Source organism: Myxine glutinosa, chromosome 6 (genome assembly GCF_964187855.1).
Source record: "Myxine glutinosa chromosome 6, kmMyxGlut1.1, whole genome shotgun sequence".
In the NCBI taxonomy this organism is placed as follows: domain Eukaryota; kingdom Metazoa; phylum Chordata; class Myxini; order Myxiniformes; family Myxinidae; genus Myxine; species Myxine glutinosa.
This window is the reverse complement of record NC_136266.1, coordinates 121,062,147-121,206,325: the sequence shown is the minus strand read 5'-3', so window position 1 is coordinate 121,206,325 and position 144,179 is coordinate 121,062,147. Positions and strand designations below refer to the sequence as shown.

The 144,179-nt window shown below is 45.6% G+C and overlaps 1 long non-coding RNA gene across 1 annotated transcript; it reads left to right on the top strand.

Annotated features, from left to right (window-relative positions):
- Window positions 1–24,557: 24,557 nt before the first annotated feature.
- On the top strand, window positions 24,558–132,297 carry LOC144892526 (uncharacterized). The gene is made up of 5 exons (XR_013623728.1): window positions 24,558–24,865; window positions 55,174–55,346; window positions 97,592–97,656; window positions 101,812–101,883; window positions 131,103–132,297. It is a non-coding gene; the product is annotated as an uncharacterized LOC144892526 (long non-coding RNA).
- The last annotated feature ends 11,882 nt before the right edge of the window (window positions 132,298–144,179 follow it).

The window sequence follows — 144,179 nt, the reverse complement described above, 5'->3', positions numbered from 1 at the left end:
GCCACGTACTGCCACGTCGTGCCACGTGGGAGCCACGTGTCCCGTAAGAGACACGTAAAAGTGTCGCGTTAAAAATCCTATAAAAAGAGGGTCCCCAGCCCCTCCCAGTCATTCAGCATCTTGACCTTCAAGAAAACAACATCACCATGAGAGTACCAAGAAGACAGAGACTGCAGATTGCTGTCCTCAGATATCAGCATGCCCTGTACAATGCTGCTGCTGGACTGATCCTGCAGGAGATACATGCAAGAGATATCCAGAGGAAAGCCAAGACGAAGAGACTCTGGGTGAGGAGGTGGATCTCCAAGAGACAGGAGATGGGTGTCTATGACACCTTGATGAAGGAGCTAGAAGATGAGAGTGCCAAGGAGTTCCAGTCCTTTGCAAGGGTGTCACCTGACCTGTACCATGAGATAGTCAGAAGAGTTGGGCCAAGGATCCAGAAACAAGACACATTCTTCAGGAAAGCCCTGTCACCTGGTCTCAAGGTGGCCATCACCCTGAGGTTCCTTGGCATTGGTGTATCCTACCACAGCCTGGCCCACGAGTTCAGATGTCCTCACAACACCATCAGCCTGATCGTATCTGAGACTTGTGAGGCCATCATTGCTGAGTACATGGAAGAGGTGATCAAATGTCCCAAGACACCAGAGGAGTGGAACGAAGAGGCACAAGGCTTTTCAGAGAGATGGAACTTTCACAACGTTTGTGGGGCACTAGATGGCAAGCATGTGGCAGGGAAGTGTCCACCAGGATCTGGCTCTGTCTACTTCAACTACAAGAAGTTCTACTAGATAGTCCTGATGGCTCTTGTGGACTCTCAGTACAGGTTCCTTTTCGTGGATGTGGGAGCACAAGGAAGCACTTCAGATGGAGAAGTTTTCAGAGGCACAGAACTTTATGAAGCCCTAGAAGGTGGATGTCCAGGACCGCCAGAACCAGAACCACTGCCAGGAGATGACAAGCCCATGCCCTTCAGCCTGATTGGAGACGATGCCTTTGCCTTTCGGACCTGGATGCAGAAGCCCTACTTCTTTAGAGGCATGAACAAGAAACAACACATTTTCAACTATAGGCTTTCCAGGGCTCGAAGAGTGGTGGAGAATGCTTTGGGCATCCTATCAAACAGATTCAGATGTCTCCTCACCTCGATGTGCCTCGACAAGAAGAATGTGGAATCTTGTCCTGACTGCCTGTGTACTACACAACCTGATCAGCTACAGAAAACCAGGCAGGATCAATGTGGAGGCTGACAACGAAGATGCCAACCACGAGGTAGTACCAGGAACCTGGAGAAATGAAGAAGCAGTGACAGCCTGGAGGGGCTTGGAGGCTCGACCTGGCAACACATCTTCCAAGGCGGGTAAGCTGCAGAGAGACTACCTGGCAGAGTACTACAACAGCCCAGCAGGTGCTGTATCTTGGCAAGACAGGAGGATGTATGATTTTGGTGATGATGGTGATTAGACCCACAAAGAAGTTCCATCTCTCTGAAGACCAAGACCAACAAATGGCAAGCCAAGTGTCCAAAAACAAAGGCCCTTGGAAGGGTCACCCACACACTCCCAAAATAATGCAATGCTGGTGCTATTATCAATAAAAATTGTATTTTTTTTTCATAAGGCTATCCTTCAAGGCCAGTTGCCCTCTCGTTTTTTGGTTAACATGCTGATCCTTCAAAGCCAGTTGCCCTCTCGTTTTTTGGTTAACATGCTGATCCTTCAAAGCCAGTTGCCCTCCTGCTTTTGGTTCAAATTTAGAATACTTTTACCTATTAAATTATGGACTATGGTATGCAAGAGGTGGATTGTTTTTTTCCAAGTTTCTATAAAATTTGAATTTTTTTATCTTCAAGTTTTCTTGATGAAATATATTTCTTTTTCTTTAAGTTCCTTGCACAATGTTTTTTTTTAATTTTTCTTTATTTGCCTTTGAGACAAAAGGGTCATTCTTCACTAAGTATCTCCTTTTGTGTCCTGATACTTTGACGTCGCATTATGAAAATATTATTGAACATTAAACTTTTGTTTTCCTCGATTTATTAGTTCTTTAATATTTACAAATATTTACAGTCATAAAACCTTCTAATTATGGGCCTGTATGACATGATTCCCCAAAAGCAAACAAAAATAACTATTTACAAAAATTTACAAGTTTCATGAACAAAAATGACGATGTACAACCAGTATAACAATTACACACTCATCCTAAAAAAAGAAAACATCACAATAATAAATCAATAGAATGGCACATTATTAACATGAAACAAAACACAGATTATACTACATTTGTTGCAGTTAGCACCTTTCATATTGGCGATGTACTGTACTGTACTGTACTGTACAATATCTACTTGGCACAAGTAGCTTGGCACTGAGAAAAGTAATAATTATATGAAGTTTTCATGCAAAACGTTCAGTCAAAATTGAAAGCAAAGCACTCTTCAATGAATATCGGCAATATGTTGTACTGTGTTGTACAATCAGTCAGGATAAATAAAGTCTTACCTTGCCTTACATTACCTTACTTTTATCAGCTAAAGTATTGTACTGTACTGTAGAATATGAACAAAATTAGCAAGCAGCAGCAGCAGCACCCATAGTGAAAATATTACAATAGAAAACTACAAAAGTACAAGCAATGTGCAAGTTACAATTACACAAAAATATCAAAGCAAGCAAAAGTTCTAAGTAAAATCCTGAGCACTGGTGTTCTTCTGTTCCTCCTGATCGAACAACCGCATAGCACTACCAAGAGAAATGTGCAAGCTATCATCACCAACACCTGCACCCCTGAAACCAGCAGAACTTGCCTGTGATGGTGACACAGTGGTCAGCAGAGGGGTGTTCATCTGTGGGTAGTCTGAGGTGGGGGTGCTGGAGCCCTGAGGATGTCCTTGTGGAGGTGGTGATCCCAGAGCTGATGCTACAGGACTGTCCAGTTGTGGAGTTGGTGGCTGCATGGTCTTCAGAATGGGCAAAGTAACAGTATGACTAGGAGGGGGCATATTACTACTACTGCTACCTATTGCTGCTACCTGCTGTACTGGGTGCTGCTGCTGGCCAAAGTGCGGCTGCTGACGAAACTGCTGCTGGCCAAACTGCTGCTGCTGACCAAACTGCTGCTGCTGACCAAACTGCTGCTGCTGCTAGCCAAACTGCTGCTGCTGCTAACCAAACTGCTGCTGCTGCTAGCCAAACTGCTGCTTCTGCTGACCAAACTGCTGCTTCTGCTGACCAAACTGCTGCTGCTGCTAGCCAAACTGCTGCTTCTGCTGACCAAACTGCTGCTGCTGCTAGCCAAACTGCTGCTGCTGCTGACCAAACTGCTGCTGCTGCTAGCCAAACTGCTGCTTCTGCTGACCAAACTGCTGCTTCTGCTGACCAAACTGCTGCTGCTGCTAGCCAAACTGCTGCTGCTGCTGACCAAACTGCTGCTTCTGCTGGCCAAACTGCTGCTGCTGACCAAACTGCTGCTGCTGCTAGCCAAACTGCTGCTGCTGACCAAACTGCTGCTTCTGCTGGCCAAACTGCTGCTGCTGACCAAACTGCTGCTGCTGCTAGCCAAACTGCTGCTGCTGACCAAACTGCTGCTTCTGCTGACCAAACTGCTGCTGCTGCTAGCCAAACTGCTGCTGCTGCTAGCCAAACTGCTGCTGCTGACCAAACTGCTGCTGCTGCTAGCCAAACTGCTGCTGCTGCTGACCAAACTGCTGCTTCTGCTGGCCAAACTGCTGCTGCTGACCAAACTGCTGCTGCTGCTAGCCAAACTGCTGCTGCTGCTGACCAAACTGCTGCTTCTGCTGGCCAAACTGCTGCTGCTGACCAAACTACTGCTTCTGCTAGCCAAACTGCTGCTGCTGACCAAACTGCTGCTTCTGCTGACCAAACTGCTGCTGCTAGCCAAACTGCTGCTGCTGCTAGCCAAACTGCTGCTGCTGACCAAACTGCTGCTGCTGCTAGCCAAACTGCTGCTGCTGCTGACCAAACGGCTGCTTCTGCTGACCAAACTGCTGCTGCTGCTGGCCAAACTGTTGCTGCTGTTGCCTCCTCTGTGCAGCCCTCTCCTGGAACTCACTCACCATAGCCAGGTTCTTCATGATGAACTGGTTGAAATCTGCAGGGTCGATCTCCAGCAGCATTCCCTCCAGCAGACTGACAATCAGCCACCGTCCTCTCGAAACCTGTCTTGGGAGCCATCTGCTGCTGCATGGATGCCTCTGCCTGACTGGCCTTCCCCAACAGCTGAAAAAACAAATACAGTGTTAAAATACAGTACTCTGTTTACAAAGACAAAAGGTCATCAAAAGACAAAAGACCATTCTTCCCAATGAACCGGTTGAAGTCTGCACGGTCTATCTCCAGCAGACAAAAGGTCATCAAAAGACAAAATGTTGTGTACATGTGTATGACAGAGGTATAACAGATTAATAATATTCAAATGTACAAATGAAAATAAATACTTTCTCTGAAATGAAAAAAAAAAACTTGCTCTAGCACAAGTTCTTCAAGTTTCAGAGTCCAGAACTTCCATGTAAACACAGCATTTTAAGTAAACATTTATGTCATTGCACAAACATTTACCTGGTCTCGTGTGCTCTTCAGACTCTGCATCTCACTGGACCCTGCCACCACTGAAGATGAGGACTTGCCCTTACCTACACCTTTGCCCTTGCCACTGACACCAATACCACTGGAACTGCTGGCACCACTAGCACTGGGGCCTGCAGTTGGCGCCACATCCACATCCACAGAGAGAGGCTCATCATAAGGTGGTGCCGCTATGGTGTCTGGTCTCTGAAACTGAGCATGTCCAGAAATTGTGAAAGTGAAAAGTAACAAGGGCACACAAAAATATTGATTTTTCTAAATTCAAATTCAAACATCGAAATAACTTGTGAATAGTGATATTGTATTCTTTAACTTGTTATTGTTTAAAGAAATATATTACAATTGTGAAAGTGAAAAGTATCAAGGGCACACAAAAATATAATTTTAGGGAATATTTTTTAATTTTAATATTTCTAAATTCAAATTGAAATTGCTAAAGTGTATTGCAACTTACTTTGGTGGACGTCCTGCTGGGCTGCCTATAGATGTGTTCCCTCGGGAAGGCAATCTGGGTCCTCAGCTTGACATCTCTCTCTCTCTCTCTGACGGCTGCTTGGGGGCTCCCTGGCCACTTCTGGTCTCCTCGCTTCTACCCACCCTGGATCGGGTTGTGTTCATCCACACCTTGAGTTCAGCATCTGCAAACAAATAAAAAACAAATCATGAATTACTTGCCTGTGGGCATCCATATCGTACAGGCCTTCAAAAAGCAGGCAATAGCCAAACCAAGACAAGCAATTCAGTAAGTAGACCTACATCTTGCAGAATAGAGTGCAGAAAACAAGATTGGGTACTTACGAGTTTTGTTCATGAGCTTTGCCTTCGCTGCAATGGCTGCATCCTTCTTCTTGGTGTCCTTGTAGTCCAGCATGGACTTATTGTAGAGGTACTCTTCCTTCTCCCACCAGGAGGCGAGCTCCTCCTCCTCCTCTGGAGTTAAGTGCACTCTGATGCTAATCTTCCTCTTCTCCTTCCCTCCTGACTATAGGGGCTGGGAGCCTGACTGGGACTGTATGGAGCTGTCCCTCTCATTCTCTGTGCTCTATTGCACATCACCATCACTGTCACTGTCACTACTGGACCCCTCATCCTTCTGCCTCTTGTCCTTATGCCTCACCTTCTTTGCTGGGTTTTCCTCCCTCTGCTGTGGTTCAGGTTGCAGGGTTGGGGGTGGCGTGGGGGAACGTGCCCTGGCTTCCTCTGTCTCCCCTCCTAGGGGAGGGGGTGGGGTAACACTCCTGCCTCTCTGAGATCCCCTGCCCCTCTGAGATCCCCTACCTCTGTTGCCACCTTCTCTGCTGCTGCTGCTTCCTCTAGCACCTCTCACCATGATGACAATGTTGAGAAAGAGCTTCAAAAATTGATGAGAATTGCTTCAAAAAGCTCCACAACTTGTGAACACTGTGAAAGTGTCGCGAAAACTGAACGCGTGGGATGAGACCCGTATTTATATGTAGCTGGTTCAAAACACGTGGCGCTACGGGGTTCTACGTGGCTCTACAGGGTGGTCAAGTGGCTCCACGAGGCACTACGGGGTTCTATGTGGTTGTACAGGGTGGTCAAGTGGCTCCACGAGGCACTACAGGGTTCTACATGCCTGTACAGGGTGGTCAAGTGGCTCCACGAGGCACTACGGGGTTCTATGTGGCTGTACAGGGTGGTCAAGTGGCTCCACGAGGCACTACAGGGTTCTACGTGGCTGTACAGGGTGGTCAAGTGGCTCTACGAGGCACTACGGGGTTCTACGTGGCTGTACAGGGTGGTCAAGTGGATCTACGAGGCACGACGGGGCTCTATGAGGCGACTTCGTGGCCAAGACGTGGTGAGCACGTGGCGATCACGTGGTTCTGTCACCGGATCGTTCCTTATATGGCAATCACGTGCCGCTACGGGGTTCTACGTGGCCAATACGTGGCAACATGTGGCGATTACGTGGCTCTACGTGGCAATAGGGGTCCCCCATAATTGCCATGTAGTGCTACGTATCACGTGGCCCTCATGGGGGTAGCCCCGTGGCCGTTAAGAAGGCACCACGGCAGTGGACAAGGCTGACTTTACATGGTAAAATTTAGAACTTTTTGAAATTCCCGCTCTACCTTGCAGTAGGCGCCACGTAGACCCCGTGACTGCCATGTGGATGCCGTAACTGCCACGGGCTAGCCACGTCCCACCCCGTAGCAAAAAAATGGTCAATATCACTATTGGTCAATATAAGAATACAATATCACTATTCACAAGTTATTTCGATGTTTGAATTTGAATTTAGAAAAATCAATATTTTTGTGTGCCCTTGTTACTTTTCACTTTCACAATTTCTGTACATGCTCAGTTTCAGAGACCAGACACCATAGCGGCACCACCTTATGATGAGCCTCTCTCTGTGGAGGTGGATGTGGCGCCAACTGCAGGCCCCAGTGTTAGTGGTGCCAGCAGTTCCAGTGGTATTGGTGTCAGTGGCAAGGGCAAAGGTGTAGGTAAGGGCAAGTCCTCATCTTCAGTGGTGGCAGGGTCCAGTGAGATGCAGAGTCTGAAGAGCACACGGGACCAGGTAAATGTTTGTGCAATGACATAAATGTTTACTTAAAATGCTGTGTTTACATGGAAGTTCTGGACTCTGAAACTTGAAGAACTTGTGCCAGAGCAAGTTTTTTTTTTTCATTGTAGAGAAAGTATTAATTTTCATTTGTACATTTGAACATTATTAATCTGTTATACCTCTGTCATACACATGTACACAACATTTTGTCCTTTGATGACCTTTTGTCTGCTGGAGATAGACTGTGCAGACTTCAACCAGTTCATTGGGAAGAATGGTCTTTTGTCTTTTGATGACCTTTTGTCTTTGTAAACAGAGTATTTTAACACTGTATTTGTTTTTTCAGCTGTTGGGGAAGGCCAGTCAGGCAGAGGCATCCATGCAGCAGCAGATGGCTCCCAAGACAGGTTTCGAGAGGACGGTGGCTGATTATGTCAGTCTGCTGGAGGGAATGCTGCTGGAGATCGACCCTGCAGATTTCAACCAGTTCATCATGAAGAACCTGGCTATGGTGAGTGAGTTCCAGGAGAGGGCTGCACAGAGGAGGCAACAGCAGCAACAGTTTGGCAAGCAGCAGCAGCAGTTTGGTCAGCAGCAGCAGTTTGGTCAGCAGCAGCAGTTTGGCCAGCAGCAGTTTCGTCAGCAGCCGCAGTTTGGCCAGCAGCAGCACCCAGTACAGCAGGTAGCAGCAACAGGTAGCAGTAGTAGTAATATGCCCCCTCCTAGTCATACTGTTACTTTGACCATTCTGAAGACCATGCAGCCACCAACTCCACAACTGGACAGTCCTGTAGCATCAGCTCTGGGATCACCACCTCCACAAGGACATCCTCAGGGCTCCAGCACCCCCACCTCAGACTACCCACAGATGAACACCCCTCTGCTGACCACTGTGTCACCATCACAGGCAAGTTCTGCTGGTTTCAGGGGTGCAGGTGTTGGTGATGATAGCTTGCACATTTCTCTTGGTAGTGCTATGCGGTTGTTCGATCAGGAGGAACAGAAGAACACCAGTGCTTAGGATTTTACTTAGAACTTTTGCTTGCTTTGATATTTTTGTGTAATTGTAACTTGCACATTGCTTGTACTTTTGTAGTTTTCTATTGTAATATTTTCACTATGGGTGCTGCTGCTGCTGCTTGCTAATTTTGTTCATATTGTACAGTACAGTACAATACTTTAGCTGATAAAAGTAAGGTAATGTAAGGTAAGGTAAGACTTTATTTATCCTGACTGATTGTACAACACAGTACAACATATTGCCGATATTCATTGAAGAGTGCTTTGCTTTCAATTTTGACTGAACGTTTTGCATGAAAACTTCATATAATTATTACTTTTCTCAGTGCCAAGCTACTTGTGCCAAGTAGATATTGTACAGTACAGTACAGTACAGTACAGTACATCGCCAATATGAAAGGTGCTAACTGCAACAAATGTAGTATAATCTGTGTTTTCTTTAATGTTAATAATGTGCCATTCTATTGATTTATTATTGTGATGTTTTCTTTTTTTAGGATGAGTGTGTAATTGTTATACTGGTTGTACATCGTCATTTTTGTTCATGAAACTTGTAAATTTTTGTAAATAGTTATTTTTGTTTGCTTTTGGGGAACCATGTCATACAGGCCCATAATTAGAAGGTTTTATGACTGTAAATATTTGTAAATATTAAAGAACTAATAAATCGAGGAAAACAAAAGTTTAATGTTCAATAATATTTTCATAATGCGACGTCAAAGTATCGGGACACAAAAGGAGATACTTAGTGAAGAATGACCCTTTTGTCTCAAAGGCAAATAAAGAAAAATTTAAAAAAACATTGTGCAAGGAACTTAAAGAAAAAGAAATATATTTCATCAAGAAAACTTGAAGATAAAAAAATTCAAATTTATAGAAACTTGGAAAAAAACAATCCACCTCTTGCATACCATAGTCCATAATTTAATAGGTAAAAGTATTCTAAATTTGAACCAAAAAACGAGAGGGCAACTGGCCTTGAAGGATCACCATGTTAACAAAAAAACGAGAGGGCAACTGGCCTTGAAGGATAGCCTTATGAAAAAAAAATACAATTTTTATTGATAATAGCACCAGCATTGCATTATTTTGGGAGTGTGTCGGTGGCCCTGACAAGGGCCTTTGTTTTTGGACACTTGTCTTGTCGTTTGTTGGTCTTGGTCTTGGTCTTCAGAGAGATGGAACTTCTTGGTGGGTCTAATCATCATCATCACCAAAATCATACACCCTCCTGTCTTGCCAAGACACAGCACCTGCTGGGCTGTTGTAGTACTCTGCCAAGTAGTCTCTCTGCAGCTTACCTGCCTTGGAAGATGTGTTGCCAGGTAGAGCCTCCAAGCCCCTCCAGGCTGTCACTGCTTCTTCATTTCTCCAGGTTCCTGGTACTACCTCGTGGTTGGCATCTTCGTTGTCAGCCTCCACATTGATCCTGCCTGGTTTACTGTAGCTGATCAGGTTGTGTAGTACACAGGCAGTCAGGACAACAGATGCCACATTCTTCTTGTCGAGGCACATCGAGGTGAGGAGACATCTGAATCTGTTTGATAGGATGCCCAAAGCATTCTCCACCACTCTTCGAGCCCTGGAAAGCCTATAGTTGAAAATGCGTTGTTTCTTGTTCATGCCTCTGAAGGAGTAGGGTTTCTGCATCCAGGTCCGAAGGGCATAGGCATCGTCTCCAATCAGGCTGAAGGGCATGGTCTTGTCATCTCCTGGCAGTGGTTCTGGTTCTGGCAGTCCTGCATATCCACCTTCTAGGGCTTCATAAAGTTCTGTGCCTCTGAAAACTCCTCCATCTGAAGTGCTTCCTTGTGCTCCCACATCCACGAAAAGGAACCTGTACTGAGAGTCCACAAGAGCCATCAGGACTATAGAGTAGAACTTCTTGTAGTTGAAGTAGACAGAGCCAGATCCTAGTGGACACTTCACTGCCACATGCTTGCCATCTACTGCCCCACAAACGTTGTGGAAGTTCCGTCTCTCTGAAAAGCCTTGTGCTACTTCGTTCCTCTCCTCTGGTGTATTGGGACATTTGATCACTTCTTCGATGCACTCAGCAATGATGGCCTCACAAGTCTCAGAGACGATCAGGCTGATGGTGTTGTGAGGACATCTGAACTCGTGGGCCAGGCTGTGGTAGGATATACCAGTGCCAAGGAACTTCGGTGATGGCCACCTTGAGACCAGGTGACAGGGCTTTCCTGAAGAATGTGTCTTGTTTCTGGATCCTTGGCCCAACTCTTCTGACTATCTCATGGTACAGGTCAGGTGACACCCTTGCAAAGGACTGGAACTCCTTAGCACTCTCATCTTCTAGCTCCTTCATCAAGGTGTCATAGACACCCATCTCCTGACTCTTGGAGATCCACCAACTCACCCAGAGTCTCTTCTGCTTGGCTTTCCTCTGGATCTCTCTTGCCTGTATCTCCTGCAGGACTAGTCCAGCAGCAGCATTGTACAGGGCATGCTGATATCTGAGGACAGCAATCTGCAGTCTCTGTCTTCTTGGTACTCTCATGGTGATGTTGCTTTCTTGAAGGTCAAGATGCTGAATGACTGGAAGGGGCTGTGGACCCCCTTTTTATAGGATTTTTAACGCGACACTTTTACGTGTCTCTTACGGGACACGTGGCTCCCACGTGGCACGACGTGGCAGTAAGTGGCTCATACGTGGCACGTGGCTCTTACGTGGCACTACCTGGCAGTACGTGGCCCCTACGAGGCCCGTGGTTTACGGCGTGTTTACGGCGCTGTAATATATATATATATATTTTTTTAATTGGCCCTACGTGGCCCTTATGGCTAGGCTTTACGTGATAGTGTGACCCCGGCATTACTATAATTCACCAAATGTCTGTCTGTCTGTTCCCATGTACCGCAAAAACGGCTGAACCAATCGCAATAAAAATTTGGGTGGGTAATCCTGGGACCCCCTGGAGTAAAATAGGCTGTATTGTTTTTCCAATTTTCCAGTTTTTCCAAACACAATGGAATAATATTTACCGATATGAACAGTGATGTGGTTTTTCTTGAAATTCTACAAATACTGTTTAGATTTTGATGATTTGTGTGTGATATGATTTAACGGATGTTTATATAAATCGTTTAAAATTTAAAAAAATCCTTCAATTTCTGATATTTTGCCTTTTAAATTGGGCCTCCCAATTGAAGCCCCGCCCGTAGGACGGGTACCGTTGCTAGTATATAATAATAATATAATGTCACGTACAATGATTACAATGATTACAATGACAACGGGTACCGTTGCTAGTGTATAATAATATAATATGTCACGTACAATGATTACAATGATTACAGGACACAGGTACAAGTACAAGTACAAAATACACATAAAACATTTAGGTTGCGACGTCAGATAACCCTACTATTGGCCAATGTTCTTAGATGCTCTATTTCTGAGATCTGATCAGGGGGATTACAAAGAACAAGAGCCAATCAGGATAAGTCCTGGAGCATCTTTGACAATGACACAACTGTTGTGTGGGACGCCACGTCAACACCTGTTGGATCGGTTGGGTACAATACGATTCAGATCGAATATTATGTCCAGCTAGACGCAGTCACTGTGTTCGAAACATTTGGCTTTGAGGTTGACATGCTGGTTAAGCTCCTCATTGGTGATCTGCATCAGCCAATATATCTTGAAGTATTGTTATACTCTAAGAAGGTATAGCATCAATTTCCTGCTGAAAGATCTCGCACAACGTGCAAGTGTCCGCATTGTATAACAATACTGCTTCTACAGTGGCATGAAATGTCTTCCTTCTAATCTTGTCAGACAGAGCCAGTTCAGTGGGCAGAGCAGCAGAGTCCGATACTGGATCTAGAAGCCGCACCGCCACCCAAGCCAGCACGGGTGACGTCACCGGAAGTCGTCATTCGGATTAGGAATGAAGCCACCCAAGTAAGCAAACTGCAAGCAGCTTGGCAGTGCTCACAGTTCCAGCTTCGTTGCTAAAGTATATGATATATGTATTCTCAAAAAGAGTAACTTGTGTGGCACACCCAGTTTTAATTACTCTTAAAAATTTAACAACTTTCGATTTGCTCCAATTACAGGAATTACGACGCATTTGTCTTTCGATACTCCATTCACAACTTTTGTCCAACCATTTGTTCATGTTGTTTCATCTCCTTGCTATGCAAAGATCATTTTTCTGCTATGCATTACACCATTGTGGCTTTCATTAACAGCTTCAAATTGGTCATGAACCACCAAGGATCTGGCAAACCAGTGCCCGCAATGGATCAACTGGTCAGGAGCTTGACATTTGTCTTGGGTGCCAACGATGATTTGCCTACGGTACTCTTCTTCCACATACACCGTGGGACCTTCAATATAAACCGGAAATCAAAACACAAGCAGACAGGCTTCCTGCTTTAAAGTCCATCCGAGGGATGGTGCAGTCAATGATGCAACGTCATGCTTGTGAAGCACCAATCCCAGTTTACACTTGGAAGCTTGGAATGGAACCCAGACTATACAGCTGAAAGGTACGACATTACATAGTGTGTGCTACCTCTGTACTATCCCATCTCATGGGGCTGGCAGGTTAACCTATGCTCTAGAGATACGCACACACACCTCTGAGCTCTCCAGATTGTGTTTGAATCCAGACCCTTGAAGGAACTGCGCTCCAACGCGAGTCGAAAGAATTGACGCGACCAAAGACGGAATTCGTCCGAGTTGCTTTATTGAAACAAAACAGCTCAGGTATTCTGACAAGCCCGTTTTTCGGGCAACAATATATATATACACATTTATGTCGGGAAGTTTGCCCGGCAAAAGCTATACCGGGCATGCCCGGGTATCAAGGGCGAGCCTTGGAAAGGCGAGTCTGGACCTGCCCGGGCGTGTTTGGCTGCGGCCTGGCAAGTCGAGGCTGGGCGTGCCCGGGCGCTCTGGGCGAGCACTGGAAAGGCGATAGCGGGCATGCCCGGACGCTCTGGGCGAGCCCTGGAAAGGCGATAGCGGGCATGCCCGGACGCTCTGGGCGAGCCCTGGAAAGGCGATAGCGGGCATGCCCGGACGCTCTGGGCGAGCCCTGGAAAGGCGAGAGCGGGCATGCCCGGGAAAGACGAGACCGGGCGTGCCCGGGAGGTTCGGGCGTGCCCGGGAACAGTGAGTCCGGGCATGCCCGGGAGAGGCGCGTCTGGCCGTGTTCTGGCCGGTGCAAGGCGATTATGTACATCCAGCGGTAACCGCTACACACGCCCCTCCAGAATCGACCTGCACCGGCAGGGTCAATTTAAGGGGGGTCCGGATGACCCGGCCGAAGCGACCCCTGGAGGGTCGTGGGGAGGGGTCTGACGTGGTGGTGGGTGGTCGAGCGGGGGGAACTGTGGACGGGGGGCGGCCTCGCCGCGGAGGAAGGGCCAACCGTGGTGGTCGGTCGACGTCCATGTGCGCCGGTTTGAGGCGGTCCACAGAAATCCGGTCCGGCCGGCCGCCGAAGTCGACGATGAAAGACTTGTCGCCCCATCGCAGGACCCGGAAGGGCCCGTCGTACGGCGGCCGGAGTGGCCCCCGGTGCGCGTCATGACGCACAAAGACGTACTCCGCTGTGCGAAGCGCCGGGGGGACGTAGGACTGGGGGCCACCGTGGCGGGATGTCGGCACGGGGGCAAATCGTCGGGCGGCCTCCTGGAGGTCCGAGCGCTGGCGAGCGGCGGACCAGGGACTGGTAGCATCAGGCACGAATTCGCCCGGGACGCGGAGTGGCTGGCCGTAGACAAGCTCGGCGGCGGACGCCTGGAGGTCTTCCTTGGGGGCCGTGCGAAGGCCCAAAAGGACCCACGGCAGCCGGTCGGCCCAACCGTCGTCCTGAAGGCCGGCCATGAGTGCGGCCTTCATGGAGCGGTGAAACCGCTCGCACAACCCATTGGCTTGGGGGTGGTAGGCCGTGGTGCGGTGCAGCGTGACCCCCAACGAACGGGCGACCGCGCCCCAAAGCTCAGACGTGAACTGTGGGCCGCGGTCGGACGAGATGTCCGCTGGTGCGCCGAAGCACGCGACCCAGGTGGCGATGAACGCCTGCGCCACGTCGGCGGTGGTGGTGGAGGTGAGGGGCACGGCCTCCGGCCACCTGGTGGTCCTGTCCACCATGGTGAGCAGGTGGGTGAACCCCCGCGAGGGGGGCAGGGGACCCACCAGGTCCACGTGGACGTGGTCGAAACGCCGTTCAGGCACGGCGAAAGATGCCAGCGGGGCCTGGGTGTGGCGGTGGACCTTGGCTCGCTGGCAGGCCATGCAGGCGTTGGCCCAGTCGCGGATGTTTCGTCGAAGGCCGTGCCAGACGAAACGCGCCGACACCAGCTTCTGAGAAGCTTTCCGGCCCGGGTGAGAAAGGCCGTGGATGGAGGCGAAGATGCGGCGCTGCCAGGAAACGGGCACGATGGGGCGAGGCTGGCCCTGGGAGACGTCGCAGAGCAGGACGGTGCCCGCGAAGGGGATGTCGGCCAGGCGGAGGCCCGTGTCCGCCACGCGGAGTGCCTGCACCGAGGCGTCGGTGGTCTGGTCGGCCGCCATGAGCGTGAAGTCCACGCCGAGGTGGACCGCGTTCGCGCTGGCCCGCGAAAGGCAGTCGGCCACGGCGTTGTCTTTGCCGGCGACGTGCTGGATGTCCGTGGTGAACTCCGACACGGCGGAGAGGTGGCGCTGCTGGCGGGCCGACCACGGCTCCGTGACCTTAGCCATTGCGTAGACCAACGGCTTGTGGTCGACGAAAGCCGTGAATGGGCGGCCCTCCAGGAGGTGTCGGAAATGGCGAACGGCCAGGAATAGCCCGAGCAGCTCGCGGTCGAACGTGCTGTAGTTTAACTCGTTCGGCCGGAGTTGCCGGCTGAAAAAAGCGAGTGGCTGCCAAACCCCGTCCACCCATTGCTCATGGACGGCGCCCACCACGTAGTTGGAGGCGTCCGTAGTGAGGGCGATGGGCGCGTTGAGCACCGGGTGAGCCAGCAGCGTTGCGTTGGCGAGGGCCCGTTTGGCACTGGCGAAGGCCGCGTCCATGGCCGCAGACCAAACAATGTCATGCTTGGCCGGCTTGCCCCGGAGGGCCTCGTAAAGGGGCCGCATGAGCTGAGCAGCGCGGGGCACGAATCGGTGATAAAAATTCACCATGCCGAGGAACTCTTGGAGGGCCTTGATGGAACGGGGACGCGGGAACGTGGTGATGGCCTCGACCTTGGTCGGCAGCGGCACGGCCCCGGTCTTGGTGATGCGGTGGCCCAAAAAGTCAACAGTCGTCGCGCCGAAGTGGCATTTGACCGGGTTGACAATTAAGCCGTGCTCGCTGAGGCGACCGAACAGTGTTCGGAGGTGGAGGAGGTGCTCGGCGCGGGACGTGCTGGCGACGAGGATGTCGTCCAGATAGACGAAAAGAAACGGCAGGTCGCGCAGCACGCCGTCCATCAAGCGCTGGAACGCCTGGGCCGCGTTCTTGAGGCCAAACGGCATCCGCAAAAATTCGAACAGGCCGAACGGCGTGATGACGGCCGTCTTCGGGACGTCGGCCGCCCGGACAGGTACCTGGTGGTAGCCCCGTATCAGGTCAATTTTCGAAAAGATGACCCGTCCCGCCAAACGGGCGGAAAAGTCCTGAATATGCGGGATCGGGTACCTGTCGGGGGTGGTAGCGTCATTGAGACGGCGGTAGTCGCCACACGGGCGCCATCCACCCCCCGGCTTTGGCACGATGTGCAGTGGCGAGGCCCACGCGCTATCGGAGCGCCGCACGATGCCGAGGTGCTCCAACGCGTCGAATTCGGCCTTTGCCACGGCGAGCTTGGCTGGGTCGAGGCGGCGGGCCCTGGCGTAGACCGGCGGGCCCGTAGTGGGTATGTGGTGCTCGTTCCCGTGCCGCACCGCGACGGCCGAAAACGTCGGCCGCGTGAGGGCCGGGAATTCCACGAGCAGGCGAGCGAACTCGTTCGTTGCCGGGAGGGCGCACGCCAGTTCGGTCGGCGCGGAGCTGCTCATTGTGCACGCCAGGGAGCTGAAGGTCTCGGCGTGGACAAGGCGACATCGTTTGACGTCGACCAGCAGCCCGTGCGCGCAGAGGAAGTCGGCGCCCAGCAAAGCCACGGGGACGCTGGCAGTAACAAAAGTCCATTGAAAGCGCTGGCTGCCGAAGCAGAGGGTGACGACGCATGGGCCGAAAGTGCGTATGGCCAAGCCATTAGCAGCGACCAAAGAGGGGCCGCAAACTGCGTCCAGCCTGTCCTGCTCGGAGGCAGGTATGACGCTCAGTTGGGCACCGGTGTCGCACAGGAAACGCCATCCAGACGCTTTGTCCCGAATAAACAGCAAGTTGCCCGAGTGGCCGGCGCTCATGGCTGGGAATGAACGCCGGCCCGGCCGTTTCCCGACCTGCCGAAAGTGCACGGGGGCCGGCACGTCCGAGCCTTGTGTCCGAACCTGGCGTGGTAATAACACCACGCCCGGTCAGGTGGAGGCCCCGGCCGTCGTGTCGGAAGCGGGCGGTGCGGCGTGGCGGCTGCCAGTTGCACCGGCAGTTCGGCCTCCAACCGCGCAGGGCGCTCGGGCGTCGTGGGCGTCGCCTCGGACGGCGGCGGGCTCCAGGTAACCGCGCCGATGTGCTGGCCCGCCGAGGAGATCTTATCGGCTTCCCTGGCGAGGGCGCGGGAATCCGTGATCAACGTGCCAGCCAGGGCGAGGCGTACCGGGTTAGGCAGCTGACGGAGGAACAGCTCCCAGAACAGGAATGCCGGAGAGTGCTCGCCGAGCAACGAGAGCATATAGTCCATGCGCTCGGACGGGCGCGTGTCGCCGAGCTCGGGCAGGTCAAGCAGGCGCCGTGCGCGTGCTGCCGGTGAGAGGGCGAAAGCGCCGAGGAGGAGCGTCTTCAGCGCGTCGTATTTGTCAGCAGCCGGCGGGTGCTGGAGGAGGCTCAAGGCGTGGGCCGCGGTGGCGGAACCGAGCGCCGCCACAACATGGTGGAAGCGGGTGTCGTCCGCGGTGATGCCTCGCAGGGCGAACTGCGAGTCCGCCTGGGCGAACCAAACAGCCGCGTGAGCCTCCCAGAAGGTAGGCAGTTTAAGCGGCACTGCCGTATCCATGTCGGTAGGTCACCAATGAAGGAACTGCGCTCCAACGCGAGTCGAAAGAATTGACGCGACCAAAGACGGAATTCGTCCGAGTTGCTTTATTGAAACAAAACAGCTCAGGTATTCTGACAAGCCCGTTTTTCGGGCAACAATATATATACACATTTATGTCGGGAAGTTTGCCTGGCAAAAGCTATACCGGGCATGCCCGGGTATCAAGGGCGAGCCTTGGAAAGGCGAGTCTGGACCTGCCCGGGCGTGTTTGGCTGCGGCCTGGCAAGTCGAGGCTGGGCGTGCCCGGGCGCTCTGGGCGAGCACTGGAAAGGCGATAGCGGGCATGCCCGGACGCTCTGGGCGAGCCCTGGAAAGGCGATAGCGGGCATGCCCGGACGCTCTGGGCGAGCCCTGGAAAGGCGATAGCGGGCATGCCCGGACGCTCTGGGCGAGCCCTGGAAAGGCGATAGCGGGCATGCCCGGACGTTCTGGGCGAGCCCTGGAAAGGCGAGAGCGGGCATGCCCGGGAAAGACGAGACCGGGCGTGCCCGGGAACAGTGAGTCCGGGCATGCCCGGGAGAGGCGCGTCTGGCCGTGTTCTGGCCGGTGCAAGGCGATTATGTACATCCAGCGGTAACCGCTACACCCTGCTATAAACGGTCATTCTGGTGTTTCAGAGGCAACAAACTGTTTTAATGAACGGAAGGTTTATGGATAAAGCCAAGTACACATCACTGTGGGACTCTTGCAGCTATGTCCTTATTTTTAGCTCACTTGGAACGAGGTTCAGGGGAGCTTATGCGATGGCGCGTCATCCGTCCGTCCGTCAGTCCGTCTATCCGTAAACACTTGAAACTTCTTCTCCAAAACCGCTGATGGTATTGCGACCAAATTTTGCACAATTGATATTTGTTGTGTTGTGACTAAAGTTTGTACACGGCATTAAAAAAAAGTCAGGGTTTAAGGGGGTTTACTTGGGTCAAAGTGGGTTCAAATATGACCCCCCAAAATAGATATTTGTTCTCTTCTCTGAAACCACACACTATTTCGATGTAACTTCACCACAACCTTCACCACCCGTGATGCACCAATGTTTGTTCACGACATTAAAAATATCTGCCCCTTTGGGTATTTACGGGGTGGGTTACCACCCAAAATAGGTATTGGCTTTGTTCTCAGAAACTACATATGCAATTCTGATGAAATTTCACTACAACCATCACCACCCGTGATGTACCAATGTTTGTTCCTGGCATTAAAAAAAAATTAGGGTCTAAGGTGGTCTATAGGGTGGGTTGCCCCCCAAAATAGGTATTTTTTTATTTAAAGTCTTGATTATGTTAGTATGATTCGACATGCTGCACTGTCTTCAAGCAAGCATTGAAATAGGTTTAAAATACCCTTCGTCAGTGCAGTATACTGTTTATTCTAGCAGGTGAGCACCAGGGGTATTGTCCCTATGTTTATGATTGTCACCAAACAATCACAACCAGGGGCGTCAAGAGGGGGGGTCAGGGAGGGTCGCTGCCTCGGGGCCCGGGGTCCGTTGAGGGGCCCGAGCTTCTCCTGTAATTTTTTAAAACAGTACAGTGAAACCCCTCATCGGCTGATCCTCATTTCCTCATAGTTACATTTAAACCCAGAAGCTGATTTTGCTTTCTTGCCGGAAACAAAACACCATTTACCGCTGTTAATGGTACAGTTTCAAACTTTACAGAAAATGGTTATTAACCAGAAATGTGCGTTACAAAGAAATGGGTTTGTATCCTCTTTGTCCAAAAATATATATATTAACCATCTTCTCATGTATTTTTTTGCCAATCTTAGGGAGAAATAATGTTCAACAGTCAAGTATGCGAATTGACTCGATCAGTCCAAACGTCCCGTTATCTCCTTTATTTTCGATCATACGGCTAAGTAAAAGTAACCATTTGTTTTTCTCGGTAAAATATTCAGGTAAATGACACGGATAAATAAAAATAATTTTGTCCTTGTGTGCATTTTATTATACTAGCAATGGTACCCGCCCTATGGGCGGGGCTTTAATTGGGAGGCCCAAATGAAAAGGCAAAATATCAGAAATTGAAGGCTTTTTTATTTTAAACGATTTACATAAACATCCGTTAAATCATATCACACGCAAATCATCAAAATCTAAACAGTATTTGTAAAATTTCAACAAAAGCCACGTCACTGTTCATATCGGTAAATATTATTCCATCGTATTGGAAATTGGAAAAATTGGGAAAAAAATTGGAAAAACAATATAGTGAAGTGTGGTGCTGCGCACACAACCTGCTTGCCAAAGAGGTAGGCCACAACGCGTTTGATAAAACCAAGAGAATTTATTATGAAAGCTCGAACTGCAGCACTGGGCGGGCCCGAGCTGAGAGCCCGCATATATGTGCCGAGGCCACGCCTCGTCCCCGGGCGTGACCGATCGGTCGATAGGCAGGGCATGCATTCCAGTTCCCCGCCTGGACGTTCGCGCCACCTGCTGGTGCGCTGAATTCGTGTACCTTGCTTGTGTCCTCCACACGCGCCCCCCCAGAATTCCCGCGCACCTGAAGGGTGAGTTTGTGGGGAAGCCGGATGACCCGGCCGAAACGCCCCCTGGCGATGGGTGCCGGTCTGGGGGGTGGCGGGACGGCAGGGCTGGGGGTGCAGGGGGTCCGACCGCCAGGGGGCGGCCTCGACGTGGAGGCAGAGCTGCTGGCGGGGGGTGCCGGGGGTCCGACTGCCGGGGGACGGCCTCGACGCGGAGGCAGAGCCGCTGGCGGGGGGTGGTCCGGATCGAGGTGGGCCGGCTTGAGGCGGTCCACGGAAATGCGATCCGGGGCACCGCCAATGTCGACCGTGAAAAACTTGTCCCCGGCCTCCAACACGTGGAAGGGCCCGTCGTATGGGGGCCGTAGCGGTGCCCGGTGGGCGTCGTGCCGGATGAACACGTACTTTGCCGTGCGAAGCTCCGGGGCGACGTGGGAAGGCGGGCAACCGTGGTGTGCCGTTGGCACCGGGGCGAACCTCCGGGCGGTCTCCTGAAGGGCGGAGCGCTGTTGTGCCGCGGACCAAGGAGCCGTGGAGTCGGGGATAAATTCACCCGGTACCCGCAGTGGTTGCCCGAAGACCAGCTCCGCCGAGGACGTGCGCAGGTCGTCCTTGGGCGCCGTCCTGAGGCCCAGCAGGACCCAAGGGAGTCTGTCAACCCAGCCGCCATCGCAGAGGCTGGCCCGGAGCGCGGCCTTCATGGAGCGATGAAAGCGCTCGCACAGGCCATTGGCCTGGGGATGGTAGGCCGTGGTGTGGTGTAGCTTCACCCCGAGTCCTTGCGCCACTGCGGCCCAGAGCTCCGAGGTGAACTGGGGGCCGCGGTCGGACGAGATGTCCGAGGGGGCACCGAACCGGGCAACCCAAGTGGCGATAAAGGCTTGCGCCACCTCAGCCGCAGACGTCGCCGCCAATGGGACGGCCTCCGGCCACCGTGTGGTGCGGTCGACCATGGTGAGGAGGTGGGTGAACCCTCGCGAGGGGGGCAGAGGTCCCACCAAGTCGACGTGCATGTGGTCGAACCGCCGCTCGGGCACTGCAAACGGGGCCAACGGTGCCTGGGTGTGGCGGTGGATCTTGGCGCGCTGGCACGCGAGGCACATCCTGGCCCAGTCGCGGACGTCCTTCCGGAGGCCATGCCAGACAAACTTTGCCCCGACGAGTTTCTGGGATGCCCTCGCGCCAGGGTGGGACAGGCCGTGGATGGCGTCGAACACCGGGCGCTGCAAGCCAGCGGGCACGATGGGGTGAGGCCGGCCGAGGGAGACGTCGCATAGGAGGGCCGTGCCCGCGGCGTCGAATGGCACCTCTGTGATGCGGAGGCCCGTGACAGCGGTCCGCAAGGCCTGGACGCCGGGGTCGACGGTCTGGGCCTCCGCCATCTGGGCATAGTCGACCCCGAGGTGGACCGCGTGCACGACAGACCGGGAAAGGCAATCCACCACCGGGTTGTCCTTACCCGCCACGTGACGGATGTCCGTCGTGTACTCAGACACGGCAGAGAGGTGGCGCTGCTGCCGTGCCGACCATGGCTCGGCGACCTTGGCCATCGCGAACACAAGGGGCTTGTGGTCAACGAAGGCCGTGAACGGGCGGCCCTCCAGCAGATGGCGGAAGTGTCGGACCGCCAGGTGGAGTCCGAGCAACTCGCGGTCGAATGTGCTGTACAGGCGTTCGTGCGGGCGAAGCTGCCAGCTGAAAAACGCCAGCGGTTGCCAAGCACCACGCACCCATTGCTCGTGCACCGCGCCCACCGCGTAATCCGGCGCGTCAGTGGTGAGGGTGATCGGTGCATCGGGCGCCGGGTGTGCCAGCATGGTGGCGTCGGCCAGAGCCAGCTTTGCGCCCGCAAACGCCGCGGTCATCGGCTCCGACCAGGCGATGTCACCTTTGCCCGGCTTGCCCCGGTGGGCCTCGTGCAAGGGACGGAGGAGCTGGGTGACGTGGGGCATGAAGCGGTGGTAAAAGTTCACCATGCCCAGGAACTCCTGGAGCTCCTTGATCGTGCGGGGCCGCGGGAAATCCCTGACCGCCTCCACCTTGGCCGGTAAAGGGACGGCCCCGTGCTCGGTGATGCGGTGCCCCAAGAAGTCGATGGTGGTGACACCGAAACGGCACTTGGCAGGGTTGATGATTACGCCATGCTGGCCCAGGCGTTCGAACAGCGTGCGGAGGTGGAGCAGGTGGTCCTCCCGGGACACGCTCGCGACTAGGATGTCGTCCAGGTAGACGAACAGGAAAGGTACGTCGCGCAAGACGCTATCCATAAGCCGCTGGAACGCCTGAGCCGCATTCTTCAATCCGAAGGGCATCCTTAGAAATTCGAAGAGGCCGAAAGGGGTGATGACGGCCGTCTTTGGGATGTCGTCCGGTTGGTCGGGGACCTGATGGTAGCCCCGGATGAGGTCCACCTTCGAAAACACGGTCGTGTTGGCCAACCGGGCGGAAAAGTCCTGAATGTGTGGGACCGGGTAGCGGTCGGGGGTGGTGGCATCGTTGAGCCGGCGGTAGTCCCCGCACGGCCGCCATCCCCCGCCGGGCTTCGGCACGATGTGCAGTGGGGAAGCCCACGCGCTGTTGGAGCGCCGCACAATCCCCAGCCGCTCCAGCGTGGCGAACTCCGCTTTCGCCACCGCGAGCTTCGTGGGCTGCAGCCGGCGTGCCTGGGCATAGACCGGCGGCCCGACCGTGGGGATGTGGTGCTCCACCCCGTGTTTAACGGCCACCGCTGAAAAGGTGGGCCGAGTGAGGGCGGGAAACTGGCGAGGAGGCAGGTAAAGTCATCCGCTGCTGGAAGCGTGCAAACCAAACTCGCCGGGATGGAACCGTCCAGCAAGCCGCTCGGTGAGCCGCTCAGTGAGCCGCTCAACGAGCTGCTCAACGAACAAGTGAGCGAGCTAAAGGTTTCGGCCTGGACGAGCCGTCTGCGCTTTACGTCGACCAACAACCCATGCGCACATAGGAAGTCCGCACCGAGCAATGCCATGGGCATGTTAGCGGTCACGAACGACCATTGAAAGCGCTGCCCTCCGAACCGCAGGGAGAGGCAGCGCTTCCCGAACGTGCGGATGGGTGTACCATTGGCGGCAAGCAAAGCGGGGCCCCGGCCCGCGCTTCGCTTGTCGGACGTGTAGGCTGGGATGACGCTTACCTGCGCTCCTGTATCGCAGAGGAAACGGCGCCCGGACAAGGTGTCCGTGATGAATAGGAGGCTGGCGGAATGGCCGACGCTCAGTGCCGCGACCGAGCGCCGGCCTGGTCGTTACCTGACCTGCCAAACGAGCACGGTGGGCAACACTTCTTAGCCTTGTGGCCGAACCTGGCGTGGAAATAGCACCAGGCTTGCGGCGGCGAGGGCGGTGGCGGCCGTGGTTTTCTCTGCGGCGGTGGTGGTGGGCGGGGCGCGGCAGCAGCCACGAGGGACGCAGTAGCATCAGCCTCGCGATCCACGACGGCCGCACCGTAACTCGCCCGCATGTCGCAAGCCGCGAAGAACTTGTCGGCCTCTACGGCCAGGGCGCGGGGTTCCCTTATGTTGGAACCGGCCAGCGCGAGGCATACCTGTAGAGGTAGCTGGCGTAGGAAAAGCGCCCGGAATAAGAAATCCGGGGCTTGGTCACCCAGCAGCGACAGCATATAATCCATCCACACGGATGGTCGTGTGTCGCCGAGTTCGGGAAGGTCCAGGAGGCGGTCGGCCCGTTCGATCTCAGTGAGGCCGAACGTGGCGATGAGGAGACGTTTGAGCGCCCTGTACTTGTGGTCGGCCGGCGGGTGCCGCAGGATGGACACGACTCGGGCGGCAGTGCCGGGCCCGAGGGAGGCGACCACGTGGTAGTAACGGGTCTCGTCCGCCGTTATGCCTCGAAGCTGGAATTGCGCTTCGGCCTGCACGAACCACACATCGGCCTGTGCTTCCCAAAACTCTGGGAGTTTTACCGCGACAGCGTTGTTGGCCATGGCGCGTTCGGTGGTCAGCAACGGCTGAACCAATCGGGGTCACCAGTGAAGTGTGGTGCTGCGCACACAACTTGCTTGCCAAAGAGGTAGGCCACAACGCGTTTGATAAAACCAAGAGTCTTTATTATGAAAGCTCGAACTGCAGCACTGGGCGGGCCCGAGCTTAGAGCCCGCATATATGTGCCGAGGCCACGCCGAGGCCCCGGGCGTGACCGATCGGTCGATAGGCGGGGCATGCATTCCAGTTCCCCGCCTGGACGTTCGCGCCACCTGCTGGTGCGCTGAATTCGTGTACCTTGCTTGTGTCTGCCACAATAGCCTATTTTACTCCAGGCGGTCCCAGGATTACCCACCCAAAATTTCGTTGCGATCGGTTCAGCCGTTTTTACGGTACCTGGGAACAGACGGACAGACAGACAGACAGATGGACAGACATTTGATGAATTGTAGTAAGATACTGTTTGAGGCCGTTTGTGTGCAGCATTCAATGACGCTTTGGACAATTGGACCGCACTGTATGTTCCGTACTCTGCAACATGTACGAGGTGCACCAACTTCAACTTGTATAATAGATTTGTTAATACTTTATTTATTTACTTTTCAACACTTGCACTGTGAGCTAAAAAGGCTGCTGTGATTTTGCGTTATTTATGAGCTCGTTGCGGCTCTAATTTAGGATCTTCCTTCAAGAAAGGTCCTTAACAAGTTATAAAAGAGAGAAAGGGTGGGGTGGGGGCCCCCTTAGTTGGTTGCCTCGGGGCCCGTGCTGCTTCTCGACACTCCTGATCGCAACTATCTTCACCTGTGTCAGGTATGATGTTAGCAATTGAAGATTATCCCTTTGATGCCCACCGATGTTAGCTATTACTGCATCTCCTTGGTAACAGACTCAACAATCTCATGTTTCCATTTCCTTTTGCCAAGTATGGTAGTTAAGCCAAATTGGCTTTTCAGTGGTGGCTTCTTCCTTTGATGAATTGCTTACGTTGGTTCGATGTTTCGCTGAGTTGGTCCTGCATTCTCAGGGATACCTGGTACTGCTTGAGGTATACCCATAAACCACCCATCTGATTTCATCCCACTGTCATAGGAGGATGCACTATTGATTGTAAGTACATTGTACATTATTTGAGTTGTCAGTATTTTGAAGAAGAAGATTTTGTCTGATGTTTAAATATGTGCATTGTTATAGTTTTTGACATTTACAGTTTTTCAAATTCAAGTAGTTGATTAGTTTATCAGCTCATGTGTTTAGTATGTTTTATTGTGACCGTGATAATTTTTATCTTTGAGTGTTCAGTTAGGGAAGTCCACCTATGGTTCACACATCGAAATGTGTGACATCTCAATTTTTTGCCAACGGTCGGAAAACTTTAAAGTTAAATAATGTAATGTTTATCAGAAAATAAATTTTAAATGAAATAGTCAATTAATCCATTGTATGTTTGGCATTCTTCTATATGTTATCATAAACCTCCTTTTACATAAATGCTCCACTAGAGGTCAGTGCAGGATTTGCTTGATGTAGTTTTATTCATTTTAGAAGTCCACTAGGCCGATGTGTACGCAAAGTACAACGCAGATGGTAGTCTCTCTGCAAGATACGTTATGCATGACTTACCGACAACCTTTACGGTCGTTGCATGTACTTTCAGGTTCGCAAGCAAAATCCCTCTTTTTGCAGCAACCATAGATTTGTAAGATTTGTAGAAAGATTGTTTACTTTTGGGAGGTCTACTTGCTACTTTATTTTTACCTCTGCCACCGAAGGGGGATGGAGGTTATGTTTTCACCCCTGTCTGTCTGTTTATCTGTCTGTGAAAATATATCTCAAAAAGTTGTGGACTAAATTTGGCGGAGAGGTAGCGTATGTGACAAGGCCAAAATATTTGGATTTTGGGGAAGATCCGGATTTGGATCCGGCCAGTATAATTTTTGTTATTTTTCACCATTGGGAGGTAGGGCCAAAAATTATACATAGCAGGATATCTCAAAAAGTTGTGGACGGATTCGGACAAAACTTGGTGGACCGCTTGGGTATGTGATAAGGAGGAATTGATTACGATTTTGGTGAAGATCTGAATATGCATTCAGATACGAGAATTATTCAATTTTTAAAGTGATTTTTCACCATTGAGGGATCGGGCGAAAAGCGATATATAGTATATTTTAAAAAGTTGTGGACAAGTAAATGACAAAACTTGGGGATGAATTGGTTAGGTGACAAGAACAATCCGATTCGATTTTGGTTCAGGTCCGAGTCCAGATCCAGCCTATCAGTGAGATACAAAACATAAACTGTTCAGCCTGGCGGAGGTATGCGCTCTACCGAGTGCTGTTCTAGTTATTTACTGAAACAAACCGTTTGATCCTGAATCTCCAATTTTCCCCCTAATTTCAGTCTTTCAAAGTTCGATATGCCTCGGGATCATAATCATACTTTACCAGCACGGGCACTCCACCAGAGGCCAGAAATGTGCTTCTACAGTGGCATGAAATGTCTTTATGGGAATAAAGGTCTCAAATCAACATGCAACTGAACATGCAAGCATTTGCATTGTCTGATAGAAAATGTAGTTACTTAAGCAGAAAATTATATATATGCTGATATTCATATGTGCTTATGCATGTGACTAGACCAAGTAATTTGTGCGAAATTAATAATGTACCGGAGAGTAATATTTAATAAATCAATTAACAAGGTACATCGGAGTTTGTTGGGCCCGTTATATATACTCTCCACCGTAACAAACAGAATATGTATAATTGATCATGTAATTGTTGAAGTACTGTTCCAGCGTTCATTCCAAGTGCCTTTTTGACACGAGGGATGTGCAGAACACCTGATTACAAGTTTCCACGTAACATAATTGCCTCATTCAATAACCGTTCAGCATGTGCAACTCATTTAACCTTGGGTTTTCAGAGGTGACACAAAGCATTCTGAGCAAATTTGAAAGTCATTCTGAGACACCAGAATTTGGATCATCCAAAAAAAACACTGATTACATTATTTTACAATCCATTAGAATGCTGCTTCTGTCAAAAAAAATGAGAGGAATCACATCATTGGACACCTTCAAGTAGGATCTTCCATTTGCCATGTTGCAAGGCTCTTTAACTTGAGGAGAGGATCTGTTATGACCTCAGAAGACATTATTAGGCCACTGGATCAACGAGATGTGTCAAGAAGTGGTGTTCCAGGATAATGACTCCTGCTCATGACTGATATATTCACATGTAATGACCCATCTACCTAATCAGATTCAAACTGGCCAGAGTGCTGCCAACACACTTCCTGGACCTCGAAGCAGTGATTGGACATAACAGATATTGAGATTGGTACTTCCACATTGGATCCTTATGTGAAAACGTTTGCCACAATGTGGAATTACATGATTAGGTCGCAATGAAATGGGCATGTGATTATTCAGCATTTATCTCTGTCAGAGAGGATTGTACCTCATCTGTGTCACATGATGTTCATTTTTTATGGCAGAAAGAATAGATCTGCAGCCCATAGACTCTACTCTTGTTCTAGCAGCTCGGGTTATGGGTGAGCTCAATTGCTAGAGTTATGAAAGTGTGATCCGGTGATTGCAAGTTGTTATCCCAACCACATTGGGAAGGCGAGCGCAAACTCCCTCAATGCATTTCCTTTCAAGTGCACATTTATATTACTTGATCCTCACAGAATTTGTTTCACTAGGACATCACTTCATGAAGTGCGTACTTAGTAGCCATCCAGTCTTAAGTTAGATTCCAACAAAACCAACAGCACCTTTCACAATAGTAGGCCTTTGTGGTGATGCGCTGGCAAAATTATGAATTGCCAATATTATGGTAATTACTGGCAGAGACCAACGTTTGAGGTGAGGTGCACCAGACTCTTTATAGAATGTCGGTGCTGAAGAGGCAGTTTTCTGGCAAAGGTTATGCTACATCGTTTGCCATTACCTTTCCAGAAATCAGTCAGGGCAGGAAGTTGTAATTTGATAATGGTGCCTGCAATAACTAGCCCACTCTTCAAAAAGACACCATGATATCTTTAACGTCCACTTACGAATGCCAGCAGACGTGACACGCAGGTTACCATCCATCTGAGGGATAGTGCACACATTGAGGGAGCGCCTGCACACAAAACACCAGGATGGCAGTTTATAGCTGTCCTGAGATTCAAACCCAGGCTGGACAACTCAGAATCATGTCTGCTTACCTCCAAAGTCTAAGCTATCCCGCCAGCCTGAGACCCCAGTAATTACTGGCAAACTGTGGAGTCTTTGGGGCACCTCTTTATTACGTAAAAAAAAAAATCGAAAAAATTTATAACTCCCCAACTTATCACCTAAGTCTCTCTCCTCAATATTCCTCTCAAATAAATATATTGCCTATCCTAATTCTAAATCTAAATATAATTCTATTCTAATTAAATATTCTTCTTCTAAAAATATTCTTCTATAATTCTAAAGTATAATTCTTCTAAAAATATTCTTCTAAATATTCTTCTAAAATATTCTAAATAAATATATTCTAAATATTATATTCTAATAATATTCTATACATTCTATTCTAATCTTCTAAATCTTCTAAATAAATAAATAAATAAATACATAAATATATTAAATATATATATATATATAAATAAAGAGGAATATTCTTCTAAAAATATTTAAATTCTATTCTAAATATTAAAAATAAATAATATTGTCTCCTCTCAAACAAAATAAAAACATTCTCAAACTAGAATCCGGGCACTCGGTAGAGCGCATACCTTCGCCGCAGCTACTGTTCTGTACTTGGCATGGGAGTGTATGCGATGTGAAACTTTATGTGAAATGCGATCGATTTTTAAAAATCAGAATTTGAGCAAATCTGTTTCATTCGTCTGTTAATATGCCTCCCCGATTGACAAATCTGCAATTTGAATTTCATTTGAGGTTGAAATGATTGCGGGAGATCGCGTTATAGTGATGACGTCTTGGATGGACATCCTCTTCTTCAGTCGCTCATAACTTTGAGTGAAATACGATCGAGTTAAAAATAGTCAGAATTTGAGCAAATCTGTTTCATTCGTTTGTTAATATGCCTCATCTCTTGACAAATCTGCAATTATAATTTTTTTTGAGGTTGAAATGATCGCGGGAGATCGCGTTATAGTGATGACGTCCTGGATGGACATCTTCTTCTTCAGTCGCTCATAACTTTGAGTGAAATACGATCGAGTTAAAAATAGTCAGAATTTGAGCAAATCTGTTTCCCAAAATCTAATCAAATGTGTCCCGTATAATAACCAATCATCCCACCAAATTTCATGCAATTCGGTTGAATACTTTTTGAGTTATGCGATTAACATACACACACACAGACATACAAATAAATACACAGCGATCAAAACATAACCTTCCGCTTTTGCGAAGGTAATAAAAACAAATCTCAAATCAACATTAAAAACAAATAAAAACAAAATAAATCAACAAATATATTATCTCAAATGAAAACATTGCCTCAAAAAGGAAACCATGAGGTCTTGGGGCCCGCAAGGCTAACCCCCGCTCTAGCGGGGAAAAATGGCCTTAAAACGATCAACCATATTTTTTTCATCCTCGAACGTTATTCCCTTCCTCTATCCCCAGCCACGCGCTCCCACATTCCCATAACCTGCTTTATCTCGACCTTTAGCATTCTACTTTCCTTCCATTCCTCAAATTCATTTTTCTCAATCAAGTTATAGCCGAGAAACTGCAATGCGCTCTCTGGTTCTACCAATTTACAATTGAAGTTTTGGCCAACATTCCAGCTTCCATTTCAGATGAGAATCATGAAGAGCAAAGTGTAACATCATTGCATCGCTATAACATTAGAATGACTGTTTTGGTGTGTTTCATTTTTCCATCACAACTCAGCCAACTCCTCATTCTGCAGTTCGCCTTTTTCTGGTCCTGATTAGGGATCGACAGGGAAGGTTTGGATTTTCAACTCGTGTTGGTTTGTTTTCACCACAAACATATCCTATTGCTATGCTACATCATTGTATCCACATCTTGGGTTAAAACCGATATCTTGTTCATACAATATCACCATAAAATCAATAACACATTCCACTTTGAATACATTTCATAAACATGTTTTGTTAATCCCTTTCAACATACAAAAGGCCCTGTGCTACTTGTGTTCTAACAATCCCTTCTTTTAATAAACTGTAATGAGTTGCAATTGTCTCAGTTTTTCTGCTCCATGACTAAGTTGACCTTAACATCGATGAATGCTCACAAAGGCTGACTCTGTGATTTCAAAGACGAGTGAACAGTTGACAATTCAATTTGATGACACAGAGTACCAAATTAGACTGAAGTTACACAAGCAACATTGTGAATAGGAATAAATGAAAGAAAATTGGTTTGAAATAATTCAAGTTGATGTCGTTATCATGTCTATCCGAGGAACGGAACACACAGTAATGAATCACCCTGCCTGTGAAACACCGGGATGACCATTTATAGCTGGGTCGGTAATCTAACCAATTTGTGTGAAGATATTCATAAATGCAATGTATGCCATATTTTGCAAGTCACCTTTAACTTGTTTAGTCTGTCTTTGGTTCCTGACTCAAGTATAAACTGTCGGATTTGTGCTTCACAGGCAGTGGGTTCTATCACGAAGTACCTCGGATGGATGTTAAGCTGGGTGTCCCATCAGCTAGCATAAGTTGGTGGATGTTAAACATCCCGTGGTGTCTTTCATGAAGAGTGAGCAAGTTATCTTTACTCCGATCAAATTACAAATCCCTGCCACCCTCAAATGTCAGACCTGGCCAGCCAGTTCGTGAAATACTTGGACTAAAAACCTTCCCCTTCAAACAACAAGGGGCAGTAATTGGGGCTGTTAAATAAAATGGATAATTAAGAAATTAAGATCTTAAATGAACGTGAGCAGGTAAACAGGTTGTATGTATATATATATATATATATATATATATATATATATATATATATATATATATATATACATACATATACATATATATATATATATATATATATATATATATATATATATATGTATATATATGGATTTAAGTTTGTTTGTTTATATATATATATCAGGTATGCCATGGATTTATTTAGGGTGCCACGGAGATTTAGGGATTTTTTGATGGCATATTATGATCAGTTTTGGATGCGGTTTGCGACACAGTCCTAAGTAACAGAGTGGCAGAAGTTGAATGTGGGGATCCCGATGGGCGATGGGATGTACCATCTCCCCTATTTTGTTTGTGCTGCTTATGGAGTTATTGATACGTGCGGTGAGTGGACATGGGAAAGAAGTGGAGCTAGCCCCTGGTCAGAGTTTGCCAGCGATGTTTACATTCATGGATGACCTGACAGTTGTCCAACAATCGGTGATGCAGCAGTAGAGGTACTGGGACGACTGGAAAGGTTGATGCGGCGGGAAAGAATGGGATTTAAAGCAAGAAAGTCGAGGAGTGTGGTGGTGAGATGAGGAGTGGTGGATAACACGCACAGGTTTGAGCTGGGAGGGGAGGTGGTTCCATCATTGACAGAGGCCCCTGCGAAGAGTTTGGGAAGATGGTATACAGTGGAGTTGAATGATGTGGGAAGAGTGGAGGAGGTCAGAAACAAGCTTTTGAGAGGTTTGAAGAGGATTGATGGGTGTGGTTTGCCAGGTAAGTTGAAGGTATGGTGTTTGAAGTTTGGATTGATGCCACGAGTATTGTGGCCATTGATGATGTATGATATTGCGATTGGGCATGTAGAGAGGATGGAGGTTGTGATGAGCTGGTTTGTGAGGAGGTGGTTGGGAGTGCCACGCTGTTTGACGAACATTGCCTTTTATGGTCAGGGTGGAAAACTCCAGTTTCCCTTGACATCATTAACCGAGGAGTTTAAGGTGGCGAGGGTGCGGGAGTTCATGATGTTGCGGGATTCAAGTGATGCAGTGGTAAAGAATGCTCTCCCAGAGAAGAAGGGAAGTTGAAAGTGGATTGCAAGAGCAGAGGTAGATGAGATGGAGGAGCAGTTGCAACAGGAGGAGGTCATGGGGATGGCACAGCACAGGAAGCATGGCTTGGGGTGGATGAAGCATGAGCGATGGGGAAAGGCATGTGTGAAAGAGAGGAGGAAGATTGTTGAGAGGGAGCTGACAAGAAAGGAGGAGGAGGGGAGATATGTAAAAGCAGTCAGACAGGCACAGCAAGGTGCTTGGACAAGGTGGGAAGGTGTGCGGGTGAGGACATTGAAGTGGCAAGAGATTTGGAGGATGGAGCCAATATTGTTTAGTTTCCTGTTGCGGGCAACGTATGATGTGCTTCCATCACCATTAAACTTGAGATTGTGGGGGTTGTTGCAGGAGAGATGTTCTTTGTGTGGAGGTTTGGGAATGGTGCATTGACAGCAGGAAGATACAAGTGGCGGCATGATCAGGTGCTGGCGGTGGTAGTGCAGATGGTGCAACAAGAGGTGCTGAGATTGAGAGAGAGAAGAGTGGAGAAGGAGACTGATGGGGGAGAGGTGTTGTTTGTCAAAGAGGACCAAGTGGTAAGAGGTGGAAAGAGGAGGAGTTGGAAAGCAAGAGGGCTGTCCGATGCTTGTGATTGGCAGGTGGTGGCAGACCTAAAGCCACAATTGGTATTCTCAGAGGAGATCTGTGTGACAAGGTTGCGGCCTGACATTGTCATCTGGTCAGATGCAACAAGACAGGTCATCTTAGGGGAATTGTCTGTACCTTGTGAAGAGAACATGGAGGAGGTGCATGAGAGGAAGAGAGTAAAGTACAGTGAGCTGGAGGCAGAGTGTCGGGAGAAGGGTTGGTGAGTTTCTTGTCAGCCATTTGAGGTTGGGTGTAGAGGGTATATTGGCAATTCCTTTTCTGCATTTCTTGCTCGGCTTGGAGTGTGTGGGACAGAAAGAAGGAGGATGTGTGACAAAGTGGCCCAGGTTGCCTTGAAAGGCTCACTTTGGATATGGAGGAAGTTTATGGAGGCATGTCGAACGGTGTAGGTTGAGGTTGTGGGTGGTGATTCATTTCAGCCTAAAGGGGTAGTGACTGAGCGGAAGAGAAATGGAGATGTGTGTGTGTGTGTGTGTGTGTGTGTGTGTGTGTGTGTGTGTGTGTGTGTGTGTGTGTGTGTGTGTGTGTGTGTGTGTTGCAGGAGCGTCTGTGGTTTTGCACGAATGTGTTTTTGTTTGAGTGGTGCATGTTGTAAGGGTAGGTGGTCAGTTGTTTTTTGTTGTTTTTTTGGTGTGTGAGTGGGTGGAGAGGGGCTGTGGATTCTGGGAGTGGAGGCGGTTTTGTTGTTGTAATCTGTGTTCTCAATGACTGGGAGTGGGGGTATGTACGCATCCAGGTGTAGCTGCTGCATGTGGAGGTGCATGTGCCACTGCTGGCCCACCTTAGCTGACCGTATCGAGGTTGAAGGGTCGAAATGAGATGATGCCGAGGACCTCAACTGAGGTCCCAGTCTAATTTAAATAAATAAATAAAAAATCTACTTAAAACTTCCATTTCAATTGTTAATAAAAATGTTATATCATGTATATTAGAAATTAATTTGTACAAAATAAATGTTTGTATTATGATTGGTGTAAATCATGACAACATAGCAACTCACATACAGTCATAATCCTCAGTTAAAACAAGCCTGTCTCTATAGCAACATGTGATGTGTTTTAAATTGCACATCGGGAGTTGATAATTACGTGGCGGTGAGGTGTTTTTGATAATGTGGTGTGTACTGTTGTGAGTTGTTTTGAATTACCTTGTGGTGAGGTCAAGTATGTAATATATGGTACATATTATATCTGTGCTGTGTCTGTCACATCCCATCAAGTCACTAAACTACTTGCTGAAGATTTTGTGAAATTGTCCCAAACTTCCAGTCTGCACCTACCCCTCCGGTGTGTATGTGCCAAAGGATTGATTTTTGAATTTTTAAAATATTTTTTCTTCAACCTAAATCTTCAACTTAAATTACTTATAAAAATGTAATGTCACAAATATTATGATTGGTGTAAATCATGCCAACATAGCAACTCATGTACAAGTCATTATCTTCAGTTAAAACAAGCCTGTGCCTCCATAGCGACATGTGGTGAGGCCAGTTTAGCGAGCCGATCCATGATAGTATATTTTATAGTCTTATCTTATTTTTACTTAAACATATATTTACTGTACAGGGAGCTGTACACCTTTTAACATCCAGATGTTTGTGTACAGTACCTTAATTGGGAAACAATTAAAGATTTGGCTCAGTTGAGCTACTACACTCAGTTGGATGTTTCACACTCACATTGGATGGATCATGTGGTTTCCACATCACATGAGGAGGAACAGTTATGACCAATATTCACTCTGCAACACACACAATAAGAAGGGTCTTTTAAGTGACTTTACAAGAAGAACATGATAGTGGGAAACCAGGTGGTAAGTCTGAGGAATTAAGAGTAATGGATGGTTTAGTGAAAAACAGAAACATCTTAGATCATTTTACCGTGAATGCATCACGCCAAAGGTTCAGACTGCTGGAGGTGAAGGTGAAGTACTGCAATGTCTTGTGGCATATTTTAGTTGTAGTGCTGTATTAGGCCTCTCGTCCTATTGCAAGGCAAGGGAAATCCAAGCAAGATTATCGGGATCACGGCCGACCTAGTTCATGCTTTCATTCTAGTCCTACATTCAGTTCATGATAAGACATTTTCAGGGTGACAATTCGATCACCCATTTGGCTCTTCTCATGCAGGAATCGTTTTTGAGAAGCATGAAGAGTTCATAAGCCTGTATTACCTCATTGGGGAATGTAACTTGTATGGATGCATTCAGTCGCAATGATCCCAAACATTGCAGAACCTCATAGTGGAAAATGCAAAAGCAAAGCCAAATCAAGAATTGTTTTTGCCAAAAAAGGGACAAAAGGCTCAGAGCGTCCAACGTTTCAGTCACAGAGCGGCCTTTTTCAGGGATTAACGCAGCCCGTCTCCAATGTGATGGTAGAGCATTTACCTTTGAGCTGTCTAGTCTGTGTTCGATTCCAATCCCAACTATAAAACTGCCAGTTTGGTGCTTCACCTGATGGACATTGCATCACAAAGAGCACCGTTCCTCAGATGGAGGTTCAACCAGGTGTTTGCACGCCTTAGTTAGTTGGTGCATGCTAAAGAGCATACGGTGTCTTTCGACCAGGATTAGGTGAGGTATTGCTGACACCATGAACAAATCACAAGTTCCTGCCTTCATGTCTAGGAACCCTGCATTTGCAGCACAGGTACGCCTCTTTAATGATACAATCAGCCGGCTGAGTTGAATATGCAATCGGTAATGAAGAACGACAGGCCATGCGTTCTTGGATCTTATATTCCCTCACGAGGTTTGGGGAGTTGAGAGAGGGGCAAAGGGCGACACAGACCTGCAATAAATCAGGAGAGGCAAGCAACCTGGCAAACCAAGTACCAACATCACATTTGCATTTGGGCTGGGTGGATAAGGGAATAGGAGAGAGGGAACCTTTCTGAACCATTACTCCTTCTTCGGCAAAACACCTTGTTTGTTGTATTTCAACTTTTTCTGCTTCGTGTTTCTCAAAACTTTGGTGATTATAGATTCTTCCATTGGCAAACAGTTCTTTGATTACCAGACTCTGTGGCGTAATGCTTCGAGTGTCTGCTCTGAGCGTGGCAAGTCGGCGGTTCCAATCCGACTCCGTTCAAGTCATACCAGAGACTTAAAGATGGTACTTGCTGCTTCCTTGCTTGATGCTCAGCATTTAAAAGCATAGAGCAAACAACCATAGGCTGGCAACACTAGCACAGGCTTTGATGGGCCTATTGCACTCCTCCTGCATGAGGTTCATGTAAGGGAACATATGAAATCTCATTCACTTTCACACTGCCAACAAGTCGGTGGTTTCTCTGTCTTTTACCACACGACCTCCTTTCTGGTCTTCAACCCTTTGCTCCTTCAATGTTTTGGCCCCTCCAGGTTTCTGCAAGGCACGTGTGGTCCACCAGCAACCCCCCTTCTCATGAAACTCCAAAAATCCAGAATCACTGCTAATCTCCACTCATTATTTCTTCTTTTTTCCCCCACCCCATATGTGGAACCAACTTCCATACTCTCTTCAATCTCATTCCTCCATCCAGGTCTTCAAGACAGCTGTTCACTACCATCTCAGATCGTCCCCAATCCAAAACCATGATCTTTTAAACCCCCGTTAGCCCTTCCCAGGCCAATCTCTTTCCAAGCTTCCAGTTTTTCCTTCCTCAGAGTTTGCTTTTGTATCCATCCTGTCCACGAGCCTCGACTTTGTATTAAAAAAAAAAATCATATTATTATGTCGAGATTGTTTTTCAGTTACATCTCACTGGTGTATCAAATCTGTTTCAGTGAAAGGTGAAAGTTTCCTCCTGATATAGTTTTTTTAAGTTGATGAAATGACAGTGGGTGATGTGAAAACAGGGGAGGAGACAGGAGCAGCAGGATCACCTGTTAATTTATGCCACCTGCTCTCCAAATTTGGAAAAGCAAGAGAAGCAGTGGATTATCCATTCACAAAAGGCCCAAAAGAACTGAACACGAATAGCGAGGCCTGGCATTTTGAGTTTTTTCAAATCGAATTTGGCAGAGGCTAGGGTCAGGAAGGGGAAGCAGACATGATTAGAGTGAGAAATTCCCTTTGGTACATTATTCATTACAAGTTCTAGCCAATCCATATGTTTTTGTACATGCATGCGAAGTTGATAACCCAAAGTATTTTTCCTCCGTCTCCCTTTTCTCCTGCCTGCAGATTGTTGTTTATGGGAGTGGTGCGGGCAGGCGGGGGACTTCAGCGGTCATTCTTACATCCCTCTAACTGTGATTTTATCTATCCCCACCGACATTACCCACTCCTATCTACAGGTTATACCTGGTGTTGGCCTACTGGTTTAGGGCGGCGGGCTTGGGATCCTAAGGTCCTGAGTTCGAATCCCATTGAATCAACGCCAAATGGGGTTGACTCAGCCTGTCATCCTCCCGAGGTCGGCAAAATGAGTACCAGATCACTGGTTATAAGAGAGGCATTGCATCAGCGGCAAACGTGCGCACTGAAAATGATGCCACCAGCAGCCGGCTGGCTGCACACGAACCACCCACCATCTGCAGGCTTTTCTTTTTGCGATGTTGTCTTCGTCTCTTTCAATACTTTTTGTATTTGAAACAGTTGAACAATATTTTTCACCAATTGTATATTTTCTGCAAGAAAAACGCTTCCCAAAACATTAACAATCCTCAACAATCAACCCTAATATACCCAGTTCTGAAATTGGAAACATCTCTTTGTTTTCCTTATTCGGACGTGAGGATTCTATTTTCTTTTGTGCGTTCTCAAGCAGTAAAACACACGGACATGAAACTTGCTGAGGAATTCAGGGTAGGTCTTTCTATGTGCCGGTAATTGGATTCGCTTCATCCATGGGATGCCAGCCAGTTACACTAAAGCATGAACGTGAGAATGTGGAAAAGAGTTTATCAAAAAATGGAAGTTAATGATCCAGGCACCACATGTTCCAAGTGTAATCGGGACCATCAGGAAATTCCCTTCGCATGGTTGACAGTTGAATGTTTTATTCAAATGCAGGTTTATGGCCGCTTTATAGCAAAATCAATAGGTTTCCAGAAGGGCACTTCCAGTTAGTGGAAGCGAGACACTGAAAACACACGCGCATGCGCGAATGGCCTCGGTGGCATTGATATTTCATTTGAAAAGTCCCATATTGGAAAGATGTTAAGCCGAAAGATGTTAAGCCGGAAGATGTTAAGCCGAAAGATGTTAAGCCGAAAGATGTTAAGCCGAAAGATGTTAAGCCGAAAGACTTGTCTGCCATCCCTAGTTGTTGGTGAGGATGACGATTCTCCATATTATCTTTGCACAACAATTTGTTGGACTGTGGAAGTGGTCTGATCTTCCCGGAAATTCCATGACACCAGGGTGCACTGCTTACTATCTCAGGGTTGTTGTTCCATGGACATGAGCTTTAACACTATGAACAATTTCACATTCCCAGGTATTCACATGTTACGTGGAATGGCCTGGCCATCTTTGGCTATGAAAGGCAAACCATGAATAGGGGAACGCAAATTTAGGATGTAATCTTATATGACTGTAATGATCCAGAATGGATAAAATCAAATTAAAATGCCTCGAAATGACCTGTCATGTAAATTAACTGTGATTTGTATGTCATTCTCGAACAGCCTCTAATTCTCTTTCCATTCGCTCCATTTCCCAACTCTCTCTCAACCCCAACTTCCTACTTCACCCCTTTCCTTCCATCATGACTATACACGCCGAACAGACATTTAGGAAGTAGAATAACATACACGTAATTACATATTTCTTGCACATTCATCAGTTTTAAGGTAAGGGAATTGCTGATGTCAATGTATCTTCGTGTGCGTTCTCTTTTCCGAACCGGTTATTTTGATTTGAACTCATTTGAACAGACGTTGTGGGGATGTCAAAATGGGTCCATTGTGGGTCCAGCCCAGTGGGCAGGTGGCCAGGGAACTGTGGAGGAGGGAATGGGGAAATGGTTAATCGCTAGGACAAGGGGCTCCTGGGGAAAGTGCGCTGCTATGGCGGTTCAGCTGCAATCGTTGAATTGGATACAGGTTCTCCCCGAATCGAGTGCCGCAGACTCCGATCGCTCGCCTTTCCGATGTGTCTTAGTTCCACGTCGTTTTGACAGCTGTTAATAAACTGCAGCATTTGAAGCGCATGGCACAACCCAAATAAAATGCGGCACATTTAAGTTCTGTATTATTTGCAATGATCTAAGACTCATGGAGGAGCTTCATTGTAACCTCCACCACCAAAGGTGGATGGAGATTATGTTTTTACCCCTGTCTGTTTGTTTACTTGGCAAAAAAAGGGAATTTTTTTTGCAAGTATGTTGATCACCCCAGTTTGTGTGCGTTTTTTGTTTGTGTTTGTTACTTGGCAAAACAACTTGGTTTTTTTTTTGCAAGTATGTTGATCACTCCAGTTTGTTTGTGTGTGTGTGTGTGTGTGTGTGTGTGTGTGTGTGTGTGTGTGTGTGTGTGTGTGTGTGTGTGTGTGTGTGTGTGTGTGTGTGTGTGTGTGTGTTACTTGGCAAAAAAAAAAATTGCAAGTATGTTGATCGCGCCGGTTTGTGTGTTTGTGTGTGTGTGTTTCTTTGTCTGTCCGCTCACTTATACTTGCCTGCAGGTCACAATTTTAAACCGATCTCCACGAAACTTTACCCAATGGTAGAGTTCATGGTCCGACAAAATGCTATATATTGTTGGGGTCAAAAGGTCAACATAGGCCAAAGGTCAACCACTTTTTTCAAATTTCTAAAATCCTCAATTTTCATCCGATTGACTTAAATTTTGAATAGGATATACATATCGGCAAACTGAATTCAACGACCAACTATTTTTGAGATCAGCAGAGGCCAAAAGGTCAACATAGGCCAAAGGTCAACCACTTTTTTTTCAAAATCCTAAAATCCTCAATTTTCATCATTTCCTCATTCATTTACACTCAATATCTCTATATTTTCATTCCAAACTGCATAATTCTAATCAAAACATAATACTATAGTATTAATATGACAAACTATAATGTAAAACGATAATGTTATCAAACCAGCGAATTGTCGTAATCTGTTCACTTACGGATTCTGGAGAAGCTTATTGATGATCGTAATTCAAAATCATAATTTTATTGAGGAATTTTTGAAACCTCACACCTACCTTACGACATCCGATGGGACCCCAAAACGTTCTACAGAAGGTTTGGTGGGGCTAGCCCCAAAACTGAGGGAGTAGTTTCTGGACGGACACTTCTGTTTTATAATATATACATACAAATTATAAATCTGGATATATTGGATTTGAACTTGAGTTTGTAGCATCATATGAATCAGATGTTCAGTTGGGAACTCTAACTAACAGGACAACGCAGTGACCGATGCACTTCTGCGTGAAACGGCAGAATGAATATTCGTAATAGCAAATCGTTGCAGCGGCTGTATCAATGGGAATTTCAAATTGCCTGTTTTCAGTTGTATCTTCCATCTGTTACACCTCTTAAACTATTTTGCTGAAACCTGACATACCGATCTGACTTGCGACGCGGGTGTTAAAAATAACTATTCGATAACAACTGCTTTGAATAAATCATGTATGGAGAAACAAATTATTTTCAACAACTGGTTGTTGTTAGTGAATACATATTAGACCATGACCCATTGGACTTGAGACATGTTTACCATGTGAGGAATTATTGGAGGGGGAAAAATTGGCCTGATCAGCCCTCTTGGTTTCCAAATGCATTTTTCAATATGATCTGAGCAGAGAGCTCTGATATTTACTCTTTGAGTCACGCTCACCCATAACCTCTGTCTCTTAGAACTGGTTAGTAATGTATATAAATATAATGAGGGAGTTCTCTTGGTTGTTGCAATACAGTTTGGTAGCAGCAGTTTACTTTAAGCATATTCTCAAATGACTACTACTACTACTACTAATCCGCATGCCCAACTAAGGGGCATAACGACTGCCCACAAGTGTCAGTTTTCCACCTTGTGCCAACATTAATGTCATTTTCAAATGCCACACCCATTATTTATCCATGTCTCCCTCTACTTTGGCCTTCAATTCTGCTGTTGGTGTCCCCCCCCCCCCCCCCCCACACCCCCAACCCCTCTCAACCGTTCCTTTTGTCCTGTTGTGTCCAGATCCGTTCAGTGTACTAGTATTAGCTCTTCTATGATCCTCTACAATGTATACAAACATAGGGGAAATACCCCTGGCGTTCACCCCGGTAAACCCCCTTAGTCCCCGATTTTTTAATGCCGTGAACAAACTTTAGTCACAACACAACAAATATCATTTGTGCCAAGTTTGGTCACAATCCCTTCAGCGGTTTCAGAGAAGAAGTTGCAAGTGTTTACGGACTGATGGACTGACGGACGGACAACGCGCCATCCCATAAGCTCCCCGGAACTTCGTTCCAGGTGAGCTAAAAAAAAAAGAACATAAGAAACTTCAACATGGAAGAAATAGAAATAAATATTGGAGAACAAGAGAAACCTAAAAACTTACAAGCGGAGGGCCATGAGAGTACGTGCTGAGATGTTTGCCCTAAAAGAAGAAAATGGAAGGATTATCAGAGATATCACATAATTTCAACACGTGGAATAATTTTATGACAAACTCGACATTACAGTATGAAAATACAATAAAACGAAAAATAGTGGATGAACACCTGTGTGCCAAGGATAGGAGTTCAGGTGTGCCAAGGAAGGACTATGTACGATTCAGGATGCGCATTTGGCAACTGGCTTTGGCAAGCCAACTTTTAAATGGGGATTTGCAAGAAAGATTAAGGCTGAGAGTGAGACCCAGGAATTTAAGTGCCTGAACATCCTCAAGTGGACTGTTAAGAAAGTAGATGGGAGGGTTTCCATAAGGTCCTTTCAAAGAGTGAGAGGGTGGAATCGTTTGCAAATGGATAAACAGGATTTTCTAGAGTCAGAGATATTGATGATGAAGATTAGGAATAGGAATTGGCCCAGAACAATACTTTTGGGGCACTCCACCCTTAATAGGTAGAGGAGATGAAAGGATTCTGTTGAGAGCCAAACAGTGGCTACAAGAGAAGAGGAAGTCAGTAAGCCATGTTTGAGATTGCCTTGGATGTCATCGGCTTTGGAGAGCACGGCAGGATACCAGACTGTATCGAACGCCCGAGGAGATAAGTCCAGGGAGACACCCTGATCTCATGTCTGGCATTGAGGAAGTCCATGTCATGTCTGACATTGTTATTGACATCTCATGTCGGACATGCAGGACTATTGGGAGAGTAGGGGCAGATTCTCCAAGGTAGAGTGACCAGGCCTGAATCCGCATTGATGATTTGACATGAGGCTGTTGTAGAAAATGAAGGATTGAATGTCAACCTCGATAATTGAATCCAAGACCTTGTTGATGATTGGAAGTAAACTAATAGGTCTGTAGTTAAGGATATCGGTTTTTGCACATTTTATGCAATGCAGTGATGTTGACTGATTCCAAGCAAATGTTAGATGACCTAGGGCAAATGACGGGGTACAAAGAGCAGAGAGAGGATCTGCAAGAGCAGTAGAGCAGGTTTTTAGGATATGTGAGCTGATGCCATGCGGTACAGGAGCAGAGTCAGAGTTGAGGGTGCAAAAGACAGCGTCCCGAAGTTGTTGGGTGTGTCTAGGTCGAATGGGCTCAGTGAACGAGTAGTGGTAGACACAATATTTTAAGCAAACGCAGAATTGAGAAATTCAGCCTTCTCATGAGTGGAGCCGGCTTTGGTGCCATTTGAAGAGAGCGAAGTTATGGAGCGGGAGCATACTCCAGAGACATACTTAACAAGGCACCACGAGGTTTTAGAAGAGGGAGACAAGTTTGGATGTTCAATCTTAAGGTTGGACAGATGTTGTTTCCTGGCTCTCCTGAGAGTGAACGCACACTTGTTGTGGGCTTTGTGGAATGAGCTGAGATTGCCTTCAGTCAACTTTACTTTCCAAGAAGAGAAGGCAAGTTGTTTTAAAGCAACTGCCTCACCAAATAATTCAGTGTACAATGAGTGGGAAGAATTGTAAGATAACTGTAGTCAAGATGGGAAGAATCTGTGCATCAGAGAAAGCTGGTTTCTAGGGAAGAATTCCCAGGCTGAGTTAATATCAGGGTCAGTAGATATGGGAGACCTATCCTGAAGAGCGATGGCTGCTTGCAGTTCCTGTCCTTCTGCCTGAATGAACTTCCAGACTCTCTGAGAATAGCCACGGAAATGTTCTCCCCAATATTTAGAAATCACTCATCAAAATTATCAATATCAACTCACACTTGAACCGGACAACAATAGAGCACAGGAGCGAGCAGGATTTAAAGGTGGATACCCAACGACGGATCATCTTCATACAATAGTACTCAGTAGAGTGCATACCTCCACAAGGCTGAACAGTTTGTTTTGTATCCCAATGATAGGCCGGATCTGGATTCGGATCTGAACCAAAATCTAATCGACGTGTTCTTGTCACCTAAAAAACTCATCCAGCTAGTTTTGTCATAACTCATCCACAACTTTTTAAAATATCATGTTATATATGGCTTTTCACCCGATCTCTCAATGATGAAGAATGACTTAAAAATTAAATAACCCTTGTATCCGAATCCATATTTAGATCTTAACCAAAATCGTATTGATTAGTCTTTGTCACAGACAACCTGTCCACCAAGATTCGTCCAAATCCATCCATAACCTTTTGAGATATCTCTGCTATATATCGTTTTTGTCCCTATCTCCCAATGATGAAGACTCACTTAAGAATTCTACTCGCCGAATCCGGATCTTCACCAAAATTGAATCGATTCTTCCTTCTCAGACACCCAAACTGTCGAAGAAGTTTCGTCCAAATCCATCCATAACGTTTTGAGATATCCTGCTATGTATCGTTTTTGGCCCTCTCTCCCAATGGTGAAAAATCACTTTAAAAACTCCACTAGCCGGATCAGAATCTGGATCTTCACCAAAATTGAATCGATTCTTCCTTATCAGACACCCAACCTGTCCACGAAGTTTTTTTTTGTTGTTGTTGTTTTTTTTGTATACAGAATCGAGGCGCGTGAAAGAGCTAATATTTATTTCACAAACAAATCAAACACACAAACAAAATATATAAAAAGAGGGAGCGGAAGACAAGATGGGGAGAGAAGGGGAAGCACACAAACACAACATTTGAGAGCAGGGACATCGGGAGATGTGTGGGAGGGAGAGGGCTTGGGGGGAGGAGGCGTGGGAAGGGGGGGGGGGTAGGAGAAGTATAAAACACAAGGACACCAAGGACTTCCAGGACAGAAGTTGGTATTTAAAAAAAGTGGATTTGGTGTGAAATTAGCGGGGGTAGAAAAGATCAAGGTTTTTGATGGGGGAAGATAAGAGATGGTGGTGAACAGCTGTTTTAAAGACCTGGAGGAAGGAGTGGGATTGAAGAGAGTGGGGGAGTTTGTCCCAGAGGCGGGAGAAAAGAGGAATGAAGGAGTGAAGGTGAGCAGAGAGTTTTGATTTTGGCAGTTTAACCATAAGAGGGTTACAGGCAGATCTTGTGCGACCTGTAGGAATATTTGGGGGACACAGCCCAGAGAGAGCTGGGGGGCAAGGCCGGAGAGGAGTCGGATGAAGACGGAAAGACCACCAACCTGCCTGCGTCGAGTGAGTGAAAGGCCCTTGGAGTTAGCTTCATCGCGGGAGATTCCAATGATCCTGAACACTTTGGTTTCAACAGCGTGAAGACGAGCTAGGTGTGAGGCAGGAGCACCAGCCCAGAGGGGAGAGCAGTATTCCATTGAGCTGCGGATGAAAGCCTTGTATGTGGTGAGGAGCTCAGGTGTGCCAAAGAAGGACTTCGCACAACGGAGGATGCCCAGTCGGCGACTGGCTTTGGAGGCCAGATTTGAAATGTGGTTTTCCCAGGAAAGATCATGGCAGACAGTGAGACCCAAAAGCTTGAGTGACAGAACTTCTTGGAGAAGATTATTCAGAAAGTGGATGGGAGGGTTGTCCAGTCGGTCTTTTCGGAGAGACATCGAAAGAGTGTGAGATTTGTCAGGATTGAAAGACATGTTCCACTTGTTTGCCCAGTCTGTGATTTTGTCCAGGTCTGCAGAGAGTGAGGAGGCTGCAGACTGCCGATCTGAGGGATGAGGAATGGAGCGACAGAGAGTAGAGTCATCAGCAAAGAGATAGAGAAGATTTCCAAGAGAGTTAGAGAGATCATTGATGAAGACCAGAAAAAGCACAGGGCCCAGAACACTGCCTTGGGGAACTCCAGCCTGAACAGGAAGAGGAGATGAGAGAAACCCATTCAGGGCCACACGTTGACTATGACTAGAGAGGAAGTCCGCCAGCCATGCATGGAGATTTCCATGGATACCAAAGGAGGAGAGTTTGGTGAGCAGAGCGGGGTGCCAGACTGTATCGAAGGCACGTGATATGTCAAGGGAAACAGCTCTAATTTCCGGTTTGGCATTGAGGACCTCCATCCATTGTTGAGAAAGCAGAAGCAGCATGTCCAGAGTAGAGTGACCAGGTCTGAAACCAAATTGATGATCAGAGATCAAGCCATTGGAGAAGAGGAAAGATTTCATATCTGAAGCAATGATGGATTCCATGACTTTGCTGAAAATTGGGAGAAGGCTGATTGGTCTGTAGTTGCTAGGATCTGTTTTTGCACATTTTTTGTGCAAAGCGGTGATGTTGGCTAATTTCCAAGCAGATGGCAGATGACCTTGAGCAAAAGAGAGGGTGAAGAGAACAGAGAGAGGGAGTGAAAGAGTGGAAGAACAAGATTTTAGGACCCGTGGGCTGATGCCGTCAGGTCCAGTTGCACAATCAGAGTCGAGGGTTGACAGAAACTTTTCTACCTTGTCAGGAGGAAAGGACACAGAGTCCAGGAGCAGCTGGGTACGGTGGGTACAGAGAGGGATGGGTTTGAGACACAAGATTTAGAGGCAAACACAGAGTTGAGGCATTCAGCTTTTTCACGTGCGGAGTCAGCCGTGTAGCCGTTTGAGGTGAGGGAGGGGATGGAGGGGGAACAAACACCAGAAACAGATTTGACCAGACGCCACCAGGATTTGGAAGAGGGAGACAGATAAGAGAGTTTGGTCTTGAGAACGGAGAGATATTGTTTCCTGGCTCTCCTCAGGGTGGACACACACTTGTTTCGGGCTTTGTGAAAGGAAATGAGATTTCCTTCCGTTGGATTTGCTTTCCAGGAGACGAAGGCAAGTTGTTTCTGGGCAACAGCCTCACCACAAGATTCCGTGTACCATGGACGGGAGGAAGGGTATGACAACTGAAGACGAGATGGGATAAATCTGTGCATGAGAGAGAGCAATTTGCTTTTGAAGAATTCCCAGGATGAGTTGATGTCAGAGGTGGTCGAGATGGGAGACCAGTCCAGATGATTGATGGCTGCTTGAAGACCGTGCCAGTTGGCCTGAGTGAAATGCCAGACTCGTCGATGCTGAGGAGGATCTCTGAGAATGGTCAGAGAGATGTCCACTTTAACAAGCACCTGATCAGATGAGCTGATTGGAGCAGAAGAAGAGCAGCAGACATTTTCAGGGAAGTTAGTCATAACCAAGTCCAGAAGAGAAGACGCTCCGTTGACTGAGATCCGGGTCGGGAAATTGACAGATTGTGTCAGTCCCAGTGAGTCGCAGAAGTCCTTTGCTGAGGAGCCATGGCTGGTGAGAGAGGTACCCACACCCAGCAAACTGGCATGGTGACAATTGAAATCACCACATATGAGGAAGAGAGAGTTGGGATGGATAGATAGAAGTTGGTCCATATTATCAGACAGCGAGATGTAGATGGAGTCATCACTGTTTGGTGGACGGTACAACACACATATGAACAAAAGGTGGGAGCGAAGGAGAAGCCGTAGCCAAAGGTATTCCTGGGGGTGAGGTGGAGAGAGGGCAGTGCAGGGTGAGTGAGGAAGAGAGTTTTTTTATAAAGATAGCAAACCCACCTCCAGGACGAGGCACAGGTCTATCATACCGGAGGAGGGAGTAACCTGGGAGAGATACCAAGGAATCAGAGACATCATGAAGGAGGAAAGTTTCTGTAAAGCGGTTCACGTCTGGTTTGTCAGAAGCAACCTATATGGAGAGATCAGTCAAGTTTGAGCGAAGGCCCCGGATGTTTGAGGTCCATACCGTTAATGAAGAGGAAGGGGGAGCATCGGATACAGAACAGAGGGGGGGAGGGGTTGGGTAAGATGTGGAAGAGGAGGAAGTGGTAGGGAGAGCTGTTGAAGGTGTGTCAGAGATTTCAGAATAGCTTGGAGAAAGGGAAGAATGGGGTGGACAAAAGGTTTGATGGTGATTGGGTGAGGCACAGTGAGGTGTTATTTGGGGAGGGGGCACAGTGAGGCAGAAGGTTGGGGGAGATGAAGGTGAAAGTTGGAAGGGGGAAGAAGCGGGGAGGATGCTTTGAGGAGCAGGGGTGAGAGGCGAGTCTAGGAGGGGAGGAGCGAGGGAGAGGCTCGGAGGGGAGGGGTGTGGGGGGAGTTTAGGAGGGAAGGGGCAAGGGGGGAGATTTGAAAGGGATGGGTGATGGGGAAGATTTGGAGGGGAGGGGAAAGGGGGTAGATTTGGAGGGGAGGGGTGATGGGGAAGTTTTGGAGGGGAGGGGTGATGGAGAAGATTTGGAGGGGAGGGGCAAGGGGGAAGAATTGAAAGGGATGGGTGATGGGGAAGATTTGGAGGGGAAGATTTGAAAGGGATGGGTGATGGGGAAGATTTGGTGGGGAGGGGCAAGGGGGTAGATTTGGAGGGGAGGGGTGATGGGGAAGTTTTGGAGGGGAGGGGTGATTGGGAAGTTTTGGAGGGGAGGGGTGATGGGGAAGATTTGGAGGGGAGGGGTGAGATTGGATTTTAGAAAGTGTACGATTAATGGAAAATGAACATTTATTGCAAAATGAGTTTCTTGTGACCTTCGAGTCAAAAACACGTTTGAGGACGCTGAAGGAGGGGTGGAGTCTAGGAGAGTTTCAGGAATGTAGAAAAGAGGAACTGCAAGAGATGGAATTTTTTTTTGGAATGAATAGATTTGGTGAGCAAGTCGAAAGCATCCTTTTATAGAAGAAGAAGAAAAAGGTGTTATAATATACGACAGAATACAGTTCTTCAGGGGAAAGTTGAAACATTTTTAAATTGAGCAGTGAAAACTATCTGGGGAAATGGAAATGGGGGTGAAACACGTGATCGAAGAACGAATGAACAAATAAGAACAACGAATAAACGAATAAGAACAACGAATAAAAATAGAGAAGGAAATGGTTTTTTTTTTTTGGTTTTTTTTTTGAGTTGAGATTTTAAACAAGGAAGTATGGGGTGAAAGACGGGGACAAAAACAGAGAACGAAACTAATTGCAGCACAATCGACGGACCGCTGGGAGAAAAACAAAGCCTCAAGGTCAGACACGGTAGCCTACTAGGCCTCAAAATACGCGACACGAATTAATCGACGATTTTGTATACATGTATGAAAAATTAACACCGAGAATCTTACTAAAGACACACTCTAGGTACACACACCGAAAGATAGATACAGTTTCGACAAAAACACAATTGTGAAAAATTACTTAACTTCGAAAGCGTGAGCGCATGGACAGCTTCGAAAAGACGAAAAGATGTTTGCTCTTGGCTGCCACGATTTGCATGTTTCCAGTTTCGTCCAAATCCATCCATAACGTTTTGAGATATCCTGCTATGTATCGTTTTTGGCCCTATCTCCCAATGGTGAAAAATCACTTTAAAAATTATACTAGCCGGATCCGAATCCGGATCTTCACCAAAATGAAATCGATTCTTCCTTGTCAGACACCGAACCTGTCCACGATGTTTCGTCCAAATCGGTCTATAACTTTTTGAGATATCCTGCTATGTATCGTTTTTGTCCCGATCTCCCAATGGTGAAGAATCACTTTAAAAATTCTACTGGCAGGATCCGAATCCGGATCTTCACCAAAATTGAATCATTTCGTCTGTGTAGCATACGCTACATCTCTGCCAAATTTCGTCCGAATCTGTCCACAACTTTTTGAAATATCTTGTTGACAAACAAACGGACAAACATACAGACAGACATGGGTGAAAACATAACTTTCATCCACCTTTGGTGGCGCAGGTAAAAAGGCGATTGACCAACAGTGGGATAGTGCGGCCATAAGTCGACACAACAAGAACAGGAATCAGAAAGCATCTGAAACTGCAAAGCCCGTACTTGTCCGTTTGTATTTTGACGTCTTCTTCTTCTTCTTCTTCTTTATGCTCAAAATAACAAGAACAGTTGAAAAATAAATACAAAATGATAATTGATGATTTATGCAGCCTTGGCGTTTGAGCCTTAGATCTAAAAAATAATTATTTTTCACAGGCCAACAACTTATTTTCGGGATTTCGCAAGCATCGTGCTATGCACGACATATTTACATCCGCCACCAAAGTTGGATGGAGGTTGTGTTTTCACTCCTGTCTGTTTGTTTGTGAACAAAATATCTCAAAAAGTTGTGGACGGATTCGGACGAAATTTGGCAGAGATGTAGCGTATGTCACAAGGACAAAATGATTAGATTTTGGTGAAGATCTGGATTCGGATCCGGATGCTATAATTTTTTAAAAGTGATTCTTCACCATTGGGAGATAGGGACAAAAACGATACATAGCAGGATATCTCAAAAAGTTATGGATGGATTTGGTCGAAACCTGGTGGAGAGGTTGGGTGTGTGTGAGAAGGAAGAATCGATTGGATTTTGGTGAAGATCTGAATATGGATTCGGATATGAGAATTATTTAATTTTTTAAGTGATTCTTCACCATTGAGTGATTGGGCTAAAACCAACATATAGCAGGATATCTCAAAAAGGTAATGGACAGATTTGTCCCTTCCTTAAGGATAACTTGCTTACCCTTTTGCAAAAGTGACCGTGTGAGCTTTGACGTTCACCAATGACCAGTGCTGGTGGAAGTGTTTGAAGACAGATCCTAAGCCTAACATCCTTTGGATGAAAAGACCATCCATTGATGGCTTGCCCTGCATGCGAAAAAACCATTATGACAGATTGTATCTGAATAGAGATTCGAACACAAGTGTGCACACCTATTGGGCCTACCTAGGCTATCCATATCCTATACACCTGCTAAAGTTAATCCAGAAAACAATATCTTTATTTGTTATATGACGAGCAATAGGGCAGGTCCTTCTTGTTATAATGTTTGTTATAATACAATTAATTGTACGATTTTATTGTTATAGAATTGGTTACGAATCATGAAAAAAATCAAAAGTGCCAAAAGCATTCGTAATTTTGCTTTCTCTGTTTGTTCAATAGAACCGTCCAGCTTTATCGCTTGTGATGTTCTCTCTCGGAGTTGTAAGCTTAAAGTTCCGTTTCTCATGATTAAATCTGCTCACATTTACTCCACCGTGGCACAGATGGGATCACCCTAGACCCAGTTGCAGTTTCGTTGTGGTTGACCACATTTTGACCCAAAATATGCTGTCACAATGCATCAGTCCTCTCTTAACAGCAAGGTTACCGTATTTTGAACTACACGAGGGTTTCAAATTATCTGATGTGAGAGATACTCACGGTAGTTCAAGAAACGTCTGTTGTCGGTCAATCCCCAGAAACGTAGGATGGTGTGGATAAATAAATCAAAATAAATACTTTTTTTTTTTGGACTATTACTACTACTTTTTTAACATTCGAACTTGTTCCCATCTTCTTTGTGGAGTCAGCCACGGAAAGTTTTTGATCCAGGTCTTTCAAGAACTAACTGACTTGAGTCCAGACTAAGTCCGGACTTTTCGGTTTATTCCGAGGAAAGATATTCCGAGGTCTTTTCGGTTTAATCGTAATCATGAAACAACAGTGCATTCAGAAAGTATTCAGACCCCTTCACTTTTTTCACATTTTGTTATGTTACAGCCTTATGCTGAAATCGTTTAAATTCATTTTTTCCCTCATCAATCTACACTCAATACCCCATAATGACAAAGAGAAAATAGGATTTTATGAAGTTTTGCATATTTATTAAAAAGAAAAAACTGAAATATCACATTTACATAAGTATTCAGACCCTTTGCTATGACACTTGAAATTTACCTCAGGTGCCTCCCATTTCTCTCATTCATCTTTGAGATGTTTCTGCACCTTGATTGGAGTCCACCTGTGGTAAATTCAATTGATTGGACATAATTTGGAAAGGCACACACCTGTCTATATAAGGTCTCACAGCTGACAATGCATATCAGAGCAAAAACCAAGCCATGAGGTCGAAGGAACTGCCTGCAGAGCTCAGAGACAGGATTGTGTCGAGGCACAGATCAGGGGAAGCCTACAAAAAAAAATTCTGCTGCATTGAAGGTTCCCAGGAGCACAGTGGCCTCCAGAATTCTTAAATGGAAGAAGTTTGGAACAACCAGGCCACTTCCGAGAGCTGGCCGTCCGGCCAAACTGAGCAATGGGGGGAGAAGAGCCTTGGTAAGAGAGGTGACCAAGAACTCGATGGTCACTCTGGCTGAGCTCCAGAGATCCTGTGTGGAGATGGGAGAAACTTCCAAGACAGCCATCACTGCAACTCTCCACCGATCTGGGCTTTATGGCAGAGTGGCCAGACGGAAGCCTCTCCTCAGTGAAAGACACATGAAAGCCTTGAGATATAGAGGTGCAAAAATTTTCGGTTTTTCCAAGATGGCGCCAATAGCACGTGACCTATGACGTCATAATTATCATTTAAAAATTATACAGGGGGAGTTGTACCTATGGTGAAAATTTCCTGTCAATTGGACCAACGGTTGCAGAGAAAATCATATTTATTCTGTGCGGAGGAACAAACAAACAGACAGACACAGACAAACAAATGGACTCAAATGCAATACCCTCTCCTCAGGTGAGAGTAACAAGACCAATAGTCTAACAACGGCGTAGCCGGGCTTGAATCTGCTGAGTGGAGGAACTGCTCTCCCCCTGTCATATGACCAGATTATGAGCTCTGATTGGTTGTAGTTTGTGAGGGACATAGATACACAGGATGGACAGACAAATGCTGTTCCACACAGCATTGCCCTACAGGCTATGCCGTAAAAATATGGCTGCCAAACCACGTGACCGATGACATCATCAATTTATTTTCTTGACGAATTTATCCCTAGATAACACTTAAGAAATTTCATAATGATCGGATCAAGTGTTGTACTTGTAGATTTATGACGTCATAATGAAGTCACCTACGACATAATCATTAACATACGTTATTCCACATGGGTAGTACTTTACAATGAGCCAACTTTCAATTTTTTTAATGAAGCGGTTTTGGAGATCTTGAGGTGCAAAGCTGTTTGTTTTTTTCCAAGATGGCGCTCTCACCACGTGACGTATGACGTCATAATTATCATTTAAATTACACAGGAGGAGGCGCTCCGATGGTAAAACTTTTGTGTCAATAGAACCAACGTTTGCGGAGAAAACGAATTTTAAAGGGAATAAACCCGCAAAATTCCGGTGGAAGGGACATTCATACATACATACAGTGCCTATAGAAAGTCTACACCCCCTTTCAAAAAATTCACATTTTGTTGCTTTATAGCCTGGAATTAATTTGCATTAAATTTGTCTTTTTCCTCCTTTATTTACACATTGTAACCCACAACTTCCAAGTGAAAAACAAATTCTACAAAATTCAGAAAATTAATTTAAAATACAAAACGAGCATATCTTGGTTGGATAAGTGTCCGCCCCCCTGAGTTAATACTCGGTGGAAGCACCTTTGACAGATATGACAGCTCTGAGTCTGTTGGGATAGGTCTCTACCAACTTTGCACACCTTGATTGGGCAATATTTGTCCATTCTTCTGTACAAAACTGTTCAAGCTCAGTAAAGTTGCATGGGGATGGACAGAAATCTTCAAGTCATGCCACAGATTTTCGATTGGATTTAGGTCGAGGCTCTGACTGGGCCACTCAAGGACATTTATCTTTTTGTTCCTTAGCCACTCAAGTGTAACTATGGCTGTGTGCTTCGGGTCGTTGTCAGGCTGAAAGGTGAACTACCGTCCCAATTTCAGCTTTCTTGCAGAGGGCAGCAGGTTTTCCTCTCGGACTTTTCTGTATTTTGCTCTATCCATTTTCCCTTCTGTCTTGACAAGTGCCTCAGTCCCTGCTGATGAGAAACATCCCCATAACATGATGCTGCCACCACCAGGCTTCACAGTAGAGATGGTGTGATTTTGGTGATGTGCTGTGTTGGGCTTGCACCAAACGTAACGGGTTTGCATTTAGACCAAAATGTTTCGTCAGACCACAAAACGTTTTGCCACATGACTTCAGAATCTCTGGAGTGGTTTTTTGCATACCTCAAACATGGGCTTTTTTGAGTAATGGCTTCCTTATTGCCACCCTACCGTACAGGCCAGACTGGTGGAGTGCTTGCGATATTGTTGTCACATGCACACGGTGACCAGTGTTTGCCATAAAGGCCTGTAGCTCTTTCAAAGTTGCCATTGGCCTCTTGGTGGCCTCTCTGATTGGTCTCCTCCTTGCTTGGTCATCCAGTTTGGAGGAACGGCCTGATCTAAGAAGGGTCTTGGTGGTACCATACGTATGCCTTTCACTTCTTAATTGATGTACCCATCCCCTGATCTGTGCCGTTCCACAACTTAATTGTTCATTTGAAAGCTCCTTGGTGCTCATGGTTGAATCTTTACTGTGAAATGCATTACCCAGCAGAGGAAACATACAGAAACTGTTGATTTTTTTTTCTGAAATAATCAGAATCACTACAATTTAACACAGAGCCTGGTGTTGGCTTAGCGGTTAGGGTGCAGACTTGGGATCCTAGGATCCTGAATTTGAATTGTCGATCGCTGAATTAACGCCACGGGGGTTGACTCAGCCTGTCATCCTTCCGAGGTTGGCAAATTGAGCACCAGCTTGCTGGGATGAATGATCCAGGTGTGTACCCCGATTTAGAATAGGTACACTGTATCCCTGCGCATCGTAAGAGGCGACTAAGGTTTGGTGTCAAGAAGGGCATCCGGCCATAAAAACATTGCCTCAAACAGGGAACCATGATTGTCATGGAGCCCGCAAGGCTAATCCCCGCTCTAGCGGGGAAAATGGTGTTTAAACGATCATTCATTAATTCACTACAATTTAACACAAGTGGAGGCCAATTAACTTAGTGTGATTTTTGAACGTGATTGTTTGCGCCTGAGCTAATTTACAATTGCTATTATGAGGGGGGGGGGGGGGGGTGGACACTTATCCAACCAATATATTCTACATTTGTTTTTTAATTAATTTTCTGAACTTTGTAGAATTTATTTTTCACTTGGAAATTGTGGGTTACAATGTGTAAATAAAGGTGAAAAAAGTCTGATTTAATGCAATTAATTCCAGGATATAAGGCAAGAAAAGGTTAAATTTTGAAAGAGGGTGTAGACTTTCTATAGGCACTGTACATAAATACATACATACGGAGAGACAAATGCTGTTCCAGAGGTATTGCCCAATGGGCTGTGCTGTAAAAACATTTTTCATGTGAGATAAAATGGAATGTCTGTTTTTTTATGAATGGATTGACAGTTTGTTTGTTCATACAAATTTTAGCTTGTACACAGCAAAACAACACATATTAGTTCTCAACACATACAACACATATTACACTTGGAACCTTTATCATGCAAAACAGTCTTGCTTGCTTGCTTAAAATCATCATTTTTGACACAAAAGCTTGGTGTGCAGGTTTTTTGTGCCAAATCATTATACTGCCTTTATACAAATCACTATATCTTATTTTTTCTTTATAAAAATTTTAATATTTTTCAAATTTACATAAGTTTTAGAATGGATTGCCTGTTTTTATGAATGGATTGCCTGTTTTCACCCCTCAGCCCAAATTGGGCTAAGGGGTATTGTCGTCACGGGCGTCGTCCGGGCATCCGTCAACTTTTGGTTTCCGTCAATTTTGAGCAGAACGGCTTGTCCGATTAAATCCATTTTTGCAGTGTGTGTTGGGGTTGAGTAGAGGAAGGTTCCTTACGAAAATGGGCGTGCTGAGATTTTCAATATGGCCGCCACGGCAGCCATCTTGAAATTGGTTTCCACCATGCATGGGCTGAGGGGTTACGCCCGCTTTGCGGTGCTATTTATTATGAATGGATTACCTGTTTGTTTGTTTGTTAATTTTTTAACAGTGTTTAAGGCCCATGGACGAGCTGCCAGACAGACACACACAGACACAGACAGGCATTTGTTTGTTTGCAAACATCAGACAAACACAGCTGCTGATCTTTGGTGAAGTGCCATAACTTGCCGGGGCACTCTAGGTGGCAGTGAAACCATCTTGTTTTCTCACTGGAGTCAGACGGACCATTAAAGATTAATCTCACCCCCACCCCGTACCCCTCAAGATGATGTAAATCCATAGGGTTTATCTGTGCTCTGTCTTCTAAATGTTGAGCATTGAACGATAAAGCAGCACAGCAGCACAAATAAGTATTCTTTGTAATTTAGTTGAGGAATTGGACCATAAACTCGAACACAGTCCAAATGTTACGTCGCCCTTCTCATAAAATAGTTGTAATTGATGCTCATCTTTAACATTAATATCGTATTAATTTTTCAAAATGTCTGCTTCTTCATCAATGTAAAAGTCCACCCGGTTCACTTAAGACAAGAACCTTTTTTCTAAGTGGGCATATGTCTCTTTTTGATATACAATACATGACTGCGGGTAGCATAATTTGTTGGGTATGTGGCTTTGCCGCTGATGCAGTGCCTCTTGCAGGTTAGAACAGCAATTTTTTAAAATTTGGACACCCTGGCTGCAATGGTGCTAAACTCCACGACAACTCCATTGAGGTCTTCACGGATATTTACCAGACTTGGTGGTTGAAGGCTCTGGGACTGGGACGTCGGCGGTTGGAATCCTCGCTGCGTCATACCAAAGACTTAAAAAAGGTACATGCTGCTTCCTTACATTTAAAAAAGATAAAGCATGGACCACAGGTTGGCAACCAGTGCACGGACATTCATGATCTCCTCCTGTATTAAAGTTTATTGTAGGGGAACTCTCATTATCTTTTTAACCTTTACAAGAAAGGAAAGGCACAAATAGAACTATAAAGGCACTCGATAGAGAGCACACCTCCACCAGGTTGAACAGTTTACGTTTTGTATCCACTGATAGGTCGGATCTGGATTCAGACCTGAACCAAAAGCTAATCGGCTTGTCCTTATCACTTACCTGACTCATCCACCAGGTTTTGCCATAAGTCGTCCACAAGTTTTTGAAATATCGTGCTATATATCGTTTTTGGACATAACACTCAATGGTGAAGAATCACTTTTAAAAATTTAAATTTCTCAGATCCAGATCTTCACCAAAATCTAATCATTTCATCCTTATCACATTCCCAACCTCTCCACAAAATTTCGTCGGAATCCGTCCACAAATTTTTGAGACATCCTGTTCACAAGCAAACAGACAAGGGTGAAAACAACTTCTATCCACCAAAACAATGCAAGCACGATAGGAGGAATTACCTTTTTCTACATCTACCTTCCCTCCTACTTTCTTGCATATACCTGCCAGTGTAATTATACAAGAAACTGTTCCAAGCGAAAACGTCGCAGGACCCTTTCAGGTGCTCGTTTTAAACCCTCAAACTCTCGAACGCGATCGAAATTGACCACGCGGAAAAAAATTTCCGTGTCATAACAAACTATTCACCCGAACATGCAGACTCGCCAAACATCCTCTCAACATTGATTTGCCATGGGTTGTCAGTGTGATTGATGTACATGGTCAGCCACATGGTAAGCACCGTTACATCCATCTGGGCTGGCATCAACGAGTGAGCGCTTTATGTGATATGGATTAACGTTGTCACAATTAACAGGGCCTACATGGATGGTTTGCACATTGCCTCTAGCATGATGGAGAAGAGCCAGGAAAAGGTCCATAGAAAGGTTCATCAGCAAGTTTGTGGCCGAGCATATAAACAATAAAATAAAGTAGAGATGATTGTCAATTTAAAAAGTTTAAAGCCGCTTACCCCCAAGCATGTGCTTCCATCTTGTCCTGAGCAGTCGCACACACACCGGGGCTTGATCCGGATGTACATACTATGTTTAAGGCTCTTTCTTGCACGTCCTGTTAATATCATCAGCACAATAGGCAAACAGCACAATAGGCAAATTTTCACTCAATGAGTAGATTTACAATACAGTATTTGTAAAATACTTCACAACCATCATACTATAGGAGGCACGTTTGTCATCTTTATTCATTCATCCCATAGAAATCATATCAATGCGAGGTTGTGCATTCCATCTCAGTACTGTGCATGTTTCGGGGAATCATATCATATCATATCGAAATTATAATAGGCGAAGGTGATTCTGTCCGTCTGTCCGGGGGTGTGGCTTAGTCCGTTTGCAGAGGAGCTCCACCCATAGCTCCACCCATTCTTGGAGAGGCTTCATGTAAACAAATATCCACCATTTTATTACCTCGAATGGCTTTGAGGCCTGTTTAGTTAGGCCCATGCTGTCTTTCTCTCTCACACAGGTTTATTTCAATTCTAATTCGATATATCATTTCATTTCTAACAGTCGCTAACATAGTTTTAGACTCGGTTGAAAAAAAACGGGAAGAGAATCCCAAGAAAGTTTCCGTTTATAGAACGAAATGATTTCTCAAAGGCCTGTAAACTAAAGCCCATTCATTGAGAGTCACCCTCACGATTTTATCGAATTCACCATCTGATTTAATTTTTATCGATGGTTTTAGACTCGGTGTCAGAAATAATTGAGAACATTCACGCACACACGGGAAATTGCCGAGATATATTTATAAAAATCGCGCCACGATTATACACGAAAATACACCGCCTAAAATAACATTCGGGGAAAATGTCGACATATATTAAAAATTCGCTTTTTCTTTTCCGTTAAGATATATTACTTTTACGTTTTATGACAGTCGGCACAAAAACGACATATATATCTTCGTTCTTTCTTATTTCATTTTCATTCAACATTATTATCCGGAAGTAAAATATGTTTCAGGAAATTACCGGGAGATATTTCTTCGTTTTTTTTATTAGTTATGTGCGCATACACTTTAAATAGGTTTATTTGAAATCTTTAATTTTCACAATGTAATTTACTTGCCATTTATCATTTGATAATTACGAGACACTTCCTCTTGAGGATCGTGACAATTCATGCGTTGCGTGGAAACTTCCATTTCCAAAATGAATGCGACGGTCGACGAAGAACGCAGACTTGAACAGGATGTCGCAAGAAAACGAATGAGAGGGGCGAACGAGTCCGTCGACGAACGTCAATGCAAACTTGAACAGGACGTAGCAAGAACCGCACAGAGACCGCACGAGATGGGAGAACCGCACAGAATGCTGCTGCAACAACGATGAGGAGGGTTGGAGAGGAGCGAGGAGTTGGAGAGCGAGGTGCTAGGGGTTGGAGAGTGAGGAGTGAGGGGTTGGAGAGTGAGGAGCGAGGGTTTGGAGAGCGAGGAGCGAGGGGTTGGAGAGCGAGGAGCGAGGGGTTGGAGAGCGAGGAGATAGGGGTTGAAGAGCGAGGAGTGAGGGGTTGGAGAGTGAGGGCGAGGGTTTGGAGAGCGAGGAGCGAGGGGTTGGAGAGCGAGGAGCGAGGGGTTGGAGAGCGAGGAGCGAGGGGTTGGAGAGCGAGGAGCGAGGAGTTGGAGAGCGAGGTGCTAGGGGTTGGAGAGTGAGGCGTGAGGGGTTGGAGAGTGAGGCGTGAGGGGTTGGAGAGTGAGGAGCGAGGGTTTGGAGAGCGAGGAGCGAGGGGTTGGAGAGCGAGGAGCGAGGGGTTGGAGAGCGAGGAGATAGGGGTTGGAGAGCGAGGAGCTAGGGGTTGGAGAGTGAGGAGCAAGGAGTTGGAGAGTGAGGGCCGATTGGAGCGGAGAGTGGGGGGCGATTGGAGCGGAGAGTGAGAAGGCGATTGGAGCGGAGAGTGAGGCGCAATTGGAGAGGTGAATGAGGCGTGATTGGAGGGGAGTATGAGGAATTGAAGACGAGTATGAGGGATTTGAGAGGAGTGTGAGGGATTGGTGAGGAGTGTGAGGAATTGGATAGGAGTGTCAGGGATTGGAGAGGAGTGTGAGGGATTGGAGAGGAGTGTGAGGGATTGTAGAGGAGTGAGGGATTGGAGATGAGTGTGAGGGATTTGAGAGGAGTGTGAGGGATTTGAGAGGAGTGTGAGGGATTGGAGAGGAGTGTGAGGGATTGGAGAGGAGTGTGAATGGTTGGAGAGGAGTGTGAGGGGTTGGGGAGGAGAGGAGTGTGAGGGGTTGGAGAGGAGTGTGAGGGGTTGGAGAGGAGTGTGAGGGGTTGGAGAGGAGTGTGAGGGGTTGTCGAGGAGTGTGAGGGGTTGTCGAGGAGTGTGAGTGGTTGTCGAGGAGTGTGAGTGGTTGTCGAGGAGTGTGAGGGGTTGGAGAGGAGTGTGAGGGATTGGAGAGGAGTGTGAGGATGTGTTGGGAAGGAGCGAGGGGTTGGAGAGTGAGGAGCGATTGGAGAGGCGAGTGAGGAGCGATTGGAGAGGAGAGTGAGGCACGATTGGAGAGGCAAGTGAGGCGCGATTGGAGGGGAGTATGAGGAATTGAAGAGAAGTGAGGGATTTGAGAGGAGTGTGAGGGATTGGAGAGGAGTGAGAAGGACTGGAGAGGAGTGTGAGGCATTGGAGAGGAGTGTGAGGGATTGGAGAGGAGTGTGAGGGATTGGAGAGGAGTGTGAGGGATTGGAGAGGAGTGTGAGGGATTGGAGAGGAGTGTGAGGGATTGGAGAGGAATGTGAATGGTTGGAGAGGAGTGTGAGGGGTTGGAGAGGAGTGTGAGGGGTTGGAGAGGAGTGTGAGGGGTTGGAGAGGAGTGTGAGGGGTTGGAGAGGAGTGTGAGGGGTTGGAGAGGAGTGTGAGGGGTTGGTGAGGAGTGTGAGGGGTTGGAGAGGAGTGTGAGGGGTTGGAGAGTGTGAGGAGGGGTTGGAGAGGAGTGTGAGGAGGTTTTGGAGAGGAGTGTGAGGAGGTTTTGGAGAGGAGTGTGAGGAGGTATTGGAGAGGAGTGTGAGGAGGTATTGGAGAGGAGTGTGAGGAGGTATTGGAGAGGAGTGTGAGGAGGAGTGGCATTGGAGAGGCGTGAGGGTGGAGAGGAGTGAGCAGTCACATATTATGTGAAATAAATATATTGTGTTCATTACACCATTTTAACCATTTTGTAAAATTGAATGTGCAGCATCTAAATCAAGATGTCCAAATGTCACACACGTCCATACCCGTGGGATTCCCACGGGTGACCCCACTAGTATATTATAATTGGCTACGGTGATTCTGTCTGTCGGTCCGTCTGTCTGAGGGTGTGGCTTACTCCATTTAGACAGTAGCTCCACCCATTCTTGGAGAGGCTTCATGTAAACAAATATCCACCATTTTATTAACTCGAATAGCTTTGAGGCCTGTTTAGTTAGGCCCGTGCTGTCTTTCTCTCTCAAACAGGTTTATTTCAACTCAAATTCGATATATCATTTCATTTTTAACAGCCGCTAACATAGTTTTAGACTCGGTTGGAAAAAAAAACAGGAAGAAAATCCCATGAAAGTTTCCGTTTATAGAACGAGATGATTTCTCAAAGGCCTGTAAAATAAAGCCCATTCATTGAGTCACCCTCACGATTTTATCTCGAATTCAACATCTGATTTAATTTTAATCGATGGTTTTAGACTCGGTGTCAGAAATAATTGAGAACATTCATGCACACACGGGAAAATGCAGATATATTTTTTAAAATCGCGCCATGATGATACACGAAAATACACCGCCTAAAATAACAGTCGGGAAAATGTCGACATATATTTAAAATTCGCTTTTTCTTTTCCGTTAAGATATATTACTTTTACTTTTGATGACAGTCGTCACAAATACGTCAACAATGAAGCCGACATATATTTCTTCGTTCTTATTTCATTCAACATTATTATCCGGAAGTAAAGGGTCACGTGTTCATTTCACGTTTGAAAAAACAAACTCCATTTCACGTGTGCATGGACGTATACAGTAATTCACTTTTTTTTTTTCTTTTTTTTTTTTTGTATACGACATCGAGGCTCGTGAAAGAGCGAACATTAATCACACAGAAAGACAAACCGACACATAAAACATATAACATCGGGAGCGGTAGACAAGATGGGGAGAGAGGGGGAAGGACACAAACACAACATTTGAGAGCAGGGACCGAGAGACATGGAGACATTGAGAGATCTGTGGGAGGGAGAGGGCTTTGGGGGTAAGGCATGGGAGGGGGGGGGTGGGAGAGGTATAAAACATATGGACACTGCCAGGACTTCCAGGAAAGAAGTTGGAATTTCAAACAAGGTGGATCTGGGATGAATTAGTGGGGGTAGAAAAGCTCAAGGTTTTGGATGGGGGAAGATAAGAGATGGTGGTGAACAGCTGTTTTAAAGACCTGGAGGGAGGAGTGGGATTGAAGGGAGTGTGGGAGTTTGTTCCAGAGGCGGGAGAAAAGTGGAACGAAAGAGTGAAGGTGAGCAGAGAGCCGAGATTTCGGCAGTTTAACCATCAGAGGGTTGCTGGCAGATCTTGTGCGACCTGTAGGAATATTTTGGGGACAGAGCACAGAGAGAGCTGGGGGAGCAAGGCTGGAGAGGAGTCGGTAGAAGACAGAAAGACCACCTACCTGCCTGCGGTGAGTGAGTGAATGGCCCTCAGAGATAGCTTCATCGCGGGAGATTCCAATGATTCTGAAAGCTTTGGTTTCAACAGCGTGAAGCCGAGCTAGGTGTGAGGCAGGAGCACCGGCCCATAGGGGAGAACAGTATTCCATTGAGCTGCGGATGAAAGCCTTGTATGTGGTGAGGAACTCAGGTGTGCCTAGAAAGGACTTCGCACGACGGAGGATGCCCAGTTGGCGACTGGCTTTGGAGGCCAGCTTGGAAATGTGGTTTTCCCAAGAAAGATCATGGCAAATAGTGAGACCCAAAATCTTGAGCGACAGAACTTCTTGGAGAGGATTGTTGAGAAAGTAGATGGGAGGGTTGTCCAGTCGATCTTTTCGGAGAGACATAGTAAGAGTGTGAGATTTGTCAGGATTGAAAGACATGTTCCACTTGTTTGACCAGTCTGTGATTTTGTCCAGGTCTTCAGAGAGTGAGGAGGCTGCAGACCGCCGATCTGAGGGAAGAGGAATGGAGCGGCAAAGAGTGGAGTCATCAGCAAAGAGATAGACAGGATTTTCCAGAGAGTCGGAGAGATCATTGATAAAGACCAGAAAAAGCACAGGGCCCAGAACACTGCCTTGGGGAACTCCAGCCTGAACAGGAAGGGGAGATGAGAGAAATCCATTCAGGGCCACACGTTGACTACGACCAGAGAGGAAGTCCGCAAGGCATGCATGGAGATTTCCATGGATACCATAGGAGGAGAGTTTGTTGAGCAGAGCTGGGTGCCAGACCGTATCGAAGGTACGTGATATGTCAAGGGAGACAGCTCTGATTTCCTGTTTGGCATTGAGGACCTCCATCCATTGTTGAGACAGCAGAAGCAGCATGTCCAGAGTAGAGTGACCTGGTCTGAAACCAAATTGATGATCAGAGATCAAGCCATTGGAGAAGAGGAAAGATTTCATATCCGAAGCAATGATGGATTCCATGACTTTGCTGATAATTGGGAGCAGGCTGATTGGTCTGTAGTTGCAAGGATCTGTTTTTGCACCTTTTTGTGTAAAGCGGTAATGTTTGCTGATTTCCAGGATGCTGGCAGATGACCTTGAGCAAAAGATAGGGTGAAAAGAACAGAGAGAGGGTGAGATAGAGCGGCAGAGCAGGATTTTAGGACCCGTCGGCTGATGCCGTCTGGTCCAGTTGCAGAATCAGAGTCGAGGTTAGACAAAAACTCCTCCACCTTGTCAGGAGAGAAGGACACAGAGTCCAGGAGCAGTTGGGTTCGACTGGGAAAGGTGGGAACAGAGAGAGATGGGTTTGGGACACAAGATTTTGAGGCAAACACAGAGTTGAGGCATTCGGCTTTGTCACGTGCGATGTCAACTGTGTGGCCATTTGAGGTAAGGGAGGGAATGGAGGCGGAACAAACACCAGAAACGGATTTGGCCAGACGTCACCAGGATTTGGAGGAAGGAGACAGGTTTGAGAGTTCATTATTGAGTGTGGAGAGATAGTGCTTCCTGGCACTCCTGAGGGTAGAATTGACTTCTATGTTATATGTAAAATAAATAAATGAACAGACAGGAAATTATCGAGAGATATTTCTTCGTTTTTATTTTATGAGTTACCAGCAGATGTACCCCACGTTGCCGGGCAGGGGAGGGAGGAGGAAGGGGGGAAGGGCACATACACTTTAAACATGTATATGCATGTGGGATGTGGGATATATACATGTGGGACATGTGTAGGTGTGTGTGTGTGTGTGTGTGTGTGTGTGTGTGTGTGTGCACGCACATGCATTCACATGTTATCAGAAGTAAATATATCGTGTAGATTACATCATTTGTGCATCTGATGAATTGCCAGTAACCATTTTGTGAAACTGAATGTGCAAGTGCAGCATCTAACTCAATATGTCGAAATGTCACACACGTCCATGCCCGTGGGATTCCCACGGGTGACCCCACTAGTCTTACTATAATTCACCAAATGTCCGTCCGTCTGTCTGTCCGGCTGTCTGTTTGTCTGGCCGTCCATTCCCAGGTACAGCAAAAACGGCTGAACCGATCGCAACAAAATTTTGAATGGGTAATCCTCAGACACCCTGGAGTAAAATAGGCTCCATTGTTTTTTCCAATTTCAGATTTGGTCTCCAGCATTTTCAGGTTTGGACTCCGCCTAACGTTATTGTTCGGGGTATCGCAAAAACAGCTGCACCGATCGCAACGATACACCTCCATGCCCGTGGGATTCCCACGGGTGACCCCACTAGTTACAATAATCCACGGACCGGTGTGTGTTTGTGTGTTTGTTTGTTGCGCTACTCCTCCTACATTTCTGGGCCAATTACATCCAGACTTGCTACATAGGATCAACATGACCCCAATTAGTAAATAGAGGTGTTTTATTTTTGCCAGTGGTCTTCGGAGTGAGGAGGGAAGACCCCATTTCTCGATGTAAATGTGTATCGTGTAGTGCCACCTCTAGGTGGGAGAGAGTAATACAAGTCCCCACCCTTTACAGTACAGTATTCCTGTCCCCATGTTTTCCAGTGGAGTGAGGTGTTTTGAATTATAATCACAAAGTGTGTTGTCCCACCGAGGGCCGTTAAGCTGCTCGCATTATCTGCTGGCGTTAGTTCCATCTGTTAGCATTAGTTGTTGGACATTTAGATCCCAATGTGTTTTTCTTGAAAAGTAAGTGAGCTATATTGCCAGGAGCATCAACAAATTCGAAATTCCTGCTCAAATCAGCCTTAGCTGACCGTTAGGCCTGGCCAGCCAATTCGTGAAAGTCTTGTGGCAAAAACTTTGGGAATAATTTTTGCATCAAAGAAGGAATAATATGTATGTATGTGTGTGTATGTAGGTGTGTATGCGTGTATATGTATGTGTGTATATATGTGTGTATGTATGTGTTTATGTATGTATGCGTGTATGTACTGTATGTATGCAAGTGTGGATGAATGTATGTGTGTTTGTATGTATGCATGTATGTACTGTATGTATGGAAGTGTGTATGAATGTATGTGTGAATGTATGTGTGAATGTATATATGCATGTATATGTATGTATATATGTATTTGTATGTATGTGTATACACACACAGAAACATCTGTGTCTAACAGAGGGCTTGTGTCGTATGTACAGTCACGTGAAAAAGTAAGTACACCCCATGTAAAGTTTTGACTTTTTCAGCATATTTCAATATACAGCTATTTGATCTTCATTTCAACAATATTGATAGATAAAAGTGATATAATATAACAAATATCATGAAACATTTACATTTTTTAGTCCATTGTATAATTTAAATAAACATAAATGCAAATTTCGCATGTGAAAAAGTAAGTACACCCATACATTTATCACTACTTCAAATACCTAAAATTAGAATCATGTGCACCAGCTCAGGTGCAAATGATTAGAACATCGTTAGAGAGAATCTTGGAGGAACCTGTCTTATTTAAACCTCAGACATTTAGTTTGGTTTGCTCTTTGTTGTTGAAGTGTGCGGCGTCACCATGCCTAGATCAAAAGAGCTCTCTCAGGCCTTCGGAAAGAAGGTTATAGATGCCTACGAGTCTGGGAAGGGATTTAAAAAGATCTCCAAACAATTTGAAATCAATCATTCGACTGTCCCGAAGATCATCTACAAGTGGAGAAGATTCCAAACAACTCCCAACTTGTTCAGGCCAGGCCGCCCCAGCAAGTTCAGCCCGAGAGCAGACCGCAAGATGCTGAAAAAGTCTCTAAGAACCCCAGAATATCATCACGGGACCTACAGGTAGCTCTTGCCACTGTTGATGTCAAAGTGCACGGGTCTACCATTAGAAAGAGGCTGCACAAATTTGATCTACATGGGAGGTGTGCCAGGAGGAAACCTTTGCTGTCCAGAAAGAACATCAGGGCAAGACTAAAGTTTGCCAATGAACACCTAGGCAAATACCAGCACTTCTGGAACAATGTGCTCTGGACAGTTGAGTCAAAGGTAGAGCTATTTGGCCACAGTACCAGAAGACATGTTTGGCGAAAACCAAAGACAGCATTTGACCACAAGAACCTGATACTAACTGTAAAGCAAGGTGGTGGAAATATTATGGTTTGGGGCAGCTTTGCTGCATCAGGGCCTGGGCAGCTCACCATCATATAATCCACTATGAATTCTTCATTGTACCAGAGGGTGGTTGAGGATAATGTGAGGCCATCTGTCGGCAAGTTGAAGCTGAACCGAAGGTGGATCTTGCAACATGTCAATGACCCTAAACATACCAGTAAATCAACCAAGGAATGACTGAAAAGAAAGAAATGGAGGGTTCTGGAATGGCCAAGTCAAAGCCCGGATCTAAATCCCATCGAGATGTTGTGGGGGGATTTGAAACGAGCTGTGCATGCAAGAAACCCCTCAAATATCGCACAGCTAAAATAATTCTGCATGGAGGAGTGGGAAAAATTTCTCCCAGTCGATGTCAGAGACTGGTAGACAGTTATAAGAAACGCCTACTTGAGGTTGTTTCTGCCAAAGGGGGCAATACCACCAATTGGAGCCAAGGTGTACTTACTTTTTCCACATGCGAAATTTGCATTTATGTTTATTTAAATTATACAATGGATGACAAAATGTAAATGTTTCATAATATTTGTTATATTGTTACGGACCGCGGATAAGATGTTGGTTTTGCCGAGCGGAGGCCCCGCGGCCCTAACAGTTACCCCGACTAACCCGATTCCCGAACGTTGGCCGGATCGCGCCACAGATATCCAATATGGAAAAGACAAAAGCGACACGGATGTGAAGAAGAAGAAGAAGACGAAAAGGTTGGAAATACTACTAAATTTATTCCTATTATATACACGCTCAAGGTAACCAAGGAAGAAGGAAAGATAATAAAATAATGTACAGAAGATATTAGAGACACAGTGAAAATCGCTAGCTTATCGAAACAGGCTTAATTAATACCCAAGGACAGAACAAAGAAAACAAACTCACGTACACAAGAAGGATGGAAAGGCAGGAGGTGGATGGCTGGAGGGAAAGGAAGGGCCACCGGTACTGCAGCACGATCGGCGCATTTGGCAGCCGCCGTTCCTTCGCGGCCCCGCTCAAAACTGCCGTCCAGGCCCCAAGCTGCTGTATCTGAAGCTGCTGTGGCTGTTGCTCCTGGACGTCGCGTGCTTTGCCAGGACTCGTCTGGTCCAACCACACAACTGAACAACGTGCTTGCTCCTTGCCCAACTTTCTTGCTTGGTCCAACTTTGGCGAGCAAGGCGACGAATAGCAGGCTTTGTGCTTCCCTGGATGATCTCTTTCTGGATGATCTCTCGCAGGCTTTGTGCTTCCCTGGATCTCCTTACTCAGTACCTTGCGCGCGCGCTTTTATAGCGCCTCCGGCGATCAAGCCGCCGGCCTTCAGGACACGCCCATCGGTGTGCTCACCTCGGCCCTGGTTGGTCGCGCGACCCTCTGGCTCCGCCCTTGATGACGACGGGCGGGCACGCCTTTGTTCCCCGACCCGAGCACATGTTCAATGGTGGTTTTGGAGGGGATGTAATATGGCAATCGAGGCTTGGCAATGATGAAAGGGGAATGTGAATGAAAGGGGATCTACTCTTATTTAATGCAGTGCAATGGAGTGTCATCTTAATGGAAGACAAGGCCTTACCCTAATACACATAATAAAGATATAACTATCAACCAGGGGGAAATCTATGATTGGCTGACGTGTATGCTTTATGGACTAATTACGGGACGCCCTTTGACCTTTATACAACTGGAGGCAGGAGGGTCCAGAATAAAGCAATATCTCACAACAATTTACTATACAATACAACACAATAAAAAAACACAATCCTCATTTCCGCAACAATATTATATCACCTTTATCTATCAATATTGTTGAAATGAAGATCAAATAGCTGTATGTTGAAATGTGTTGAAAAAGTCAAAACTTTACATGGGGTGTACTTACTTTTTCACGTGACTGTATGTATGTATTGTTGTGCTTTTTGGAAACCACTGAGAAGTAATGGTAACCACCATACAGGTCCGTTAGAATAGTTATTTCACAGCAGAATATTATCTTCGCCCCTTCCCCTTATTCAGATTAGTATGTCTTTATGCATTGGGAAAGGGAAAGACAGGCCCTCCATTCATAAGGGATGATTAGCAGGCAGATGCAACAATATTGCATTCACATATTGATTTAAAGCCTTGAAAGACAGAAGACAGACCAAAGACCATTGGGATATGCACCAATCATTGCCCAAAGAACTTCAGGGGAGCTTGTGGGGGCGGAGTGACAATCTCGGCCAACCGGGAGCCCAGAAAACACCCCCTCCCCCCCCCCCCCCCCCGCCTAACCCCCCCTCACCTTTGCCAGGGCCCTGACAAAAAAACCTAGCACACGTGTTTTCTCTCTCGCTGTCGGGTTGACTCAGCACGTGCCTGCATGGTTACTCTCTCCCTCTTTGCCGATTTCACTGAGCACGTGTGCGCCCCATCTAGGCCGGACCCTCTCACAGTCCTCTGCACATGATTTGCTCTCTTGGCCCTGGACTTTGTCATCTAGCACGTGCCTGCATTATTCTCACTCTTGGCTGTTAGACTGTGTCGACAGTACACATGTGCTCCTTTCTTGGTCGGACCCTCTCACAGGCCTCAGTCCATGCCTGCATTACTCTTCGCCTTGGATTCCATTGGCTGCACACATGTTCATGGACTCACTCGTGGCGCACCACATGTTTCTGCACGAGGCCACTGCATACTCTTTCCCCTGCACGAGATCACGACGTGTTACTCCATGTTTCCCTGGCACTCTTCCCTGCACGGTTCTCAACACACTCACTCTGCCGAGTTCCCGACGTTCTTTACCGGCTCGTGTTGGGGACTGCCGTTTGCCGGCCAGGTGCTCATTGGTGAGGTCGAGACAAAAGGCGTCGCGAGGAGAAGTATCTGGTAAGATCATGACAGGTTCCCAACATTCGTTTTCCCCTTCCTTCCCCCGTAAATGTGTGCTGGGCACCCTTGTTGTGTTTATTTGTTGTAATCATCATGAGGTGTAGAATAAGCTAAGTTTCTGCCTCTTGTCCCTTTTTCTTCCCCATCGATAAGTTTAATTGTAAATATTTGTAAATAAATCAAATCCTTAAACGTTTCCCTTCTCTCTGTCTGTGAATGTCTTCTTTTCTTTTTTTTCTTTTTTTTTGGAGACAGAATTGAGGCTCATGTAAGCACGTTTTTCCCATTGGTCCACCATTACTTGCACCCAGAGTAGCGATCAGATGTAACAAAATAAGCATTGGCCCGGCGGGTATCAACGGTTGCTCGACAATCTACATTTCCATCCAGGAACAAAAGAAAGTGGTATACCGCCGGAGGGAATGTGCGTAGGTACGTTCCCTGATTGGGACTGTCATGTGGTACAGGTAAGCTATCACGCGACGGACTATTTGGCATTCGTAGTTGCTGGTTCGCAACATTCCGAAGTACAAAGTCATTCGTGTGCGGCAGCCGCAGGTCCGGTAAGTTCGGGAGGGAACGGAGACTAACCCCCTCATAATAGACCCGAACCCCGGGCCGTAGCAGTATGTATATATTGTTACAGACGCGGCTTAGATGTTATTTACCGAGCGGTTTGGTATGACCACGTCTGCACAAGTTACCCGATTATACCCGAACGTTGACTAATCGCGCTACGCTAGATCAATGAAGGAAAAGACACACGGCTGGGATTAAAATGACACGACACCAGGGATACGGTTCTCAAGACCTCCGGAGGAGATTATATTAAGGCGGAAGGTTAGATTACAACTACAAGAGGGACATCATAGAAAGACAGGCACTTAGACACACTTATATTAACCCCAACAGACGACAGATAAACGGGACAAAAGGCTGACTCACACGGGGATTGATGGCAAGGAAAGCGGGTATTCGATGGCCAGCACAAGGTGCACCTTGTGCTCAGGGACAGGATAGCGCGGCCCAAAAGATGCAGGAGGTCTCTCAGCGCTCGGAGGTGGCTCTCTTGTCTTCTCAAGCTCGGGGCGCATCTGACCTCACATCCGGTAAGTCGCTGCGTATATCCGGCGGGGAGTGACACGCCCTCGGCTCGTTAGCTCCGCCCCAGATGGAATCGGCTCGTTGCTTCTCATTGGGTGCATGCGGGGGGGTTACCGGCTCCGCCCTTGACGAGGGGCTGACAGGGAGCCCCTTCGTGGTAACCCCGTGGAGCGCATGGTCATGGCGGCTAACCGAGCTGGTGGGAGAACGCACACTCCCCCCGCGCGCCGTGGTTGTAGTTGTTGTTGTAGCTGTAGTTGTTGTTGTTGTTTGGGGAAGAAGATGGAAGGAGGTATGGGAAGGTCCTAAACTCACTACTGGTGCCATATAATCACATTCTGGTGCAACGAAGAGTCAGAATTAATGGAAAGGAGTCCTTAACTGACATAGACTAAGAATAACTAGCAAGATGTCCGAAAGTTGTCTACGTGAGATGCGGTGGACCTGGGCACGACATTTAATGGGGGAAAAAGGGGAAGGTCGGTTCTACAGAGTGTTGTTTACAGACAATGGGACTAGGGAATGGGGGATTGGGGATAGTTGGGGAGTATTGGGGAAATAGGGGAATATTTACAAGCGGATATGGAGGCCAAATTCCATATTCGCAACATTGCACCCTTCTCTACCCTCGGGGCGTCCCGACCCGATAAATTTTTACCTAGTTTAGTGTGGCACTCAGATGTAGTTCCCTCTACTATTAACTCTACCCTGAGTGCGACAGTTTTACAGATATTCACAAATGAGTAAATATGTCCCCCTGCGACGTTGCACCCTTCTCCTCTCAGAAACACACCCACAGGATAACCGAATTGCGGAAAGAATTCGCAAACTAAACATACAGCCGGTAGGGAGCATTATTTACAAGACTACGCTGCTATTTACACTACGATCCAGGACCTGTTTTTGGAGGAACACATGCAGATGTTATGCATAGAGAGAGCACGCATGCCAGCATCGATACACCAACCCACGAGTGCTCTGTGGCCTACGGCCTTTAATAATGTGCAGAGCACCCCTTCCAAGCATCAAGCACCACCCCATCACACAGTGAGCACCATCCGGTGCACCAATAAAGTGTTTATGAATCATTGTGTGGTGTCGCAGCCGGCCGATGTTCTGCCGCTGGTCTTGCCTTCGTGTGGTGCACTTGGCCTTCTTACTTCTTTCAAAAATAAAGAAAGGCGCCAACCGCGTCCATTTCTCTATTGTGGCCGTCAGGGGGCCAACTGTTAGTGGTTCACCTTGTATGGCATAGGTGCCACGTTGACCCATAGGTCCATCCACGGGTGGTGCTTGGCCGCATAAGACTGCGGTGCATGGTGGGTGGCCACAAACATTGCGGTCCATATGGTGTATCGATCCAGGCAGCAAGCAGCGAAAGTGCAGGCCCACAACTGCGAAGCCAGCACCTCTCTCTCCTCTCTCTCTGCCCCAAAGCCAGATCCTCGGAGGTGGGAGACAAAAGAAGCAGACAAGTGAGTAAGGTGGTAAGGGCGCAAAAGTGCACGCAATGCAAGGTAATGCACACTGGGGGCACATGGGAACCAGGTGAGACAGGTACGTTCCTACCGTACGCCCCCCCCCCCCCACCAGGTAACCTACATGGCCCCTCCCTTACCCCTTACTGTATCCACAAAACACAACACTACCCATAAACATCTACTTTACAAATCAACAAACATCCCTACTGTCTTCCCCGTTCCTCCCATAAACCAAATTCGTCTTCTCTCCCTCCTAACCAATCAAATTTGCTATTTCCAACCCAACATCATAATTTGCCATCACCAATTCATCATCAGTCCCTCCTAAGGAGGGAGAGATGGAATCACCCCAATGTCTCATCCACGTCGTGATGCGTCTCACAAATCCTCACAGCAATTCTCATTTCCTGCACACAGAACAAAGAAAACACAGGTGTGGAGTCATCATCATCACCACAGGTAAGTGGCTGCGTATGGTGCGACAGGTTCATCAATCCTAACTATTTCCTAAATGACTTTAACAACTTTACACTACCTGGGGTCTTTCTCCGGCCAAACCATTGGCCCTCTTACACTATGGGTTCTAAAAACCAATTCCCATTGGCCAGACTGTGGTGCTTTTCAATTTGGGGTCTCACTCCCCCGATTCATCTCCCGGTGCCCTCGCACAATTTCTGGGCTGTGGCGTGTACCTCTCCCAGCGGGTCTACCCACCTGCACACCTCCACCACTGCAGTTGCCTCCGAGCTTACCTGCTCCTTACCCTAACCTAACTACCTGGGGAAGGCCCTCTGGCGCTCTCCCCACTCGGTGCCCTCTCTGGCACTGGGCTGCCCGATCCACACCCGGGATCCTCAGGCACCCACTCACAACTACCGGCTCCCAGAGCCCACCTGCGGCCTCACCTGGCCGACATCCTCACAGTGGTGGAGTGCCCAACCAACTACACACACTAACAGGCTACACGCCCAGCCATTTCCACAACACTAATGCACCCATCCACAACACCATTCTGCAACCGCACCACAAATGCCAATATCCAACCACAATTTACCTGTACCCTCTACCTAACACTTACACTACCCGCCCCGGGTATCCGTGATAGGGGTCCACTCTTCCCCCATCCACACCTTCGCACCATGCACACCACTCCGTACCACTTACTCCAACTCTCTCCACACACCTGTACTTGCACACCTGTGCTCTCACACCTGGTGCCACCTGCACCCTTCTCTCCCCAAGCGCATTCGCGCTGATCCACAACACTCATTACTCACACACTGCTCCACACACCTGTCCAGTTGCACACCTGTGCAATCACACCTGTTCCATTCTCACACACACGGCATCACCTCAGCTAACTACTCCCTTCTGAAACTTGCGCTTCCCAGTCGTCCCTTTAAACTATTGCGCTCCCTCGTCATTATCATCCATACTAATCTACCTGCGTCCCCACTACAGGTATCAGTCACTAACTAAACTTAACGTTACCTAATGTCATCTTCTCGGGCCCTATCAATATAACCTAACCCACCCGGGCTAGTTTTCACTGCCATACACCCCATAAGCTATTGCTCCTTTGCCCCACATGGGAAGGGTGGCAGGGATGCCAGCCTTACCCACCGGGCCCATCGCTCACTACCAATTTTGCACATCAAATTTCAACAAATCAAAAATTTGGCCAATCACTGCCCATCATCTGCCAATCACTACTGCCAATCCCTTGCCAATCATCAAATTTTGTTTTTCTCTAATTTTGGGGCCAAAACACTATCCTCATCACCCGTCTACTCACTAATACCTCTCGGTGCGCCAATTCCTGTCTAAAGCCCGGCTTCGTAAAGCCAAGCCATGAATGCGGGTTGTTCTGTGCCAGCGGCTGGATGCGTCCGGCACTCGGTGCAGGGAAGGAGGTTTACCCGGGCCGAGATCCCACGCACCATCTCGGCACGGAGCCATCCCATGGCTCGATCTCGACCTGCCGGCACGTCTCACCAAAAAGTGGTCGCCATGACGACCCTTTCTATCGGGCTGCCAGCTCCGCCTAGTGGAGCACGGACGCGGCCGTTCAAAGCGAGGCCCGGCACGCACCGAGGGCCCGCTTCGGCTAAAAGTCGACCTAACCTCTAACCTGGTTACCGTCGATGCTTCACCTGGATTCTGACAAGCATACGCTACCCCTTTCTTGCTCATACATGCAGCCGTCTCCATGCTCCTCGTACCTTTCCTTACACACCCAGGTACTCCCATTCTACTCACAGCCCTGGTCACACACCTGACCACCGAACACTTTGGCACACATTCGTTGGTAGCACACCTCACCAACACACCTCTTCGCACCCCCTCCTCGGTCACCTCCTCTGTGACAATCACAGGTGTGCTCTTACTCGCACATCCTACCACGTGCCTCACTACCAATTCCAGCGTGCATTCCCACTCACGCTCTACCATTCCAGGTGTGCATCCTTCCATCCCAGGTGTACATCCTCGCTCACCTGTCACAACCAACTCACTCTCCTTGTCACTCGTACTACTCTCACCACCATTCTTGACAGCGCACTCACCCTTACTCTTGACAGCGCACTCTTTCCTCAGGCACCTGTCCGTTACACACCTTTCTCGCGCACACTCTCCCGTCACACCCTCTGTAACACTCACCACAGGCATGCATTCTTCCTTGCCTTTGACAGCGCACTCTCTCCCCATGCACCTGTCCGTCACACACCTTTCTCGCGCACACTCTTGCGCACACTCTCCCGTCACACCCTCTGTAACACTTACCACACCGCGCTTCCATGTGCTCCCTCGCACACGCGCTACGACCGACTCACTTTCGCCAGCACCCTCACTCCTTGGCACGCACTTTTTCCTCACACACCCCAGAGTCGGACTTTCTCGCACACCTCCTTTTTCGCACACCAGACCTGTCGCACACTTCCCCAGCGGCCTCTCACGAACACCCGGGTCCATCTCGACCCCCAAGCTTCTTAAATCACCTGGCGCATCATACGCACGACCATATTGGTCCCCACTTACACCGGGTCCTCTTCCTCTTCGCTTCTCCTCCATCACCTGCGAATCCCTCATCCGTTTAATGAGCACATCATCACGATCCGAACACAGACTTTGGACCAATTCTTTTACTTCCTCCTTTATCTCTTTCTTATCCTCTCTCCGTCGCTTCTTAATTTCGCTCACCCCTTCTTCCACTTCTTCTAATTTCTGCTTCACCTCTTTTATTCCCCGGTACGTCTCCTCAAGCTCGTCCTCCAAGGCTACCTTGACCGTTTCCATGTGCGTCCTCACCTGCCGGTCCTTCGTCTCCATTACCTCTATCACCTCGTCCAACCTCGTTGTCAGTCCCTCACGTACCATCTGACATTCCCTCTTCGTCGCTACCAAGTCATTTTTTAGGTCATTTTGTGTCGCTTTTAACCCTCCTATTACCGCTGTGTTCTTCTTTACCTGGTCCGTTAGTTCTTTTTGTCCCTCCGTCAGCTGTTCCACCTCCTGCGTCAGGTCCTCTATGCCCCCTTGTAACCTTACAGTCCCCTTTCTCACCTCCTTCTCCATGCGCTCCTTACAGTGCCTCACCTCCTCGCGCACTCCTCCGACCTCCTCACTCACTCCTCTCCTGATCTCCTCTCCCATCACTTGCATCTCCTGCCCAGATGCCACCCTCATTTGCTCCATTTCCTCCCTGTGAGCATCCAGTTTGGCTTCTACCCCCATTCTGACCCCCTCTATCTGCTGCCCCATTTGGTTAACTTCCCTTTCCGCTTGGTCCCTCATGTCCCTCAATTTGCCTTCCATGGTGTTTTCTAACCCCTCTAACCCTTTTTGCATCCCTTCCATTTGATTCTCTTGAGCGGCCATTCTGTTTTCTACCCCCATTAACCCCTCCTGTATTTCCCCTAATCTATTGTCTAATTTCCCAAATTTCTTGTCTAATCCCTTAAAATTATTGTCTAATTTCCCAAATTTCTTGTCTAATCCCTCACCGGTACCCCTCGCTTCGTCCCTCATGTCCCTCATGTCCCTCAATTTGCCTTTCAATCGCTCACTATTAGCCCTCATTCCCACCATTATTCTGTTTTCCATTTCTTCCTTATTCTTGTCCATAAGGGCCTTCATTTGCATAAAAAACAAGTTCAAATCCACCGGGGGCGCTGCCACGGTCGCGGGCGCGGTGACCAGCGAGGCGCCATTTTGTGCGTTTGCTACCCTCGCTGCTTCGCTCTCCTCGCGTCCCTCAATTTGGTCCTGGACCGACCCTGCCTCACTCTCCACTACCGGACCCCAGCTGTCTTGGTCTGCCATAGCGCGACTTTCAAAATTCGGGTTTTTATTTCCGTATAACAAAATCAAATTTCGCCGTTATAATTTTGCGCGGGAAACGCGCTCCGAATTGATTCTACTACAAATTTGGGCCTAATAAATTTAGTCCCGGGTCCGAATTCCACTCCTCGACACCAATTGTTACCGACGCGGCTTAGATGTTATTTACCGAGCGGTTTGGTATGACCACGTCTGCACAAGTTACCCGATTATACCCGAACGTTGACTAATCGCGCTACGCTAGATCAATGAAGGAAAAGACACACGGCTGGGATTAAAATAACACGACACCAGGGATACGGTTCTCAAGACCTCCGGAGGAGATTATATTAAGGCGGAAGGTTAGATTACAACTACAAGAGGGACATCATAGAAAGACAGGCACTTAGACACACTTATATTAACCCCAACAGACGACAGATAAACGGGACAAAAGGCTGACTCACACGGGGATTGATGGCAAGGAAAGCGGGTATTCGATGGCCAGCACAAGGTGCACCTTGTGCTCAGGGACAGGATAGCGCGGCCCAAAAGATGCAGGAGGTCTCTCAGCGCTCGGAGGTGGCTCTCTTGTCTTCTCAAGCTCGGGGCGCATCTCACCTCACATCCGGTAAGTCGCTGCGTATATCCGGCGGGGAGTGACACGCCCTCGGCTCGTTAGCTCCGCCCCAGATGGAATCGGCTCGTTGCTTCTCATTGGGTGCATGCGGGGGGGTTACCGGCTCCGCCCTTGACGAGGGGCTGACAGGGAGCCCCTTCGTGGTAACCCCGTGGAGCGCATGGTCATGGCGGCTAACCGAGCTGGTGGGAGGACGCACACTCCCCCCGCGCGCCGTGGTTGTAGTTGTTGTTGTAGCTGTAGTTGTTGTTGTTGTTTGGGGAAGAAGATGGAAGGAGGTATGGGAAGGTCCTAAACTCACTACTGGTGCCATATAATCACATTCTGGTGCAACGAAGAGTCAGAATTAATGGAAAGGAGTCCTTAACTGACATAGACTAAGAATAACTAGCAAGATGTCCGAAAGTTGTCTACGTGAGATGCGGTGGACCTGGGCACGACATTTAATGGGGGAAAAAGGGGAAGGTCGGTTCTACAGAGTGTTGTTTACAGACAATGGGACTAGGGAATGGGGGATTGGGGATAGTTGGGGAGTATTGGGGAAATAGGGGAATATTTACAAGCGGATATGGAGGCCAAATTCCATATTCGCAACAATATGTATGTGTAGGGGATTTCATCAAGTCCCTATCCTGACGGGGACAGCAGTGTTCCACACTAAAATACACTGTGGCCTATACACTGTGGCTAAAATACACTGTGGCTAAAATACACATTGGGAATGGATTAACACAAGATGTTGTTTCGAGTTCCTTGGTCCTTGAGGAAAGTATATTAAGCCGACTACGGGTTGTGGCTCGCTGAGATGTTGGGGCCGGCTGTGGAGGACCATGATGTCACTGTGATGTTACATTTGGTGTTACTAGCTTAAACGCCATGCCAACATCTTCCATGCATGCATTCTTATCTATAATAAACCTCTTGTACACTGTCCGAGTTCGACAAGGTACTCATTCCGGGGAAAGGGATTAAAAACCCACTACATATGTATGTATGCATATTATGTATGTAAGTATGTATATGCGTGTATGGATGTATTATGTATGTATGTGTACATATGTAGGTATGTATTATGTAAGTGTATGTTTTTGCATAATCTTATTTCACATTCAGTGAATGCAGCAACAATTCAACTGAATATGCATTTTAATACATATATAAATATATATTGTTACGGTTTTTAGAACCTTCACTTTGTAAATAATAAGCCTTGTAAATAATTCCCTGTAAATATCCCCATCTCTCAAAAGGTCAAAGGTCGCACCATAGTTAGGCCATATTGAAACACGTAGGACACCATAGGACCTTCTTCAGTTATTTCATTCGTATGTGTTTCAGGTAAGGCTCTGTTTCCAATAGTTTGACTCTGCATTGCATTAATCAAATAACCTAGGCCCCTTGTTCAATCCCCTTCATTTTGCGGCGTAGTCTCCCTCCAAAGTGTATTGCGCATCTCTGCCAGCCGTAGCGCTGGCTCCAAACGCCATTAAACACACGGTCGAGCTGGAGAAAAAGGGGGAGGAGTTGTCGGAGCGAGGTATGGCCCCATCAATGTATCACGAAGGGAGGAGCCGGTGAACCCTCGCGACCAACCAGGGCCGAGGTGTGTTCACCGGTAGGCAGACCTAAAAGGCATGCGGCTTGATACGCGAGCGCGTAATAAAAGCATTCGCGTGGGACTACTTGAGGAGTCGAACACCAAGAGATGACACGGGAGGACGGGAGCGAGAGAGAGACAGAGAGAGAGAGAGAGAGAGAGAGAGAGAGAGAGAGAGAGAGAGCTGGCGTGAGAGCTGAGTGCACGAACGACTTCTAGCTGGGACTTCTGCCAAACATCAGCACGTCAGGAACGTTCAAAGCCTCCCTCCCCGATTTATGAACCCCGATAACTAAGGTCCGCTCGCGTTCAACGATCAATGAACAGCGCTGCCTGCCGGGTTTCGCCGCGGAACCAAAGCGTGGACCGGAGTGGAGCGTGAACCTGGAGCTGGACCTCAATGCCTGCCATCTGCCTGGACCTTCTCCTCCTTCCTGCTATTCCCCTTTCATGTAAGTCTGTCTGTATTGTCCTGGGCATGATATTTAAGACTGTGTAAGCTTGCCCTGTGTCCTTTTGCTCTTCTCCCTGTGCATGCCCTTCTTTCGTTTCCTCTTTCTTTGGGTTTTGTTGTAAATAGTTAATAAACCATATTTGTTCTTTCTTACCCTCTGATTTCCTCTCATTCGATCGCTTTCATGATTTCCCCATTGAGTACCTGTGGCACGATTAGAACCGCTCAGAATCGGGTTAGTCTTATTGCTAACGGCTCGAATCACGGATTGCTAAACCGCTCGGCAATTTCCATCTGTCCGTGGTTCAAGCGAAAATTATCTCCCTGCTTTGCGGAGAGATTGGTAAGCAGGTATTTGGGAGTCCATCTTGACCAATCACCCTGGCCAATCTCAACCCCACAAAGGAGCGTTATAGTTTCCCGGAATGGGGGACGGCCAGCTTAAAGGACAAGGGGATTAAGCCCCCCTTGGTAAGGGGAGCACCGACCCCAGAGCCGCAACAATATATATATATATATATATATATATATATATATATATATATATATATATATATATAGATATATATTGTATATATATATATGTATGGAGAAATTTGGGAGAAATGGGAGAAATTTGGGACTGGGAGAAATTTTTGCCCACTCCTCCATGCAGAATTCTTTCAGCTGTGCGATGTTTGAGGGGTTTCTTGCATGTAGTAAGGGAAACATATGAAAATCTGTTAACTAAATTGTTACCAAAAAGATTCTTCACCAATATGTTTGTAAAGGTGTGTAATAACATGTGTTAAAATGTTGAAGGTCAACTCCCGTGGGAAACCCAGAAAAAAAGCTGTTGAATTCGGGTACCGAAAAATTATTTTCGAGAATTTTTATTTTTTTAAATCGGCCCTTAAGTAACTTATGAGGGGTCAAATAAGGGTTTTTCATGATTCTGAGTTGATTGTTAACATTTATATTTCACCACAGACACTCCTTTGTGGAAAAATAATTTCTAAATATATCTCATTTTCTACTTTGCAGGACATGGAGTCTAGCAATATGGATGAAGACGTTACTCCACCTGTGCTCAATTACTTCATCTGTGCACGCTCGGATACACCAGCTGAAAGGCTCATACAGGCAACTCCAAAGGGATACTCAACTTTATTGAAACAAGCAGAAACTGTCAAAAATGTTACTGTTGTGGAACGTATGAAGGAGGCTCAAAAGGAAGGAAAACTGAGGTACCACCAGAAGTGTAAAAATGATCTGTACAACAACTTTGTTGCAACCACCAAGAAGTCAGCTCAAGCATCAAAGGCAGAGAAAGAGTCATCAAAGTTGAAGAGAAGACGCACTACTTGTGAGTTCAGTTTATCAACTGGCTGCAGTTCTAGAAGATCACAGTCAGTTGACCTCCTGTATAAGGATGTATGCATTCTTTGCAACCAACCAGCCCAGCTCTACAAAAATAATCCAGCACAAGCTAGAAAGAAATACAGAGTGCCAGATAATTTGACTGCAGATACACTGAAGGCAAGCTTGCTGAAGACAGCACGGAGTCGCGGGGATGACTGGGGCACTGAAGTCACTGGACGCCTGGAAGGGATCAACGACTTGGTAGCAGAAGAAACACTGTATCATTTGCGATGCAAACTTATGTTTGCGAGAGGTGAAAGTTTGTCCAAGACTGATGAGGAAGGAAAAAGGAAGAGAGGACAGAGGAGTATTGATGAGGAGCGAGAGGCAGTTTTTATTGAATTCTGCGAATGGTTAGACTCAGAATTAGAGCATGGGGTAATGAACATGGACCAAGTCCATGAAAAGCTGCAGGAGTTTGATCAGTCACCAGAGAAGAGCCTTTCTTATTCAAAGCATTGGCTAAAGATAAAACTTCTAGAGAAATACGAAGACACCTTGTATTTCACAACACAGGAAAGAAGGGCAGATGTACTCTGTCTCAAAGATGGCACCGACAATATTCTGCACGAGCATCATGCTAATCTTGACCATGGAGATGAGAAGACTCAGATCATAAAGACGGCACTCAAGTTCATATCCAATGATATTGCCTTGATTGATTTAGGTCCAAAGTCATACCCCACCACACACAGTATGACTGACATCGATAGTCAGCTGACACTTGTTCCTGCAAGCCTTCAGATGTTCTTGAGACCGATTGTCAAGACAGACGAAAGAGTTGCCGTTTGGGGGCAGAATTTTATTAAGGCTTGTCGACCTCGGTCTGGAGTATTGCCACACCAAATGGGGCTTGCCATACAACTTGATCATAGATTTGGGTCAAAATGGATGCTCAACAAGTTCCACCGGCTGGGATACACTGAGTCTTACACGGAGACACAAAACTACAAATACTGCTTCCTTAATAGTAGGAGTGGAGATGATGTTCCAGATACTTCTGGCACTCTTGACACCATTGTGGAGGAAACCGATGAACAGATCAATGATGAGGTTGCGGTTGATGCTGCGCTTGAGGATCAATCAGTGATGACAGCCAAAGTGCCAGCCAGTGAAAGTGAATTGTCAAGTAATGATCAGGTGGTCTTTATGGAGGTTGGGGAAACAAACAATGCAGTCACTCAGTTTGTTGGAGACAATATAGATTTAAACATTGTCTCTATTCACGGAAACACTCCCTTTCACTCAATGGGTTGGATCGAAGTCACCTCTCCGGCACCACCTTTGCCAGATCCACAGACAACAGCAGCTTTCCCCCGGGTGAAGTTGAAGGCACTCGACAAAGCTAAGATCCTGAGAGGAACTGAAGTAAAGATTATTCCATTTACGAACAGGAAACAGATAGGAACGAACGCGATCATGTTTCTCCCCCTCGCTGAGCTTTCCTCCTCCCTGGCTCATGATCAGCCACTCCTCACTCCAGGTGACACACTCTGGGCAGCGGGGTGGGTGATCAAAGCCAACGATCCTGAGTTCCCACACTCCAACTGGAATGGCTGGATGAAGAGAATCCATGCTAATGATGCAAAGCAGAGCACACAGATCGAGTTCCTCCCAGTTATTGAAGGAGACCCTAATGACCTCAACACCATCTTCACCACTCTGAAAGAGTGCATACGGCGCGCTGGGGTCGCTATAGTGACCTTTGATCTTCCGATTTGGCTGAAGGCTGTGAATATAATAAAGCAGGCAAATCTACCCGTCATTCCAAGGTTGGGGTCACGTAGTCCTTGAGCCAACCGGCCATATTTTGAAGTGAATGCTCCGGCGGGGGGAGTAATTCTCATTATGATTTTCCATTAGACCAATGTCTCAAGTGTCAGAAAAGGTGTGATGGACATCTGAGAACGGTAGCTTAGTGCCCGGATGGACGCCATCTTTGAAACCACCCAGCTCGAAAATGCCCATTTGGTGGGGTACATTGTTGCACGTGTATCTGGACTTCTATACTAGCTATCGATGTGCGGTTGACGACTAAATATACGTCCGATGTGTACCGTCTAAATAAAAAATAATATGAAGCATTTTGTTTTAGATTAATTATTATAAAAATCAATTATCGAAAAAAAATCATATATTTTTCAATATTTTATTATTAGACTTGTACTTTTTTTAGTGAAACAACACTGGTATGATTTTCCAAATTACGCATTGTGCTACACCGTTTATCTGTCTATAAAAATAACTCAAAAACTAAAACATATCATCCACCACGAGTTTACACAAAAAATATATGAAAAGGCATGCACTTTCCACAAACCGAAACTATGTCAGTTGGAATTTCCCGCCGATAATCAACCCACAGAACCCAGTGCCGAAAGTGACGTCAGTCTATTCTATATCTATATTCTATATTCTATATCTCAGTCTGAGATTTGTTGCGGTGACCTGATTAATTTCTGAGGGGCGGGGGGGGGGGGGGTGGCTTAAGAACTAAAAGTGAACATGTTAGATGGCGCCACATACAACTCTATTATAGAGTTGTATTGTGGCGCCATCTAACATGTTCACTGACTTGGATGAGTATGTCTATGTAAGCTGGCGAGCTTTTCGGATATCGGAGTAATCTAACGTCAGTCTTTTTGTTCTTTCAGCTGAGATGGCCGGTGTCGAGGCGAAACGGGCGAAGATTGAACCTGAGTCCGGAACGTGCATCCTGTGCAGCAAGAAGTCGCCACTCTCTGAACTAAGCAAGGCAGCGGGCAACAGTTCTTGGAAGACATTGTGTGACGCAGCCGCAGTTAGAAACTTTTATCCAATTCTAAAGCTAGTCCAAGAAGGCGCAGTTGAACTTCCTAATATTCCAATATTATACCATAGGGCTTGTAGATCAGACTTCACTCACAAAAACCACCTAGCTACTTTGACCAATGCAGCTAGAAGTTCTTCAGTTGATACTGGCGATGCGGTGCGACGGCGATCATCACGGGAAGAGACAGGATCAACTTCAACGGTCTACGATGATAAATGCATTTTTTGCCAGCGTGCTTCAAAATTCATAAAAGGCAGTCGTACCCGTGAAACAGTTGTCTTGGCTGTTGAACTTCGAGCAGATAAGACAATAAGAGATGCTGCGACAGCTCGCAATGATGAGAGAGTTTTGGCATTGACTACACGAGATATGGTTGCAGCTGAGGCTCACTACCACTTCTCCTGCTATAGAAACTACACACGGCCCCAAAAACCTCATTGTAGAAACTGACATTGAAGATAATATCGAGAAAAAAGAAATGATACGATGTATATTCAATTTCATTCGCACTGACTTGTTCTTGAACCCGAGGATTGTTCCAATAGTTGATGTTGCAACAGATATCCTGTCTTCAGATACATTTTCAGTTGATGTTCGTGACTCCATCAAGAAGAATCTGCAGCGCACATTACAAAGAGAGTTTGGAGAATCGCTCATCTTCTTCAATGTGAAACACCGTGTATACTTGATGCCCGATAATCTGACAAAGCGAGAGATTGCTGCAGAGTGCGTAAACCTGAAAGCAGAAGTGAAAGCATTTGAACGAACGGACGGTGAAAGTAACATTGTGCGTGCAGCTACTTCACTGCGACACCAGATCAAAGATGCTCATTACAATGAACGTTGGCCGCCTCAGCCAGCATAACTCACTTCAGATTACGTGAAGATACCAGATTCTCTTCGTGTATTTCTGCATACTTTGATTTGCGGGAGTGGGGGTAGCTCTGCGCGTGCCGACACACTGGTATGGTCGATGGCTCAAGATATCATCAATGCTGTACACCGGGGTACCATCAGAACATCGAAGCATGTCCTACTTCCGTGGGTCATGAAAACGCTCACCGGTAATACAGAGGTCATCAGAATATTGAATCGACTCGGGCACGGATGTTCGTACACAGTTCTGGAAGAAATCGAGACAGCGCTATGCATAGACAAATTAGCAAGTGTGGAGAAAGATACAGTACCACTTCCGTCACATGTGCACCCTTCGGTCCCGACTGTATTAGCATTCGATAACATCGACAGGCTAGAGGAATCGCTGAGTGGTGGCGGAACATCGCATCGCGTCAACGGTATCATCGTCCAACCGAAGTCGCAGTCGTGTTTGCCGCCCCAACCTCCATCGGCAGTATCCAAAGCAGATAAGAAGCGATCTATCCCGTCATCCAGCGATTTAGTTCCAATATACAGCGGTGGGAAACGAGAGGGCCCACCTGCAATCAAGCCTGCAGATCTTTCTGACACTCTTGCAGGCGCAACATCCCTTGCGCAGCGCCGAAATCACGTATGGATTATGACTCGCATGCTGGAACCATGCGACCAGACAATCAGTTCGTGGACTGGTTTCAACATCATGACTAGAGATCGTGTTCAGGTGACGGAAGATGTAGTTGGCTACCTGCCGACTATAAACGCGCCTGCCACAGATATGGCAACAGTGCAAGAAATCCTCAGAGAAGCTCTGAACATCATGTCATCACTTCAGCTTGAGCGTGAAAGGGTCAATGAAAAAAACGAACAAAGCTGCACTTGCGAAACACATGGAAGGTCTTGTGGAACCAGCCGAGAATGTTGACAAGCGAAGTGCAACAATAATTGATGCGATGGCTCTCATACAAAAGATGCATGGCGAGAACGACACGTTCGAAGAACTATCTGACCGCATCCTTGCTGCAGCGCTTCACGCTGGTCAAGGCAGTGAGCGCATCAATGTTGTCTTTGACACATACACAGAAAAATCCATCAAAGCAGCTGAGCGTGTGAACCGCGGTTCAAATGAAGGCATCAGTTTCAGCGAGATCAGACCCGCACACAAAATCATGAACTGGCGGCGTCTCCTTGCTTGCAGCCAGACAAAGGAGAAACTGGTTGTGTTTCTGGCGGAGTCGTGGAAACATGAAACAAATCGCGAAAAGCTCGGCAACAGAACACTGTATGTCACCTGTGGTGAAAAATGTCTGGTACTGACCCGCGATAGGTGGAAGTTAGTGCAAGCACTCGAATGTAGCCACGAGGAAGCAGACACGCGTATGTTTCTCCACGCAAAGCACGCCGCTACCCACTACAAGACGATCATCTTAGTGGCAGATGACACCGACGTTCTGATCATCAGTCTTCATCTCAGCAGAACCATCGATAGTCAGCTCTTCATCAGACGAGGAACAAAGGTTCGAGTCAGAATGATCGACGTTGGAAAGTTGGCTGCGGTATTGGGGTCTGGAGTTTGCAGTGCATTGCCAGGGCTTCATGCATGGAGCGGGTGTGACACTGTGAGTGCTCTGGCTAGCCAAGGAAAGATAAAGGCTTTGAAGCTTGTGCAAGCGAATGAGCTGTATCTTCAAGCATTCACAGATCTGGGATCTTCGTGGAATGTACCAACAGACGTCTTCAATAGCATTCAGGCCTTCACGTGTCAGCTGTACGCCAAGAACACGAAGATCGTCGGTGTTAATTCGCTCCGTTATCACATGTTCTGTGCAAAGAAGGGCCAGATCGAATCTGGACAATTGCCGCCTTGTGAAGACTCCTTGATGCAGCATACGCTTAGGGCCAACTATCAGGCGGCTATCTGGCGACGCAGCCTTGAAAACCTACCAGACGTCCCAACACCATCAGCAGGACATGGTTGGGAACTCGATGATGGCGGTTCGCTCACAATCCGATGGATGGCGGGTCTACCAGCTCCAGATGTCGTCTTGAATCTCATCTCATGCACATGCAGAAGGACGTGTCGACCGTCAGATTGCTCCTGCATACTGAATGGGTTGAAGTGCACTGTTGTGTGTAAGCTGCAGGGATGCTCCAACATGGTGCAGGATGATGCTATCGTGGCTCAGGATGCCAATGACTCTGATGGCGACTCTGATGATTAACTTTGTGTGCACTGTATATTGTATAGCATATGTTGTTCTCTATTATAATGCAGGCCAAATTGCCTGAAAATCTTTATAGACAGATAAACGGTTTAGCAAAATGTATAATTTGGAAGATCATACCGGTGTTATTTGACTAAAACATGACATGTTCAATGATACCTCCGCTTGCTTATTAGGAATATACATCGTATGGTGTTAAAATCAGCTCCATACGTCTTTCCAAACTCTAGTAATGAATAATTAATATAATTGGCGGCCATTTTGAAATCCAAGATCGCCACCAAAGTGCAGATTTCCTATGTAACAATTTCCGCCTGCTTATTAGATATCGTATGGTGTTAAAATCCTCTCCGTACGACATTGCTAACTTGCGTTATCGTCAGAATAGATAATGCCAGCGGCGGCCTAAGTCATTTTATGCCTCTTTACATTTATTTGTTGTAAACTCGTGGTGGATGATATGTTTTAGTTTTTGAGTTATTTTTATAGACAGATAAACGGTGTAGCACAATGCATAATTTGGAAAATCATACCAGTGTTGTTTCACTAAAAAAAGTACAAGTCTAATAATAAAATATTGAAAAATATATGATTTTTTTTCGATAATTGATTTTTATAATAATTAATCTAAAACAAAATGCTTCATATTATTTTTTATTTAGACGGTACACATCGGACGTATATTTAGTCGTCAACCGCACATCGATAGCTAGTATAGAAGTCCAGATACACGTGCAACAATGTACCCCACCAAATGGGCATTTTCGAGCTGGGTGGTTTCAAAGATGGCGTCCATCCGGGCACTAAGCTACCGTTCTCAGATGTGCATCACACCTTTTCTGACACTTGAGACATTGGTCTAATGGAAAATCATAATGAGAATTACTCCCCCCGCCGGAGCATTACTTTTGGTCTGGCTCAAGGACTAACGTGCATCTCGGCCTGTGGAGTCTGTAATGGCATTACATGCAGAAACTGCAGTCATGATGTTGTTGAGTCTGAAGAAGACATAGACAATGACTGTTGAAACTTCTGACATTGTGAATGAGAAATAACTCTTGAGTATTATATATGTATGTGAAATAAAAGCTACTTTGTGTGTAAATGTAAAAGTGAAAATATAAATGTTAACAATCAACTCAGAATCATGAAAAACCCTTATTTGACCCCTCATAAGTTACTTAAGGGCCGATTAAAAAAAATAAAAATTCTCGAAAATAATTTTTCGGTACCCGAATTCAACAGCTTTTTTTCTGGGTTTCCCACGGGAGTTGAACTTCAACATTTTAACACATGTTATTACACACCTTTACAAACATATTGGTGAAGAAATTTTTTGGTAACAATTTAGTTAACAGATTTGTGAAATATCTCATAAAATGCCCTTACTAATGATCTTCCGGACAGTCGAATGATTGATTTCAAATTGTTTGGAGATCTTTTTAAATCCCTTCCCAGACTCGTAGGCATCTATAACCTTCTTTCTGAAGGCCTCAGAGAGCTCTTTTGATCGAGGCATGATGACGCCGCACACTTCAACAACAAAGAGCAAACCAAACTTAATGTCTGACGATTAAATAAGACAGGCTCCTCCAAGATCCTCTCTAACGTTGTTCCAATCATTTGCACCTGAGCTGGTGCACCTGATTCTAATTTTCGGTATTTGAAGTAGTGATAAATGTAGGGGTGTACTTACTTTTTCCACATGCTAAATTTGCATTTATGTTTATTTAAATTATACAATGGACTACAAAATGTAAATGTTTCATGATATTTGTTATATAATATCACCTTTATCTATCAATATTGTTGAAATGAAGATCAAATAGCTGTATGTTGAAATATGTTGAAAAAGTCAAAATTAACATGGGGTGTACTTACTTTTTCACGTGATTGTATATGATGACTAGTTGGCCCATTGTACCAATACTCTACATTGTATCTACATACTATATTGTTGCAATCGCAGTGCTCGCCTAAGTCTCAGTAGCAATAATTATCCAGCCCCCTCCAACCAGGGAATTTGGCTCGAGTACCAACACATAATGAACCATTCCTTTCAAGAAACAACATGTACAATGTCAATGCAGATTCAATAGCCGACTTTTTTAATCCCATGCAAAGGAAGGTTTGCCTAGACATATATCAACCATTTCCTGCTGGAATGGAACCAAATTGGAAAGTTGTAGAGCTCCGTCCGACTAGGTGGGGGAATCGAATTCAGACCAGATAGCTAGCTCTCAAAGCAAGCACTCTATCAGTTTGTGGTATGTTTATCTTGTTTTCTTTTCGATCACTTCATTAGTTTCATGAAAGGTTGTCTGGCCTCTGCAAAAGTCAAAAAAGGCAAAGGGGAATTGTATTCACCAAGGTTTTTTATCCTCATGGATTTTATCAACTGAAAATTGAGAAGAGTATGTTTACCGTCGTTGGAAACGAGTTATGGCTGACGATTCGAGCATTAGCCCCTCATCAAAGCAAAAAACCCCGCTTTTCCTTTCTTTCTTTTTCTCCAACAAAGGGCGAACACTCGAAAATAGTCAGCTGCACCTCGTTTTCCACGGTGATAAACGCAATCATCAATTTTTGTTGATAAAAAAATATATTTGGTGTGTCCATCAACACAGACCGTTGGTTTCATCGAAACCAACACAGACTAAATAAAGCCAAACAGTTCAATCTTGGTTTCATCAGACCACAGAATCTTGTTTCTCACAGTCTGAGAGTCCTTTAGGTGCTTTTTTGCAAACTCCAAGCGGGCTTTCACGTGTCTTTCACTGAGGAGAGGCTTCCGTCTGGCCACTCTGCCATGTAGCCCAGATCGGTGGAGTGTTGCAGAGATGGTTGTCCTTCTGGAAGTTTCTCCCATCTCCACACAGGATCTCGGGAGCTCAGCCAGAGTGACCATCGGGTTCTTGGTCACCTCTATTACCAAGGCCCTTCTCCCCCGATTGCTCAGTTTGGCCGGGCGGCCAGCTCGAGGAAGAGTCCTGGTTGTTCCAAACTTCTTCCATTTAAGAATTATGGAGGCCACTGTGCTCTTGGGAACCTTCAATGCAGCAGAATTTTTCTTGTAGGCTTCCCCAGATCTGTGACTCGACACAATCCTGTCTGAGCTCTGCAGTCAGTTCCTTCGACCTCATGGCTTGGTTTTTGCTCTGATATGCATTGTCAGCTGTGAGACCTTATATAGACAGGTGTGTGCCTTTCCAAATCATGTCCAATCAATTGAATTTACCACAGTTCCACCCCAATCAAGGTGTAGAAACATCTCAAAGATGAGCAAAAGAAATGGGAGGCATCTGAGCTAAATTTCAAGTGTCATAGCAAAGGGTCTGAATACTTATGTCAATGTGATATTTCAGTTTTTTCTTTTTAATAAATTTGCAAAACTTTCTAAAATCCTATTTTCTCTTTGTCATTATGGGGTATTGAGTGTAGATTGATGAGGGAAAAAATGAATTTAAACGATTTCAGCATAAGGCTGCAACATAACAAAATGTGAAAAAAGTGAAGGAGTCTGAATACTTTCTGAATGCACTGTGTATATATATATATATATATATATATACACACACACACATATTGTACACACACACACACACACACACACACACACACACACACACACACACAAACACACACACACACGCATAACGATGATACAAACACTTTACACACAGCCACTGAGCTTGGGGGAAGTTCTGTGACGTCACTTCCCGTGATACACTGGGCACAAGCGACTTCATGCCAATGGCACCACTTTTCTCACCGGAATTTCCTCAGGAGGACTTTCCTCCTCCCCATGGATGCCATCCAATGGAGTTTATCCATACTCCTTTTAAATGCTGAATGTCAAAGAAGGAAGCACCATTTTGAAAGTATTTGGTATGACTTGGCCGGGTTTGAACCGCATCTGGTCACACTTTAATCATTACGAGCCTCCAAGAGCCATCCGTCAATCATAGCCTCTCACTAAATCTCAGCCTCCTCTCACTAAATCTCAGCCTCCTCTCATTAAATCTCATCCTCCTCTCACTAAATCTCAGCCTCCTCTCACTAAATCCTAACCTCCTCTCACTTAATCTCAACCTCCTCTCACTAAATCTCAGCCTCCTCTCACGAAATCTCAACCTCGTTGCACTAAATCTCAGCCTCCTCTCACTAAATCTCAGCCTCCTCTCACTAAATCTCAGCCTCCTCTCACTAAATCTCAGCCTCCTCTCACTAAATCTCAGCCTCCTCTCACTAAATCGTAACCTCCTCTCCCTTAATCTCAGCCTCCTCTCACTAAATCTCAGCCTCCTCTCACTAAATCTCAGCCTCCTCTCCCTTAATCTCAGCCTCCTGTCAATAAATCTCAGCCTCCTCTCAATAAATCTCAGCCTCCTCTCACTAAATCGTAACCTCCTCTCCCTTAATCTCAGCCTCCTCTCACTAAATCTCAGCCTCCTCTCACTAAATCTCAACCTCCTTGCACTAAATCTCAGCCTCCTCTCACTAAATCTCAACCTCCTCTCACTAAATCTCAGCCTCCTCTCAATAAATCGTAACCTCCTCTCACTAAATCTCAGCCTCCTCTCACTAAATCTCAACCTCCTCTCACTAAATCTCAACCTCCTTGCACTAAATCTCAGCCGCCTCTCACTAAATCTCAACCTTCTCTCACTAAATCTCAACCTCCTTGCACTAAATCTCAGCCTCCTCTCACTAAATCTCAGCCGCCTCTCACTAAATCTCAGCCTCCTCTCACTAAATCTCAACCTCCTCTCACTAAATCTCAACCTCCTTGCACTAAATCTCAGCCGCCTCTCACTAAATCTCAACCTCCTTGCACTAAATCTCAGCCGCCTCTCACTAAATCTCAACCTCCTCTCACTAAATCTCAACCTCCTTGCACTAAATCTCAGCCGCCTCTCACTAAATCTCAACCTTCTCTCACTAAATCTCAACCTCCTTGCACTAAATCTCAGCCTCCTCTCACTAAATCTCAGCCGCCTCTCACTAAATCTCAACCTTCTCTCACTAAATCTCAACCTCCTTGCACTAAATCTCAGCCTCCTCTCACTAAATCTCAACCTCCTCTCACTAAATCTCAACCTCCTTGCACTAAATCTCAGCCTCCTCTCACTAAATCTCAACCTTCTCTCACTAAATCTCAACCTCCTTGCACTAAATCTCAGCCTCCTCTCACTAAATCTCAACCTTCTCTCACTAAATCTCAGCCACCTCTCACTAAATCTCAACCTTCTCTCACTAAATCTCAACCTTCTCTCACTAAATCTCAACCTCCTTGCACTAAATCTCAGCCTCCTCTCACTAAATCTCAGCCTCCTCTCACTAAATCTCAGCCGCCTCTCACTAAATCTCAGCCTCCTCTCACTAAATCGTAACCTCCTCTCCCTTAATCTCAGCCTCCTCTCACTAAATCTCAGCCTCCTCTCACTAAATCGTAACCTCCTTGCACTAAATCTCAGCTACCTCTCACTAAATCTCAACCTCCTCTCACTAAATCTCAACCTCCTTGCACTAAATCTCAGCCGCCTCTCACTAAATCTCAGCCGCCTCTCACTAAATCTCAACCTCCTTGCACTAAATCTCAGCCTCCTCTCACTAAATCTCAGCCGCCTCTCACTAAATCTCAACCTTCTCTCACTAAATCTCAACCTCCTTGCACTAAATCTCAGCCTCCTCTCACTAAATCTCAACCTCCTCTCACTAAATCTCAACCTCCTTGCACTAAATCTCAGCCGCCTCTCACTAAATCTCAACCTTCTCTCACTAAATCTCAACCTCCTTGCACTAAATCTCAACCTCCTCTCACTAAATCTCAACCTTCTCTCACTAAATCTCAGCCTCCTCTCACTAAATCTCAACCTTCTCTCACTAAATCTCAACCTTCTCTCACTAAATCTCAACCTCCTTGCACTAAATCTCAGCCTCCTCTCACTAAATCTCAGCCTCCTCTCACTAAATCTCAGCCGCCTCTCACTAAATCTCAGCCTCCTCTCACTAAATCGTAACCTCCTCTCCCTTAATCTCAGCCTCCTCTCACTAAATCTCAGCCTCCTCTCACTAAATCGTAACCTCCTTGCACTAAATCTCAGCCGCCTCTCACTAAATCTCAACCTCCTCTCACTAAATCTCAGCCTCCTCTCACTAAATCTCAGCCTCCTCTCACTAAATCTCAGCCTCCTTGCACTAAATCTCAGCCTCCTCTCACTAAATCTCAACCTCCTCTCACTAAATCTCAACCTCCTTGCACTAAATCTCAGCCGCCTCTCACTAAATCTCAACCTCCTTGCACTAAATCTCAGCCTCCTCTCACTAAATCTCAACCTCCTCTCACTAAATCTCAACCTCCTTGCACTAAATCTCAGCCGCCTCTCACTAAATCTCAACATTCTCTCACTAAATCTCAACCTCCTTGCACTAAATCTCAGCCTCCTCTCACTAAATCTCAACCTTCTCTCACTAAATCTCAGCCTCCTCTCACTAAATCTCAACCTTCTCTCACTAAATCTCAACCTTCTCTCACTAAATCTCAACCTCCTTGCACTAAATCTCAGCCTCCTCTCACTAAATCTCAACCTTCTCTCACTAAATCTCAACCTCCTTGCACTAAATCTCAGCCTCCTCTCACTAAATCTCAACCTCCTCTCACTAAATCTCAACCTCCTTGCACTAAATCTCAGCCTCCTTGCACTAAATCTCAGCCTCCTCTCACTAAATCTCAACCTCCTTGCACTAAATCTCAACCTCCTCTCACTAAATCTCAGCCTCGTCTCACTAAATCTCAACCTCCTTGCACTAAATCTCAACCGCCTCTCACTAAATCTCAACCTCCTTGCACTAAATCTCAGCCTCCTCTCACTAAATCTCAACCTCCTCTCACTAAATCTCAACCTCCTTGCACTAAATCTCAGCCGCCTCTCACTAAATCTCAACATTCTCTCACTAAATCTCAACCTCCTTGCACTAAATCTCAGCCTCCTCTCACTATATCTCAACCTTCTCTCACTAAATCTCAGCCTCCTCTCACTAAATCTCAACCTTCTCTCACTAAATCTCAACCTTCTCTCACTAAATCTCAACCTCCTTGCACTAAATCTCAGCCTCCTCTCACTAAATCGTAACCTCCTCTCACTAAATCGTAACCTCCTCTCACTAAATCTCAGCCTCCTCTCCCTTAATCTCAGCCTCCTCTCACTAAATCTCAGCCTCCTCTCACTAAATCTCAGCCTCCTCTCACTAAATCTCAGCCTCCTCTCACTAAATCGTAACCTCCTCTCCCTTAATCTCAGCCTCCTCTCACTAAATCTCAGCCTCCTCTCACTAAATCTCAGCCGCCTCTCACTAAATCTCAGCCTCCTCTCACTAAATCGTAACCTCCTCTCCCTTAATCTCAGCCTCCTCTCACTAAATCTCAGCCTCCTCTCGCTAAATCTCAGCCTCCTCTCACTAAATTTCCACTTAATCATTAATCATTATCTTCTAATTCTAACTTTCTTTCATTGAATCTACTCCATATCACCCTCAACATACTATGAAATTATAATAAACTTTCCACGTCAATTTATATATGATAAAATTAGTTCATATTAGCCTGTTAAGCCATCTCACCTGAACCCATGACATGTGAATTTTCGAATCTCAGATTGAAATGCAATGTACACTGTTATTTTGTCCATTGATTTTCTCACACTGATATCTCCAAATGTCTTTATTCTGCAGTGATTTACGTACAAGCTCCTCCACGAGCCCCATATTGTGTTGTACTGTCTTTCGGAAGAAAACTGCACTCTCTTTCGTGCCCCTGACTTTATAACAAAAACACTTTTATTGTATAATAAAAAGAGGTTTATGTTTTTACCAGAATGTATTTTTATTAGTCAGCTTTTACTTTATTTACTTTACTAGTAAGTTGCATTACTTATTAAGTAAATAAGTTGTAAGCATATAAATAATCTCTGAAATATACAAGATTCTGACGTAATAATTATTCTGAGATATACAATAAATAACATCATTATTTTGTTGATTGCAAAATAATGATATTGTTGGTGTCATGAAGATGTTTATTTAGTTAAAGTGAATTTTCATATGTATTAGTGTTGTGCCTCTGTGAAGCCCTTTTGCTCTGTGGGTCAGATATGGCATCACATCGATAGGCCCTTTCAGCTGACACCTGGCTAATGGTGGATCGTCACTTTGTAATGGTCAACATGTTTTGGTGAGGAAGCCATTTGGGACTTACGAGATGCTTTGGGGTTAGAAGGTGGAATCCTCCTTGATGGCTGTACACCACCACTGGGATGTAGCCAGTTTGGTTGAAAGCTATATAGGATTTGAGAAGGGAAGTCCAAAAAGTATCCTGGAAGGCGAATGGTGGAGGTTGTGACAAAAGGTGGGTTATGTTTTCACCCCTGTCTGGTTGTCTGTTTGTGAACAGGATATCTCACAAAGTTGTGGACGGATTCGGACGAAATTTGTTGGAGAGGTTGGATATGGGACAAGGAAGAAATGGTTAGATTTTGATGAAGATTCGGATCCGGATCTGGATCTGAAAATTTTAAAGTGATTCTTCATCAATCAGAGATAGGGCAAAAAAAGGTATCTAGCACGATATCTCAAAAAGTTGTGGACGAATTCAGACGAAACTTGATGGACAGGTTGGTGTGTGACAAGAAAGAATTCATTCAAATTTATTGAAGTTCGGAATCCATATTCGGATCAGGATCAGATATTTTTCAGTGATTATTCACCTTTGAGTGATGGGGCCAAAACGATATGTAGTAAATTAAGATATCTCAAAAAGTTACGGAGGGATTTCGGACAAAACTTGGTGGATGGGTTGATTAGGTAACAAGAACAAGCCGAATACATTTTGGTTCAGGTCTGGAACCCCCCTGCCACCACCACTCACGCCAAAGAACGGGTTTTGGGAGGAGCGGTGGGGGTTAGGTGAATCGGCTAAGTTATGAGAATGCAAACTGCCCTCAGGGCATATGACAAAGGAAGCCGCCATGACCCACCGAACAATAATCGACTGATGAGGTATTCACATATGCTGGTCTAGTTTATCATGATCTACGGACTCAGTAAAGACACATTGAGCCAATATGTACATTTTTGACAAACACAATGACTAATTGGTGTGTCAGTGAAGCGACAGGTATGCTCTGGTAGTATCCTAGTAATATAGATAACTACTACTAGAGGACTAGCTCTGAGCTTGGATCACATGGGCATGGCTTCAAATCAACACGTAACTCTCGCCCAGTATGTGTCTTTAGGGCGTCAGGTAAGATGGCTACAGCCGCAACAATTGCAAATAAAGACAAAATAGATATATAAAACGAATTATCAACAGATTATACAGTCACAAGTGGGAGAACAATGGATGAGCTGGGAGATATTTAAAGAAAGGGTCGGACAGATTTGGCATAGTCAAAGAAGACTCATTGAAATGGATAAGAATAGGTCATCTCGACTAGGATAGATACCGAATCATAATAAATATCCAAGACCAAGTAGACCGCACCAACAGTTTAAGAAAATGGCAGGACTGAGTGAATCGGGCAAGTGGAGGTTCTGCAAGGTAGAAAGAGAAGGCATGAGTCACATCCTATTGGGATGTAAAATACTCATGTCAGAACAGCTACGCACACAAAATCACACCAAATTATCTAGAGTAATCCACTGGCACATCTGCAAAAAGTTCAATATTCCAGTTCCAGAAAACTCATGGAAACATGAACCAAAAGCAATAATTTAAAACAAGGAAGTAATGCTCACATACGACCTGATGATCCCATTGAGCGTACGTAGAAAATAAAGCATTGTGACGGGATATACTACATCTATCTATAATTCCAGTAATCTCTGTATGTGTGTTTGTTTGTTTGTTTGTTTGTTTGTCTGTGACCGCTGTTTCTCGACAACCACGGGTCCGATATACTTTAAACTTGCCAGGTATATTGCTGGGGACCCGAGGATGTGCCTTTTCAAGGTTTCATATTAATCGGACAATTACTTACCGAGCTATGTCCAAAAAACGATTCAACCAATCAGAGAGCAGCGAGCTATCGCGTGTGCCGAACGTGGCGAACACACTCTGCCTCGGACGGCACATTTGAGAGCGTATTCATTTATTTCACGTTGGCAAACTATGTTGCCGCTATGTTGGCGTTAAACTATGTTTTAAAACTAATTAAAACTACTTTGCGATTCATCGTAACTGCGATTCGTAACTGCCGTTCACTTTGGCTTTGCGAATGGACCAAACCATTTCATGTAAATAGAGGGGGGGGATTGTCACCGTACTCGCAAGCCGTTCGCTTTGGACCAAACCATTTCATGTAAATAGAGGGGGGGGATATAATTTTAGATATAGATATAGTACGGGCATGCCCTAGTAAGATACAATAACAGAAAAGATGGCATGGCTAATTGAGGTATCAGTACCCAGCAAGTTTAGCCTAAACAACACAGAAATGAAGATGACCAAATACCAGGATCTCAAAAATGAAGTGAAAATATCCTGTAAACTGAAGAGCATGATAATTGCTCTTCCAGTGATAAAATTGGAGCAACGGGAATGATAAAGAAGAACCTCATAGAGGTCTTAAAAACCACCCCTCAGAACATTACTGCAGCCGAACTTCAGTTGGAAGCTATCCTCTCAGTGTAGCAAACTTGAAAAGAGCCCTCAGAACAAAACTTTGAAAACAAGAAAATTTCACATCTTGGTCCATGAATTGTGATCTCTCCAAGGACTCCGTTCCACCTTCTGAGACCCGCATGCATATGGAGATAAAAAGCAATGACACACCTTGACCCTCCTCACTTTATACATGCCTTCATCACATGGTTTATGGTTTCTTCATTTGTTCCATCACCATCTATGTCATTGCATGTTTCAACGACTATCCTTGACAAGACACACTTGGGATTCATGAATCTGGGTCTAAAATTAAGTTACACCTTCGGAACCAGAGGGCATTTTGTCTTCAACACATATGTTCTGGAAGCGTCACTTAGAGGCTGGAGACGTATTGTTTCATTTAAACTTGTTTTTTTCCCATTGCATGTTTGTGCTGCAGAATAAGACATATTTTGCACCAAGGGATCTAAAAACTGACCTAAAATACCAAAGGGGTGTCAGCAGAGGAATGCAAATAAACAAAAACAAATTGGAATTTTTAGCGTTGATTTTGCTCCATTTTGGCAAAGGGCAACACCTGAAAACCATTTCCATGTTGAATACCAACGTGGGTTAAAATTGTACATTTAAACAACATGAGAAAACATTTAGGATCTCATACGGAAAGTTTGACAGCTGGAGAATAATGTTTTCTGGATCTCCGTCGAGAGATGCCACATGATGACACTTCCAAAAACAAAAATATGTTCATTGCATGTAAACACGTCATTAAAACAAAGAAAACTTTTAAAACTTGTACAAGTTTTCTTTTTTCTCCAAGTAGACTTTTGGCATAAAAGTTATTAAGAATTTTCTTTCACAGTTAAAGAAATTGATTGTAGTGCATCTTCCAACACCATTTGCAGATTCTCGCAGCAGTTGCGTTCTTGCATTTGCAGCAAAGTCTTGCATTTTCAGATTCTTGCAACACCATTTGCAGATTCTCGCAGCAGTTGCATTCTTGCATTTGCAGCAAAGTTTTGCATTTTCAGATTCTTGCAACACCATTTGCAGATTCTCGCAGCAGTTGCGTTCTTGCATTTGCAGCAAAGTCTTGCATTTGCAGATTCTTGCAACACCATTTTCAGATTCTTGCAACACCATTTGCAGATTCTCACAGCAGTTGCGTTCTTGCATTTGCAGCAAAGTCTTGCATTTGCAGATTCTTGCAACACCATTTGCAGATTCTTGCAACACCATTTGCAGATTCTCGCAGCAGTTGCGTTCTTGCATTTGCAGCAAAGTCTTGCATTTTCAGATTCTTGCAACACCCTTTGCAGATTCTCGCAGCAGTTGTGTTCTTCCATTTTCAGCAAAGTTTTGCATTTTCAGATTCTTGCAACACCATTTGCAGATTCTCACAGCAGATGCGTTCTTGCTTTTGCAGCAAAGTCTTGCATTTTCAGATTCTCGCAGCAGTTGCGTTCTTGCATTTGCAGCAAAATCTTGCATTTTCAGATTCTTGCAACACCATTTGCAGATTCTTGCAACACCATTTGCAGATTCTCGCAGCAGTTGCGTTCTTGCATTTGCAGCAAATTCTTGCATTTGCAGATTATTGCAACACCACTTGCCGATTCTCGCAGCAGTTGCGTTCTTGCATTTGCAGATTCTTGCAACATCATTTGCAGATTCTCGCAGCAGTTGCGTTCTTGCATTTGCAGCAAATTCTTGCATTTGCAGATTCTTCCAACACCATTTGAAGAACACACACACACTCACACACCTTTTTTTTTTTAGATAAAGCTGTTCATTGCAATCATTAAACAGTTACAGCTATTGCTAAAGGATGTTGTAAATGATACAAATTCCATGACACCCTGTACTGAACTTCATTTAAATAGTAAAACTTTAAAAAGTTGTAAATTAGAACTAAAGTTAGAACTAAAGGAAATTGGGAAATAATTTATCTTCTATCTCTAGATCATCAGCTGGGCTCTGTTCTTCATCGACATGTCGACCTTTTTTGCGCAGAACCCCTTCAAGCGGTGAGTCTACACCATCTACTGTTGGCTCACATCAACATATCCTTACTGTGTCCAAACCATCAGTCAATCCAGCAATGAAATTTCAGGCCCAGTTGTATAAAACTCCCTTAACCTTAAGAAAAGATTTCCCTAAAGCTACACTGTAATTCCTTAGCTTAGGATTTCCTTAAGTGCTGTTGCATAAACAACCCTTAAGGATAAGGATTTCCTTGAAATGCCAGGTAACCAATCAGATTCGGGATAGGAAGAGATGTCCGAAAGCAAGACACGTAATTTTAAATGACGCTTGTTATGTGTTGCATGGGAAACACGTGCTTGTGGATGAAGCAGGAATAAAACGATTCTTGTGTAAAATTAATTCGATTCTCATTGAGAATTTTATTACTTCCACCAAAAGTAGGCAGAGCTTATGGCCCGGTTGCATAACTCATCCTTAATGGGAAATTTGAGGATTTCCTTAAGTTTTCCCTTAAGAACATCCTTAAGTTGAGGATGGTTGCATATACGAATATCCTTAAGTTTTTCCTTAAACCCTTCCTTAGAGTTAAGGGAGAATTTCTCCCCTTCCTTAACTAAGAACCTTTGCAATTCCAAATGGCGATCTTCATGGAAATTGGTCACGAAGACGACGATTATTATCGCAGCGCGATGTCAGAGACTGATATAACAATACTTCCACTATTTTCACTCTTTCATGACATCCAGAATATTCTGCTTGTAAATTCGCACTTGCATTTCACTTTTAGAATTCCACACTTTCACCATTCTTGGAAAGTTTCCAAATATTTACTGCACACATTAACACATTTACAACAAGAAAGAGCAATCAGAGATTGCAGACCCTCGCGAGGACGTGGTTTTTAAGGCTTTTGTGTTAAAACTAATATGGCGGCCGAACCACGTGACTGATGACATCATTATAACATTTTCTCCACCAATTTATCCCTAGATGACACTCAATAAATTTCATCTTGATCGGATGAAGTTTTATACTTGTCGAATTATGACGTCAAAATGGAGGCACCTATGGCATCATCATTATCTCCGCCACTTAAGGTGGATGGAGGTTTTGTTTTCACCCCAGTCTGTCCGTTTGTCAACAGGATATCTCAAAAGGTTGTGGACGGATTCGGACGAAATTTGGCAGAGATGTAACGTATGTGACAAGAACGAAATGATTAGATTTTGGTGAAGATCTGGATTCGGATCCGGCTACTAGACGTTTTAAGTGATTCTTCACCATTGGGAGATAGGGCCAAAAACGATACATAGCAGGATATCTCAAAATGTTGTGGACGGATTTGGAAGAAACTTGGTGGACCCTTTCTTACCCTTTCTTACCCTTTCTTACCCTTTCAGTTTCCACAATAATTTATCCCAATTTGACTACCCACCCATTTGTATGTCAGTCGACCACTGACCTATCAATCGTGCGGAACAATAGTCCGAAATTCCCACCTGATCATCATGTGACTTGTCACTTGGTTTGCCGTAAGTCACTATCCGTAAGTTTCCTTACCAAAGAAAGAACAAAGTTCAAAGAAAGGGTAAGTAAGAGTCAAGTAAGCCGTAAGTGGTCAGTGAAAGGATGCGTGTCGTAAGAGATGACTAAGAGGGTTGGCGTCAGGAAGGGCATCCGGCCATAAAAACATTGCCTCAAAAAGAGAACCATGACAATTACAACTACATATGGGCAGGGTACAGCCCGAAGTGGAGATCAGTTTCTGAGGTTTGGGACATGGAATGTGGGGACAATGACAGGGAGATCAGGTGAAGTGGTGGAAGTATTGGTCAGAAGAAGAGTGGACATATGTTGTGTGCAAGAGACGAGATGGAAGGGACGTGGTGTGAGAATGGTGAAGGGTAGGCAGGGACAGAAATACAAGTTTGTGTGGCAAGGGTGCCCGGAGGGCGTGAATGGTGTTGGTGTCCTGTTTTCTGAGGAGTTTGTAGACAGTGTGGTGAGTGTGACTAGAGTGAGTGATAGGTTGATGATGGTGAAAATGATGATTGGAAAGCTCTTGGTGAACGTCATCTCGGGATATGCTCCGCAGGTTGGTCGAAGCGATGAAGAGAAGGACAAGTCCTGGTGTGCGATAGAGAAGCTGATGGAAAACGTGAAAGATGAGGAAGTTGTTGTGGTGGGAGGAGACCTGAATGGACATGTGGGAAGGAGTATGGATGGTTTTGAGGGAGTTCATGGGGGTTACGGATATGGTGTGAGAAATGGAGAAGGTGAAAGGATTTTGGAGTTTGCTGATGGAGCTGATTTGTTGATTTGTAATACTCAGTTCCAGAAAGAGGACAATAGGCTTGTTACATACACATCAGGTGGGTCGACGACAACCGTTGACTACCTGATGGTGCGTCGGCGAGATAGGGGGCACCTCCGGGACACAAGGGTGATCCCGGGGGAGGAGGCTGTTTCACAGCACCACTTGGTTGTCTGCGACATAAGGGTGAAAGGTGAGAGAAGAACTCGGCGGGTGAAGTACCAACCGAGAATGAAGGTGTGGAGGTTGAAAGAGGTGACAGTAAGGGAGGCATTAAAAGAGAGGCTGAGTAGGGTAGAGGATGATGTGGTTGAGCTTGAAAGTGGTTGGATGTCAATGAAAGCTCGTCTGTTGGGAGCCGTTGGTGAGGTATGTGGATGGACAAAAGGACCACCGAGGCACTCGGAAACATGGTGGTGGGATGTTGAGGTTGGAAAGAGGATTGACGAGAAGAGGAAGAAGTTCAGAGGAAGTCAGAAGAAGAGGAAGAAGAGGAAGAGGAGCTGAGTGCTGAGTGCTGAGTGGGTTCATCAAAAATGTAGTGGTCTGAGAGGGTCATTAACCAGTGTGGCAGCTACATTCAAATGTAAGGTGTGCACAGAGGGAGCTGCAGATGGAGGAAATGTTGAGTTGGATCTTGGAGACGGCGTGAAGCTGGAAGGTGTGAAAACATTTTGCTACGTCGGAGACATGCTGAATGGAGAAGGTGGATCAGACTCGGCAACGGTTGCTCGAGTGTGATGTGCATGGAAGAAGTTTCGGGAACTGAGTGGCGTGCTGATGAGGAGGAGAGTGTCGCTGAAGCTGAAGGGAAAGGTGTATGCTGCATGTGTGAGAAGTGTTATGATTTATGGGAGCGAGACATGGGTAATGAACGTAGAGCAGCAACGAAGGCTGGAAAGGGTGGAAATGCGAATGGTTCGATGGATGTGCGGAGTATCGTTGAGAGAGAGGAAGACAAATGATGAATTGCGAAAGATGATGGGAATATTGCCTGTGATTGATGCTGTGAAGAGGAACAGGTTGAGATGGTTTGGTCATGTATTGAGGAAGGATGAAAGTGACTGGTTGAGAAGAGTGATGGAAGTTAATGTAGAAGGAAGTAGAGGACGGGGAAGACCGAGAAAGACTTGACTAAAGATGGTGGAAGAAGAAATGCGGGCAAGGGGGTTAACAAGGAGAGATGCAGAAAATAGGGCAAAATGGAGAAGATTGTCATGGGGACCGCAAGGCTAACCCCCGCTCTAGCAGGGAACATGGCCTTAAAATGCATGTTGTTGTTGTTGTTGGTGGACCGGTTGGGTGTCTGATAAGGAAAAATAGATTAGATTTTGGTGAAGATCTGAATATGGATTCAGACATGAGAATTATTTAATTTTTGAAGTGATTCTTCACCATTGAGTGATGTGGCCAACCAGGCAGAGTTATGCTCGCTTCTGAGTGCCGTTCTAGTTTTTTAAGTGATTCTTCACCATTGCGAGATAGGGCTAAAACCAACGTGTCGCAGTATATCTAAAAAATTATGGATGCATTTGGACGAAACTTAATTGTTGGACAGGGAAGAAATGTGTGAAATTGTGTGTGTGACAGGTAAGAATCGATTCAATTTTGGTGAATTTCCGGATCTGGCTTGTATAATTTTTAAGCCATTCCTCACCATTGGGAGATCGGGCCAAAATGATATATAGCAGGATATCTCAAAAAGTTGTGGACGGATTTGGACGAAACTTGGTGGAGACGTGTGTGTGAAAAAGGACTGTCATATTCTGTCATTTTAAAAACACCAAAGTGTGTATTAGGTTTCGCCGTTTCATAAAATGTATCGTTTGATACGTATAATGCTTTAAAACTGTTTTGTTTTTGTTTTGTTTTTTTACCTCAGAAGAGACATCAACATTTACCTCAGCGAATGTCAATCGCGGTGTCAGTATTTGATGAACTTATAAAGACTTAGGTGAGTTATAAGTGTGACAAGCATCTGCACGGGATTCTTCCCAGAAGAATGAGTGGTCGCATTAGCTTGTACGACTTAAAATGAGCGAGTTTTGTTTTGACGTTTGGGCCAGTTTTACATGTTGTATCCCTAAGGAATGAAACGAACGTTTTCCTGGCTTACAATAATTTTATTTCAAGTCACACATGCCTCAAAATACACTCACCTATATGGAATTGAACGCTGAATCCGAAAATGTAAGTGAAATTGCCTTGTTTTTTTTTAACATTATCTTTTATATAATTCTAAATATATATCTGTGCAGTGTCTGTCTTGTGTTGTCTTGTCTTGTGTTGTCACTGAACTACTCCCTCAAACTTTTGTGAAATCGTACTATTCCAACTTGACCCACGGCGGGAGTATGCGCTCTACTGAGTGGCGTTCTAGTTAACATATGTTATTCTCCATGGAAAGTTCTTTACAATGAGTGATGTCTCAATTTTTTCCTATGCAGCACTTTCAGAGATATGGAGGTGCTAAGGTTTTCGTTTATTCCAAGATAGCGCCTGTACTACATGACTTATGGCGTCATGATTAACATTTTTAAAAATCTACAGGAAGAGGTGCTTTTGCACTCAATATTGTGAAAATTTCGTGTCAATCGGACCAACGGTTGCAGATAAAATTATATTTACTCTGTGGTATCCGACAAACAGACAGAAAAACAAACAAACAAGAAATATGTAGTGCATACCACAATACTTGCGAAATCCCTAAAATAAGTTGTTGGCCTATGATGACCTCAAAATTAATTGGTGGTTAAATTCAGTGACCTGGTATGCAAATCCTCTTAAAATTTCAAATCAATCAGATGAAAATTGAGGAGTTTAGAAATTTAGCCTACGTTGACCTTTTGGTCTATGTTGACCTATGGCCTATGTTGACCTCAAAGATAGTTGGTGGTTGAATTCAGTGACCAGATATGCAAATCCTCTTAAAATTTCAAGTCAATCAGATGAAAATTGAGGATTTTAGAAATTTGACAAAGTTGGTGACCTTTGGCCTATGTTGACCGATTGACCTTTTGACCCCAAAAACAATAGGCTTCTTGCTTATGACCAACTCCACCATTTGAAGTTTCGTGAAGATCGGTTGAAAATTGTGACCTGTAAGCAGACAAACAAACAGACAGAATAACGCACAAGACCAACCAATATACTTGAAAAATCTTTGATTTTCGGACTAGAACGGAGACACTTTCGGACACAAACAAGAACTTTTACGAAACCCAGTAGAGAGCATACCTCCGCCTGGTTGACCATATCACTCAATGGTGAAGAATCACTTTAAAAATTATACTATCTGGATCCGGATCTTCACCAAAATCTAATCATTTTGTCCTGTGACATACGCTACATCTCTGCCAAATTTTGTCCGAATCCGTCCACAACTTTTTGAGATATTTTTGGTGAAGATCCGGAATCGGCTACTAGAATTTTTAAAGTGATTCTTCACCATTGGGAGATAGGGTCAAAAACGATACATAGCAGGATATCTCTAAACGTTGTAGACGGATTTGGACGAAACCTGGTGGAGAGGTTGGGTGTCTGACAAGGAAGAATCGATTCGATTTTGGTGAAGATCTGAATATGGATTCGGATATGAGAATTATTTAATTTTTAAAGTGATTCTTCCCTATTGAGAGATAGGGCTAAAAACGATACATAGCAGGATATATCAAAAAATTGTTTACGGATTTCGACGAACCTTGGTGGACAGGTCGGGTGTCTGACAAGGACAAATATATTCGATTTTGGTGAAGATCTTAATATGGATTCGGATATGAGAATTATTTAATTTTTAAGTGGTTCTTCAGCATTGAATGATAGGGCTAAACCAACATATAGCAGGATATCTCAAAAAGGTAATGGATTTGGATGAAACTTGGTGGACGAGTTGGTTAGCTGACAAGAACAAGCTGATTTAATTTTGGTTCAGGTCCGAATCCAGATCCGGCCTATCAGCGGATACAAAACAAACTGTTTAACCTGGCGGAGGTATGCGCTCTACCGAGTACCGTTCTAGTTACCCTCTGTTACCTCGCTTTTCGAAGAGTCCTGATCTGCATTAAAGTAATACTATAACAAGTATAAAGTACAATCCATAAAAAGTAATACTGCAATCATATGAGTTTCCATACAAGGAACTTCAACGGTCACTTCAACTTCAACGGTCACAAGAATAGAACTTCAACTTCAACCTTCAACAGTGAATTACAAGAGGATGCCATTATGTCCATCAAAGGTGCACAATGGTTGCCAATCTATGGTTGCTCATCCATGCTCTGTCCTTTTTAAATGCAGAGCAACAAGCAATTCTAAATTCCTTTTGGCGAGTTTCAACCACATGAACCGCAAGGTTCAAACTGCTCTTCTGCATAGTAACCCACATGCTTCATCTCAGGGTAAAACGAGGAGCTTTTGTCGTTCCTCCTTCAGCCTGTTGCACGTGCCGACTCTGTCACGGGCAATTTAATGTCAGAAACCTAATGGAAACCGGGGCTGGTTGTGGCATCGTGCCAAACGGGACGTGGACACAGGGCAGCCAACAATTATCCACTGTGGAATCAATTACATTAGCAACAAGGCATGGGGTTTGTAAGAGAATCTGCGGCCGACAAAATTGATCTCACATGCGATGCCAACAGCATCTCTGGCACCATACCCACGCCTCTATGTGGCGCTACAGGCTGGTATATAACACACCATGTTCCACGAAATCACAGCTCAGAAGATTCCTGACACTCGGGCAATGTGGTGGCCCACTCCAAAGTGATATTTGTGGTTGTAAAGTCGATTTGCTGTTTCTAGGACTTTGTGTGACCACCTGGTCAATTTGTTTTTGGCGGCAACCACACTGGTAGATAGCAAGCAGCTCAAGCCTGGTGTCATAGAATATTCCAAGAAGACCAGAGCACTTCAGGTTTAAGTCATACTTTGACCAAGTTGCTCTTGATAACTCGTCTACTCTTCACAAAGGACGCCGTGAGATCTTCAATCTCCACCAACTAATGCTAGTAGATGGGACACCTAGTTTCACGTCCACCCGAGGGATGGCACAGACATTCATCCCTCGTCCGACATGAGAAAGAGCAAGCTGACAATTTTAGCTCGACCGAGGTTCAAACCCAGGCTCAAGTTGGAGTGGTGCGTGGATTTAGGAACAAAGGAGGAAAACATAACTTAAAGGGAAGTGGAAGTAAGAAATACAGTTGGTTGGAGTGAGATGATGTGTGAGCAGAGGGTTGTTCAGTGAAAGATGCAACAGATAATGCGAAAGGAGAATATTGAAGAAGACAAGGATGAAAATGATAGAAAAGAGCGAACATAACGAAATATAAATCCATTTCATCGGACAGGTGTATGGAAGATTTTGAGAATCAGAATGGAACAAGAACCAGACACTGGTGAATAGCAAATGAGACAATTAACGATGGTTGTTGTGCTTTGCTGGAGACAATTTTTAATCATGGAAAATTGCCTTTCCAAGCTCTATCTCATCATTTGGTCTGATGCAATCTCCCACTGGAGGCCAACCAGACGTGGAGTCTCAGGGGCGGTAGAAATGGTTATAGATGAGGAATGGTCCTAATGTAGGCCACCACAAGGTAAACCTCTTGACGAGGCATTCAGGGGCACACAAGTGGTAAACATTTCCGTCGCTAAAAACCGCTCCTGGACAGATCTCCAACTCCATTGCAGGGTTCTGACACTTCTGCTAAGTAGCCTTGGGAACAAAACCCCTTGAGAGCAATGCAACAAGACTTTACCTATTTCACCATCGAGTCACTCAATTGCCCTAATGAGCCAAGGATATTATTATTAGCCATGTGTAGAGGTTATCAACCGAAGGACGGTAATCACCACAAATACAGTAACATCTTTTCCAAGGGCTGCTTAAAGGAAATGTAAGGATTTCAATTCCGCTAGGCCTCCTCGGCTTCCTACCAATACAAAAGAACACGACTCAATTGCTAATTTAGTCTGTTGGTTGCATCATTACTACACTGTGACTGTGCAGGAATGAGTACTCCAGCGGGTTTGGGCAGGAAATTAGAATTTTGGAAGGGATCCGTCAAGGACCAACTCTTTACAAAAAAGACTCCTCCTGGGTATATTTAATATCCACATGCAAATGCAGGCAGATGAGACGGGCAACATGACAGGGAGAAGGAAGCAATTACACTAAACTGCATACATTTGGTTAAGCAAAGGCAAAAGTAGCTGGAATATATCTGCGTACATATTACAGATTTTCACCTGAAAAATAATGGAGAGTGAAATAAGTTAACCATGCAGTATAACAGGAAGAGAGGGAGGGTTGGGGTTGGGGAAGGGAAGAGGAGTAGGTGGAAACGCCAAAAAGGAATCTGAAAAAGGAACATAAAACAGGGTGAGAACTGATCGCATATATCAACAACCATTTTTCTTTGGCAGGTCCTGTGCAATTTGGTGATGTTAAATATATTATTAAAGAGTGGAAGGAGCGCCACTCTTTGTTTCCATATGGATGGAGAAGGCACCTGCAAGCCTAGTTTGCAATTTGTTGAGCAGTGCACATGCGCGTCTTGCTGAAAGTTTAAGATTCAAAACAGGAAAAAACTAGAACGGGCACTCGGTAGAGCGCATACCTTCGCCGCAGCTACTGTTCTGTACTTGGCATGGGAGTGTAGGGAACAGAATAACAAAAATACGATTTTGACCTTTTCGTGACCTTGACCTTGACCTTTGACCCGATTGCTCCCAAAATCTAATCAAATGTGTCCCGTATAATAACCAATCATCCCACCAAATTTCATGCAATTCGGTTGAATACTTTTTGAGTTATGCGAATAACATACACACACACACACACACAGACATACAAATAAATACACAGCGATCAAAACATAACCTTCCGCTTTTGCGAAGGTAACTAGAACACTCTTCGACATCACGACGTCGACCGATATGCCTCCACCCACATTATTACATCATTATACATACGTACACTAAGTTTGATTTAAATCTGGCAACATCTTTTTTTACTTAGCATGACCTCTGACCTTTGATCTCTTGACCCCAAAATCTAATCAGTCCATGTTTACATCATTATACATAGTTGCACCAAGTTTGATTTAAATCCATTTAGCTGTTCTCAAGTTATCACATTCTTACCTGACATGACCTCTGATCTTTGACCTCTTGATGCTATAATCCAATCAGTTCATCTTTTCATCATATATACGTATACCAAATTTGTTCAAAATCCCATTACTTGTTCACAAGTTCGCACGGCAACGTTATTTTTACTGAACATGACTTCTGACCTCTTAACCCCAAAATCGAATCAGTTAATCTTTACATCATTATACATACCTGTACCAAGTTTTCAATTTGATCCCTTCAGCCATTCTGAAGTTATAGACCTATTACAGTCTTTGACCTTTGACCTATTGACCCCAAAATCAAATAAGTTCATCTTTGCATCATAATACACAGCCTGGTGTTGGTTTAGCGGTTAAGGTGCTGGCTTGGGATCCTAGGATCCTGGGTTCGAATACCGGTCGATCGCTGAATTAACGCCAGGGGAGTTGACGCAGCCTGTCATCCTTCCGAGGTCGGCAAATCGAGTACCAGTTCATTGGTAATTCCCTGTGTGTCCCAAGAGGTGACTAACAGGGTTGGCAGCAGGAAGGGCATCCGGCTATAAAACATTGCTTCAAAAAGGGGCCCAAGGTGCCCGAAAAAGGGCAAGCCCTACTCTGCGGCGGGAAATGGCCTCTAAAGGTGGTTGGTTTTGCATCATAATACATACTTGTATAAACTTTGGTCACAATCCCATCACTGGTTCACAAGTTATCGTGGTAACAGGTTTTTACCTAACATGACCTCTGACCTTTGACATCGTGACCCCAAAATCTAATCAATTCATCTTTACCTCATTATACACACCTGCACCAAGTTTGATTAAGATTCCTTCAGCTGTTCTCAAGTTATCGCGATAATGAAAACCTATCACAGATGGACGGACGGTCAACAGGACGGACAACCCGAAAACATGATGCCTCCGGCGACTTGGTCCAATAAAAAAACAAGAAGAGATCTACATTGAGCTACCTGACAGAAGGTCAATTCGCTAGTCCGAGAGGAAGGTGTCGAGGTAGCACACTTTCCTCTGAGATGTTGAGTCTGGGTTTGATTCCTGTCCCGAGGCAGGGCCCTGCATCACAATCTGCACGTCTGTCAGAGGGAAGCTAAGCATCGTGCTCTGTCTGCCAGTAGTATCTGGTGGTTAAAAAAGATCCCACGATGTCTTTTGTAAAGAATAGGCAAGTTATCGTCAGTACCCTGACTGCCACCTTTATTCAAAAATCAGGCCTGGCCAGATGGTGGCGAAAGACTTCGGACAAAAACTTTTTTCCAAGGCCAACCGCACAACTACGTGGGAATATTTGAGGCTGTTAACGAGTAGTGGGAAGAGGAAGCAAATTTGCTATGATGGGTCATTTTGCTGTAACCCACCGAATAGTCATTAAAGCAGGAATTTGGAATTTGGCCAGAATACATGCACGCAATGATTTATTCTTGAAAGACATTCTAAGATGTTTAATGTACAAAAGCAAGATGAGACATCTGGCTTATTTCCCTCTCTGAAAGAACAGCAAATACTTTTAGCTAATGCTCTGCTTGTGCAACACCAGGACAACAGTCTATAGTTTGATCATATGCTCCTGGGAATCAAACCCAGATGACACAACGACCAGTGAGCTGCGCTCTAAAGTCCGCATTATGAAATAGGATGGTGAATTTTATTCCATGGATAGATGGTTTATTCTAGGGAGAGATTGAAGTTGTACGACCACAACGACCAGTGAGCTGCGCTCTAAAGTCCGCATTATGAAATAGGATGGTGATTTTTATTCCATGGATAGATGGTTTATTCTAGGGAGAGATTGAAGTTGTACGACCACAACGACCAGTGAGCTGCGCTCTGAAGTCCGCATTATGAAATAGGATGGTGATTTTTATTCCATGGATAGATGGTTTATTCTAGGGAGAGATTGAAGTTGTACGACCACAACGACCAGTGAGCTGCACTCTAAAGTCCGCATTATGAAATAGGATGGTGATTTTTATTCCATGGATAGATGGTTTATTCTAGGGAGAGATTGAAGTTGTACGACCACAACGACCAGTGAGTTGCGCTCTAAAGTCCGCATTATAAAATAGGATGGTGATTTTTATTCCATGGATAGATGGTTTATTCTAGGGAGAGATTGAAGTTGTACGACCACAACGACCAGTGAGCTGCGCTCTGAAGTCCGCATTATGAAATAGGATGGTGATTTTTATTCCATGGATAGATGGTTTATTCTAGGGAGAGATTGAAGTTGTACGACCACAACGACCAGTGAGCTGCGCTCTAAAGTCCGCATTATGAAATAGGATGGTGATTTTTATTCCATGGATAGATGGTTTATTCTAGGGAGAGATTGAAGTTGTACGACCACAACGACCAGTGAGCTGCGCTCTGAAGTCCGCATTATGAAATAGGATGGTGATTTTTATTCCATGGATAGATGGTTTATTCTAGGGAGAGATTGAAGTTGTACGACCACAACGACCAGTGAGTTGCGCTCTAAAGTCCGCATTATAAAATAGGATGGTGATTTTTATTCCATGGATAGATGGTTTATTCTAGGGAGAGATTGAAGTTGTACGACCACAACGACCAGTGAGCTGCGCTCTGAAGTCCGCATTATGAAATAGGATGGTGATTTTTATTCCATGGATAGATGGTTTATTCTAGGGAGAGATTGAAGTTGTACGACCACAACGACCAGTGAGCTGCGCTCTAAAGTCCGCATTATGAAATAGGATGGTGATTTTTATTCCATGGATAGATGGTTTATTCTAGGGAGAGATTGAAGTTGTACGACCACAACGACCAGTGAGCTGCGCTCTGAAGTCCGCATTATGAAATAGGATGGTGATTTTTATTCCATGGATAGATGGTTTATTCTAGGGAGAGATTGAAGTTGTACGACCACAACGACCAGTGAGCTGCGCTCTAAAGTCCGCATTATGAAATAGGATGGTGATTTTTATTCCATGGATAGATGGTTTATTCTAGGGATATATTGAAGTTGTATGCATTACACAATCAAATATGAAGACATTTTTTCGACTTTTTCAAACTGCAGAAATGGCACAATAAACTGGAGCTATGTTGCTGTAACATTTGCTATGTTATTACTTTTAGCCTGGATATAAGTTAGTGTACCTTTGGATTTGTTTATTCTGGGCAGTATTTATTCTGTCTAGACCAAAGCAGCTTTGTCATTTTGTTTTATAACATCATGCCAACCATTTCACAATTAATGGACATGTTACATAGTTTTGCCTATTTATTAGGCCAGCAACAAAATTATCCTGCGCTCACCTCTGCGCATGTTTATATTGGCCATTCCAACGTAGTAGGCCTTAGCCCTGTGATTGTGAGTATTTTCAGTGAGGTTTGCTGGATCTCTTTGGATAGACGTTCAAGCAAATGAAACAAGAAAGCATCTGAAAATTCAAAGCCTGCCCGCATCCGTTTGTAATCAGACGTGTTCTTCTTCTTCTTCTTTCATTATGCTCAAAATAATGAAAACAGTTTAATAAAAAATACAAAATGAAAATTGATGATATTAGGCAGCTTTAGATTTTTAAAAAATCAGCCTCTCAGTTTTGATTGGTGAACCAATTCTGTGACCCAATATGCAAATTCTTAAAATTTCAGGTCAATTGCATGAAAATTGATAATTTTATGCAACCTTGACCTTTGACCTTTTGATCTAAAATAAAATCAGCTTCTAGCTTTTGAGTGGTGAACCAATTCTGTGACCCAATATGCAAATTCTTAAAATTTCAGGTCAATTGGGTGAAAATTGACAATTTTATGCAACCTTGACCTTTGACCTTTTCATCTAAAAACAAAACCAATCGACTATTATATTTTGATTGGTGAACCAATTCAACGACCATATGCAAATTCTTAAAATTTCAGGTCAATCAGATGAAAATTGACAATTTTATGTGATGCTTACCCTTTGACTTTTTTGACAAAATTATAAATTTGACTTCTCCATATTATCTTCTCCTATTCTCCTTCTTTATCATAATAAAGCTTTGGTGAAAATTTGATAATATCTCAAATGGTAAAAAAGTTACGGCTCAGGAACTCGGGAGGAGGGGGGGGGGGGTTGGAGGGACACACACACACACACACACACACACACACACACACACACACACACACACACACACACACACAAAACCCCGTCTCCTGCAGGAAGGAGGCTATAAATTCTGCCTTCGAGCTCAAGATGTTGGTCTTGTGTTATGACCTGGAGCTTGGCTTTGCTTTAGAATGACCAAAGAACACAAGCACAATTGGAATTGGAAATAAGTACTGTAAGTCTCTAAGCTGTCGGTCACCGTGGAAGTAAAGAGATTGCATTGAGACACTGGTTTATTCAATATGTTTCAAGTCAACCATACACCGCTTCAATCCACTAACTTTGCAGTCATGACAAATGTATTGCAGTGTTATGATTATATTTTGTATATTTTTATTATTAATGATATTATTATAATTACGAAAACAATAATACTGTATTAAGAAATCTGGACTAATCTGTCCGAAGCGACCTGAAGGTAAGGCATGAAGCCTAAGGCCTATACGCACTGTGTCATTGGAAGACCCGTAACACCTATCCTTTCGATATTTGATGGTCATTTAAACAATACAATGAAAAACGTCAAGGTAGAGCTTGACGATTGTGATATATGACAGGTTCGACGATGTGTTCAACCTGAACGGCACAGGAATCAAGATGGCGGTGTGTGGAGTCAGCCGTCGTACGCCGTGATGACATCACAGACATAATCACATCACATCACATCACATCACCCCTGTCATGTTTGAGGGGACATACATATATACAGGGTGTTTCAAAAAGGGTGATACAACTTTAAACGTTTATTTACAAAGAAACAGAAAACTCAGGAACGTGAACCAAATATTTCTTGAAAGCTTATGACATGGTATTTTCTGTCATTGATTGCTATTGCAGTAAGTCACTGCTAGAGTGAGTGAGAGGCCAAGGTCCGAAATTGGCATGAACGCAAAATCCTTGTAATTGACGATTTCGATGTGTGCTCCCCCCCCCCTCACCGTTGATCGTCACCATCCTGCTGTTGTCATTCTCAAATCAGTAAGGCCATAGTATTCCCCATCTGGTATTGAAGGCGCATTATCATGTGACCTTAGGGCCTTTGAGGTACCTCTCAGTGATCTCCTCATGTGGTTCTGCCCCCCAGAAAATGTTGTTGTGGTTGCTGATTTAGTCTCATACCACAGAACCACCACTTTTGTCTTCTGCTCCACTGTCAATGGCATAGTTTTTTTGTTTTATTTTTTGTATACAGAATCAAGGCTCGTGTAAGAGCCAGTTGAGCTACATAAATACAAATCGCAGGGAACAAACACCACGATAACATCACCAAACCCTGAAAAGGAAAACGGTATAGGTCAAAAAACAAAGAAATGGCAGGAAGTCAAAGTTGTATCAATCTTTTTGAAACACCCTGTACATACGGACAGATAAACACTGTTCTAGACCACTTTGCCCTATGGGCTATGCCGTAAAAATTAATTTACTCGTTTTATCACAATTTATATAATCAAATTGAAAAGTAAAAAAATTGGCACATATTTTTACTATTGTGATTCTTAATTCTATAATTTTCTGAACACCCTTCATATTTTATGCAAACCAATTAATGCAAGTCAGAATAACTTGAAAAGTTTCTGCGTTTTTGAAAACTTCTGATTGCCCTTCAGCCATATGGGGATGGATCTTCCCTACTTTGGGGTGTTTAACTGACTCCATTGAAGACCTTTCAGAAGTGTTTTGGGGTGTTTAACTGACTCCATTGAAGACCTTTCAGAAGTGTCTTCCCTTCCAACTATCATAGTGACCTGCAAGTTCTGTGTATCACAATGAGAGCTTTTGAAGGTTTGGTTCCTCTTTGTTGTTAATCTGTAAGGTCATGAACCAGAAAAGTTTGCCCATCCCAGTGGATTCCGAAAGATTTCTGTTTGTTATCAGGACCATTTTGTATAGGCTCTTGGTTTTTGTTTTGGCAATTGTTTCCAGACTCAATGCTCAGCTCCACTCATTCATTCCGTTTTTTTCCCCACATGTAGAACCAACTTCTTCAGTCTCTTCAATCCCATTCTTCCAGATCCAATGCTTTAAGAGTAGCTGTTCACCACCATCTCAGGTCATTTAAAACTTGCTTCCCCCATCCATAACCATGATCTTTTCTATCCTCATTCAACCTCCCAAAAAGCCTGGTGTTGGCTTAATGGTCAGGGTGCTGGCTTGGGATCCTAAGATCCTGAGTTCTAAATCCCAGTCAATCGTTGCGTTAATGCCAGGGGGGTTGACTCAGCCTGTGATCCTTCTGAGGTCAGCAAATTGAGTACCAGCTCACTGGTAATTGAGGCACTGCATCAGCAGCACAAATGTGCTTCCAGAAAAATGATGCAACCAGCAGCCACAGGCTCCATACGAAACCAACAACAACCCTCCCCAACCCACTTATTTCTGAGTTTCTAGTATTTCCTTTCACTTTTGAGATGGAGAGATTGTGGCTGTATACGTCTTGTTCACCACCTTGTGTCCTCTCCTTGCCCTCATTCTTTCCATCATCCATTATTTCTCCAAGTCTTTCTCTATCGATGTCCCTCAACCCAGCTGTTGGTGTTTCCCCCTCTCCCTTCTCTATCTACTGTTCTTTTCCTTCGTGACCCGTTCCTTCCATGTTCTACCTCCTCCATGACACTCCACACTGTATCCAAAAAACTGTTGAATCTCATGCCAAGATATCCGAATTTTGGCTTTGCATCCTATCATACTTGGCCAGCATTGACTTTGGGTCGATGTTGTTGTGCTGGGATTGAAAATGCAACATAGTTTAGCTTTTATTCTTCCTCGATCAAAACGTGCTTCACTTTTATTCTTCCTCGATCAAAACTTGCTTCATTTTTATACTTCCTCGATCAAAACGTGCTTCATTTTTATTCTTCCTCGATCAAACTTGCTTCATTTTTATTCTTCCTCGATCAAAACTTGCTTCATTTTCTTATTCTTCCTCGCTCAAAACTTGCTTCATTTTTATTCTTCCTTGCTTAAAACTTACTTCATTTTTATTCTTCCTCGCTCAAAACTTGCTTCATTTTTATTCTTCCTTGCTCAAAACTTGCTTCATTTTTATTCTTCCTCGCTCAAAACTTGCTTCATTTTTGTTCTTCCTTGCTCAAAACTAGCTTCATTTTTTATTCTTCCTTGCTTAAAGCTTGCTTCATCTTTATTCTTCCTTGCTCAAAATTTACTTCATTTTTATTCTTCCTCGATGAAAACTTGCTTCATTTTCTTATTCTTCCTCGCTCAAAACTTGCTTCATTTTTATTCTTCCTCGCTTAAAACTTGCTTCATTTTTATTCTTCCTCGCTTAAAACTTGCTTCATTTTTATTCTTCCTCGCTCAGAAACTTGCTTCATTTTTATTCTTCCTCACTCAAAACTTGCTTCATTTTTATTGTTCCTCGCTCAAAACGTGCTTCATTTTTATTCTTCCTCGCTCAAAACTTGCTTCCTTTTAGGTCTTTCTGCAAATAGTTTCCAGGATCCAATGTGTAAGATTGCCCAGTTGATAATCTAAAACTGGAAACATTCTGCTGCATATCTGATATTTCAATATGATAGCGTAAGATACTCATCGATTATATAAAATGCCAGATAACTGAATTACACTGAAGGTTACTTTGAGAGTGAAGAAGTTTTGAAAAACCACTTTCCTTTTGCAAGCATAATGTTAATGCAATAAGCCAGTTAATATAAGGCACCAATCATTTCCTACCACAATGTCATTACCAAAAGCTTTTCCACGATAGCTGCACACCCATAAAGATGAAATAAACTTTCCTATGCTGCATGTGCATATTTCCTGAACAATGCAAAGCAGCATCAGCAATTCTACTACTTACTACTACTACTACTACTACTACTACTACTACTACTACTACTACTACTACTACTACTACTACTACTATTTTGCTGCTCCTCGAGCTGTGCTACTTTTCGACATTTCCTCCTCATCCTCCTCCGTTTTCGTTTGTATTTTTGTTTTGTTTTAGTTATCTGAACCGAGTTGGTTCATTTTCTTATTTTATTTTGACGTTCCGTTTTGATTTAATTAGTCGTCTTGTATTAAGGCCGAGCCGCGGCGTGCGGCCGCACCCGTGAGTTACGCCTTATTGTGGCATTATCGATAAAGTACATAGCGATCCTTTTGTTCTTTGGTTTAATCATCATTTAGTGTGCTGAATTTGCACACTGTGGTGAGCGGGTGTGTGAGTGAGCGTTATTTGATTAATAACGTGTTTTTGTTACCTTGGTTCTGAGAGGACAATTCATTATTTTTGAATCATGCCAATGCATAATGAATGGGCTGTCGCTGCGACCACTTCTGGTGCAGGTGTGGGGAAAAAAAGCACACCCGTTTCAGTCCTTGACAAGGAAACATGGCGTGAGATGCGAGTTGGGACAAACTACCCAAATGAAAGCGTATGTGAGCGCAATGTCCATTGTGGTTGGTTCATCAGTAATAGTTGCAGCCTCTAAAATGTATGGAAGAGCTGTGTTCTTCCTTAAATCCGAGGCTGCAGCGATTAAGGTGATAGAGAAAGGCATTGTTGTGGGACGGTTGTTTGTCCAAGTAGAACCACTTTTGAGCCTTGGAACACCAATCACACTCTCTAACATGCCGCCCTTTATTGCTGATCATGTGGCTGTGCCATTCTTGGAGCTATTGGGGGTGCTAAGATCACACATTAGGCCTGTGCTTCTCGGATGTCATGAGCCTGCACGGAAACATGGCGTGCACTATGTCATATCCTGTCTTTTAAAAGACAAGTTTCCATTGAACTGTACAATGACACGGAATTGGAGGGATCCCTTGTCATTCCGTTTGAAGGCAAGAATTATAAGGTCTTTTATATGACTAATGGTCCTTGTTGTCATATTTGTAAGGCAAAGGATCACTTTAGGGCAGACTGTCCCACTGTCTTTAAGAAAGTGTCTTCTCCTCAGAGCCTTGAACAGCAAAAGGAAAATGAGAGTATCACTCCAGGTATCATGCAGAGTCTGTCGGTAGATAAGTCCCCTGGAATTGATGGCCTGTCTTGCGAGTTCGACAAAAATGTCTGGGGTCTGATTGGACATGACTGCCTAAGTGTAGCCCAGGAAGCATGTAATGCAGGCCAAATGCCACAGTCTTGGCATCGAGCAACCTTGGCTTCGATTCCTAAGGAGGGAGACTTGAGAGATATGAGGAACTATCGTCCGGTGTCTCTGTTATGCGGGGACTACAAAATAATGGCAAAAGTGTTGTCAAATCGTCTGGGACCTGTGTTGACAAAAATAGTGGTCTCTGACCAATCATATGCTGTCCCTGGCAGAACAATATATAATAATATATATATATCTAGTCAGGAACTTGATACACTATGCGGACATGACTAAAACTCTAATTGGGTTCCTCTCTTTAGATCAGGAGAAAGCATTTGACAGAGTGAACCATGATCACCTTTTTGAGACCTTGCTATCCTTCTGGTTAGGGAGGAGATATGTCGGTATGCTTCGGACACTTTACACTTCTGCAGAGTGCCTCATTCAAGTTAATGGTTTCTTACTCGCACCTCGTTTTTTCTTTTTTTTGTATACAACATCGAGGCTTGTGTAAGGGCTAACATTAATCACACAAAAAAAAAACTGACACATAAAACATATGATAAAGGGAGCGGGAGACAAGATGGGGAGAGAGGGATGCACACAAGTACAACAGTAGAGAACAGGGACATCGGGAGATCTGTGGGAGGGAGGGCTTGGGGGGAGGAGGCATGGGAAGGGGGGGGGGGTGGGGGTGGGAGAGGTATAAAACACATGTACTAGGACTTATAGGAAAAAAAGTCAGTATTTCAAAAAAGTGGATCTGGGGTGAATTAACGTAGGTAGAAAAGATCAGCACACGTGGGTGGAGCCAACGAAGAGAGAAGGAAATAATATTTTTCAATTTTTTTTTTTTTGTATTTAAAACGTTAGATAAAGGGTAGATGTTCGGGGAAGTTAGGGGGAGAAGAGAAAAATCTAAGAAACAAGCAATACAGCGAAGGAAAGAACTTATATTCACAAAACATCGACAGGGGGGAGGGAAGGCTCAAGTTAACAGGCCGCGCACGCGGTGCGAACAGAAAACGATTAATTATACACAAGTTTGCATGAATTACAAACCAAAAACAAAGTATAAACACACAATAACGCATACACAATAAAATAACGAGTGGAAATTTGACAAAGACACGAATGGGAAAATACTTAAACTTTGATGCCGTGGAGAAATCGAAGTCACTTCCTCGCTCGAGGGACCGGAAGCGGAACCCCTCTTCCTTTTAAGAGTGGAATAAGGCAAGGATGTCCTCTGTCTGGCCAGCTGTATTCCTTGTGTATTGAGCCTTTTCTCTGTCTGATGAGGCGAATGTTAACTGGCATCATGGTACCGGGCTATAATAGTCCCTTATTTCTTTCTGCTTATGCTGATGATGTTCTCGTGTTTGCAGGAAGTGCAAGAGACATGCAAACAGTTTATGAATGTCAGCAAATCTACTCGGCAGCATCATCTGCTCAAATAAATTGGCAGAAGAGCCCTGGACTACTGGTTGGATCAATGCAGATTGGCGAACTCCCTATGCTGTTTCAGCAATTAACATGGAGTCACCAGGAACTCAAACATTTGGAGGTATATTTGTCAATCTATCGTAATGGCTCATCAATTCGCAATTGGAGCACGAGAGGGGAAAATACAGGTGAAGCTGAGAGATTGGAATGGATTATTAAGGATCCTATCTTTACATGGGAGAACTATTTTACTAAAACAATTTGTCCTTCCAAAACTGTTGTTCAAGCTTTCTTGCATAAGTGTTCCTGATTGGTTTCTGGCTAAGATGCAAAGGAAGTTGGTGGACTGCTTTTGGAATGGAAAGCATTGGGTATCTCTGGGAATCCTGAGCATGCCTCTTGTTGAAGGTGGACAGGGCTTTCCTTGCCTTCGAAGCCACTTTTACACCTTCAGGCTACAGACAATTAAAAGATACCTTTATGCAAACCCAATGCCACAATGGTGCACGCTGGCGTCGTACATTTTCAGTGAAGTGCTCGGCCTAGGGTATAAAAGGCAAATTTTCAGTATAAACTCCAAAAACATTTCCATTGACCCATTGCCTTCTTTTTATCAGGAAATGCTGAAGGCCTGGGGTACAATTGAAATGACCAGAACAAATGGTCCCCACCCAGGGAAAGACCTGCTGGAAGAGCCACTTTTCTTGAACCCTCTATTACAAGCCCCTCTGCTAGCTTCCATCAGTATAGGGAGGAAACTCTTGTTGAAAAGTATATCTACAGTGGGCGATCTCCTAAAGGATGTGAAGAATGGTATATTCTCTCACCTGAGGAACTTGCAGCAAAGGTAGACCTGCAGACAATAAGAATTCCTTTTAGGATATTCCAAGAGTTTAAAAATTAATTGCCTCCTGAATGTCTGGCTTACCTGGAGAACACTTACGACGGTGAAGAGGTTATGCAGGTTCCCTTCTTCCGTGGCTTTTACAATGAAACCGCATGAATGCGATATTTTCCTTGCGCCACCTCCGCATAATATGAGCAAGGTCCCTGGCATGGCTGGGGTGCCCTTCTATGATGCATCAAGGAAGGAAATATACGCACAGGTAATCCACTCACTCTACTTTGTTACGTAAGCAAATTGCATGGACACGCCATGGCGTGAGGGTCTTCTGCCTCCCTTGCCGGTCCATCCAAGTTGGGAATTTACCTGCGGATACCTGCAATGTCCGCGTCTTCAACCGGTGTTTTGCTGGTGAAAAACCTGCTCTTTCGTTTTTGGCTTCATTTCTCCCCAACACTTTTTATTTTTGGTCACCCGGTGAAGAAAGAGAGTCGATCACGGGATCTCTTGGTTAACTTTATTTTGGCATCTGCAAAACTTGCAATATATACGAGGAGCCACTTCTATATACTAGAAAGTGGAAGATTGAAAGCAATGTCGTGCAGGTAGTTTTGTGTGCCTGGGAACTTTGTTACGTTCCCGAATCACTTCGGAGTTTGAGGTGGTACAATATTCCCGAACTATCGGAAGTTTTAAAGAGGTCTGGAAAGTAAATAATGCACTTTGTAGTGTTTCCCCACAAGGTGTTTCCCCACTTTGCTATTATTTGTTTAAAGGTGTCATTTTGGGGTTTTTTGGTGTTCTTTTAACTCTCCATCTGTCTTGGTAGTGCTTTCTCTTTAAAACGCTCTATCTTGTCTCCTGCAGTTCAAACCATGGACTTGCAGGGATGAGGAAATTGAGCGACATTAAACAGGAAACTTTTGTTTGTCTGAACTTTCCTGAGTCCTGAGCGCAAACCTCTATTGTCTTTCCAACAAAAGCTCTACTACTACTACTACTACAACTACTACTTCCCCAATTATTCTCACCGTTTTGTGGGGTTGTGCGATATGTTTTCGAGTCATGTCGAAGTCTTTATACATTAGCAAATTGTGCAACGACAACAATGTTTAAAATCTGCATTGCTCCAGCCCAGAGCCTCTCCAAGTACACCCCAATAGACATACATAATCTAGGACATCTTAGAACTCCACATGAAGGCCCGGATTGACAAAGCAAGATCCACCAGTGGACCTGCACTTGTACTGAAGGAAGATGCTGCAATATTACACTTTATATCTTATTCCATAACATCATAGCAAAGGCTGGGGCACATTGGCACCCTGTTAGATATACCTGCTGATCTCATGCTTAATAGGCAGAGCCTATGCAACTGTTTACTCAAAAGAGCCTTTTTAACATATATATATATATATACACACACACGAGTAAAAAGTCCGTCAAACATGACGAGTGGAACAGTTTATTAAATTGTGCAGTGAGCATGCCAAAGTCTGAAGCCTCGACCTAGTGTCAGATGTGCTTATATCTTCTTTATCTATTAGACATCCTACAAACATAAATGAACACTCGTTGTACTCTGTGCGTGTTGCACATCATGTGCAGCAAATTTAACCTCGCTGCACCTTGTATTTATTGGTATTTTTTTCAAAATACTTCTGTACACTGCCCTTGAGGCTTGGTTTGACAGTCACCGTCTACATATCCAATAGAAGAGACATAATTATTCTTTTATGGAAAATGTTTTTCGAGTTTGTTTTATCCTCAAAAATAGACCGCAGTGAACACACATTCGTGTTTAAAGATTTGCCTTTAAAACCTACCCTTATGAAGAAGGGGACAGACATCTGTACAAACATACAAACTGATATTGTGTTTTATATGGTATATATATATATATATATATATATATATATATATATATATATATATATATATATATATATATATATATATATATATATGTCAGCCATTAAGGTTTAAACTAAATGACTCAATTGATCATAACATCTGAAATTATATATCGTGCTTCTGAAGACTGATTTGAACTCAACTGCAGGCAGAGGTGAGTGGACAAAATGTGGTTTCGAGGCTAGAGGTGCAGGGTGGATCCTTAGCCTAGTAAATTAGTCCTTGAATGAATGTGCCAAACAGTAGATAAAATGCTCTCGACCCACGTACAGGAAAAAAGATGTCATCCAAACGCCTCCTTCACAAAGGGAATAATTAATTATATATCTTCGTAGTGTTTAGTATGTCTCCTAAACCAAGGACGTATCCAATCTTCATCTACCATTTAGCCTAGTGTATAAGAATATTTACTTCGGCCTGCGCTCGGGTCTGATATGTTTAGATAGATAGCCAAAAAAAGCGTAGCCTATCATTATGCTTACATCTTGTTGTCTAAATTTGACCTTCTAGAGGACGGGACAATGGGAGGTGTTGTCCTTATTGCCCAGTAGTGCTATGTCTTTAGCGCAGATTCTTGTCTAATATTTTGCTATAAATGAAATGCCTTTCCACTTATTTTTTAGCGAGTGTCTTGAGGAATTGTCCGCTGCGTGTAGGCGGTACATTCATTCAGCCTCGCTCCACACTGTGTGTGTATAATCGATTCTATTAAACATTTTTGCTCTGATTCTTCTTCTTCTTCCTTCCCTTGAGGTCTATGACCGAGATTTTGGTGTCAGGAGTGGGATACATCCAAGTGTGCAGACGAGGTGGATCTTCACGTTCCAGGTCGGAAAGGAGGCCTGCCGGCACCTAATTTGGGTAAGCAATTTTTTGCACATCGAAATTGAAGCCTCCCGCCTTGCTTTGGAACGTGTGGACCTCTGTCGGCTGTAACACCAGGCTTGCATTCCGAACCATATTTAGTTTAACCCAGAGCAACAGTGGGTAACGAATCGATTATACAGGGCGCGCGAGATAGGGAGGGATATCCCTCACGTAAGCTTCCTGAGTGGAAAGCAGGTAGACCCATATGTGGGAGATAGATAATAGGTGTTAAGTTACTCCGGCGTGAGAACTGCGTTTAAGGTTAGGGATCGGGGGGCGACCCGATCTTAGGACTACCAGGAGGGATTAACCCAAGAAGGTAGGAAAAATGGGTAATAGGAAAGGAAAGGAGGGAGAGCCTTTGAAGAACACTCCAGCGTTTTATATGAAAAGAGATTATGGGTATGCTGCTTTACAACCGAGCAAGTCATGGGCTGTATTGACCAAGAGTTTGAATATGCCTTGGCCAGAGGAAGGGTCATTTGCAATAGACAGGTTAGATGTATTATATGGGGCTTTAAATGCCCTAGAGAAGAAGAAGAAGAGACTCCCACCTGATTCATGGAAGGTCTATAGTTGGTGGAAGGTGGAGGCCGTGAAGAGACAGGCAGCCTCCAAACAAGCGAGTTTGCGAGGAGAGTTGAGCAAATACCAGGATGAGCGCAAACAGGGTCCAAAAAAGCAGGGCAAACAGATGAAGGCGCTCGCAGCGCAGACAAGTCAGAGGCTAATGGTAGCCCGGATTAATTCCGATGAGAAGGAACAGGATGAGGAAGATGAAATCCCTGTTTCCTATTCCCCCCATGGTCCAGTCCCAGGATCTAAGGCACGTTCCCGACACCAGGGCGCTATAAGGGAAACAAATGGGAGACCCCCTAGAGTTCATAAGACCCCACAACCATCAGCCCCTCAAGTCGAGGACGATGGAGATAGCAGCACAGACACCCCGGGGTTTCCACCCCCGATAGGTCCAGGTCAGAAAGTTTACCCTTCACTAGTGGAGTATCAGGCACCAGTGCAACGTGCGATAGAAAAAGAGGGAGTGTTCCCCATGCGATGCGTGGGAATAGACGCAAACGGCGTGGCAGTAAGGCAACGTGTGCCTTGGAAAGAATCTGATTTAACGGCCATGCAAAAGAGGGTTCAGGAAATGTTGATCGACCAACCTTTGGAAATAGTAATATTGCTCCGTCACTGGATTACAGAGGATGCCCCAGATTGGAGAGATATTTGTCATTTGGGAGCATCTATATTGCCACCAAAGGTATGGGCAAAGGCTAAAACCCTTTCATTATGGCCAATAGATGACCCCATGGCTCGGGTGCCACCCATGACCGAAAACGATTGGGACATTTTGAAAAATTTTCTCCTGACCAACATTGGCAATGCGCTCGCACCACCTGGAGGGCCAGATTGGGGAAGAATTGGGAACATAAAACAGAAAGCAGGAGAGACTATCGGCGATTACCGAGAGAGAATAGAAAAAGCAATAGCTCGATGGGGCGGGTTAGGATTAATCCAAGTCGAGGACCTACCCGCTCCCCTGGTGAACAATTACCTAGTAGAAGGGCTTCGGCCCGCATTAAAAAAACAAGTGCATGCCGTCCTTTTCGGTTGGAAAGGAATGGGGACCAATGAATTATGTGCAAAACTCGAACAATGTCCGGGCTCCTCTTCGGAGGAAAAAAAGGAAATTAAAGAAGAAATGTTGCAGATGTTAGTAAGGGAAAATTTGGCCCAGCAACAAAAAACAAGAACAATGGGGAGCAAGAAGAAACAAAAGGGGGCAAAAATAATGGGAAGTGACAGTGAGAGTGAGTCAAGCGATAACGAGACACTCGGTCTGGCACTGCAGGCAGCGGTGATGCAAATACCCCGGGAACCACAAGGGCCTAGTGGGCCAGGGAATCAGACGTGGAAACAACCCCAACAACTTCAACAACCCCAGTGGGCTGCTCCACCATGTTCTGTGCTAGGTCCCCCGCCGGCCTATTGGCCACCACAAACACCCATGCCAGGATGGGCACCGCAATGGGGACCCTCAAATATGGGCCCCACCCCATGGGTTACCCCCAATTCGGGCATGCCATACGGGCCTTGTGCCCCAGTCCAACAAATGCCGAGGGGAGGGCAAGGGTGCCCACCCCCCTATAGAGGGGGGCGAAGGCTAAACCAACAAAACCAACAGGGAGGTCCAGGACAGGGACCCCCAGGGAGAGGGGCATGCTTTGAGTGTGGACAAATGGGCCACTGGAGACGGGATTGTCCAAATTGTCCAAGGGGACCACGAAGACCCCAGGGACAGCAAAGGCCGTCATATGGAAACGCCTATTGACGGGACGAATGCGGGCCGCCAAAGGAATGTCCATTAATAACAATGGCCCCAGATGAGGAACCGACCTTGACGTTAGATGTAAATGGACAACCACTAAAATTCTTGGTGGATACCGGTGCGACTCGCAGTTGTATCAATAAGGGACAACTACCTACTTTGAAACCGACACATAAAAGCGTCCAAATCCAGGGCGTTTCAGGAAAATTAGAAACTCTCCCCGTATCAAAAGAGGCCCGAGTAATGTTCGGACCGCTAAAAGCTAAGCATGCATTTCTCATGACTACTACTGCCCCAACTAATTTACTAGGACGGGATTTGCTGTGTCGATTAGGTTGTGACATTGCGTGCACCAAGGAAGGTGTATACGTCGACGTCAGAGAATCGAACCGCGATTTGTTAATGATGGCATTGCAGCGAGCCAGCCCCACCGTGTATTGGTGGCGGTTGGAGGAAGGGGCTTTAGCAACATGGACTCATGTGATTGACACGATTGGCGCGCAAACGCAAGAAATTCGTGATTGGCTAGAAGAACACCACATAGCCACAAAATTGAAATATAATCCGCCGCACTGCACCGCATGTTATGACGCGACTGGAAGCGATGATTATTATTTAGACATGGTTGCGGCAGCTTTAGGGGAAACCTCTGATCTTCAATTATCACACATATGGATTGGCCGAGAGGGCATTGGGATTACGGTAACCTTGTCGCCACGCCAGAGATCAAAGGCTAAGTACCCCGAGGGGATGGTAGCGCATGTTACCCTTAGCACCGCTAGAGGATGGCCACCCGAGAGCATTGGATGGATGATGGACCGACTGCGAAAAACGCCAGTAAGGCGTCGATACAATGTTGAACACCGAACGGTCCATGTGTTGGACAACAATGAAGGGTTCATAATTAATTTGGCACCTCAAGATAGACGAGTTAGATTTGAGATGGTGGAACTGCCACCCAAAGCGACACATATGGTTAGGGCAGTCCCCACGACTCCAGGGGACTCAGATGGATTACTCGACACCGTCACCCCGTCACTATGGGCGCAACACGAGAATGAAGTAGGACGCATTAGGGATGCACCCCCGTTGGTGATTCCAATTAAAGAAGGGTTACCTTTACCACACGTTCGGCAGTACCCACTTCGACACGAGGCTGACGCAGGCATTTTTCCGGTGATAGAATCGCTCGTGCAGCAAGGAATAATAATCGAAACCAACAGCCCATGTAACTCCCCCATTTTCCCAGTGCCAAAACCAATGACAGGAAAGTGGCGATTTGTGCAGGATTTACGAGAGATTAATAAAATAATTCAGGGAATTCATCCGGTTGTACCAAATGCAGAAGTTTTGATGACTTCCATTCCGCCAGATGCTACACATTTTACAGTCATAGACTTGTGTTCCGCCTTCTTTTCAGTGCCGATAGCTCCAGAGTCCCAGTATCTCTTCGCTTTCACCTTCCGGGGGAGACAATTCACCTGGACAGTGCTTCCGCAGGGTTTCGCAAATAGTCCCACCTTGTTTTCACGAGCGCTGCACCGCGATCTCGCAGATGTCCAATTGGAAGGCGGCTCGGTACTATTGCAGTACATCGACGACTTATTAATCTGCTCTCCATCCAAAGCAGCCTGCGAGACGGATTCACTAGCGCTGTTAAATGCGCTAGCCGAGAAAGGCCACAAAGTAGGCCGGGAAAAATTGCAATTTGTGCGGGAGATAGTTACATACTTGGGACACGCGATTTCGCATGGGAGACGCGAGCTCAACGCGAGCCGGGTCACGGCCATCATGGAAACCCCATTGCCTCGTACACAAAGGGAGGTGTTGCGATTTTTGGGAATGGCAGGGTACTGTCGTACATGGATAATTGACTATGCGTTATTAGCAAAACCTCTATATGAGGCGACGAAAAACGACCAGCCACGGATGGTGAACTGGACGGACAGTCGAATACGCTGCTACGAAGGACTCAAACGAGCCCTGATAACGGCCCCAACCTTAGGCCTTCCCGATTATAAAAAGGCCTTCACACTTTTCACCCATGCAGTAGGGGGATTCGCACAATCCGTATTAACTCAGACTCATGGAGATAGGGAACGTCCAGTAGCCTATTTCAGCAAAAAGCTTGATGCGGTAGAACAAGGCTTTCCGCTGTGTTTACAAGCCGTGGCGGCTGCCCGATATGCAGTTGAGCGGACGGCCGACATAGTTATGGGACATCCGGTCCTTTTACAGGTACCGCATTGTGTCCATACACTATTACAACAGCGAAACACGCAGCATCTCACAGCCACTCGGCTGATGCAATACGAAACAGCATTAATTATGGCACCCAACGTGACGGTGATGCGGTGTACCGTTCTCAACCCAGCGACACTTTTGCCAACAAAGGAGGAGGGAGTCCCGCACGTTTGTACGGACGTGGTGCAATTAATATCAACAGTGAGGCCAGACCTACAGGACACTCCGCTACACGAAGCCGATTACACCTATTACGTCGATGGCTCAGCCAAACGGGCTTGGGACGGATCTCTGTTATCTGGGTACGCAGTATGCTCGGATACGGAGACGGTCGAAAGCGGCCGCCTCCCGCCCACCTGGTCAGCACAACAAGCTGAACTGTACGCACTCACGAGAGCGTGCGAAGTAAGCGAGGAAAAAGCAGTGACAATTTATACAGACTCGGCATACGCACACGGAGTGGTCCACGACAAAGGGGCCATATGGAAAATGAGAGGGTTTCTCACTTCAGCGGGAACACTCATCAAAAATGGGGACCTAGTGCGAAATCTGCTTCATAGTATTATGCTTCCACGTGAAATAGCTGTAGTTAAATGCCGAGGTCACCAGCGTACAGACGACGCTGTGGCCCGTGGAAATGCCCGAGCCGACGAAGCAGCAGCACGAGCGGCAAACCAACAGATTGGGTATAATATGCCAGTAGTTACGCGCAAACAGGGCGCTAAAGCGACTGCCCAGACAGACGTTCCGACATCCGCACCTACAGAATTCGATGTAATACAATTACAAGCCGCGGCCTCAAACGTAGAACATCAAGATTGGATTAAATTGGGAGCTCAGCGCCCCGCAGAAGGACAAATGTGGACGATTAATGACAAACCCGTGGCACCGCGAGCGATATTGCCATGGTTGGCACGAATGGCGCATCAAAATGGCCATGTGTGCCATAGGGGGGTGATGAGGCAGGTCACTTCCACCTGGGCAGCACCAGGTCTTTCGGCTGTGGTTACCATGGTCTGTCGCTCGTGCGCTATATGTCAACGGCACAATAGGGGGGCACCCCCCAGACGCCGCCACAACGTGGGTCATCCAGCTCCCGTCGGGCCGTTCTGTCATATCCAGTTCGATTTTTTCAATTTACCGCCTTGTATGTCCTTTAAGCATGTATTGGTAGTGGTGGACATGTTCACCAAGTGGGTGGAGGCCTACCCATGCGTCAGGGCTGACGCTATAACGGTGGCCAAGTGCCTTTTGCGGCACTTTATATGTCGATTCGGTGTCCCGCAGAAAGTGTCATCCGATCAGGGCGGGCACTTCACAGGTGACGTCATTAAAGCCGTGTTAAAGGCCTTGGGAGTGATACAGTCGTTCCACTGTGTTTACTGCCCGCAATCGGCGGGACTTGTAGAACGAACGAATGGCACACTGAAAGGTAAGTTGGCAAAGATTTGCGACGAGACAGGCCTCAAGTGGCCGGAGGCCCTTCCGCTAGCGTTAATGAGCGTGCGCTCCACTCCAGGGCGCACCACTGGTCTCTCTCCGCACGAGATATTAATGGGTCGGCCCATGAGTTTGCCGGTATCGGCGCCAGTGGATATGGCAGCCCTTGAATTACCTATCATGGATGACATGCTTCTAAAGTTTTGCGTAGGTTTGTCCCATGTGGCACGCAGCATACATGAACGCGTTCGCGAGGCCTTGCCGGAGCCAGCAAGCAAGCCTATCCACACCTTCAAGGCAGGAGATTACGTGCTGGTGAAGCATTTCACCCGTAAGACTGCGCTCGAACCAAGATGGACGGGGCCATATCAAGTTCTTCTGATCACACCAACAGCGGTGTTTTGTGAGGGCAAGTCGTCCTGGGTACACGCCACACATTGTAAGTTGGCCATACCCACAAACACAGACACCTCAAACGCACCACCACAGAGGGAGTGATACTGCTCTGGCCTCTTGCTCGGCAGAATTGAGTATTGCTAGTTTTACCCCTGTTCAAAATTGAGCTCTCGAGAGCTGATTAACATTAGGATGCATCTCTCAAGGGACCCCTGGGTGGTCTCGAGAGCTGAGGTGTGAAATATAATGACGTTGTCTTATGGACACTTTGTGAGTGGCTAGACACGCGCCTGAAAGGGGAAATTGTATTCATAACTCATGTGGGTTATGTCTGAAGAAAAGGTTTAAAGGGAAGTGAGAAGAATGTCGTGGAAAGTGCGAAGATGATAAAGGGAAGTCGAATTAGATGGATTATTTGTCAATGACAAGTGACTTTGCAAGGTTTGCTAAGAAAGGGAGGGGAAAAGATTATAAAAGTTGATGGAAGAGACAGGAAATAAAGAAAAGTGGTTAGTTATGGACTGTTGTTTTGTGATAAGAAGGTGATACAAGGGGTTGGCTTGCACTGGGGGGAAAATGGTTGTTAAATCATGTATTATTTATTAGATGTAGGGAAGATGATTAAAAGGAAGGTATTTTCGGAAATTGGTGAAAGTAAATATGGCATTCGAATTTCCAGACACGACACAGGAAATGCGGCTATGAATAAGCCAACCAAGAGAGAGGGTAACTAAATGCCAATTGGTGGGACGGGGGGGGGGCTAGGAATTTGACCATGGTGTGTGTAAGAAAGTATTTTTCAGGATGGACGATGAAGAAACCGCCGTTGGAAAACCATGATCTTGACCACAGAGGCCGTCGATCTGAATGGGTCCTTCAACAAGGCAGATGTGACCAGCGCTTCAGAATTTTGTATTAAATTTTGTGATGATGACTGTGATATTTGTGTTAATCCCATGTGGGAACGGGCTACTGGCTAATGCCTGCATCGATGTTTGTGATGATTGTGATACTTGTGTGGAAAACCCCTTGCGTGTGCTGGCTAGCGCCTCTTATGTATTATGAATGACTGGCAAATAGATAGTCTCGCATTAGTAATGGAACGAATTGGAAACGAAACCTGAATCGTAGAACTACAATTGGAAAACGAATTAATGCATATGCGAACGATGGTGATGCAGAATCAAGTGGTTTTGGATATGTTGTTGGCAGAAAAGGAAGGAGTATATGGGGTGATCGATGAACCTATTTGATGCTTGGGATTCTGATAATGATTATGATTTTAGTTGGGATGATTATATCTGTGATTTAGAAAGTGTAGGTTCTTTAAAAAAAAAAAAAAAAAAAAAAATTTATTTACACCATCCAGCAAATCACATGTACAGGGCTTGATGGCATTTAACGTCAATTGTTTGCCCTGATTCGCGAGGACCTCACTTGCATAAAGAGGGCCCCTTAATCAGGCTGGCAACCGGGTCGCACTTACGCTGCAGCGAGGGTGGATTCGGAATCTGGCGGGCGGCAGCAATCTCTTAAACCAGGCGCCGTCGTCGCGAATTATGGCTAACAATTCATACGTTGAATGTAGACGACCAGTTAGGGCCGATATCTTTCTTGAGCATGCGTGACGCTATGTCGTGCCAAGCATGTGACTAAATTGGGATGCTGACCACGGGTATACGGTGTCTTTCCAAGGAGTTGTCTTGTAAAGACAAAGGAAGGAACTGTCAGCCATTAAGGTTTAAACTAAATGACTCAATTGATCATAACATCTGAAATTATATATCGTGCTTCTGAAGACTGATTTGAACTCAACTGCAGGCAGAGGTGAGTGGACAAAATGTGGTTTCGAGGCTAGAGGTGCAGGGTGGATCCTTAGCCTAGTAAATTAGTCCTTGAATGAATGTGCCAAACAGTAGATAAAATGCTCTCGACCCACGTACAGGAAAAAAGATGTCATCCAAACGCCTCCTTCACAAAGGGAATAATTAATTATATATCTTCGTAGTGTTTAGTATGTCTCCTAAACCAAGGACGTATCCAATCTTCATCTACCATTTAGCCTAGTGTATAAGAATATTTACTTCGGCCTGCGCTCGGGTCTGATATGTTTAGATAGATAGCCAAAAAAAGCGTAGCCTATCATTATGCTTACATCTTGTTGTCTAAATTTGACCTTCTAGAGGACGGGACAATGGGAGGTGTTGTCCTTATTGCCCAGTAGTGCTATGTCTTTAGCGCAGATTCTTGTCTAATATTTGCTATAAATGAAATGCCTTTCCACTTATTTTTTAGCGAGTGTCTTGAGGAATTGTCCGCTGCGTGTAGGCGGTACATTCATTCAGCCTCGCTCCACACTGTGTGTGTATAATCGATTCTATTAAACATTTTTGCTCTGATTCTTCTTCTTCTTCCTTCCCTTGAGGTCTATGACCGAGATATATATAGATATACATACATACATATATATACATACATATATATATATATATATATATATATATATATATATATATATATATATATATATATATATATGTATATATATATATACATACATACATATATATACATACATATATATATATATATATATATATATATATATATATGTACATATATATATATATATATATATATATATATATATATATATATATATATATATATATATATATATATATGTACGTACATATATGAAATACATTTTCTTACATTATAATTTGAATAAATATACAGCAATAAAAAATAAAATGAAACGTTGGTGTATCCTGATTTATTTTGAGTATTAAATTTTTAGAACCTTTAGAATGCCCCTCATACAATATTGTACATCAATATTGAATAATCCTTTTGACATCTGCTTGGAGAAATAATTAATTAAATGCATTTAATATGTCTAGAAAACTCGAGAAAACCCTCATTAAATCGGTGTACTGATGGCAATAGATCTTTGTTCTTTATCCTCACAACTGGTAGAGATTCAACCAGTTCATTAATGTTAGTATTCAAATGAAAGCAGGACAGCTGGTTCGATTCCTTTTCGGAGCTGTAACTTTCAAGCCTGTTTTGCGTCACAAGTGAGCCAGAGTGAGGGAAGTCAGCGTATAAAACCATGCAGATGTAAAGTCATCTCTGATGGAACAAAGCAAATTCCCCATCACCAGCTCTCCTGGAAACAGTGATATAGTGGAAGTAGTGACTTAAAATATCTTTTGGCATCTCATTGATGTTCAAAAGATGTAACCAATCTTGTTTTTTCCTCTGATGTCTGTGTGCACCTTTAACCTCAAGTTCTTCTGCTTGAGACAGGGCCATTGACCTCTGTTACCCATCCACTGAAACATGTGCACTTTGCCTTCCATGTGTGTACAGTATTCCCAAGGAGATTGTTGGGATTCCTCTCTCTGCCCATAGCTGAATGGAACTACTCAGAGGCTACACGGGCTTTGTTTACACTCCTTTCAATACATGCTTCAATATATACGATGTTAGCTCATTCAAAAATGAATGCACCACAAACAAATATAGCTTGCCGGAATGGGCAGCTTAGTTGTTGGTGGGGTCTTGATTATTTAAACATGGATCTTCCAGGTACAACCAATTTTTTTTTTCTATGCCTGCCCTTGAGGATACTCATTAGTCAGCACATTATATGGGATTTGAACCTAGGATTGAGGTATTGTGATAGATGCATCTATACCCTGTTGCCATGTCCTGGAGACATCTCCGCTCCCTTAATTTCTCCATTTTCTTTTTGCATGTAACATCACCTCCATAACAAGCGCAAACTATAAAGCATATGAAAATGCAGAACCCGTCCGCATACATTTGTAATCAGACGTCTTCTTCTTCTACACGCTAAACATGACGAAAACAGTTTTTTTTTAAATAAAAATCGATTTTATGCAGCCTTTGACCTTTGGGCTAAAAATGAAAACCTTTGAGCTTTTGATCTAAAAGAAATAATCAGATTCTAGCTTTACATTCGTAAAATAATTCTGTGACTCAATATTCAAATTCTTAAACTTTCAGGTCATTCGGGTGAAAATTGGTGATTTTATGCAACCTTGACATCTGATCTTTTGATCTAAAAAAAAACAAACAAACAAAAAACAATTTGCTCCTACCTTTTAATTGGTGAACCAATTCAGTGAACCAATATGCAAATACTTTAAATTTCAGATAAATTGGGTGGAAATTGGTGATTTTTTGCAAACCTGACCTTTGACCTTTTGATGTACAAAACAATCGACTTCTATCTTTTGATTGCTAACCCAATTATGTGACCCAATATGCAAATTCTTAAAATTTCTGGTCATTTGGATGAAAATTTACGATTTTATGTGACACTGACCTTTGACCCTTATGACCAAATTATTAATTTGCCTTATCCATATTATCATAATAAAGCTTTGTTGAAAATTTAATGACAAAACTCAAATGGTAAATGTAAATGCCAGGGTAATTGAATGAAAATTGATGATTTTAGCTGATGCTGACCTTTGACCTTTTGACAAAGGTATTTGTCTTCTGCATATTATCATAATAAAGCTTTGGTGAAAATTTGATGACAATAGCTGAAATGGTTAAAAAAAAAAAGTTACGGCACGGACGGACGGACGGACGCGCACACGCACACACGCACACGCACACACACACACACACACACACACACACACACACACACACACACACGTGATTGCAAAACCCCATCTCCCGCTGCTTGGGACGGGCCGTAAGGGACGGGCTAACAAAATGGTGGAGATGGCATATCCTCTGAGAATGCAGAGGTGGAATGCAGAATGCAGAGCAAACTCGGACTCTGACTTTGTCCTGCCTTTGTCAGTTTCTTGTGAAATAAGTTGTCGTGAGACAAATCCAAAACTCGTCATTGTACACCATGAAAAAGTCCATAAACCTTTCACAGGTAACCAAAATAGTTTCATAACAAATCGGATGAGATCATGCGGCACTGACGCATGTGCATTAACTATGTCAATAAATAAATAACTATAAGTTTCCTTCGAAAGAACTTTGAGGCAGGAGGAGGCCATTAGGCCCATCAAAGCCTGTGCCAATTTTGCCAACATAAACTGTAGTTGTTTGTCTGTGCTCTATCCTTTCAAACGCTGATGTATCCAAGCAATGAAGCAGCACGTACCATTTCAAAAGTCTTCGGTGGGAATCGGCTGGGGTTTGAACCACTCAGGTTCCTGCCAGACTCAGTCCGGACACTCTAACCATGACGTCACCAGGTCTGCTTAAAGTCCAGCCGCCCTTCCTTCTTCTTCCTCTTCGCCTCGGGCTACTTCATTCTGTAGAACTCATCCCACACACACACAATGCCAGTTTTATAAATTAATTTTTATAACACATTACATGTTTTATATAATATGGTCACCTCCTCCTGTATGTGGTTACTCATATATATATTGTTGCGAATATGGAATTTGGCCTCCATATCCGCTTGTAAATATTCCCCTATTTCCCCAATACTCCCCAACTATCCCCAATCCCCCATTCCCTAGTCCCATTGTCTGTAAACAACAATCAGTAGAGCCGACCTTCCCCTTTTTCCCCCATTAAATGTCGTGCCCAGGTCCACCGCACCACACGTAGACCACTTTCGGACATCTTGCTAGTTATTCTTAGTCTATGTCAGTTAAGGCCTCGTTTCCATTAATTATGACTCTTCGTTGCACCAGAATGTGATTATATGGCACCAGTAGTGAGTTTAGGACCTTTCCCATACCTCCTCCCATCTTCTTCCCCGTCTACAACAACAGAGGGGCACGGCGCTGCGCGGGGGGGAGTGTGCGTCCTCCCACCGGCTCGGTTAGCCGCCATCGACAATGCGCTCCAGACAACGCGCTCCAGACCATGCGCTCCACGGGGTTACCACAAAGGGGCTGGCTGTCAGCTCCTCGTCAAGGGCGGAGCCTGGTAAACCCCCCGCACGCACCCAATGAGAAGCAACGTGCCGATTCCACGAGGCGGAGCTAACGAGCCGAGGGCGTGTCACTCCCCGCCGGATATACGCGGCCACGTAGCGGACGTGACGTGAGATGCGCCCCCAGCTGAAGAAGAGCAAGTCGCCACCTCGAGCGCTGTAAAACCTCCCGCATCTCTGGACCGGACCGGGTCGATCCTGCCCTGAGCCCAGGTGCACCTGGAGCCATCGCTACCTGCCTATCCTTGCCATCAATCCCCGTGTGAGTCAGCCTTGTCCCGTTTACCTGTCGTCTGTTGGGATTAATATAAGGTTGTGTCTAAGTGCCTATCTTCCTTTGCTGTCCCTCTCGCCCCTGTAATCTGACCTTCCGTAACGAATATAATCTCCTCCGGAGGTCTTGAGAACTGAACCCTGGTGTGTCATTTTAATCCCAGCCGTGTGTCTGTTCCTTCATTGACCTAGCATAGCGCGACTAGTCAACTTCGAGTATAATCGGTAACTTGTGCAGACGTGGTCATCCCAAAAAAACCGCTCGGTAAAATAACATCTAAGCCACGTCTGTAACAATTGGTGTCGAGGAGTGGAATTCGAACCCGGGACTAAATTTATTAGGCCCAAATTTGTAACAAGTAGAATCGATTCGGAGCGCGTTTCCCGCGCGTTATTAGGCCCAAATTTGTAACAAGTAGAATCGATTCGGAGCGCGTTTCCCGCGCGAAATTATAACGGCGAAATTTGAATTTGTTTTACGAAAATAAAAAAAACCGAATTTTGAAAGTCGCGCTATGGCGGATCAAGACAGCTGGGGTCCGGTAAAGGAGAGTGAGGTAGGGTCGATCCAGGACCAAATTGAGGGACAGGAGGAGAGCGAAGCAGCGAGGGTAGCAGACGCACAAAATAGCGTCGTTGTGCCCGACATTGCGGGAGCGCAAAATGGCGCCTCGCAAGAGCGCGTGGTAGCCGAGCCCGCTGTATCAACGGGCTTTAACATGCAGCCGATTGACATGCAGGCCCTCATTGCGCAGTTACAGGCAGCTGTACAGATGAGTATGGAGAGCCAAATTGAGCGATTGGGTGAGCGGTTGGGAAACCGGATGGATGCTCAGAGTGAGTAATTGGGGGTAATGGGGAACCGGATGGATGCTCAGGGTGAGCAATTGTGGGTAATGAGGGACGAAGCGAGGGGTACCAGTGAGGGATTAGACAATAATTTTAAGGGATTAGACAATAATTTTAAGGGATTAGACATGAAATTTGGGAAATTAGACGATAGATTAGGGGAAATACAGGAGGGGTTAACGGGGGTAGGAAACAGAATGGCCGCTCAAGAGAATCAAATGGAAGGGATGCAAAAGGGGTTAGAGGGGGTAGAAAATAGAATGGCTGCCCAGGAGAATCAGATAGAGGGAGTGAAAAATGGGTTAGAGGGGTTAGAAAACACCATGGAAGGCAAATTGAGGGACATGAGGGACCAAGCGGAAAGGGAAGTTAACCAAATGGGGCAGCAGATAGAGGGGGTCAGAATGGGGGTAGAAGCCAAACTGGATGCTCACAGGGAGGAAATGGAGCAGATGAGGGTGGCATCTGGGCAGGAGATGCAAGTGATGGGAGAGGAGATCAGGAGAGGAGTGAGTGAGGAGGTCGGAGGAGTGCGCGAGGAGGTGAGGCACTGTAAGGAGCACATGGAGAAGGAGGTGAGAAAGGGGACTGTAAAGTTACAAGGGGGCATAGAGGACCTGACGCAGGAGGTGGAGCAGCTGACGGTGGGACAGACGGAGTTAGTGGAGCAGGTTCAAAGGAACACTGCGGTATTAGGAGGTTTAAAAGCGACACAGAGAGAACTAAAAGATGACTTGGTGGCGACGAAGAGGGAATGTCAGATGGTACGTGAGGGACTGACAACGAGGTTGGACGAGGTGATAGAGGTAATGGAGACGAAGGACCGGCAGGTGAGGACGCACATGGAAACGGTCAAGGTAGCCTTGGAGGACGAGCTTGAGGAGACGTACCGGGGAATAAAAGAGGTGAAGCACAAATTAGAAGAAGTGGAAGAAGGGATGAGCGAAATTAAGAAGCGACGGAGAGGGGATAAGAAAGAGATAAAAGAGGAGATAAAAGAATTGGTCCAAAGTCTGTGTTTGGATCGTGATGATGTGCTCATTAACCGGATGAGGGATTCGCAGGTGATGGAGGAAAAGCGAAGAGGAAGAGGACCCGGTGTAAGTGGTGACCAATATGGTCGTGCGTATGATGCGCCAGGGGATTTAAGAAGCTTGGGGGTCGAGATGGACCCGGGTGTTCGTGAGAGGCCGTTGGTGAAGTGTGCGACAGGTCTGGTGTGCGAAAAAGGAGGTGTGCGAGAAAGTCCGACTCTGGGGTGTGTGAGGAAAAAGTGCGTGCCAAGGAGTAGTGAGGGTGCTGGCGAGAGTGAGTCGGTCGTAGCGCGTGTGCGAGGGGGCACATGGAAGCGCGGTGTGGTAAGTGTTGCAGAGGGTGTGACGGGAGAGTGTGCGCGAGAAAGGTGTGTGACGGACAGGTGCATGAGGAAAGAGTGCGCTGTCAGAAGTAAGGAAGAGTGTCCACCTGTGGTGAGTGTTACAGAGGGTGTAACGGGAGAGTGTGCGCGAGAAAGGTGTGTGACGGACAGGTGCACGAGGAAAGAGTGCGCTGTCAAGAGTAAGGGTGAGTGCGCTGTCAAGAATGGAGGTGAGAGTAGTGAGAGTGACAAGGAGAGTGAGTTGGTTGTGACAGGTGAGCGAGGATGTACACCTGGGATGGAAGGATGCACACCTAGAATGGTAGAGCGTGAGTGGGAATGCACGCTGGAGTTGGTAGTGAGGCACGTGGTTGGGTGTGCGAATGAGAGCACACCTGTGATTGTCACAGAGGAGGTGACAGAGGAGGGGGCGCGAAGCGGTGTATTGGTGAGGTGTGCGAGCAACGAATGTGTGCCAAAGTGTTCGGTGGTCAGGTGTGTGACCAAGGCTGTGAGTGGAATGAGAGTACCGAGGTGTGTAAGGAAAGGTACGAGGAGCATGGAGACGGCTGGATGTGTGAGCAAGGAACGGGCTGCGGGGTGTAAGAATCCAGGTGAAGCATCGACGGTAACCAGGTTAGAGGTTAGGTCGACTTTTAGCCGAAGCGGGCCCTCGGTGCGTGCCGGGCCTCGCTTTGAACGGCCGCGTCCGTGCTCCACTAGGTGGAGCGGGCAGCTGGATAGGAAGGGTCGTCATGGCGACCACGTTTTGTTGAGACGCGCCGGCAGGTCGAGATCGGGACATTGGATGGCTCCACGCCGAGGTGGTGCGTGGGATCTCGGCCCGGGTAAGCCCCCGTCCCTGCCCCGAATGCCGGACGCATCCAGCCGCCGGCACAAAACAACCAGCATCCATGGCTTGGCTTTACGAAGCCGGGCTTTGGACAGGAATTGGCGCACCGAGAGGCATTAGTGAGTAGACGGGTGATGAGGATAGTGTTTTGGACCCAAAATTAGAGAAAAACAAAATTTGATGATTGGCAAGGGATTGGCAGTAGTGATTGGCAGATGATGGGTAGTGATTGGCAAATTTTTGATTTGTTGAAATTTGATGTGCAAAATTGGTAGTGAGAGACCCCCGATGTGGAGGGATGGCATCCTTGCCCCCCTTCCCATGGGGGGGCAAAGGAGCAATAGCTTATGGGGTGTATGGCAGTGAAAACTAGCCCGGGTGGGTTAGGATATTGTGTGTAGGGATCTAGAGAAGATGACCTTAGGTAACGTTAAGGTTAGTTAGTGACTGATACCTGTAGTGGGGACGCAGGTAGATTAGTGTGGATGATAATGACGTGGGAGCGCAATAGTTTAAAGGGACGACTGGGAAGCGCAAGTTTCAGAAGGGAGTAGTTAGCTGAGATGATGCCGTGTGTGTGAGGATGGAACAGGTGTGATTGCACAGGTGTGCAATTGGACAGGTGTGTGGAGCAGTGTATGAGTAGTGAGTGTGTGGATCAGCGCGAATGCACTTGGGGAGAGAAGGGTGCAGGTGGCACCAAGTGTGAGAGCACAGGTGTGCAAGTACAGGTGTGTGGAGAGAGTTGGAGTAAGTGGTACGGAGTGGTGTGCATGGTGCGAAGGTGTGGATGGGGGAAGAGTGGACCCCTTTCACGAATACCCGGGGTGGGTAGTGTAAGTGTTAGGTAGAGGGTATAGGTAAGTTGTGGTTGGATATTGGCATTTGTGGTGCGGTTGCAGAATGGTGTTGTGAATGGGTGCATTAGTGTTGTGGAAATGGCTGGGCGTGTAGCCTGTTAGTGTGTGTAGTTGGTTGGGCACTCCACCACTGTGAAGATGTCGGCCAGGTGAGGCCGCAGGTGGGCTCTGGGAGCCGGTAGAGTTGTGGATGGGGCCCGAGGATCCGGAGGATGGACCCGGGTAGCCCAGTGCCAGAGAGGGCACCGAGTGGGGAGAGTGCCAGAGGGCCTGCCCCAGGTAGTTAGGTTAGAGTAAGGAGCAGGTAAGCTCGGAGGCAACTACAGTGGTGGAGGTGTGCAGGTGGGTAGACCCGCTGGGAGAGGTACACGCCACAGCCCAGAAATTGTGCGAGGGCACCGGGAGATGAATCGGGGGAGTGAGACCCCAAATTGAAGAGCACCACAGTTTGGCCAATGGGAATTGGTTTTTAGAACCCATAGTGTAAGAGGGCCAATGGTTTGGCCGGAGAAAGACCCCGGGTAGTGTAAAGTTGTAAAGTCATTTAGGAAATAGTTAGGATTGATGAACCTGTCGCACCATACGCAGCCACTTAACTGTGGTGATGATGATGACTCCACACCTGTGTTTTCTTTGTTTTGTTGCAGGAAATGAAATTGCTGTGTGGATTGTGAGACGCATCACGACGTGGATGAGACATTGGGGTGATTCCATCTCTCCCTCCCTAGGAGGGACTGATGATGAATTGGTAATGGCAAATTTTGATGTTGAGTTGAAAATGGCAAATTTTGATGAGAGTTGAAAATGGCAAATTTGATTGGTTAGGAGGGAGAGAAGACGAATTTGGTTTATGGGAGGAACGGGGAAGACAGTAGGGATGTTTGTTGATTTGTAAAGTAGATGTTTATGGGTAGTGTTGTGTTTTGTGGATGCAGTAAGGGGTAAGGGAGGGGCCATGTAGGTTACCTGGTGGGGGGGGGCGTACGGTAGGAACGTACCTGTCTCACCTGGTTCCCATGTGCCCCCAGTGTGCATCACCTTACATTGCGTGCACTTTTGCGCCCTTACCACCTTACTCACTTGTCTGCTTCTTTGTCTCCCACCTCCGAGGATCTGGCTTTGGGGTAGAGAGAGAGGAGAGAGAGGTGCTGGCTTCGCAGTTGTGGGCCTGCACTTTCGCTGCTTGCTGCTTGGATCGATACACCATACGGACCGCAATGTTTGTGGCCACCCACAATGGACCGCAGTTCTTTTGCGGCCAAGCACCACCCATGGATGGACCTATGGGTCAACGTGGCACCGATGCCAAACAGGTGAACCACTAATAGTTGGCCCCCTGACGGCCACAATATAGAAATGGACGCGGTTGGCGCCTTTCTTTATTTTTGAAAAGAAGTAAGAAGGCCAAGTGCACCACACGAAGGCAAGACCAGCGGCAGAACATCGGCCGGCTGCGACACCACCGGTGATTTATAAACACTTTATTGGTGCACCGGATGGTGCTCACTGTGTGATGGGGTGGTGCTTGATGCTTGGAAGGGGTGCTCTGCACGTTATTAAAGGCCGTCGGCCACAGAGCACTCGTGGGTTGGTGTATCGATGCTGGCAAGCGTGCTCTCTCTATGCATAACATCTGCATGTGTTCCTCCAAAAACAGGTCCTGGATCGTAGTGTAAATATCAGCGTAGTCTTGTAAATAATGCTCCCTACCGGCTGTATGTTTAGTTTGCGAATTCTTTCCGGATTTGGTTATCCTGTGGGTGTGTTTCTGTGAGGAGAAGGGTGCAACGTCGCAGGGGGACATATTTACTCATTTGTGAATATCTGTAAAACTGTCGCACTCAGGGTAGAGTTAATAGTAGAGGGAACTACATTGCGTGCCACACTAAAGTAGGTAAAAATTTATCGGGTCGGGACGCCCCGAGGGTAGAGAAGGGTGCAATGTTGCGAATATGGAATTTGGCCTCCATATCCGCTTGTAAATATTCCCCTATTTCCCCAATACTCCCCAACTATCCCCAATCCCCCATTCCCTAGTCCCATTGTCTGTAAACAACAATCAGTAGAGCCGACCTTCCCCTTTTTCCCCCATTAAATGTCGTGCCCAGGTCCACCGCACCACACGTAGACCACTTTCGGACATCTTGCTAGTTATTCTTAGTCTATGTCAGTTAAGGCCTCGTTTCCATTAATTATGACTCTTCGTTGCACCAGAATGTGATTATATGGCACCAGTAGTGAGTTTAGGACCTTTCCCATACCTCCTCCCATCTTCTTCCCCGTCTACAACAACAGAGGGGCACGGCGCTGCGCGGGGGGGAGTGTGCGTCCTCCCACCGGCTCGGTTAGCCGCCATCGACAATGCGCTCCAGACAACGCGCTCCAGACCATGCGCTCCACGGGGTTACCACAAAGGGGCTGGCTGTCAGCTCCTCGTCAAGGGCGGAGCCTGGTAAACCCCCCGCACGCACCCAATGAGAAGCAACGTGCCGATTCCACGAGGCGGAGCTAACGAGCCGAGGGCGTGTCACTCCCCGCCGGATATACGCGGCCACGTAGCGGACGTGACGTGAGATGCGCCCCCAGCTGAAGAAGAGCAAGTCGCCACCTCGAGCGCTGTAAAACCTCCCGCATCTCTGGACCGGACCGGGTCGATCCTGCCCTGAGCCCAGGTGCACCTGGAGCCATCGCTACCTGCCTATCCTTGCCATCAATCCCCGTGTGAGTCAGCCTTGTCCCGTTTACCTGTCGTCTGTTGGGATTAATATAAGGTTGTGTCTAAGTGCCTATCTTCCTTTGCTGTCCCTCTCGTCCCTGTAATCTGACCTTCCGTAACGAATATAATCTCCTCCGGAGGTCTTGAGAACTGAACCCTGGTGTGTCATTTTAATCCCAGCCGTGTGTCTGTTCCTTCATTGACCTAGCATAGCGCGACTAGTCAACTTCGAGTATAATCGGTAACTTGTGCAGACGTGGTCATCCCAAAAAAACCGCTCGGTAAAATAACATCTAAGCCACGTCTGTAACAATATATTTTTTTTATTTTTTTTTTTTTTAACATTATGCTTAAAAAGAAATATTTCCTGTTGCTTTTCCTTCTTTTCCAGCCGCTTTCCATGAATTGAGCATCTTCCACCCATAAAGTTTCTTTTTTTGTTGTTTTCCTTTCATCTCTCAAGCTGCAATTTGTGGGAAACCATCTCGAACACCTTTTTTCACCTTTTTTATATTCTTGCTTTTTTGTCTTTTCCCCCCTTTTGTTCTGTCTTTATTATCTCACACCTATGCTATTGCATGGGATGCTGTTATCCCTGTAACTTGGGACCTCTAATCTTGTCTTTGTAATTTGAGCCTCTGTCCCATCTCAATTCCTCATTTGGACTGATTGACTGAAATCGACTCTTGAACCATAACGCGCTAAATCAAGATGAATTTCAGTCTTGTCCTAAATGTTTCTTCGAAACAAAACGACAGATCTCTCATTTTATTGAATGAACAACTTGAAAGTGGATATGCTTTACATCATCAGGTTGGTTCAACCACCCATCAATGGACGTTTCACTCTTTTCATATAATGTCGGTTCCATCTTGTTTTCAGCTGCTTCTAATCCAGTTACCTTTCTGATACTCGAAACGAGCAGTCGCTTTGAAGGCCTGAGTCTTGTGCTGAACACGTGCCGAAAGACAAATGCCTTGCCTGTTCCGTGCCGTCTCCCGACGATGATCTCTCGCACCGTCCTCACGTTTGTTTGGCAATCCCGCTCACGTGGCACCTGAATCGAATCAGTGGCACAGCAAGGAGCGAGTGCATGAAAGCCCAGAGGCTTTTACTGCACCGCCAGTGCCCAGAAGCCACACCATGACCTGTGCTTGAGCGGTGAAAGCTCTTTTTAGAGGAGACCTATCGGCGCCCCGTGACTCGCACAGAGGGAGAAAGCTTGCCCCTGCAGGTGTCTGCTTCCCCCACCACACCCCCATTCATCGGCTGGAAAAAGGAGAAGCAGGTAATGGTGTGGTTACAGTTTCTAAAATGCCCTGGGGAGTCGTCGGAATTGACCTGAATGGAAAGGAGTTCATGAAAGATTGTGATTCACATTGCATGCCCACCAGTACCGGAACGGAAATAAAATGAGGTGCCAGCTGTGCTCGGACTATTTCTTGAGGGTGTATTTACCCTTAACATGGTAATTAACAGTCAACCATTATATGCTAAAGGAATAACATAACTAGGGGGTGGGGGGCACATATTTTTCCAGAGGCACAATTGAGAAAAGCTTACAGATATAATGTAATATAATGACTTACAGATACAATCTTTCATTCCCCTTTTCTCCCGCCTCTGGAACAAACTCCCTCACTCTCTTCAATCCCACTCCGCCCTCCAGGTCTTTAAAACAGCTGTTCACCACCATCTCTTATCTTCCCCATCCAAAACCTTGATCTTTTCTACCCCCGTTAATTCACCCCAGATCCACTTTTCTGAAATACCAACTTCTTTGCTGGAGGTCCTTGCAGTGTCCTTGTGTTTTTTTTACCTCTCCCACCCCCCCCCCCCCCTTCCCACGCCTCATCACCCCAAGCCCTGTCCCTCCCACAGATCTCCCGATGTCCCTGCTCTCAAATGTTGTACTTGTGTGCTTCCCCCTCTCTCCCCATATTGTCTCCCACTCCCTTTATTTCGTCTTATGTGTCCGTTTGTTTTTTTGTCATCAATGTTAGCTCTTACATGAGCCTCGATCTTGTATACAAAAAATAAAATAAAAACATGCACGAAAATGATCACATTGAGCAGGTATAAGAGGAGGAGGATAATACTGAGGCAGATGGACACAGCAATATGATATGCGGTGAAGGATCAAACATAGAATCCCCGAAACAACTTGGCTTATCATCTGTGGGCTCGGTTCTTGGATGGGAGAGGAAACAGAGTGTCGGTGCTGCAGAAGCAGTTTCTTGGCAAGGATTATATTTGGTAGTTGGGGCAAGAATTCATAATTCAGCGAGGGTGCTGACAGGAGCTCACCGACTCTTCGGGGAGGACACCATGGGATCTTTAACGTCCACCAACTATTGCTAGCGGACAATGTCCAGTTAAACGTCCATCTGAGGGACTGTGCTCGACACATTGATGAATCACCCTGCCTGTGAAACACCGGGATGACAGTTTTTAGCTGGGCCAAGATTCAAAAACTAGGCTAGACAACTTAGAGACGAGTGTGTGTACGTCTAGGCCATCACTCCTCACAAGATTAAGTATATAACAGAATGTTCTGGTTAATTGGACAAGCTATAGAAAAGTTCAGAAATAGATTTTGGGTTTGACATGGGGTAGATGTATGGCTTCATCTTGACAGGCTTTGGCAAAGGTTGGGGACTGTCAAGACCTTAGAAGTTCGTTCCAGAAAAGGTAAAAGAGTGGACTGATAGTGGTCTTTGTAAAACAAATATGTCTTGGGTTCGTCAGAAATCTAGTGTGATGTCACACTTGGTGCTATCTAGGTGCTCGATAAATGGTGTAATGCAGGTGCAAAAGCTGACAGCAATCAATGGAAGACAGACAAATATCCCATTCTGAACAGCATAAAAACAAGAAGACATCATGCAGAGTACGATACTTGCAAAATCCACCCCCACATCCCCTGGAAAAAAGGTTGCAATTGATGCAGTAAATTTTCCATCTCATCAATATCAAAATTGACGATCTTAATGAAAGCTCGGATAAATAGGATGAAAAGTGATGATTTTTCGGATGAAAATTGATGATTTTGGAAGTTTAACCTTGAGTTGACCTTTGATCTTTTGACCTCAAAAATAGTACGTTTCCCAATTCAGGGAGGCAATGCGCAAATGCTGTTCAATTTCCAAGCCAATGGGATGAAAATTGACAGTTTTTCAGATGAATATTGCTGATTTTGGTAGTTTGACCTTGAGTTGACCTTTGACCTCAAAACTAGTTTGTTTCCCTATTTAGAGACTCAATTGCAAATGCTGTTCAATTTTCAAGTCAATCGGATTTAAAATGGCGATTTTAGAAATTTTACCTCCAGTTGACCTTTGACCTCAAAATCAATTGGCTTCTCAGTTGTGACGACCTCTACAACTTCGTGAAGTTTCGTGACGATCGGTTTAGAATTGTGACCTGTAGACCGGTGACAGACAGACAGACAAACAGACAGAATAACAAACGCAACTGACCAATACAGTATACAGTACTTGAAAAATCTTCGATTTTGCAAGTAATAAATAGAACTCTTACCTTTGAGCGGTCTACTCTGGTTTTAATTCCTAACCCGACTGTAAATTGTCC